The sequence below is a fragment of the Balaenoptera physalus genome (assembly GCF_965194825.1).
Source record: "Balaenoptera physalus genome assembly, chromosome: 12".
NCBI classification, from domain to species: Eukaryota; Metazoa; Chordata; class Mammalia; order Artiodactyla; family Balaenopteridae; genus Balaenoptera; species Balaenoptera physalus.
In genome coordinates, this window is record NC_138897.1 from 87321279 (window position 1) to 87465457 (window position 144179).

Genomic DNA, 144179 nt, shown 5'->3' on the forward strand with positions numbered 1-144179 from the left:
GGTTGGTTGCACAACACTGAATGTACTGAACCAATAGTACACTTAAAAATGGTTAAAATGGTAAATTTTAGGTTATGTATACTTTACCACAGTTTAAAAAGTAATGTTTTAAAAAAGTAAAATATTGATCATTAATCAATATTAATGACTGATGAGACGGTTCAGTTATACTCTTTCCGCTAGGTATGTCTGAAAGGTATGAAAATTTTTTAGTTTTTTTAAAAAGTAAGCTTAAAAATATCTTATAAAGATATTGTCATTAGTTCCTTGTTAATTCTTTTAGTATTAATGAGAGTGACAAATCTGAATAACAGGGGACTATTTCATTTGATTCCTGCAAGTGAATTTTCCCTTGCAAATTATGCCTGCAAGTATGTTTTTTAAGCAGCCTTGATTTTAGAATGTCTGCTTGGACAAATTCTTTCTAAAATTTAATACAGCCACTCTGCTAGATTTTCAGTTAAATTCAACATTTAGGAGTAGAGAACCAGCCCTTACTTTAGAAAGCATTTGTAATTTTCTACAAACTATGAGACAGTGGAGTCAAACACATTTTCTCATAGGTTAGTTTGAAAGATAAATACATGAGTGGACTTTGAGAGAATGTTGGTTTGACTGTTAACATAATGAGACTGGTTTTAGTCCCATCTGCTTCGTTATGACTTCAAAATTGGCGCCTTTCTAAGTCCAGGACCAACAAGTCATTTTCAAGATCTTCTCTACCTATTCATTAGCTAATATTGAATACCTCTCCAGTTCTGTACGCCAAACCTAAGCTTCTGTTTTGTCATTTAAAACATAAGGTACTTGATCTTATACTGCTCTCTCATTAAAGGCATACTCTTTTTTTTCTTTTTTTTAATTAATTAATTTATTTAATTTATTTTTGGCTGTGTTGGGTCTTCGTTTCTGTGCGAGGGCTTTCTCTGGTTGCGGCAAGCGGGGGCCACTCTTCATTGCAGTGTGCGGGCCTCTCACTATCGCGGCCTCTCTTGTGGCGGAGCACAAGCTCCAGACGCGCAGGCTCAGTAGTTGTGGCTCACGGGCCTAGTTGCTCTGCGGCATGTGGGATCTTCCCAAACCAGGGCTCGAACCCGTGTCCCCTGCATTGGCAGGCAGATTCTCAACCACTGTGCCACCAGGGAAGCCCCATAAAGGCATCCTCTTTAAAGTCTTTATTGGTTTAAAGATTAACATAGAAGTTTTTTAGTTATGTGTCTCTTAGGGTTAAAATGAAGATTCAATTAATTTGAGGGGCCGTAAGGTTTTGTTCATTTTTTCCACCCTTAAATTGACTATACTGTATTTTATTCATTCCCTGAATCAAATTTTCACAAGCTTAAAGATCTAAAGGCATTTTAAAAAATTTATTTCTTCTGCATACACAATTAGCCCTTTTGCTTTTAAAACATATCCAGCCAGGTCCTTAGTTTTTTTCCCCCAGAATATGAACTAAAACAGTAACTTGCATTTATACACTTTTTTCTTCAGAGATTATATATTTAGTTTTTAAAAATATGTTTTTAATATCCAGGATCCCCCTTTTTCCCTTTCCAGCTGATAGTGAATTATCTCTTACTGCAAAGGTAGTCTTTTCCCTTAATTACATTTTCTTCTCCCTTCCCTAGGCCAATTCTCATGATTCTAGCACTTTTTTTTAAAGAGGCAAAACAAGTGAGGTGAAAATGATTACATAATGAGGTAGTAGATTTAGGTAAGCAAACGCAGGGGTCCTTATTTGCATTTGGTGCTTGGTCCACTTAAAAAGTAGTATTTTTTCTTTGTATTTTTCAAGAACCATGTACTAGACTTATGAGAATAGTATTGCTTTTTTGGTTCTTTGTAGAAATCTGTTTCTGTAACAACCAATTTTAGGTAGGCTAATGATACTAACTTTTGTTTTTTTTCAGAGTTTGAAATAAACTTGTTTTTTAGAATGGTTTTAGATTTACAGAAAAATTGGAAAAATGGTACAGAGTTTCCGTATGCCCTGCCCCCAGTTTCTCTATTATTAACATCTTACATTAGCATGGTATACTTGCCATAATTAGTGAACCGATACTGATATGTTATTATTAACTAATGTCCTTAGTTTATTCAGATTTCTTAACCTTTGCCTAATGTATTTTTCTGTTCCAGGATACCATCTTACATTTAGTTTCTGGATCTTCTTAGTCTCTTATTCGCTGTAACAGTTTCTTAGATTTTCAGTGTTTTTGATGACCTTGACAGTTTTGGTATTTTTTTCTTTTTTTATTGAGGTATAACTGACATACATTATTTTATTAGTTTCAGGTGTAGATATTAACTTTAAAATACCATATAACCCTGAGAAACAAAGAATAGCATGGGCAGAGCCTGACCTCCACACTTGTTGATTTTCTGCCTAGAGTTTACTGGTTAATTTAGCACTTAATTGAAAATATAACTCTAGGAGGAAACTTTCTTTTCTCAAAATAGACAAAAGGCTAAATTCTGTATGTTCATTAAGTTTTGATTTTTTTTTTTCAAAGTAGGGGGAAACCTGAATTGGGAAGTTTGTCACGTGTCCAAAGAAATGTAAGGACAGAATAGACTGATCAGTACCACCTGTCCTCAACCCTACCCCCCACCCCCCCACACCCCAACCCCCCGCCCCAAGTGGATTAGACTGTTTTAGTTACTTTGTTGGGCTATTCACCAACAGCTGTTGGCTGAATATTTTTAAGTCTCTCTGTTCTCTTAGAAGAGAAGCCTGATTTATCTGGCCTGTGACACTGATGACTGAGTTCTTGCTGTAGCCTTCTGCTCGATCTTTTCCATTTTGGAAAAACTCAATAAAAGCAAGTGTCACAGTTTTAGGATTGCGGTTAGCATTTGCTTCTGCATTTCATCTTTCTGAGGTTTGTACAGTGACTAAAACATTCTCATTTTTGGAAGTTCAGAAAAATGAGGGAAGCATAGATCAGAAAATTCTCATGCTGAGGAGTACAAGTCCCTCTCTTGTCATTCCTTTTCCCATGTGTTCCAAACTGAGGCCGTATACAGTATAACTATAATGTGACTTTTTCAACAAATAGAGTGGCTATATCCAAATCAGTTATTCCCTTGAAGTGGTCAACTTTGGAGGGCATACATTAATTTCAGTGAAAACTGCCTTTGCTAATGTGCTCAGAATTTTAACTTTGGATCACTGTTTTTCTTTTAGCACATTATTCTGACTGCTCTGTCACAGTAAATTTTCATCTTTGGCGGGTAAATTAAACGTTAAGAAATATTCACAAGTCACTCAGATCAAATTAGGGGAATAAAATGGCAGGATGAAATAGAATAATCTCGTTTTAGACACGTCTCAGAGGTGAAGTAATGGGACTGTTTATCTTGTATAACTATATACTGCCCCCTAAGGCTTTCCAAAAGAGGCATTCCAAAAAACATTTGAAAGGTGAGAACTTGGGTAGAATAAGAGCATGGTTTCCCAGGGTGAAAAGACGTCTGAGTACTCTGAAGGAGAAGATTAAAATGCTCGTCTTAGGTTGTTGAAACAATCTCAGTACTTGATATCAACCTTCAGTGCATCCAAATTTCCTGTAGAACCTAGATAGGTAGGTAGGTAGATAGATAGATAGAGAGGTAGGTAGATAGATGCATCCCTAGGCCTCATACCATTCTTAACTGTATCAATCTTTGGAACTGGTGTTCAGGTAGATATATTTTTAAAAATTATACCAGAGATTTTCTGACAGCACCAAAAATTGAGGACCATTGCTTTACATTTCATATATATTTCATATACTCCCTGAGGTACAGAGTTGACTTTTTTGTACATACTATCCTTTGTAAGTAGGGGAACATACTTGCCTCTGTAAAGAGGCATTTGTATTCTCTCACAGAAGCAAAAAGATGTTCTCATTTCCTTCAATCCAAAAGAGTTCTTTTCTACTGAGCTGCTGCTTCAAACCATCTGTACTTTTCCTACACACCATTTGTCACACTGTACAACTTACTACTTTTATCAGTCCCACTAGAATGGAAACTCCATAAAGGCAAGGACCATGTCTGTTTTGCTATCACTATGACCCAGCACAGTGGCTAACATAACAGGCACTCAAGAAGAAAGGATCAGAAATAAATATGCAAGGCTAATAGGCCATGATTTAACAAAAGTAGGCCTGAACCTGAACTTGCCTTAATGATTTTGAAATACAGTGCTACATATAGCAACAAATATTTATTAAGTTGTGCTTTAGAGCACTAAACAGTCAAGTGACTGAGACACAAATCCCAGTTCTCCCATTTGGTAGTATAGACCTTGAGATTGTTACTAAAACTCTTCTGTTGCTTCATTTGTATTGAATAAGAAAAGGTGGTTAATCTGAAGGATCTCTGTAATTCTTTCTATCTCTGAAAATTCTGTGATTCTGAGTGCCTGGTATTATGCCAAGCATAATAGCTGACAGCAAAAGAAGCTTTCTTAAGGACTCATTGTAAGTTGTTTAAATGTATATTTCACCAACTAATAGATGACTTACTAAATTTCAAGTGAGTTCCTAAGTCTAGAACCCCTATGCCCAAGGACAAGAATAAACATAATAACATTAAGTGTTTTCTGTAGGAATGGCATTCTCTGTGAAACCAGCCTTCCCTTCTCTGGAAGAAGGGAATATTTTTGCAGCTGTGAAGTGTGCAACTTTTCCTACATGACAGTGTTTTGTTGTGCTGACTGACTAGGAAAAAGAAAAGTTAGGAGAGTGTGAAAAGAGAAAAAAATGAAAGGCTCTGGAATTTTTAACGGTTTTTAAATCCTCTTCACTTATCACCCAGCAATTGGAACAAGAGAAACGTGAACTAAGACGATTTGAGAACCAAGAAGGGGAGTGGGAAGGACGCGAGGCCGAGCTGGAGAATGCTGTGAAAGAGCTTCAGAATGAGTTGGAGAGGCAGCAAGTTCATCTACGGGAAGTAGATGGAGAAAAAACACAGGCTGTCCAGGAATTATCAGAACAGAACCAAAGGTTATTGGCTCAATTCAGCAGGGTGAGTTACAAGTTAAGAGTTTATGGAATAAAATAATAAAAGTTGAAACAGCTTTTGTGTAATGTCAACCATTTATATGGTAAGAGTAGTTCTGATTTTTGTTGCCTTGGGTATTGATATCAACAAATGAAGTATTTTTCACCTGTAAGAATTTCAGCTGTGGTGAAATAGGCGTGAGGAGAAAAGACCGTGCCTGTCATTAGCCAGCTGTGAGACTTTGGCAATCACTTAACTTGGGAGTTTTCTCATTTTTAAAATGTGTTTGCTTAATGATTTGATGTTCCTTATAGCGCTAAAAGTCTATGATTCTTTTACCTAGAGAAAATCTGTTTCTGGTAAAGCTATGTTAATGCATTTAGTTCAAACGTTAAACAGTGCCATCTTTAAACTGAAAAGCTTGGGGAAAATTTCTAGAGCAAATGATTTTCATTGACTTTACATTTGTGAATGTACATTTCATATTATTTAAATATGAAAGGAGGTGTGTATCTGTGTTTAAAATTTGTTCTCTTTATTTACACATTAAGTAAAAGTTCCTTTTTGTACCTTTATAAGGTGGTGTCATGGAAGTAATAATTAATTAACCAAAGTCAAGACTGTAAAATCATTGCAAAGAAAGTGTTTGAGGGGTGGATAGGTGGAAATCTAATTTAAGTACAGAACAAACCTTTTAACAAATGCAGGAATGTTGTTAATAATGCCCTGGTCTCTAAACCCACCTACTTTTGAAAATTAAGAGCTGGATTTATTATTGTACCTCAGTCTTTCTCATGTGTTGAAAATGAGTTCAGTTACCAGAGGAAAAAAAGAACTTCTGCTCTGATCTCATCCCTAAGCACTAACATTCTCATGAGAGCACTGCCCTTGTCTGCATGGTTAGGTCTCTGGGGAAGGCTTAGCTAGAGCAGCATATGAGGTTACTTCACTAGTTTGTGTCATAGTTGCTTCCCATGGGCACCCTGAGACTGGTCAAAACCTTCATGCCTCACAAGGAAGTGCAAAGTAAATGCTACCACTAGAGAAAAGGAGAGGAAGAAGGAGAGGTACAGAGGAGAGGATGAACAAGGAGTCCTGGGGGAGATGGGGAAGGGGAGGGGGGACCTAATAATTTGGAAAATAGCTAGTTGCAGGAACTATCAGAATGTATGTGAAGGTGAGAATTCAGGTGGTAGGTGGAGCTAAAGATCTTGCCTGCAGGTTTCTCAGCTAGGGAATCAAATCACCATTTGATAGGCTGGAAAGGAGGAGCTGGACAGTTCTTCAAGAAGTCATTACAGGGCCAACTCAGTAGCCTTTCTGACTCAGTTCTAAAACCTCTTTCATGGACTTCCCTGGCGGTCCAGTGGTTAAGACTCCGCACTTCCACTGCAGGGGGCATGGGTTCGCTCCCTGGTCGGGGAACTAAGGTCCTGGATGCTGTGTGGTTTGGCCAAAAAAATAAAGAATAAGACCTTTTTCAGCAACTGGGAAGGGACTCTCTATTCTTGTAAGATTTTATAGGTTTTTGAGTCTTCATTCATCATTCATGAAAGATTAACCAGATAGGCCTGGCCAGATTGATTTATTTGTTCAAAAACATTTATTTAATACTTACTCTGAACAAGTGTTCCTTAATGGAGACATGAAAGGAATACAACAAAGCAGAACAATTTAAGAGGAAATTATTCCTGGGAGCTAAGTTCATGTTACAAAATAATGTGAGCAGAAGCCAACTCAACTCTGCTTTCTGATCTGGTGAAACATAGGGGGCCGAGAGAGATAAAGGGAGAAAGCAAATATTAGCGTGACATAGAGAGAGCACTCTGATCTCTTTACCACTCTGTGATGGAAGTAGTGGTATTTATCCTTTATTTGACAGATGAGGAAACAGCATCAGAGGGGTTTTTTAATAGTTTTTTAAAAATATTTTTATTGCAGTATAGTTGACTTACAATGTTGTATTAGTTTCAGGTTTACAGAAAAGTGAATCAGATATATATAGATATAGATATAGATATATAGATATATATATATGTATCCGCACACACACACACGCACATCCATTCTTTTCCAAATTTTTCTCCCATATAGGTTATTACAGAAAATTGAGTAGAGTTCCCTGTGCTATATAGTAGGTCCTTATTTGTTATCTGTTTTATATATAGTAATGTGTATATGTTACTTCCAGCCCAATCTCCTAATTTATCACTTCCCCCCACATTTCCCCTTTGGTAATCCTAAATTTGATTTCGAGATCTGTGAGTCTGATTCTGTTTTGTAAGTAAGTTCATTTGTATCATTTTTCTAATCAGATTCCACATATAAGTGATATTTGTCTTTCTCTGTCTGACTTACTTCACTTAGTATCATAATCTCTAGGTCCATCCATGTAAACATCAGAAGTTTAGTGACATTGCCCAAGGCTTTGCACTGGTTACAGGTTAACCACTGGTTTCAAGAGTGGTTTTTGTATATTTTCAAGGACAGGTAGTCAGAAACAAAAACCTCACATGTATTTCCATCTCACTGGCTTGTTTTTTAGTTGATATTTGCTGGCAGTTATTGTTTTGGATGCCCTTTAATTTCAGAGTCACTGAGTAAAATGAGTCCAAAGGTTTGGGGTCTGCTTTTAGCAGTTTGTTATATCAGTGGTGTGCTGCAAAGATTGAGAAGGATTTGTTGAGAGGCTCACTTCAGCTAGAAGAGAAAAGGGGCTTTTGGGCTTCCCTGGTGGCGCAGTGGTTGAGAATCTGCCTACTAATGCAGGGGACACGGGTTCGAGCCCTGGTCTGGGAAGATCCCACATGCCGCGGAGCAACTAGGCCCATGAGCCACAACTACTGAGCCTGCGCGTCTGGAGCCCGTGCTCCGCAACAAGAGAGGCTGCGATAGTGAGAGGCCCGCGCACTGCGATGAAGAGTGGCCCCCACTTGCCGCAACTAGAGAAAGCCCTCGCACAGAAACGAAGACCCAACACAGCCATAAATAAATAAATAAATTAAAAAATAATAATAATAACGAATGTTCAAGTACAATTGGTGTCTTTTAAAAAAAAAGGGGGGGGGGCTTTTGCATATAGGAGCTCTCTTCTGTGAAGACAGCATTTCCAGCTTTTTCCAGTTGGGTACTCTTGCTAATTAGTAGGTTAAACACATTAGGGTGGTAATTGCTTGTGCCTTCAGCATATGGGTGTTTTTATTGGTAGATTCATGTCTTGATTATTTGAGCCTGTTCTTAATTATTTACCCATAGAGAGCCATGCCTGATTCAGGAGTCTTCAGGTTGGTTCTGTTAGTTACAACTGTATCATGTTCTGATTATCTTTTGCAAAAGAGGAGAGCCTGAGGTTCCAGCATATTAGGTCTAAATTTGTTGGGGGCGGGGCGGTTTGCAAGGCCCAATATTCAGATGAATCACTGTGGGAGTAGATCTTCTTAATGCTGCTAGATTTGACTTAATACAATGGCAGTGGGCTTTTTTTTTTTTTCTTAATTGACGTCTGGATTCCCTTGGTCCCTGTAGGCAGCTTAACATGTTGCATTGGAGTGATGAAAACAGAGTTAAATGAGCTGCCCCTGCGTGGTGTGAGGTGAGGCCTCTAAGTTTTGTACCTGCCAGGTGGATTGCAGGTGGTAATAAGGTTGGAGTTTACTGGTACAGAAAAAAAAATTAGCTGCAAATTCTATACTCTTTTGTTACCTAAGCTGGCTGACCCATAGTTCTGGCCCCTGAATATTGTTGCCTTGAAAAATAAAGTATCTGTATTCAGTGAGTAAAGGTAGTCAGCAGAAAAGCCTGTAATGTTTTGTCTCTGATAGCGTCTTCTTCATTGCTCTTCATTGGCGTCCAGGACAGTGATCCAATGCTATCATACAATTTTTAGAACTGAAAAAGAACTTCTAGTCTAGCTGGACTAGACTAGAAAATGTTGGTAAAATGTTTGCTTTTCACAGATTCTGCAAATTTGATTGTGTTTTAAAAACATTTGTCACGCTTTGAAGAACGATTACCGAAAAACATATCATGTGCTCTCTTGAAATGAACGCCACATTAAACAGGTGAAAGACCATTGGTGCCTCAGGTTGTGCTGCCAGCTTACACTGCTTTCTCCTTACCTAAATAGTATGATGCTGTTGTAACATGAGCTGCGTAAAAACTGGTAGCATTTGTAACTACTTCACTGGGTGAATTAAAAAATTTGTGTTCAATACTTTAAAATCAAAGCTAAATCCACAAATACATCAATACTGAGTAAAGCTACTGCTATCATCATTGTCCTCCAATTTCAAATTGTTTTTAGAAGGCCTAATTATTTTTAATGAGTTTATCAATCTTAATACAGTTAAACTTATAAGGTATTCAATATTAATAAAAGATAACCTGTATCTGTTTATTGAGGCTTCTTATAAGGTTATAAATGGAAAAGTATATGGGGTGGGAAAAACCCCACCTGACATAACTTGGAAAGCCATGGTTTAGATCAGTGGTTCTCAGACTATGGTCTGAGAAGCCGTAGGTCTCCAAGCAGTGCCTCAGAATAGTTACAAGGTAGTACAATTCAGTTATTTTCAGCAGATTCATAGAATTGTGCCACCATCACTGTGAACCAGTTTTAGAACATTTCCCTACCCCCATCCCCCCACCCCGCCCCCGCCAACTGTTCCCTGATGACCTTTGCAGTCAGTTTTTACTCCCACCCCTACCCACACCCTCAGCCTCAGGGCAACACTGATCTGCTTTTGATCTGTATTGATTTACCTTTCCTGGATATTTTGTATAAATAGAATCAGACAACAGGTAGTTTTTTGTGTCTGGCTTCTTTAGCATAATGTTTGTGAGGTTCACTTACATCATAACACATATGAATAGTTCCTTTTTATTGCTGAATAGTATTCCCTTGTGTGCATATAGTGTATTGTGTTTATCCGTTCACCGGTTGATGGACATTAGGATTATTTCCAGTTTTTGACTATTATGAATAGTGCTGCTATGCACATGAACTTGATTCATGTACAAGTCTTTGTGTGGACATTTGTTTCATTTCTCTTGAGTGGAATTGCTATCTGGTATGTCTCTGTGTAACTTTTTAAGAAACTGCCAAACTGCTTTTCACAGAACATTGTATCATTTTACATTTCCTCGAGCAATGTCTGAGAGTTCCAATTTCAACAAAATGAGGACCCTTTTTTAATATTAAAAAAATACTATATACTCTCACATGATAATAGATGTCATTTTAGTATCTGCAGGTTAATAAAAAGAATAAAAATGACAGAGAATTAGTAATACTCCTGGAAGGATTTATATTCTGTAATCACAACAGCATTTAATGACTTGATGTATTTAGTCTACACGCAGTGCTTTCTGTGCACTTTTATAGCAATTCAGTGCCCCCCAAGGATCATGGTTGGGAGCTACTGGTCCAAATGACTTGTTTAGAAATAAATGTAAGCTATCTTTTTATCCATCTTCTGTAAAATAGAGACCTACCTCATAAAGTTGTTTAGAAACTAAAGCATTTGGCCCATACTAGGTGCTCAATTAGTGACAGCTATTACTACTAGGGATTAGTGTGACTTAATAGAGTATAGGCTTTGGAGCCATACAGGTGAAAATTGTAACTTTCCTGAGCCAGGCTAAATTAATAACAGTCTCTTCTTTACTCAAACTGCCTTGGAACAGAGACTGTATGGATTCTTGGAAACACCTCTTTCTATACTTATTCCTTGCTGACTTCAAAATGCTGTTTGTATCTATCCATTTCATTTGGTTTCATCTTTTTGGGTTTGGAAGCTTCTCCTCCCCACCCTCAAATTATCAAAGCTGCTTAGCAAAAGTTGTTCCTGTATTCTAAAGCTGTAGTTCTCATCCCTGATTGCACATAAGAATCACCTGGGTAGCTTTTGCACTGAATACTGATTCCTGGGTCCCATCCCCAGAGATTCTCATTTAATTGTTCTGGGATGTGACCTGCACATCAGGATATTTCTTTAATAAAGCAGGTGATTATAATATGTGGCCAAGGATGAGAATTACTATTCTAATATGAAACCAGGATTTGTGACAGCTGTTCTTGCCAACTTGAGTATCAGCAACCAGCATTACAAATATCTTAATTCCTTCATCAGTAAAGGCGTTAAGCAAAATAGAGTCTCTGGGATAGCCTGTCAGAATGACACCAAGCCACTGGAGGAACCTCTCAGGTAAGGCTTTCTTCCACCTAAGTGGCACAGTCAGTGTCTGAAAGGAGGTTCTGTGGAATGAAAGCGAAAACTTTAAGCCATGTTGAAGTCAGGGCATGTTTCATCCATCATCACCCCTTGTAGGAGGCAATGTGGCATAGTGAGATGGATTCAGGTTTTGGCACTAGATGAATCTGGGTTTATTTTGGTTCTGTTGATTACTAGCTGTGTTGCTTGAGATTCAGAGTTTGCAACTGCGCATTTTTCTCATATGGAAAAAAATAGGGATTATTAAAAACACAACCAGAATCATACTATACACCTTACAGGGTTGTTAGCATTGTGGACTATATAGTTCTTAGCATACTTCCTGGCTTAGTAAATAGCAGTTGTATATACTACTCCTACTCATGCTAAAGACTGTCATTGACTCGTTTGTATCTCCAGTGCCAGTCACAGTGCCCTAATGCTCAGAAGGCTGTAAAATTTGATGATATAGAAAACAGAAAATTTGATTTCTTTTTTTAAATCAGTTACTCATAGGAAAATAATTAACAGAGCTGTGGCATTATAAAATTAGTGCTCAGCAAGTAAGTGTTGCTACACATTATTTTAATGGCAATATCCCTTCATTTTTGTTTAATGAGATTCATGGTCAAAGTCATGCAGTGTCATACACCCCAGGGACAAAAATAGTAGCACCTCAGTATTTAGCAAGACATGCTTTAGTAGCTATAGCAAGTGTGATAAAAACAAAAGAATGGGCACGAGGGACAGCTGTAAAGAATAGTCAGGCAAGAAGTCAACATCAGAAAAATCAAGAGTCAAAAATGTTAGGATAGATAGACAAGCCAGAATCAGAACATATAGGACAAGTGCAGTTCATCATGTATTTTTTTTCCTAGCTTTGTCTGCAGAGGGCCTAGAAGCAATGACATACTAATAGTAATAAGTACCCCTAATGCACAGATTTTACTTCCTAAATATCACTCCCAACTAAAAGGAACCAGGACTCCTAGGAGAAATGACTAATTCTAAGTCTAGAGTAGGAACTTAACAGGCTGAGCCTGAGACATCATCTTGTGCTAGAAGCAAGAGATTCAAATAAAACCACTAAAACCCCTGGGTTGCCAAAGCAATCTTGAGAAAAAAGAACAAAGCTGGAGGTATCACCCTCCAAGACTTCAGACTATACTACAAAGCTACAGTAATCAAAACAGCATGGTACTGGCACAAAAACAGATGCATAGATCAATGGTACAGAACAGAGAGCCTAGGAATAAACCCAGGCACCAATGGTCAATTAATCTACAACAAAGGAGGCAAGAATATACAATGGGAGAAAGTTTCTTCAATAAGTGGTGCTGGGGACTTCCCTGGTGGCACAGTGGTTAAGATTCCACCTGCCAACGCAGGGGACACGGGTTCAATCCCTGGTCCGGGAAGATCCCACATGCCGCGGAGCAACTAAGCCTGTGTGCCACAACTACTGAGCCTGTGCTCTAGAGCCTGCAAGCCACAACTACTGAGCCCTCATGCCACAACTACTGAAGCCCAAGTGCCTAGAGCCTGTGCTCTGCAACAAGAGAAGCCACCGCAATGAGAAGCACGCCCACCTCAACGAAGAGTAGCCCCAGCTTGCCGCAACTAGAGAAAGCCCACGTGCAGCAACAAAGACCCAATACAGCCAAAAATAAATAAATAAAATAAACAAATTTAAAAATAAATAAGTGGGGGCTTCCCTGGTGGCGCAGTGGTTGAGAATCTGCCTGCCGATGCAGGGGACACGGGTTCGAGCCCTGGTCTGGGAAGATCCCACATGCCGCGGAGCAACTAAGCCCGTGAGCCACAACTACTGAGCCTGCGCGTCTGGAGCTTGTGCTCCGCGACAAGAGAGGCCGTGACAGTAAGAGGCCCGTGCACCGCGATGAAGAGTGGCCCCCGCTTGCCGCAACTGGAGAAAGCCCTCGCACAGAAACGAAGACCCAACACAGCCAAAAAAATAAATAAATAAATAAAAATTTAAAAAAATAAATAAATAAATAAATAAATAAATAAATAAGTGGTGTTGGGAAAACTGGACAGCTATGTGTAAAACAGAGAGATTAGAACATTTTCTCACACCATATACAAAAACAAACCCCAAATAGATAAAGACCTAAATGTAAGACCTAGAGCCATAAAATTCCTAGAAGAGAACATAGGCAAAACATTCTTTGACATAAATTGTGACAGTATATTTTAGGATCTGTCTCATAAGGCAAAAGAAACAAAAGCAAAAATAAACAAAGGGACCTAATTAAACTTAAAAGCTTCTGCACAGCAAAAGAAACCACTGACAAAATGAAAAGACAATCTCCTGAACAGGAGAAAATATTTGCAAACGATACTGGGAACTTCTGCTTCCAGCCAAGCTAGAGTAACAGAGGCCAGATTACCTTCCTACTTAAAAAAACAGAGAGACTTGAAAACAATAGTTTTCAAGACACTGGGCATCAAGCAATGAAGGACAGTGATCCCTGAGGGATGGCAAACAAAAGAGGTGAGCCCTGCAATTGACCCATTTTGCCTTGAGTTTCCAGGCTCTGGCATCAGGAGTAGGAAGTGAAGCAGAGCCCAGTAGACTCCCTGAGTTGACATGGAGCTATGAGTCTAGGGAGAACAGTGCAACTGCAGTTCATGGGACAAAGTATCAGAAAGAAGAGATACATGGAGAGAACCGCAGAGATCTACAGACGTTCTCCCTTGAATAATCAGCAGAGACTGACCAGCACAAGCATGTGAGCAAACTAGTCAAGACTGGGAATTTGAAGAAATTAGAAGCAATGATGTCCAGTGCTCACACAGTGATAGGAACAGGCACTGTTACTACCAGTCAGACAGGAAAATTTCATGCTTCATTAGGCACTGGGTGGATTACTCAGGAAGGTCTTGCTTTCATAGTAGAAAATAATTAGCTTTAGATGGAGCACTGCTCTGGACCTGCCTGATAAATCTTAAAAGCAAGATTCAGGGCTTCCCTGGTGGCGCAGTGGTTGAGAATCTGCCTGCTAATGCAGGGGACACGGGTTCGAGCCCCGGTCTGGGAAGATCCCACATGCCGCGGAGCAACTAGGCCTGTGAGCCACAACTACTGAGCCTGCGCGTCTGGAGCCTGCGCTCCGCAACAAGAGAGACCACGATAGTGAGAGGCCCGTGCACCGCGATGAAGAGTGGCCCCCGCTTGCCGCAACTAGAGAAAGCCCTAGCACAGAAACGAAGACCCATCATAGCAATCAATCAATCAATAAAATAAAAAAATCTTTAAAAAAAAAAAAAGCAAGATTCAAAAGGATCAAACCATGTCCAAGTAACTTAACTGTTTCCCAGAACAAAGCTCAAAAAGAGTTACAGGGGGGAAAAAACAGTTTTAGGATTTCAAATATATCCAACACCTTATAAGGTAAAATTTACAATGTCTGGCATCCAATCAAAGATTATCAGGATACAGAGAGACAAGAAAACATGATCCACAAGCAGAAAAATCAATCCATTGAAACTGACCCAAAGTTGACACACACTAGAATTAGCAGAGAAGGACATTAAGGGAGTGATTATTACTTGTATTCTGTATGTTCAGAAGTTACATAGAGACTTGGAATATATAAAATAGATCCAAATAGAGCTTCTGGAAATGAAAACTACAATGTCTGAGATGAAAAATACACTGGCAGGATTAATTGCTGATTAGACATTGCAGGGGAAAAGATTAGGGAATTTGAAAACAGTAGTAGAAATTACCCACATTGAAACACGAAAAGAGCATCAGTTAGCTGTAGGACAACTTCAAGTGGCCTAATACATGTGTAATTGGATTACCAAAAGAGAGGGGAGTATGGAAAAAAATATTTGAAGAAGTAATGGCTGAAAATTATCCAAACTTGCTGGAAAGTATAAACCCACAGATCTGAGAAACTTAAGTCTTTCTTCTTCTTCTTCTTTTTTTTCTTTATACAGCAGGTTCTTATTAGTCATCAGTTTTATACACATCAGTGTATACATGTCAATCCCAATCGCCCAATTCATCACACCACCACCTCCAGCCCCCCGTGGCTTTCCCCCCTTGGTGTCCATACGTTTGTTCTCTACATCTGTGTCTCAATTTCTGCCCTGCAAACCGGTTCATCTGTACCATTTTTCTAGGTTCCACATATATGCTTTAATACACGATATTTGTTTTGCTGTTTCTGACTTACTTCACTCTGTATGACAGTCTCTAGGTCCATCCACGTCTCTACAAATGACCCAGTTTAATTCCCTTTTATGGCTGAGTAATATTCCATTGTATATATGTACCACATCTTCTTGATCCATTCATCTGTCGATGGGTATTTAGGTTGCTTCCATGACCTGGCTATTGTAAATAGTGCTGCAGTGAACATTGGGGTGCATGTGTCTTTTTTTTTTTTTTTCTCACACACACACTGTATTTTATTTTTACAAGAGATAAATAGACTGACACCAAGCATTGTACATGGATGACCACAACAAAAGCAACAATGATTGCAATTACCAAACATGAAACACACTCATACTATGTCATAATATTGACATTCAGTCCAGTAATCCTCCACTGTTAACAGCTCCTTTACTTTGCAGTGAAAATTGATTTGTATATTCTTTGCCTCTGAGTCCTTGTGGGATTTTTTTTTTTTTTTTAATTCAGACAGAAAGTCACAAAAATTATACTCATCCTCATCAGTTCACTCAGTCCCATGTAATTAATTGTTTTTTTTCATCTTGATCTTTTGTTAGCACTTTTATGAGTTCATCAGTTTTTCATCAGAGTTCTGAAAATGCTTATTCATTCAGTTCAGCAGTACAGTCAGTTACCAGAAACCTGTACTTGTCAGAGTCTTCCATGAATTTCTTGAAGATGAAACCCTTTTATAGGAACATATTTGCAAAATCATCAGAGTACACCCAGAACTGTCTGTAAATGACAAAAGACTTAAAAATGACCACGGTAAAAGATTTGATGAAAGTTCATAATAATGCAGTTGACAAGAAAATTAGTTATTTCTGAGATATACATTTTAAAGTAATAACTAGGATTATTACTTATAACATTATACCAGAACATATAAGATTTTTAGAAATTTCATGTAATGTCTGAAACATTTATATTAACATATTTCCATACATATTTCCATACAAATACAAATATAAGATTTTTAGAAATTTCATGTAATGTCTGAAACATTTATATTAACATATTTCCATACATATTTCCATACAAATACAAATATAAGATTTTTAGAAATTTCATGTAATGTCTGAAACATTTATATTAACATATTTCCATGCAAATAACCCAATGAAAGTTTAGTATTAGTTGTTTTGTTTGTTTTTTTATACTGCAGGTTCTTATTAGGCATCAATTTTATACACATCAGTGTATACATATCAATCCCAATCACCCAATTCAGCACACCACCATCCCCACCTCACCGCAGTTTTCCCCCCTTGGTGTCCATATGTCCATTCTCTACATCTGTGTCTCAACTTCTGCCCTGCAAACTGGCTCATCTGTACCATTTTTCTAGGTTCCACATACATGCATTAATATATGATATTTGTTTTTCTCTTTCTGACTTACTTCACTCTGTATGACAGTCTCTAGATCCATCCACGTCTCAACAAATGACTCAATTTCGTTCCTTTTTATGGCTGAGTAATATTCCATTGTATATATGTACCACATCTTCTTTATCCATTCCTCTGTTGATGGGCATTTAGGTTGCTTCCATGACCTGGCTATTGTAAATAGTGCTGCAATGAACATTCGGGTGCATGTGTCTTTTTGAATTGTGGTTTTCTCAGGGTATATGCCCAGTAGTGGGATTGCTTGATCATATGGTAATTCTATTTTTAGTTTTCTAAGGAACCTCCATACTGTTCTGCATAGTGGCTGTATCAGTTTACATTGCCACCAACAGTGCAAGAGTGTTCCCTTTTCTCCACACCCTCTCCAGCATTTGTTGTTTGTAGATTTTCTGATGAAGCCCATTCTAACTGGTGTGAGGTGATACCTCATTGTAGTTTTGATTTGCATTTCTCTAATAATTAGCCATGTTGAGCAGCTTTTCATGTGCTTCTTGGCCATCTGTATGTCTTCTTTGGAGAAATGTCTATTTAGGTCTTCTGCCCATTTTTGGATTGGGTTTTTTTTTTTTTTTAATATCGAGCTGCATGAGCTGTTTATATATTTTGGAGATGAGTCCTTTGTCCATTGATTCACTTGCAAATATTTTCTCCCATTCTGAGGGTTGTCTTTTCGTCCTGTTTATGGTTTCCTTTGCTGTGCAAAAGCTTTTAAGTTTCATTAGGTCCCACTTGTTTATTTTTGTTTTTATTTCCATTACTCTAGGAGGTGGATCAAAAAAGATCTTGCTGTGATTTATGTCAAAGAGAGTTCTTCCTATGTTCTCCTCTAAGAGTTTTATACTGTCCAGTCTTACATTTAGGTCTTGAATCCATTTTGAGTTTATTTTTGTGTATGGTGTTAGGGAGTGTTCTAATTTCATTCTTTTACATGTAGCTGTCCAGTTTTCCCAGCACCACTTATTGAAGACACTGTCTTTTCTCCATTGTATATCCTTGACTCCTTTGTCATAGATTAGTTGACCATAGGTGCGTGGGTTTATCTCTGGGCTTTCTGTCTTGTTCCATTGATCTATGTTTCTGTTTTTGTGCCAGTACCATATTGTCTTGATTACTGTAGCTTTGTAATATAGTCTGAAGGCAGGGAGTCTGATTCCTCCAGCTCCTTTTTTTTCCCTCAAGACTGCTTTGCTATTCGTGGTCTTTTGTGTCTCCATACAAATATTAATAATTTTTTGTTCTAGTTCTGTAAAAAATGCCATTGGTAATTTGATAGGGATTGCATTGAATCTGTAGATTGCTTTGGGTAGTGTAGTCATTTTCACAATATTGATTCTTCCAATCCAAGAACATGGTATATCTCTCCATCTTTTGGTAGCATCTTTAATTTCTTTCATCAGTGTCTTATAGTTTTCTGCATACAGGTCTTTTGTCTCCCTAGGTAGGTTTATTCCTATGTATTTTATTCTTTTTGTTGCAATGGTAAATGGGAGTGTTTCCTTAATTTCTCTTTCAGATTTTTCATCGTTAGTGTGTAGGAATGCAAGAGATTTCTGTACATTAATTTTGTATCCTGCAGCTTTACCAAATTCATTGATTAGCTCTAGTAGTTTTCTGGTGGCATCTTTAGGATTCTCTATGTATAGTATCATGTCATCTGCAAACAGTGACAGTTTTACTTCTTCTTTTCCAATTTGTATTCCTTTTATTTCTTTTTCTTCTCTGATTGCTGAGGCTAGGACTTCCAAAACTATGTTGAATAATAGTGGTGAGAGTGGACATCCTTGTCTTGTTCCTGATCTTGGAGGAAATGCTTTCAGTTTTTCACCATTGAGAATGATGTTTGCTCTGGGTTTGTCATATATGGCCTTTATTATGTTGAGGTAGGTTCCCTCTATGCCCACTTTCTGGAGAGTTTTTATCATAAATGGGTGTTGAATTTTGTCAAAAGCTTTTTCTGCATCTATTGAGATGATCATATGGTTTTTATTCTTCAATTTGTTAATATGGTGTATCACATTGATTGATTTGCGTATACTGAAGAATCCTTGCATCCCTGGGATAAATCCCACTTGATCATGGTGTATGATCCTTTTAATGTGTTGTTGGATTCTGTTTGCTAGTATTTTGTTGAGGATTTTTGCATCTATATTCATCAGTGATATTGGTCTGTAATTTTCTTTTTTTGTAGCATCTTTATCTGGTTTTGGTATTGGGGTGATGGTGGCCTCATAGAATGAGTTTGGGAGTGTTCCTTCCTCTGCAATTTTTTGGAAGAGTTTGAGAAGGATGGGTGTTAGCTCTTCTCTAAATGTTTGATAGAATTCATCTGTGATGCCATCTGGTCCTGGACTTTTGTTTGTTGGAAGATTTTTTTTTAAAATAAATTTATTTATTTAATTTATTTATTTATGGCTGCACTGGGTCTTCATTGTGGTGCATGGGCTTTGTGCGTGGGCTTCTCTTGTTGCAGAACACAGGCTCTAAGCACGCAGGCTTCAGTAGTTGTGGCACACAGGCTCAGTAGTTGTGGCTTGCGGGCTCTAGAGCGCAGGTTCAGTAGTCATGGTGCACGGGCTTAGTTGCTCCGCGGCATGTGGAATCTTCCTGGACCAGGGCTTGAACCCGTGTCCCCTGCATTGGCAGGTGGATTCTTAACCACTGTGCCACCAGGGAAGCCCCTGTTGGAAGATTTTTAATCACAGTTTCAATTTCATTACTTGTGATTGGTCTGTTCATATTTTCTATTTCTTCCTGGTTCAGTCTTGGAAGGTTATACCTTTCTAAGAATTTGTCCATTTCTTCCAGAATTCGTCCATTTCTTTCTTTTATTGGCATAGAGTTGCTTGTAGTAGTCTCTTAGGATGCTTTGTATTTCTGCGGTGTCTGTTGTAACTTCTCCTTTTTCACTTCTAATTTTATTGATTTGAGTCCTCTCCCTCTTTTTCTTGATGAGTCTGGCTAATGGTTTATCAATTTTGTTTATCTTCTCAAATAACCAGCTTTTAGTTTTATTGATCTTTGCTATTTTCTTTGTTTCTATTTCATTTATTTCAGCTCTGATCTTTATGATTTCTTTCCTTCTGCTAACTTTGGGTTTTGTTTCTTCTTCTTTCTCTAGTGCCTTTAGGTGTAAGGTTAGATTATTTATTTGAGATTTTTCTTGTTTCTTGAGATAGGCTTGTATAGCTATAAACTTCCCTCTTAGAACTGCTTTTGCTGCATCCCATAGGTTTTGGATTGTCGTGTTTTCATTGTCATTTGTCTCTAGGTATTTTTTGATTTCCTCTTTGATTTCTTCAGTGATCTCTTGGTTATTTAGTAACATAGTGTTTAGCCTCCATGTGTTTGTGTTTTACGTTTTTTCCCCTGTAATTCATTTCTAATCTCATAGCATTGTGGTCAGAAAAGATGCTTGATATGATTTCAATTTTCTTAAATTTACCGAGGCTTGATTTGTGACCCAAGATGTGATCTATCCTGGGGAATGTTCCGTGCGCACTTGAGAAGAAAGTGTGATCTGCTGTTTTTGGATGGAATGTCCTATAAATATCAATTAAATGTGTCTGGTCTGTTGTGTCATTTAAAGCTTCTGTTTCCTTAGTTATTTTCATTTTGGATGATCTGTCCATTGGTGTAAGTGAGGTGTTAAAGTCTCCCACTATTATTGTGTTACTGTTGATTTCCTCTTTTATAGCTGTTAGCAGTTGCCTTATGTATTGAGTGCTCCTATGTTGGGTGCATATATATTTATAATTGTTATATCTTCTTCTTGGATTGATCCCTTGATCATTATGTAGTGTCCTTCTTTGTCTCTTGTAATAGTCTTTATTTTAAAGTCTATTTTGTCTGATATGAGAATTGCTACTCCAGCTTTCTTTTGATTTCCATTTGCATGGAATATCTTTTACCATCCCCTCACTTTCAGTCTGTATGTGTCCCTAGGTCTGAAGTGGGTCTCTTGTATACAGCATATATATGGGCCTTGTTTTTGTATCCATTCAGCAAGCCTGTGTCTTTTGGTTGGAGCATTTAATCCATTCACGTTTAAGGTAATTATCGATATGTATGTTCCTGTGACCATTTTCTTAATTGTTTTGGGTTTGTTTTTGTAGGTCCTTTTCTTCTCTTGTGTTTCCCACTTAGAGAAGTTCCTTTAGCATTTGTTGGAGAGCTGGTTTGATGGTGCTGAATTCTCTTAGCTTTTGCTTGTCTGTAAAGCTTTTGATTTCTCTATCGAATCTAAATGAGATCCTTGCCCGGTAGAGTAATCTTGGTTGTAGGTTCTTCCCTTTCCTCACTTTAAGTATATCATGCCACTCCCTTCTGGCTTGTAGAGTTTCTGCTGAGAAATCAGCTGTTAACCTTACGGGAGTTCCCTTGTATGTTATTTGTCATTTTTCCCTTGCTGCTTTCAGTAATTTTTCTTTGTCTTTAATTTTTGCCAATTTGATTACTATGTGTCTCGGCGTGTTTCTCCTTGGGTTTATCCTGTATGGGACTCGCTGTGCTTCCTGGACTTGGGTGGCTATTTCCTTTCCCATGTTAGGGAAGTTTTCGACTATAATCTCTTCCAATATTTTCTTGGGTCCTTTCTCTCTCTCCTCCTTCTGGGACCCCTATACTGCGAATGTTGTTGTGTTTAATGTTGTCCCAGAGGTCTCTTAGGCTGTCTTCATTTCTTTTCATTTCTTTTCTTTATTCTGTTCTGCAGTAGTGAATTCCACCATTCTGTCTTCCAGGTCACTTATCTGTTCTTCTGCCTCAGTTATTCTGCTATTGATTCCTTCTAGTGTAGTTTTCATTTCAGTTATTGTATTGTTCATCTCTGTTTGTTTGTTCTTTAATTCTTCTAGGTCTTTGTTAAACATTTCTTGCATCTTCTCGATCTTTGCCTCCATTCCTTTTCCGAGGTCCTGGATCATCTTCACTATCATTATTCTGAATTCTTTTTCTGGAAGGTTGCCTATCTCCACTTCATTTAGTTGTTTTTCTGGGGTTTTATCTTGTTCCTTCACCTGGTATATAGTCCTCTGCCTTTTCACTTTGTCTATCTTTCTGTGAATGTGGTTTTCGTTCCACAGGCTGCAGGATGATAGTTCTTCTTGCTTCTGCTGTCTGCCCTCTGGTGGATGAGGCTATCTAAGAGGCTTGTGCAGGTTCCCTGATGGGAGGGACTGGTGGTGGGTAGAGCTGGGTGTTGCTCTGTTGGGCAGAGCTCAGTAAAACTTTAATCCACCTGACTACTGATGGGTGGGGCTGGGTTCCCTCCCTGTTGGTTGTTTGGCCTGAGGCAACCCAACACTGGAGCCTACCTGGGCTCTTTGGTGGGGCTAATGGCCGACTCTGGGAGGGCTCACGCCAAGGAGTACTTCCCAGAACTTCTGCTGCCAGTGCCCTTGTCCCCATGGTGAGCCACAGCCACCCCCCCGCCTCTGCAGGAGACCCTCCAACCCTAGCAGGTAGGTCTGGCTCAGTCTCCCCTGGGGTCACTGCTCCTTCCCCTGGGTCCCGATGCGCACACTACTTTGTGTGTGCCCTCCAAGAGTGGAGTCTCTGTTCCCCCCAGTCCTGTCGAAGTCCTGCAATCAAATCCCACTAGCCTTCAAAGTCTGATTCTCTAGGAATTCCTCCTCCTGTTGCTGGACCCCTAGGTAGGGAAGCCTGACGTGGGGCTCAGAACCTTCACTCCAGTGGGTGGACTTCTGTGGTATAACTGTTCTCCAGTCTGTGAGTCACCCACCCAGCAGTTATGGGATTTGATTTTGCTGTGATTGCGCCCCTCCTACCGTCTCATTGTGGCTTCTCCTTTGTCTTTGGATGTGGGGTATTTTTTTGGTGAGTTCCAGTGTCTTCCTATCGACGATTGTCCAGCAGCTAGTTGTGATTCTGGTGTTCTCACAAGAGGGAGTGAGAGGATGTCCTTCTACTCCGCCATCTTTGTTCAGGCTCCAAGTCTTTCTTCTTTAAAGTTAACATGACGTTAAGCTATCTTAGGACGGGGCACTCATGCTAGTGGGACGTTGTAGGAGAAAGAAGCTCTCTTGCTGTTTCTGGTGCAGGTTGGGGGTCAGAGGTGTGGGTGTGAGGACATCTGGTGGAGCCTTCCACAGCATGGTCTTTTTGCAGTGTTTGCACCCTTGTCCTTCTTCATCTCTTTGCACATGTAAACTAGAACCTCCATGTGATGCTGTGCTCTGAAATCTTCCTGCCCCCACCAACACTCAGACTCCCTACTGCAGGTCATTGGTTGCTAATTATATCCTCCCCACCTGCACTTCACAGGGTAGCTTATTATTTGCCTGAGAACTCCAGACCACCTCTGGCCTGGCCAAACTAGCAAACTTCCCTGCTCTCCAGTGCCAATACCATACTATTTTGATTACTATAGCTTTGTAGTAGAGTTTGAAATCAGGGAGTGTACTGCCTCCAGCTTTGTTCTTTATCAAGATTGCTGTGGCATTTTGGGGTCTTTTGTGGTTCTATACAAATTTTAGGATTGTTTGTTCTGCTTCTGTGAAAAATGCCATTGGAATTTTGATAGGGATTGCATTGAATCTGTAGATTGCTTTGAGTAGTATGGACATTTAAACAGTATAATTCTTCCAATCCACGATTATGAAATATCTTTCTGTTTATTTGTGTCTTCTTCAGTTTCTTTCATTAATATCTTATAGTTTTCAATATACAGGTTATTCACCTCCTTGGTTAAATTTATTCCTAGCTATTTTAGTCTTTTTTATGTAATCGTAAATGGGATTGTTTGTTAAATTTCTCTTTCTGATAATTCATTATTAGTGTATAGAAATGCAACAGATTTTTGTATATTGATTTTATATCCTTCAATTTTACAAAACTAGTTTATTCTAATAGTTTTTTGGTGGAGTCTTTAGGGTTTTCTATATATAATATCATGTCATCTGCAAATAGTGACAGTACAACCGCCTTCTTCCAGAGGAACCACTATCCAGACTTTTATGGTAATCATTCCTTTCTTTTGCTGTCTAGTGAGTTTTACTTGCTAAGTATGTATCTGTGAATAATACTGTTTTTTTGGCCTGTTTTGGAATTTTGCATCAATGGAATCATACAGTGTGAATTATTTTGTGTCTGACTTCTTTTGCTTAACATTTTGTTTTTATAGTTCATCCATGTTGATACTTGTAGCTTAGGTAATTCATTTGCTTTGGTGTATTGTATTCCATTGTGTGAGTATATAACTTACCTATTTTTCTGGTAATGGTTGTTTATAGGTTTTAGCTGTTAACAAATCAGGTTGTTATAAACAATCTTGGACATATATTCTGACAGACCTGAACACACATTTCTGTAGGATATACACATAGGGAATTGCTAGGTACATAAAGCTTTGACTGCTTCTCTGATGATTATTCCTAAAGATAGATTCCTAGCAGTAAAATTAATGGATCAGAAGGTCTAAGCATGGAAGATGATTCAGGACTTCTATGAATTTACTCCATAATCAGCAGCATAGCCTTTATTCCAGTTTAATTTTTCTACAGTGTAAACTAGCTACACGTTGTTCAGTGTGGGAACAAACTATAGAATCAGTAAGCAATTTCCTTGTTTTTTTCTAAAGTTCATCTGGAAATGTATTTCTTTCATGCTGCCTAATACCTAGTCATGTGGGTTTATATAGTGATTATGGCTGATTGGCTGGAAAGCTTAGAAATTTTGAATCTCCTTGTATAGAAGTATCAATTAAACATGATCAAATTAATAAATAAAGACATTGATTCAGTATGCTTTATTTGACGATTCACTTTCTAGAACTTAAATTCTGTCAACTGAATGTTTTAAAATATGTGCTTCTATGTTGTTGTTTTCACTTTAGCAAATGTGAAATCTGTTTGTTCATTTACCTGTTTCATGTCCTTCCTTGAATGCAGGGCTGCATCCTAATCAGTGCCTAAAATCTTGCCTTGCCTGTGGTGGATGTTCAGTAACTGTGTGTTGAAACAGTATTGGATTACATTATTTGAAATTGTTGCCTTTTTGCATTTTTGCTCTTCCTTAGTATGTTAGGTGTATTAATGAATGATCATTTTGACTTACACAGCACCTTCTTTTCCACCTAGGAGCTCTGAGGTGACAGGTTATTTGGATTCTTTTTGATTTGGCATAATTATTCTAACATTTAAATGAAGCTCTATCTGAATGTGCCCAAATTCTCATTTCTATCTTTTTAAGCTTCCCTGCTCCCGAGAATTTTCAGGCTTATAAGACTGCAGTTAATTAATAATCTGCATCACTGCATCCCAGATAGCCATGGGAGTTGACAGAAAGGAAGCAGAAACAAGTTTAAATAGAATAGCGCTTAGCAGTGAGATAACACTGTATACCTGAAATCCTTGGCAGACATTAATCGATTTTCCAACACACTGGAGAAGTAGGAAATGGGTTTCTATTATGTATTTAATGGCTGAGAAGGTGAGATGTGCTTTTAATCTCTTAACTCTTCCTGAGAAGTGGACATTCACTTGGAAACAACTTACTTTGTTTAAAATCATAAAGACATTTTTTGTTGCCAGGCTTACATAATAAATTTCTGGTTTTTTAATCTGAATTTTTTAAGAGACTCATCCCTTGACCTTTCATTTTTCTCAGAAGGAGGCAACTGAGTCAGCTTCAAAATTTATGGGTTTTATTTTCACGAAGCCAACACACTAGACAGTTTCTAGAAGTAGTAAGTGCCTCTTGCTCCCTCACCATCCTTGGAGAAACAAGAAAATAGAACAGATGCCAACTCAGAACACAAAGTAACATCTAATTGCCCCTGAAGGGTGGTCTGGCCATGGGTAGAGTTAGTTTGTCCCGTGTGTTTGAAGCTTGAGGAGACAGAGGCCAGATTGCTTACATGAATTGCTTATGTTCACCCAGTTAGGAATGGAGTCCGGTGACAGGTTATCCCTGTCCCAATATTTTTTGGTCGTTAATCCTTTTTTTCATTGAGACACATGTTTAGTTTGCCCAGAGGGCTAGCTCTAACTATAATACAATACCTTTTCTCTTCTAGTCAGGAAAATATAGTGAGTGAACATTTTGAGTTTGTTACATTGAAATTTTTTGAGGAAATGAAATATTTATTAATACTTCATTACTTTATTAGTAATAACAAATGACTTGCCAGCGTATCTGTATCTCACAACTGATCATGACCAAACAGTATGTTCATAGTTAAAGCTTTACATAAGATTTAATTTTTTCCAAAATAGTAAATGGCCATTGTTATGTCTTTCAGTACATTTGATTTCTTAAACAAAAACAAAACAAACAAAAAACCCAGCAGTCTCTGCCTCCCTGTCTGCTTACATCAAGTATAGTTCTTTTTATTTTTTTCACAGTTGGTTTTCTTTAAGTCATGTTTTTGTCAATTGATTGCCTGTTGTGAGCCAAGCCCTTTCTGAATCCTGGAGAAGTGGCAGAAGGCGAGCCACCCTTTCCTCCAGGAGCCTACAGTCAAACACCTGTGATTGCTTTGAGGAAACATTGAACTTATTGTACTGGGAAAGTAACTTAACCTCTCCAAAGTTCAGTTTCCTCATCTAAATAGTGGGTTCATAATACCTGACTAACAGGTATCATTATGAGGACTTCAGGAAATAATTCACGTGAGAGCACTTAGCACTGGTGCCTGGTGCAGGGTAGGCACTCAGGGACTGTTCATTCAGTTTGCATCTGGAGAGCCATGCAAGGCGCTATCATTAGATAATTAAATTATGATATGAAGCCCATTTTAAAAATATTAATTGAGAGACAGAAGCAGGAACTGAGAGCTAGGGTTTATTAGGAAAGGCTCTGTAGAGGATGTAGGGTTTAAAGAGGCTCAGAACTTAGATGATGAAGCTGTAGGTATTATCAGGGTAAAGAATGGATCGCCTCTGATTTGGAGGAAGAGTTTGGGCTCCACTACTTAAGTGTCACCAGCTTTTTATCCCCACATAGTATCTGTATTGCTTCCCCAGTGACTTCACAGAAAATAATTCTGTACCCAGTGGTAAAACCCTATGGGGCTAATCCTTGTTAGCATTACTGCTATTTCCATGGCAACCATCAGATGATATATAATCTTAGTGAGGCAAGATGTGAGAAGTATTTTCATCAACAAATGCCCAAATTTACTGGTAGAATGTCCCATGGGAAATTACCCGATCACTTAGCTGCTGTCTCCAAAATCTAAACCCTGCTCTTTCACATTTCTGTGTTTGAATATGTAGTGGGAGATATTTTTTGAGAAAAAAAGTCTTGGACATAACCAATAAGGTAAATTTGAGAGGGGAAAAGTCTTTATATCTCATTTATAGATATTTTTGTGACTATTGATGGAGTTTTGTGACTACTGATAAGTAATTAGGTACAAAGGTAAAATTGGCTTGACTCATCTTTTGTCAGTTTTACTCAAATGAAAGGAAAGATTAAAAAATACAATTCTTAATATTTAAAAATAAAATTTTCCTGCTGAAAACTGAACTCATTCTGTAATACGGGGGATTTTATAGAATTTGTTTCATTCTCTGTGACATTTTAGGAATATGTTACAGACAACCGTAAGTTGAAAATGAGTGAATATATACATGTTTTCCCTGTATTCAACAAATTTGTCTATGTGCCTGGCATAGTTCTGAGTACTGGGGTTATAGTGACAAACGAAACAAAGGCCCTGCCCTTTTAGAACTGACATCAGGGGCAGAGAGAGAAGCAATAACTCAATTAACAAAGAGCTAAGTGTCAAGTGTGATAAGTGCTCTAGATTAAAATTAAACAGGGAGGTAATAGAGATTGACACATGTAGGGGTCGGGTGAACAAAGGAGGCCTCTCTGATGAGATGACATTTGGGAAGAGACCTGAGTGAGTGAGGGAACAGGCCTTGCGAATATCTAAGGGGAGAGTGTTCCAGGCAGCGGGATAGCAAATGCATGCATGGTGATGAAGAGTATGCTCGACAGGGCTGAGGACAGCCGGGAGGCCAGGAGGAGTGGAACAGAGAAAACACAGTGGATAAAAGAGCAGATCAGAGGTGAGGGCGGGTGGGGGCAGGCATCCTGTAGATTAGCTATCAAGGCTATAAGCTGTGAAAGGACTTGGTTATATTTTGTTCTGAGTAAGATGGAAAACTTCTGGATGGTTTAGAGCAGTGACACGATATGTCTTGGGTTTTTAAAGGATTGCTCTGCTGCTTGGAGAGTAGGCTCTAGGAGGACAAGGCTGGAAGCAGGGAGACCACTTAGGTGATGACTTACTGCAGTCAGTAGTCTAGGTGAGCGATGTTGCTGCCCGGACCTAGGGTGGGAGAGTGGGGACAGAGAGTAGCAGTAGGATGCTGGATGTTTCTTTTGCTCAATAAATACTCATAGAGCTTATTACATATGCCAGACACTGTTCTAGCAACTTTATAAATATCAACTCATTCCTGCTCATAACAGCCCTCTGAGGTAAACTTCAAAGGTACATACAGCCCACAGGATTTGTAGATGGATTGGATGTGGGCAGAAGAGGGAAAAGGAGGAGTCTGGGATAATTCCTCTGTGTGGCCCTAAAATTCCTAAGAATGGAGTTGCCATCTCCTGAAAAAGGAAAGATGCAGGAGAAGCATGTTTGGGTGGAGGCCCAGAATCAGAAGTTCGGTTTTCATACGCGTTGAGTTTGAGATGCACAGCAGCTATCCAACTGGACGTGTTGAGTAGGCAGTTAGAGGAGCCTGAAGTCAGGGAAGAGGTCAGGGCTGGAGATAAATTTCAAAAGCTGTCTGAAAGCATTCAGGAAGAAGTGCCCACTGGAGGTCTGGTTGTTGCTGGTAAGCCTAACCAGAGGTAGGTGTGAGGAGTCTTTTCCTGTGGGTGTGGTTGTAGAGTGGCATTTTCATTGGCTTTCAGATCAGACCTGCATTTGAATACTAGCTCTATCATTTACTGATTAAATGACCTCAACTATGTGACTTAATCTCATTTAGCTTCACTTTCTTCATCCTTAAAACATGTTAACAGGACATATCCCATAGCATTGTTAAGATAAAATGAAATAACATTATGTTACCTACAGCAGTGCTTGGACATGGAAAGTGCTTAATAAATATTCATTATCTTCCTTTTCCTCAGATTTGGTTTGTTGCATTCGACCCATACTAACAAAACATGAGCTTCTCTTCCAGGATAAAATAAATCTGAATTTAAAGCCTACTCCCACATATACTTTCGGGGGTGCCTACTTAATGACAAGCTCCAGAAAGGATTTCATTCAAATCTATTTCCTGTCAAACAGTAATGACCTTATAAAAGAAGGGACTTTTGTGAGGTTTATAGAAGGGACAGGGGAAGAAGTTGTGGGTTCTGAGTATTAAAATATTCCACACGCAAAAGCAGAGTGAACGTATAGGTAGGAGCACCAAGCAGCAAATCCGAAGATCAGTCACGGGTAATTTACATGAAAACATAAGTAAATCCACCTGAGTCATGGTGATGACCTATAGGAGAAAACAGTGCCCTTTCCTAGTGATGGGCTATTTAAATCAAAGGGAATTATCTTATTAATTACCTGATGATCCTGCTGGAAATTTGCTAAAGGGACACTCCTGGGGTTAAACCTAATCCCACTTCTATTTTCTACAATCTTAGCTTGAGAATCAGTACTCACTTAAGGTGTTCAGATTTTATCTCATACAAATGTTTACATTTATGCACCTACAATGTGCTGTGTACATTTTTAGGCAAATGATTCCTGTCCTTAGGTCCTTCACAGTGTACAAGAGAAAACAGACATGTAAACAAATAAACAGAACAGACTATGTGGTAAACAAACAAAATAGAGTATATGATACTCAAAATAGAGTATTACTACAGGACTGCAAATAATGTAGTCATTTTACCCTAGGAGATTATAAAAGCAGTATAGTGGTCACCTCTGTACTGGGCTGTTAAGGTTAAGAATTTATCAGGTAAAAATTTTCAGGGAAAGATATTCCAAAAAAGGGGCACACCATAAGCAAAATCATAGAGTCATGTTCAGGGAAAACAGAAAAAGGCATAATAGTTTGTTTTTAAGGTGGTGGGAAGAAGAAAGTGACCACCAGTTTGGAAAGCAATTTTTCCTTAACCCTTCTTCAGCTTCAAACAGGAATATTTGAACTTTCTAACCTTCTTTTAAGGTCTAGATGAGTCCCCTGGTGAGCTATATGACCAAAAGAAATTAAAAGCATTAAAAATACTAGAATTTTCTTTCTTTATTAGGATTAGACATGACAATTATTTTCTGAGGGAATCCTGAGTGTGTCCCTAGGACACCATTTGTCTTCCTGTGAAGGACTCCTAAGTGTTTACTTACCCCAGCCCATTCCCATCATTGACCTAAATTAAAATTTGTTAAGTAGAATGTCATTTCCGCCTTAGCCTTCCTGTTTGTTATGAAAAGGTTCTCAGTTTTCTTTTCCAAGTATCTCCATGTAATCTTTTGAAAGCATAAACATTTTCTGGGAAGTCTGCAGTGTTCATGGTATTTTCAACCCTGAGGGAACAGGGAGGCCTGTTCCAAGACAGACATGTTCTTGCAGACAATGCAGTCCCTCAGCTTAGCTGCATAGTAATTCTTTTAGCTTGGCTCTAATTCCATGTCCACTCCCCTTTTTACCCCTGAGACCTTCCAAGGTTTCTCTATGATCACCACACCACATCCACGGATAAAAGAGAGTGCCCAGATTCTCTGCAACTCGGCCTCAGCGAAGGCTGTCATTCTCTCCAATCAATCTCTATGCCAAATTTTCTTAGGCTCTTTAAGATCTGCCCTCTTTTACATTTAATCTTTAGACTTTCTGTGCCAATGACTTGAACATCAGATGTTCAATCCAGTTAATCTTTGCGGTTATTAGAGCATTAATAGTGATAGAGACAACAACAGCAACAGAACAGCACACACAGTAGTTACCAGATGCTCTTCTCAGCACTTTACACAGATTAATTTATCTCATCCTCACAACGGCCTTTTGGGGTAGCTACCACTTTATCCTCATTTTACAAGTGAGGAAACTAAGGCACAAAGAGTCTCGCAGTTTTGCCTGAGGTTACATAATGCTGTAACTGGTAGAGAAGAAAGACTGTTCTTTTCAGAGCTTGAGTTTGGAAGACAGTTTTCCCACAAGAGTTTTATTTACCTCTGTATCCTCAATTAAAAGCGTGGAAAGCAAGTGTTCCATCCATGTTGGAGTTAGTAGTGCAAAGTGCCAGGCCATCAAGTGTACACAGAGGATTGTGTCATTTTGGTTTAAAAACAAAACAGGAAAAAAAAAGACTACGTGAATCAAAAGCTCTGACTGTGAATACAGTACATTGGCAATATCTGGGGCCTGTTTTATTATGTGAGTCCTCGTAGGACATTTAAAATAAAAGTTTAAAAATCTATTCTGCCTTCTTCGGAAATATTTTTTATTTCACTAGCAGTAGGGATCTGACACTGAATAATGGCCCTCCTCCAGAAACAAAAACGGATTAACATTTGTCCTTTTTTCTTTTTCAATTAAAAGCCTGTGCTGCCAGAGTTGCTGGTCTTTGATGCTGAGGGATTACGTTTGGGACAATAATTTAAAAAGATGATAATAAAACTGTTATTGTGCCCTGATTTTAAAGTTAGTTCAAATAAAACAAAATTAGACATGGCCCCTAAGAGCAGCTTTTCACATATCCCATATACGTAGGCATTCCCCGGGGCTTCCCTGGTGGCACAGTGGAATCCGCCTGCCAGTGCAGTGGACTCGGGTTCGAGCCCTGGTCTGGGAAGATCCCACATGCCACGGAGCAACTAAGCCTGTGCGCCACAACTACTGAGCCTGCGCTCTAGAGCCCGCGAGCCACAACTACTGAGCCCGTGTGCCACAACTAATGAAGCCCACATGCCTAGAGCCTGTGCTCCACAACAAGAGAAGCCACCACAATGAGAAGCCCGCGCACCGCAATGAAGAGTAGCCCCCGCTCGCCGCAACTAGAGAAAGCCCGTGCACAGCAATGAAGACCCAATGCAGCCAAAAATAAATAAATAAATAAATTTATTTATTAAAAAAAAAAAAAAAGCAGGCATTCCCTTCCATGAATAATAAACATTGTTAGTGGCATCAGACTTTCCTCATTCCAGGGCATGAGTTTTTAGCATCCCTGAAAGTCATCTAATATGTGGCTATTTGTTTTTGTCTAAAAGAAGAAAAATAGTATTAAAATGTAAAGAAACTGAAAATGGGAATCAAGTGCTAACCAGCCGTGTGATCTTAGGCAGGACCCTTACTTTCACTCACTCAAGTCATATCACAGGCTTGTGTGGCAACGTGCTTGGGTCCCCACTTGTGTGCACAGGTGTGTGTATCCGTTTAGCACACATGTTGGTTCACAGGTTCATTTATTCCGGTTTGTTCATCTGTGGTGCTCACCATACCCCACCAGCAGCTTTCTCACCCCTGGTCCCCTAGTTTTGGGGGCCCCTCTTCCCCATGCCCATCCTACTGACTCTTTTTAAGGAAATCTTACCTACCAAGATTCAGCCCAAATCCCATCTTCTGGGGTAGTCTTCTGTAACCACACTAGCTTCCTTTAGCTGCTTTCACACAATTTTCAGTTCAAGGTCAACCAAACACTGCAGCCCAAGATTAACTGCATGTGCTGAAATCCTAATATATTTGTGGCTCCATGTGGCTCAGTCTGCCCAAGGCATTAAGCACAATTTAACTCTCAACCTAGATTTCTCCCTGACAATCTGTGTTGGCTCTTTCTTCCACGTTTCTTTCAATCTGTTTTCTTGTTCTTAGGTAAGTCTTTGTTCTGATTTGTTGTTGTTGTTTAATCTCTTTTTCTCTAGGTCCAACTTCCTCTCTTATTCTCCATTGCCCCTTGTCTGTGGACTCACTGCCAGGAATGGAACTGACAAAAGCAAAGTATCCTTAGAGGGAAGAAGAATGAAGCAGGGAGAGGAACTAAGCAAGCAAAATGTAACGTCTTTTCAGGTGCTGCAGAGGGAAGAGATGTGAACACTTTGACATGGATAAACGTTGTCCTCCCACTGTGCTGAGATCATTGGGAGAAGCACCGAGTTGGGTAAGAAATAGTCATTCACTTCCTCTAAGAAGTTATACAAAATCTTAGCCTTGAAATATTCCAAAGCATTTCATCGTCAGGGCCCAACAGTGTGTTTTCAGGTCGAAAAAAATCTAGTTCCACCTGCTCTCTAAAAACAGTGGTAACTGAGGTGTCCTTTAGGGTCCCCGAACCGTGAGATTTTAAATATTTGGTTGTTTAGTCCCAGTGCTGGGACACTGACACTATCAAATGGAAGGTGTTTTTTGGTTTGTTTTTTGCAAACAGTGTGTGGGGGTGGGGTGGGGGTGGGGGTAATTCAGAGCAACATTTAAACGGGAAGACATTCTCTCTCAGAAGCAGGAGGAAAAGCGGTCCAGCAAGGGCTGCCCTCCTTATTTGCACATGCAAAGAAACTCGTGACAGGCTCACCACGCCCCACCCGCAGCCTGGCCCCCTAAGGCCGTGAGTAGGTACCCCCGAGATTCCCCGGCTTTGGAAACACACTCATATACTTTCTTCATGGCAGGACATGCTCTCCTTGGCTAGCTGGGGCTTCTTTTTCTTCTTCCTCCTTTTCCAGGTGAGGCAGCCAGCACCTCTCAGGAAGCCCCTCAGAGATGGTAAAAATCCATGCTTCCGAGTGGAAAGAGCTCTTACAGTCTCGTAGTTTAGGTCTGAATTCACTGACTAGCTGTGTGATCTTAGGCAAGTCACGAAACCTCTTTGAACCGCAGTCTCCTCACCTCTAAAATGGGTAGAAAAAGTATCTGCCAGTTGTTTTAAGGGTTCAAAATAATACATGTGCAGTTCTTGGCACCTGGTAGGTACTAAATATCTAGGAGCTATTACTCCATCCAGGTGACAAAGTGAGGGGAGTCTAGCCATTCTCCTCTCCCTCACTTCTCCAGATGGGGTCCCCAAACCAGCAGCATTAACTGTGAGCGCGTTAGGAAGGCAGACCTGCTGAGTCACGCTTGGCAGTGTAACCAGATCCCTGGGTTCATTCCTCTGCACGTTAGCCTGTGAGAGGGCTGCAGCCTCAGCTGTGCCAGGCGCTGGTGGGTCCCCATCAGGACTGTATCCCAACTTGAACACAGCCTCCTCTTTAGCCCCCTCCAGATTTCAGCCACATGAAACACTGGCATGTACTGCAGGCTTCGTATTTAATCTTCATGGGTCAGCTCATTTAATCTTCAAACAGTCCTCGGAGGGAATGCTATTCTCTCCATTTTCCAAATGAGAAAACTAACCCTACGTGATGCAAAATTGCTTCCCTGTCGTCACCCAGCTCATCTGTCACAGAGGCAGGTTGAAACCCAGGGTCATTTGAATCCAGAAGTGTAGCTGACAAAGAGCCTCTCCTTGACTAGACTCTTGCTGGGCGTCTCTAAGCTCTCTTCCTGACTGGGCCTCAACCTCAGCCTATAGAAACTGCAGACTCAGCACAAATGATTTAGTCCACTCCTGCCATATCCAAAGATGTGAACAGACACTAACACAGTTTCCAACAGCTCAAGGCCACATCCCTAGGATGGCCAGAGCCCAGTGAATGTGCCTGCCTGAGAAAACTCAAGGCTGCCAGAAGTTATTGTTTATTCCAGCCAACGCCTCAAGATAGGGCCCTAGCACTTCCCTGGTGGCGCAGTGGTCAAGAATCTGCCTGCCAATGCAGGGCATATGGGTTTGATCCTTTCCGGGAAGAGCCCACATGCCGCGAAGCAACTAAGCCCGTGCACCACAACTACTGAGCCTGCGTTCTAGAGCCCGCAAGCCACAACTACTGAGCCCGCGTGTCGCAATTACTGAAGCCAGCGCACTCTAGGGCCCACATGCCACAACTACTGAGCCCGCATGCTGCAACTACTGAAGCCCGCATGCCTAGAGCCCGTGCTCCGCAACAAGAGAAGCCACTGCGATGAGAAGCCTGTGCACCGCAACGAAGAGTAGCCCCCGCTCGCCACAACTAGAGAAAGGCCGCGTGCAGAAACGAAGGCACAATGCAACCAAAAAAAAAAAAAAAGATAGATAAGGCCCTATCTCCTAGTCTCTGTGGGAAGCTAGGAGCCTAACTTCCTTAAGTGCCTTAAGTTAGCAAACCCAGGTAAGTTTCATGTGGACCGAGCCCTCCACCTTCCCGCTTTTTGTACATTTAGCAGGAATTTCCATGTGTAAACCCCACCATTGCCCCTCCCTGCTCTCTCATTCTCCCTTTAAAATGCCCTCTGTACAAATGGAAGTTGAGGTCAGTTCATGCTGGGCTGTCTTTCCTACTGCAATAGCATATTACTGATTAATATTTGTCCTTAACACTTTAGTGTGTGTTTATCTGTGACAGCTCTTTACCACTTGGTTATCTATCTAATGCTGATAAGATGGCGAATTCCCTGAAATCATTTCTCCATTCAGCCAACTTGATTAAAAGAACTCTGCTCCCAGAGTACTTGGCCAATAGGTGATCACAGGTTTGGACCCCAGGTTGCTGGAGTCTGGGACTCCTCCGTCTTTCTGCTCTGACGCTCACACACATTGGCATGGTCGATGGAGGGGAGAGGGCTGTAGCCACAAGGCACTGTGGAGGGCAGTATAAATACCGATCCAGATGTCCCAGAGATGCTCAACCAGTGCTTCAGCCCTGGACTTGCGCCCAGTTTCCCTGTGACTGCAGAGAGGTGAGCTGCAGCACAGCCCTGGCATCCCCAAGGCATCCCTGGGGAACTCTGAAGGCCTGGGTGGTGACAGACAGGAACCGTCTCTTAGATGACCACTGGGGACTCTAGGATGGGAATGTTGGTGGAGAACGCTGGAGCCTATTCTTTCAACATCACTCCCAGTGATGTCCTGAAGGCGCCCCACCCAGGCGAGTTACCTGGAATCCAGTCTCTTTCTTACACCCTCTCTAGGATTATTCTGGAATGATCTGACAATATCTGAAATCAGGGCTTGGAGGAGCACAGGCAGCTGTGGATGCCAAGACCACAAGTCGCTGCAGGGAGCATAGGTGGGGGAGAATGGGAAGGGAGGGATGGAAGCCTCTCCAGAGCTGGCATCCTGGATGGAACCCTGAGGCCCGGGGACTGTCACGGGACCGCTGGGGAGGGCTCAGCCCTACGGGAATCTAGCCCCTGATGTCAAAGAGACGAGCAGAGGAATGTGTGTTCAATTGCTTTGGGATAGCAAATTGCTGTGAGAAAAAACAATCACTAGTATGTTATGAGGACATTTTGTTCCCATTCCCAAGGCAGGCTGATAGGAAGGCAGGCCCAGCTACGTAGGGCTGGTGGCAAGATGTTAAGTGTGCCACCCATGAAACTGGTCAGGCACGCTCATCACCATGCCAAGCCTGTCCACGGCCAGCGTGCACCTATAACCACGCGCTGACCCCACTCCAGAGGAGCACAGTGCTGGGCGTCACCACACTAGCTACCGCACTGGCCCACCAGAAATGCCAGCTGTCTGCTGAAGGTGGGGAAAAAGCCGGATAAGGACCAGGTTGGATTTCCTTTATCCTTTGGATTTTTTGCTCATATCTTGTTAAGGCCCTGCCCCTCGCCCCCCTGCCTTTCCTTCTCTTTTTTTTCTTTAATTTTAATTTTGCGGGTGGTTCTTTTGGAGCCCTCTGCAGCATTAGGGAACTTTGAACCCGCTCTAGTCCTCCTTTATTCCTTCTTCGTCCTGGTGAACCCTGGAGAGCAGAAGGAGCTTTTAAAAACTCAAATCAAAGCATGTCACGCTGCTACCGAAACTCACCGTTCTGTCACATTTAGAATCAACACCAAACTCCTCACCAAGGCCCCTGAGGCCTAATATGACCCACCACCTCCTACTCTCTCTGCTCTGCACCCAGACACAGTGGGCCTCTGCATCTGCTGCTCCTTCTTCTGAAGTGCCCTTGCCCATTCTCGTTGTGCAGCTCTGGCTCAAATGCCTCTTCTGGAACAAGTCCTCCCTCCTGAGCCCCCAGCTCCACACTCCCAGCAGTGCCTATCACATCACCCAGCACAGCACCCTCGTCACTCATCTGTCACCCAGCACAGCACCCTCGTCACTCATCAGTCACCCAGCACAGCACCCACGTCACCCATCAGTCACCCAGCACAGCACCCACGTCACTCATCAGTCACCCAGCACAGCACCCACGTCACTCATCAGTCACCCAGCACAGCACCCACGTCACCCATCAGTCACCCAGCACAGCACCCACGTCACTCATCAGTCACCCAGCACAGCACCCACGTCACTCATCAGTCACCCAGCACAGCACCCACGTCACTCATCAATCACCCACCGCAGCACCCACATCACTCATCAATCACCCACCACAGCACCCAGCACAGCACCCTCGTCACTCATCAGTCACCCACCACAGCACGTCACTCATCAGTCACCCAGCACAGCACCCATGTCACTCATCAATCACCCACCACAGCACGTCACTCATCAGTCACCCAGCACAGCACCCATGTCACTCATCAATCACCCACCACAGCACGTCACTCATCAGTCACCCAGCACAGCACCCATGTCACTCATCAATCACCCACCACAGCACGTCACTCATCAGTCACCCAGCACAGCACCCATGTCACTCATCAATCACCCACCACAGTACCCAGCACAGCACCCTCGTCACCCATCAGTCACCCAGCACAGCACCCATGTCACTCATCAATCACCCACCACAGTACCCAGCACAGCACCCTCGTCACCCATCAGTCACCCAGCACAGCACCCATGTCACTCATCAATCACCCACCATGGCACCCACGTCACTCATCAATCACCCAGCACAGCACCCAGCACAGCACCCACGTCACTCATCAGTCACCCAGCACAGCACCCACGTCACTCATCAATCACCCAGCACAGCACCCAGCACAGCACCCACGTCACTCATCAGTCACCCAGCACAGCACCCACGTCACTCATCAGTCACCCAGCACAGCACCCACGTCACTCATCAATCACCCACCACAGCACCCAGCACAGCACCCTCGTCACTCATCAGTCACCCAGCACAGCACCCTCATCACTCATCAGTCACCCACCACAGCACCCTCGTCACTCATCAGTCACCCACCACAGCACGTCACTCATCAGTCACGCAGCACAGCACCCACGTCACTCACCATGGTCTCAGACACTCACCACCATCCCCCACTTGAGATGTGGGCCCCTTGATAATGGCAACTTGACCTGTTTTTTTTTGCACATTCCCCAAGGCTGAGACCAGTGCCTGGCCCAGAATTCGGGTGCAGTTGACAGCAGGGAGTGGAATTATTTCACCAAATGGGAGACCCTGGATGAGGGGCTGCTGGAGGCCACAACTCTGTGACTCACATCCTTCAGGCAGCGTCCACTCTGCCACCCCAGGGCCTCCCCCCTTCGCAGCACAGTATCTGAGGGAGACGTGGGGTTGCTCCACTGCACGGCTTCTATTTTCATCCCTGCAGCTGCTCTACTTAACAAGCAAGGTTAACAAAGCTGAGGGCCAAGTGATACAGCGGGCCACCAGCCAAGCACTTCCTTTTTCAATCCTCCTCCTTCTTAAGGCTTGAAGCAAGAAGTCAGGATGCTAGAACCCTGCCCGAGTTTGCAAAAGGTTGTTTGCCAGTGTGGCTGGTGTGACAGCAATTCACTGGGGGGTCTGAATTTAACTTTACCTTTCGTGAACAACAAGCAGTAGAGGAGGCCCTGCCTCCCCAGACCACTGGGGCAAGAATATCTGGGGAGCCCTTTCACAAGCCCCCCACGACTCCCCAGTACCCTGAAGGTGTGTGGCCGTGACTGCAGCAGGTGGGCACTCTCTCCGTTAAAGCAGTTCCCTCAAGGGGGTCGAGTCTGCAATGCAGCAGACGCTGGGACGACGGTCCCTGCCCATCTGGTCTGACCTGAAATGGGCAGCTGATGGCCACGTCATCCCAAATCATGAGATTAGCAGTCCAGGTCCTAACAGCCAGTGGCTTATCTCTGACTGCAACCTGGGCTCATGGGACACCCATTCCTTGACGCGCTCAGACCTCGAGTGAGTATGTCCACCTTTCTCTGCAGGGAGAGTACTGCCCTCTGAATTGTAATTGCATGTTGCCCACCACCTCCCCTCCCCACAAACATTCTGACTATAGATCAGATGGAGGAATGGGCCTCACACACCAGAAAGCCATGATCCTTTGCTGACCTTTACATGAGCAGCTGTGAGGCGGCTGATTTGGGACCGACCAGGGGTCACCGTGTCTGTGCCCCCCATGCATTTGGTTGGGCCGATGCACTGGGCAGGATCTTGTGTAAACTCAATTATGAGGAGGGAACTGACATACTGAGACAGAGGAGCTAAAGTGTGAGCCTTCATTCTCCATTCTCTTTGTATGATATAGAACATTCATGATGTCTCTGAGGTATAATTTCTTGTTCTTTCATGTTTCCAAAGTCCCTTTCCAAAATAACACCTCAGTGTTCTGTGTTTTGGACATTCAAAGGAAAACAATCAGATGGCAGTGCCTTCATGATTTGGGTTTTATTCCTTTTTCCCAGGAGCACTCCCGCCCTGGGTCTGTAGGCTGCAGCCATCAGCTGGGAGCGGGGGTGGGGAGGTGCGGAGCAGGAGGCCCCACATTGGGAGCAAGCACAGGCACACCACCCCAGCAGGACTCCTAACATTCGTGCAGAGTCCCGCAGCCTTTACGCACCACAGCCAGAGAGAAGGGGGCCTGGCTGCCCATCCCAGCACCTGGACTGAAGACCAGCTCTCCAGGCTATGTACTGAAACCCACTCAGCTCTCAGCTAATCCCCTGCCTCCTTGCCTGAAACAGGCAACTCCAGGCTTCTTACAGAAGTGTCTTCTGTGGGCACCCACCGAGGCTGAGTTCACAATAAGGATGGAAGGACAGAGCTGCCAGGCAGGGTGCAAGAATCACACATAACAGGTCTTTCAAAGCACATCATTTAAAGTTTTGGGCACCATAGGCCTGACAGGGACGATGTGGCTCCTGCAGTCCTGCAGGTCTAACTGCAGCGCTTCAGCTCCATCTTGGCCACTGCCGCCCTATGCACCTCATCGGGGCCGTCAGCAAAGCGCAGGGCTCGAGCCCTGGTGAAGAACTGAGCCAGTGGGTAGTCGCTGCTCAGCCCTGCTGCTCCGAAGGCCTGGCAGACACAGGGCAGGAGGGGAGGAAGCCCTGGGTGAGCCCTCGTCCCTGAGAGCTCCAGGAACAAGTGCCTGCTCTTAAGATCTCAGAACGGCTCATAACAGCCACCTTCCCAAGCTTGTCCCCTGACACCTGTGTGATAACGATGTTCTGGAAGACTTCAGGTGGGGCCGCACTTGCCATCCCAGGGATGCCAGACTCTCCATGTCTGCTCTGCTAGGTGACTTCTGCCATCGGGAAATCCCTCTGTTGGGGCCAGGGATTGAGATTTGGGAAGGAGGCATCCCTGCATGGTTAGGAGGCTGGGCCTGGTGTAAGAAGGACCTAGGTTCCCCAAATGTGAGCTCAGCTCCTTTCAAGCTGAGTGACCTTGGACAAGTCACTTCACTTTCCTCTGCTTCTGTTTCCACATATTCAAAATGAAGGTAGGAATAGAACCCCTCATAGGGTTGTACTGAGGAGGACAAGGAAAGTCACATGTGGTGAGTGTGCGACAAAGGGCGGCTATTAGTTTACAGGAGGTTGGGCAGCTGAAGGAGAGGGAGTTTTGCATCTGTTGTAAATGATTCAGACGAATCAGTGACCCATCATCTGTGCTCACCTGAATAGCACGATCAGTCACTCGGTAGGCCATGGACGGGGCCACCATTTTAATCATGGCAATGTCCAAAGCTGCAGCCTGCAAGGGAGAGGAGGTGTGGTTAGGAGGGCAGACCCGAGGGCTGAACACTTGGAAGAACGATCAGTTTCACAGGGAGGAGTAGAAACAATAGCTCAGAACAGAGGCTGAGGTCCCGCTGGACCACAAGCCTTGCCTGGTGCGTGGTCCCTGCCCAGCACTGACGGGGGTGGAGGGGGCAGCGGGGTGGCTAGGAAGGGACTCAGGATGTTGTGCGGTGTGGGTGGCTCTCTGATCAAGGAAAGACTCAGGGCGTCTTCCCAGGTGACGGGCAGCATCGCCAGCACACACAGAGGGCGGAGTAGTGAGTGGCTTGTGCCTCATTCAGGGTCACGGTCAGCTCTGTTTCCAAAGGGTAAGTGGAACAAGGCCAGCCAGGGCTCTGGGGAATTGAGCTGCAACGATCTGCCCTCAGTCTGGGATTTTAATCGAAGCCCCTGAGAGCCCTCATACCTGGCACTAGAGTGCCAAGAAACAGGGAACTTGAGCCTGGGTCAACCCACTGCTACCGAGGCCTCTCGGCTAAGGGGTGGAGGCCCCGTGGAGAGATGGAGAAGGCAGGGGTCAGTATGGCATCGTACCTGGCTATTAGAGGCCCTCAAAAAGAGCCATTTAAAGAATAATGTCACACTTGAAAATAAAGCTTCTCTTCTGGCTAACTCCATGGCTTACTCTTAGTTTGCTGGATGCCTGTAAGTCCAGGTGGGGCCGTAGCTCAGGCTGGGGCCCTGTGGCCCTGTCAGGTCCACTGTCTTGAACCCAGAAGGTCACTGGGTCAGTAAGAAAGTTCAGTCCTCTTTTATTGTACCTTTTCCATTTTTGAAAAGCTGCCCAAGTAGTCCCAAGGAGAGTTGAAGCAAACTTATTTATGTCAAGGAGCCAAGCGCTTTCTCCATGGTTTGCTGAGTGGGGAGGGAAGAGTCAGCGTCTAGACATTCCTGGGCCTGCGTCCCTCACCGCGACCTCAGGACCTGTGCTCTGTGAGGCCCCTCGGCCTCCTACCTTATTTCCTGCCACGTCCATGACATGGGCAGCTTTCAGCACCAGCAGCCGGGCCTGCTCGATCTCCACTCGGGACTGGGCAATGTCTGCCAGGACCGTGCCCTGCTCTACCAGGGGCTTCCCGAAGGCCATGCGGGACTTCGCCTATGGACACAGGAGACAGGACGGGAGGCACAGGGCTGTGCCCTGCAGAGGAGGTGGGTGGAAGCACACAGGAGAGGGCTGGAGGGGAAGGGGGGCAGAAGCGGGACCGTGCAGCTCAGGTGACACTTTGCCAGCTCTCCAGCCACTGGAAACTCCCAGGGAGAATAGCCAGAAGCAGACAACGTTCGTGGGCACCGCGGAGCTAGTCAACGTGGTGGCTGCACAAACTACCTCCGGGAACCCCTTTACTCCAGCCATCCAGCCCCTTCTGGGCAGGCTCGGCTGCCAGGCAGGGACAGTGCTTGATCTGAGCTGCCTCTGGCCCAGGGCTACTCTGGGAACTAGGCAGTGACTGTGGGCACCTCACACAGGCGGGGGAGGGTGCCCTCTGCTGACAGCAGGGCCTGCTTCACGTCCTGGGGTGCCCTCAGGAGCAAAGTCTGGGTGCCAGACCCCCCTCTTGGGCAACTGTTATCGCAGTGGGGATTCTACAGTCTTTGAAAGTTGCAAGCAATCAGAAAAACTTATAAGGGACGTATCCCCAGCCCCCTTTTTTTTTAACTAAAAACAGTTAATGACACAAATAATATTACTCATGGCAGAAAATGTATCCATTTTCAGACACACAAAAAAAGAAAAAACATAAACACCAGGTATGCCATTATCTAGTCACACTTAATATTTGGTGGATACCTTTTTGTATGCATAGACATACATATGCATTTTTTACAAAAATATGGAGTCATACTCTTTACAATGCTTTGTAGCCAGCTTTTTTTTTTTTTCATTAAGAGCACCTCTCTATATATCAAGAAATAGATTTCTACAGCATCATTTTGGAATTTCACTGCATGCCCATAACCAGGATTATCTGACCAGGCCCCAGTTGTTAGCCTTATACGTTGTTTCCGACGTATTATAGTCATCGCTGTGGTCAACCTCCTAGTATTAAATCTAATTACTCTCCTGAGACCAAGTCCTATGAAAGGAACGGCCACGTCAATACTATGGTACCTTCTAAGACTTCTGACACGTACAGTCAAACTGCTCTGCAGGATGGGACTGGAGACTATACCTGAGCTCTTAAGAAAGGAGCATTTTCTTTAAAAACAAAAAAACCCAAAAAAACCCAAAAACTGAAAAACTAGTCGGTCTCAACTAAAAAGGTTGAATCTCAGGTTTGCTCAGTAATCTATGCACACCGGACCATCTCTGTTCTTTGGACAGTGTTTTGTGAGATATTTTGGAGGCTCAAGGGTTTGCTTCGTCTTTGTGAAATTGATATCACCAATTTGAATTACCATTGCCAGCAAGAGCTTTCTTTTGTGTGGGCTTGCAACCTTTGAGGGGGTCAAAGAAGAATAAAGTTTTGGATGTGCTGGGGGAGGAGGATGGTGCAGGGCTGAACGCTGGAACCTTAGGTTCTCCCTGGTATCTGATTTTTAAAGATGACCTGGTAGCAGGAATGCTCATCAGTAGACCATGACCCTGTGGACCTCGGAACCTTGCCTGCTGCTGCTACAGAGCCTGGCCTTTTCCTTCCGGTCACCTCAACAGGGTGAGGCCCATTCTGCTCTGAATTTGAAACTTCAGCAAAGTAGCAGATGCAAAGCAAAGACAGGGACACAGCTTCTTGTAAAGAACATCACCTTGCTTCACCTGCTAAGTCTGCTCTCAGAAAACAGTTAGGATTTGAAGTTTGATAGGAAAACAGATGGGTCGTTCTGGTACAGAGACAGTCGCAAAGGGAAGTACTCACTCGGGCCTTCATGAGCGCCAGCGCCCTCTCGGAGTACCCGATCAGCCGCATGCAGTGATGGATCCTGCCAGGACCCAGTCGGCCCTGGGCGATCTCGAAGCCCCTGCCAGGGCCCAGGACCATGTTCTCCTTGGGCACGCACACCTGCTCAAACAGGACTTCGCCATGGCCACCTGAAAGACCCAAAGGGTACCCCTGAGCCATCTGCCTACTTGTTTTCCTCAGATGTGTTTATCTCATCTGCTGGCAAGGAGTTTATCTCATCTCCTGCCCTTTTGTAGCCTTCTAACTGGAACATGGTTGAACAGGGAGGGAGGGAAGGAAGGAAGGAGTCTATTAAAGATGGGAAATAAATCACTGATTTATAATATCAAGTGAATAGTTTGGCATTCCTTTTATAAAACATGCTTCTGCCTTAAGCTGAAACTCCCTAGCGGTATGTGACTCTAACAATGCAGTGATCCTACAGAAACACCCAAGGCAGGACGTGAACTTCATCAGCAGAGAGAAAGAGCCCCTGTGAGAGGACTTCCAGGCCTGGAGGTCAGCTGTCCACCCTGGGGTCTAGAAGAGAAGGTCTGGAGGGCACTTCCTGCCTCCTGCTCTGTCCTCTGTGGCCTCCTTACCTCACAGAGTCTGGCTTATCTTCTAAGGATGGAAGAGAAAAAAAATAAAGGGATAAATGCCTGTCTGAAATTTGCCTGCATGGTTGATACTCATAGATGGAAGTGAAATGCAGGAGCACATGGCCTTCCAAATGTCATCATACCCTTACAGATGTTACTTCCTGCAGTGGAGGTGCTGCCCAAAGCCTTTTCCCCAGGCCCAGACCCAGGCCCGCACAGAGAGGCGAGCTGCTCCCGGGGGGCCAACCTGGTGCGTCCTCCAGCCCATACACCGTCAGAGGCCGGATGATATTTATCCCCGGGGTATCCATGGGAACCAAGAGCATGGACTGCTGCTGGTGGCGTGGGGCACGTGGGTCTGTTTTTCCCATAAACACGCAGAGCTGGCAGCGAGGATCCAGGATGCCTGCCAGGAAAAGAGAGAGACCCCATCATCTGACGCGAGGGCCATCAGATCTCCTTAAACACACAGTCCTGGCCCAGGGAAGCCGAAGCCAGTGAGCAGAGAGGGCCCTTTAAGACTTCACATGATCAGATGAGGACGTGCAGGCCCTTGACCAGCAGTAAGAGCAATTGGTTTCTGTCCCAGTGAGGAAGGAATCCAACATCCTAAGAGCAGTTTTTTTTTAAAGCACCAGATCAAGTTGAAAATATAGTTTGGAGACAAGAAGCTGAAAACTGCTACTTTATTACTGGCAGTCTGTTCTGCTTTGTTCCCACAGGCAGTGGAAACATGATGGCTTTGGGCACAGGCTTCAGAATCAGGCCAGCCTTGAACTCTGGGTTCCCTACTTGCGAGTGGGGGGCAAATACCTTAGGCAAGTGACTCAAGTCACTTCTCCGTCCTAGTTTCCTTCTCTGTAACATGGGGATAATAACACGGACCCTCCGGAGAGGGGTGGTGACCTAGCACGTATGGAGAGTCCTGCAGAGTTAACGCCTGGTGAACAACAGGATTACGACCAGCCCTTCTGCTGTGGCACACCTGACCTCACAGCACGGGGAAGCCACCAAGGAAGTGACCTCCTGCCTTTCCAAAGGGAGATGCCCACAGCAGAACCAAGAGAGGGGAGTGAAGGAGAGATTCCTGGAACTGTCACGTGGGGTCACCTGGTAACCCACGTAGAACCTCTGGTTCTCCCAGGGTTTGCTGCCTTTTCTGAGAACAGACACAGAATCTCCTTTGCATCAAATGGAAATGAAGCTAGTCCCTCCCACAGTTTCTCAGACAGCAGCAGGGCAGAGAAGACATGCTTATCAATGCAGACCCACATAAGTGTGATTGAAAAATGAATTTCAGGCCAAATACCTGAGACCCACCACTTGTGACCATTTATGACATAGAAGCCATCCTCCTCTCGGATGGAAGACTCAATGTTGGTGGCATCTGAGGAGGCAACCTGAGTGACAGCACATTCTGATTAGAGATGGTCCTGCAGTCCTTGACGGCACAGCCCAGGTGGGGTCGGGCGAGGGTCTGGCCTGATGAGAAGGAGTACCTGTGGGTGACCCAAGCAAGGTACCTGGGGCTCAGTCATAGCAAAACAGGAGCGGGCCTTTCCCTCCAGCAACGGAATCAGCCAGCGGGCCTTCTGCTCCTCGGTGCCGTATCGCACCAGAAGCTCCATGTTCCCTGTGTCTGGAGCAGAACAGTTAAAGATCTGGAAAGGAGAAAAAGCAGAAGGGTGACTCCCACATCCATATTCAAAACTTCAAACACCCCAGAAGCATGGACCCGGGCTCCTTCCAAGTCACAGGCCCTCTGACACCCGCGTGAAAGTCCTTCCTCTCCCCAAGGAAATGCAAAGACCCACGACATTCTGAATATAGCAGCTCAGAGCCCCTGAAGCTCAACCACGGAGCTCCGTGGGGGAGAGAAAGGAGACTGGAGCTGGTGGGCTGGGGCCCATGGAAGCCAGCCAGGCCGTGCTCACCTGGGCCCTAACTTCCCGAGTAGACGCCCACCCCAAGCTGCTTTCTTGCTCTGGCTCCAGCCACCTGCCCACAGTGTCCTCCCCCATAAGAAGTCTGAGTTTGCATCAGTGCTCCTGAGTCCAGTGCAGCTGCAGGGAACCCCATCGGCCCAGGAGGGTGGCTGAACTCGTGTGGAGGACGAGGATTTCCTCCCATGCTGAGAAAGACATTAAAGAAGGTACCTCGGGAGCGTACAGAGACGTGCCCATGACCTCACACAAATGTGCGTACTCTACGTTGGTCAGCCCTGCTCCGTATTTTTTCTCGGGATCAGTCTCCACGGGTAGAAAAAGGTTCCAAAGTCCTTCGGCCTTGGCTTTCTCCTATCACGGGAAAAAGAAGTCAGGGATCCACAGAGGGTGATTTCATTTTATTTTGTCCCGCGGAAAATAACGAGGCCAGTCCAAACCATCGGGCTGGATACAAACCCTGCAGATCTGTGGGAGGAGAATATGAGGGTGCCTGGAGACAGCCCAGTCCTAACAGTGACCATGGCAATCAGTTCACTTCCCCGGTGTCCGCATCCCAGGCGCCCTACGTACACCACCTCCATCACTGTTAGCATCACTACTGTTGCCACGACGCAGCTTAGAACTCACTCCACGAGCACAAGAGAGTGAAGGGTCCTTTAGTGAGCCTGCGGGGACCCAGCCTAGGACAGTTGGCGGCAGCCTCAGCTGCTTTGATGAGGTGCCTAAGGACATCCCCTGATCCAGCTTCCTTTATGAGGCACAACTTTGTTCCTGGGAAAGTAACTCTGGGTTTCTGAACGTAGCTCCCAACATGGAAACTAGGAAGTCTAGCCTGGGGGTCAGGAGCCCAGGCCCTGAGTCAGACTGCTTGGTTCAGACCCTGCCCCACCACACCTGCTGGGAGACCTTGGGCAAGATACCGGAGAGCTCCACGTGGCAGTTTCCTCATCCGTGAAACGGGATGTCACCACCCACGCTATCAGTCACGGCTACTGAGTGAGCAGTAGGAGTGGACGGTGACTAAGTGATGGGAAAAAGGAACCGTGTGGGAAGGTTATCAGGAGCTCAGATTAGAGGAGGAGGCTCAGAAATGCACGGGAGCCCAGGCAGCACAGCTTAGGACAGACACTCTGCAGTCCTGCTGTGCAATGAGTGAGTGCCAGCTGTTTTCTCTCTTGAAAACACTGTTTACTCTTTCAGTTGCAGGAAGGGACAACCCGGCTGGCCTAGCTTGGCTCAACATGCCCACTTCCTGGCCGGGGGGGCTGGGTTGGCTCCTGGACTGACAGCTCTGCCAGACTGTGTCCAAAGGTGGGGAGGGAGGCCCCCAAATGAAACTGGGGTGCTGCTACCCAAAGAAAGGGGAAGAGTCTCTAGGCAGCCAACCAGTGTCCACAACACCCACCTCACTGGGTGGCTGTGGAGATGAAATGAGGTAACACACGGAATATAAAGTGCCGGACTCAGAAGCTGGGGGCTGTACTAAATAGTAGTGATGATTGATATTCTTTGCACTGGGAGGTGACCAGCTGGCTGACTTTTCCATTACATTGGGCCTGGTCTCTAGGACACGTACTTCTAGAATCAGCACATACACTCGGCTCATTGCTGTGTTAAGCTAATTAGCTCAGAGTGCAGCAACCAAGGAGAAGAAGGACAGATTAACTGGAACAAATAAATCAGGAAGGGAAGGGAAAAGTAGGAAGGGAAGCAAGGGAGTTCTGAGAGGAGGAAGAATAAGGGAATAAATATAATCATCTCCTTGTGGGAGGGGAAAAACCCACAGATTTGAGCCCAGAAGATCTGGATTGAGTCCAGGTGCTATTATTTCTAGCTGTGTCCCTGGACAAATTCAATTCCTTATCTTTAAATAGAGGTTCTTAATGCTTACCTCACAGGATTTGTGAGATGCCGTGTAAAAGTCAAATACTTCTCATTTATGGGTAGTAATGACACTTTGGATAAAAGCCACGAGCCATAATTTCACCACACTCCCCCAAAATCTTAGTTGTCATCATGATTCCCATTTAGGTATGACCACAAGTAGAATGTTCCCTAATCTAGGTTTTTCCTATGCATTCATTTTAGAGACTAGAGATGTTTGCGACATGAGTGTCTGCTTTTCCGATGCTTCTGCGCACTCCACGGGTACATCATACAGGCGAGGATTAAGTGTGCAGGCCAGTAGGTGGGGGATAGGGCATTTCACGCAGTAACAATGGGAGCACAGATCGGTAAGCACCTTTCTGATGAAAATTTGGCAATATTTATTGAAACTCAAAATGGCCTCATTCTTAGACCAGTATTTTTACTTCAAATAAATGATGCTGTAGAAACAGTAAATGGACACAGAAGCATGTAAGAGCATTCAATGTACCTTCCTTGCACAGGATCCAAACCCCTTCTTTTTTTTTTTTTTTTTTAAGATTTTTTTGATGTGGACCATTCTTAAAGTCTTTATTGAATTTGTTACAATATTGCTTCTGGTGTTTTTTTTATGTTTTGGTTTTTGGTCACGAGGCATGTTGGATCCTAGCTCCCTGACCAGGGATTGAACTCACACCCCCTGCATGGGAAGGCAAAGTCTTAACCACTGGACCGCCAGGGAAGCCCCCCAACACCTTCTTATTCTGGGGTGCTCTCTCACTGTATAAATTTCGGTGGCATCAAGGTGCGAGCATGGGACCTACACCTGACTGGCCGAAAATTCCCACCTCAATCTTGGAGTCCTGAGGAGGAAGCCTCCAGCAGAGACCTCCCGGTTGCTGCCCTAGTGACAGCCTTGGCCACGCTCCCTGCAGCCAGCCCTCCCTTGGCCTCTGCTGTCTCCTTCAGGTGGCTCTTCAGCCTCCCTGTCCATGTTAGCAGCTAGCTGCAAACTCTGCTGCTTAAGTGACCAGAGTGACCTAGACTGAGATCCCCGCAGTGTCCTTCAGCCAGCGGCAGGGTAGACAAATTATGGTGCACCTGCAATGTGGTCCTCTCGGGGGTCCATCTCCAGGAACTGATGTGGGAAGGTGATACATCATCGAATAACATAAGCAAGTGGGAGATTCAAATGTATAAAACAATTTCATTACAATAGGAATAATAATAATATATATTAATATGCTATAGGAAAACAGAGCTGGGAGGCTAATAAACCAAATTGTTGACATTGATTAGCTCAGAGGGCAGAGAATTTTAGAGAACTCTTTCTATGTCATGAACTCTTTCTACTCTTGCCATGTTTGAACTCTGGTTACTTTGCAATAGGTTTGTAACTAGGAAGAAAGAGATAACGCTATTTCTTTTTAAAGTAGGTGATGGTAACATCACAGGCAGAATATGTGCTCCTGAAGACCTCAAATAACTTAAGAACTAACACAAGCCAAGACTAATCCTGAAAAAGAACAGCAGGTATTTCCGTTATCAGCTAAAGTGGTGTCACTGTGTGTCAAGAGCATAAACCCAATTTATACTGGCCCTTTAGCTTTGATGTTAGGGATTCTTTAAAGAGAGCCTTATTTAATTGATGCAATTTATATCATTTTGTTTCAAATTTACATGATTCAGATATGCATAAAATGTGCCCACCTGCCTCAGAGTTATAAACCACAGACATGGCATTCCTCTGCCTGGCTGAGTATGAGGCCGAGACACGGTCACACAGAAAGAGCAATGAAGTGAAACTGAGTGATCGAGAGCTGGCTCTTTCTAATGATGGTGGAAAGGGGAGATCATTCAACTCGGCCCTCCCATCTCTTCGCTGACTGGGAGGGAACAGATGTGGCCGGTGTACGAGCTGAGGTTGGGCCTTGCTAATGAGGTCTCCCCACATCTCGAAACGCTGCTTTACCTTGAGATCTTCGACCAGTGGGGAAGGGGTCCACTTCTCGGCTGAGGCCTGGTGATGCTGCAGCTCTGGCTCAGTGGGGTACACATGCCGCTCCATAAACTGCTTCAGCCGCTGATACAGCTCCCTGACTGGTGGGGACAGGCCTTCTGGGGAGAAGACCAGAGCTCCCTTTGAGACATGAGCTGGGGAAGAGTCTCTCGAGGTGACATAACTCCTTATGCCTGGGGTCCTCGGCAGGGACTGTGGCCTGGCCCGTGTGTGGTGGGACCTTGTTAACGGTTTGGTGGCTGGCATCTCCTTGAAAACCCGGAACCCTTCTTTGACTGCAAAATCCCACGCCAGGTTAGACATAAATTCAGTCAGCTTTCCAGTTTGTTCTGCAGTAGCCGAGCTTGCTTGCCCTAAGCAGAGGCAAAGCAAACCAGTGTGTAACCCCCAGATAACCCTTAAGAGTGATGCTAACATGTGACAGTATTGTTGTTCCATCAGCCGCTACCACCACTTGCTGAGCACCTGACATGCACCAGACTCAGCGCTAAGTGCCTGACACGCATTGTTATAGCTAGTTGAATTCCTGGAGCTACACGACTGTTTTAATCCCCACTTTACAGACAAGGATCCAGGTTTTAGGGAGGAGACGCGCCCAAGCTTACATCAGTGGGCTGGGAGCAGAAGTTGGACTCAGTTGGCCTGCTCCCTGCTCTTTATCTCTTCTTCTCCTAAAGAAACTAAATTAAATTGGGAATTCCCCAAATCACTTCTGCTGTCACCTTGGGCTATAGGAAGCCCTGCCATGAAATTCATAATAATAGTGTCACAGGGGATTGGATTAATGGCTAGTTCCTGGGCACCATTTTGTCTAGATCAACACTGTCATCAGCGTCACAGAAGTCACTCTAGTCATGCTCTGTTTTTTTCTTTGCTTAATACACACATCAAGACTTTTTTAAGAAAAAAATTTTTTTTTTTTTTTTTTTTTAAGGCAGGTTTAGGATAGGTTTTAGTTTATTTATTTTTGCTGTGTTGGGTCTTCGGTTCATGCGAGGGCTTTCTCTAGTTGCGGCAAGCGGGGGCCACTCTTCATCGCGGTGCGCGGGCCTTTCACTATCGCGGCCCCTCCCTTTGCGGGGCACAGGCTCCAGACGCGCAGGCTCAGTAGTTGTGGCTCACGGGCCCAGCTGCTCCGTGGCATGTGGGATCTTCCCAGACCAGGGCTCGAACCCGTGTTCCCTGCATTAGCAGGCAGATTCTCAACCACTGCGCCACCAGGGAAGCCCCAAGAAAAAATTTTTGAAAAAATTTAAGATGTAGTGTACATACATCCTCTTTAGAAAGTGTACAGTTCTGTGAGCTTAGTCAGGCAACCACTGCCACCATCAAGATCAGTACACATATTCCCATCATCCCCAAACTTCCATGGTGTCCCTCTGTAGTCAAACCTTTCCCCTTGCCCCTGGGGAACAACACTGATCTATGTTCCTGTAGTTTGTCTTTTCCAGAATGTCATATAAATACATATGTCATATTCTTTTCAGTGTGGCTTCTTTCACTCAGTATATCTGGGATCCATCCATGTGTCTCCTTATACTGTGAATAATGCCTTTTTATAGTGGGATTTTTCAGTCAGCTCACCTGGATTATTTTTAGCATTTCCATGTTCTAAAGAGACTGTTTTCCTCATTTGCTTTGTATCAATAAATGGATCTTTGCAGAGGCCTATTTTACTTCTGGCTGCTGCCAATGGTCAAGTGCTAGTCTTCAAAAGAACCATTTTCATGCAGCTTTGGTTTTAAAGATATTACACTATTCCTTACAAATTGGGAACCAGATCCATCTGCTACACAGCAGAGAATGCAGCCCACTGGACCTCAGCAAGTCTTTACTTGGCACCTTCTGGGTACTGGGTATAGACCCAGGCCCTGGGGGGCCAGTTGGGAATCAGGTAAGCCCCTTCCCTGAGTCACAGACTTACAGTGAGGGCCACTGAGCACGAGTGGGCTAGGCTACATTTTCCCCTCCTAATTCAGACTGTACAGGTCTCATCGAAGGGAAAGATATCCCCCCCTTAACATTCATTGTTATTCATAATGATTTTTTTTCTATTGTTTTCTTTGTTTCTATTTCATTTATTTCTGCTCTCATCTTCATGATTTCTTTCCTTCTATTAACTTTGGGTTTTGTTTGTTCTTCTTTCTCTAGTTCCTTTAGGTGTAAGGTTAGATTATTTGAGATTTTTCTTGTTTCTTGAGGTAGGATTTTATTGCTATAAACTTCCCTCTTAGAACTGCTTTTGCTGTATCCCATAGGTTTTGGATTGTCGTCTTTTCATTGTCATTTGTCTCTAGGTATTTTTTTATATCCCCTTTGATTTCTTCAGTGATCTCTTGGTTATTTAGTAATGTATTGTTTAGCCTCCATGTGTTTGTGTTTTTTATGTTTTTTTTCCCTGTAATTTATTTCTAATCTCATAGCATTGTGGTCAGAAAAGATGCTTGATATGATTTCAATTTTCTTAAATTTACCGAGGCTTGATTTGTGACCCAAGATGTGATCTATCCTGGAGAATGTTCCATGTGCACTTGAGAAGAAAGTGTATTCTGCCACTTTTAGGTGGAATGTTCTATAAATATCAGTTAAATCTATCTGGTCTATTGTGTCATTTAAAGCTTGTGTTTCCTTATTAATTTTCTGTCTGGATGATCTGTCCATTGGTGTAAGTGAGGTGTTAAACTCCCCCACTATTATTGTGTTACTGTCGATTTCCTCTTTTATAGCTGTTAGCATTTGCCTTATGTATTGAGGTGCTCCTATGTTGGGTGCATATGTATTTATAATTGTTATATCTTCTTGGATTGATCCCTTGATCATTATGTAGTGTCCTTCCTTGTCTCTTGTAACATTCTTTATTTTAAAGTCTATTTTATCTGCTATGAGTACTGCTACTCCAGCTTTCTTTTGATTTCCATTTACATGGAATATCTTTTTCTATCCCCTCACTTTCAGTCTGAATGTGTCCCTAGGTCTGAAGTGGGTCTCTTGTAGACAGCATATATATGGGTCTTGTTTTTGTATCCATTCAGCGAGCCTGTGTCTTTTGGTTGGAGCATTTAATCCATTCACATTTAAGGTAATTATCGATACATATGTTCCTATTACCATTCTCTTAATTGTTTTGGGTTTGTTTTTGTAGGTCCTTTTCTTCTCTTATGTTTCCCACTTAGAGAAGTTCCTTTAGCATTTGTTGTAGAGCTGGTTTGGTGGTGCTGAATTCTCTTAGCTTTTGCTTGTCTGTAAAGCTTTTGATTTCTCCGTCGAATCTGAATGAGATCCTTGCCGGGTAGAGTAATCTTGGTTGTAGGTTCTTCCCTTTCATCACTTTAAATATATTGTGTCACTCCCTTCTGGCTTGTAGAGTTTCTGCTGAGAAATCAGCGGTTAACCTAATGGGAGTTCCCTTGTATGTTATTTGTCGTTTTTCTCTTGTTGCTTTTAATAATTTTTCTTTGTCTTTAATTTTTGTCAATTTGATTACTATGTGTCTTGGCGTGTTTCTCCTTGGGTTTATCCTGTCTGGGACTCTCTGTGCTTCCTGGACTTGGGTGGCTATTTCCTTTCCCATGTTAGGGAGGTTTTGACTATAATCTCTTCAAATATTTTCTAGGGTCCTTTCTCTCTCTCTTCTCCTTCTAGGACCCCTATAATGCGAATGTTGTTGTGTTTAATGTTGTCCCAGCGGTCTCTTAGGCTGTCTTCATTTCTTTGCATTCTTTTTTCTTTATTCTGTTCCGTGACAGTGAATTCCACCATTCCGTCTTCCAGGTCACTTATCTGTTCTTCTGCCTCAGTTATTCTGCTATTGATTCCTTCTAGTGTATTTTTCATTTCAGTTATTGTATTGTTCATCTCTGTTTGTTTGTTCTTCAATTCTTCTAGGTGTTTGTTCTTTAATTCTTCTAGGTCTTTGTTAAACATTTCTTGCATCTTCTCGATCTTTGCCTCCATTCTTTTTCCAAGGTCCTGGATCATCTTCACTATCATTATTCTGAATTCTTTCTCTGGAAGGTTGCCTATCTCCACTTCATTTAGTTGTTTTTCTGGGGTTTTATCTTGTTCCTTCACCTGGTATATAGTCCTCTGCCTTTTCACTTTGTCTATCTTTCTGTGAATGTGGTTTTCGTTCCACAGGCTGCAGGATGATAGTTCTTCTTGCTTCTGCTGTCTGCCCTCTGGTGGATGAGGCTAAGAGGCTTGTGCCAGCTTCCTGATGGGAGAGAGTGGTGGTGGGTAGAGCTGGGTGTTGCTCTAGTGGGCAGAGCTCAGTAAAACTTTAATCCTCTTGTCTGCTGATGGGTGGGGCTGAGTTCCCTCCCTATTGGTTGTTTGGCCTGAGGTGACCCAGCACTGGCGCCTACAGGCACTTTGGTGGGGCTAAGGGCGGACTCCAGGAGGGCTTAGCCAAGGAATACTTCTGCTGCCAGTGTCCTTGTCCCCGTGGTGAGCCACAGCCACCGCCCCACCCCCGCCTCTGCAGGAGACCCTCCAACCCTAGCAGGTAGGTCTGGTTCAGTCTCCTATGGGGTCACTGCTCCTTCCCCCTGGGTCCTGATGTGCACACTACTTTGTGTGTGCCCTCCAAGAGTGGAGTCTCTGTTCCCCCCAGTCCTGTCGAAGTCCTGCAATCAAATCCCGCTAGCCTTCAAAGTCTGACTCTCTGGGAATTCCTCCTTCCGTTGCCAAACCCCCAGGTTGGGAAGCCTGACGTGGGGCTCAGAACCTTCACTCCAGTGGGTGGACTTCTATGGTATAAGTGTTCTCCAGTTTGTGAGTCACCCACCCAGCAGTTATGGGATTTGATTTTATTGTGATTGTGCCCCTCCTACCATCTCACTGCAGCTTCTCCTTTGTCTTTGGATGTGGGGTATCTTTTTTGGTGAGTTCCAATGTCTACCTGTCGATGATTGTTCAGCAGTTAGTTGTGATTCCAGTGCTCTCGCAAGAGGGAGTGAGCGCGCGTGCTTCTACTCTGCCATCTTGAACCAATCCTCGATTTTTTTTTCTAACAGAGGGTACACAGTGTTTTCTTTTTTTTTTTTTTTTAATAAATTTATTTATTTATTTTTGGCTGTGTTGGGTCTTTGTTGCTGTGTGCGGGCTTTCTCTAGTTGCGGTGAGCGGGGGCTACTCTTCGTTGCAGTGCGCGGGTTTCTCATTGTCGTGGCTTCTCTTGTTGCGGAGCACAGGCTCTAGGCGTGTGGGCTTCAGTAGCTGTGGCACGTGGGCTCAGTAGTTGTGGCTCGCGGGCTCTAGAGCTCAGGCTCAGTAGTTGTGGAGCACGAGCTTAGTTGCTCCGCGGCATGTGGGATCTTCCCCGGCCAGGGCACGAACCTGTGTCCCTTGCGTTGGCAGGCAGATTCTTAGCCACTGTGCCACCAGGGAAGCCCAACAAAGTGTTTTCTTAATTTTCATCTCCTTAATAGGATCTCGCTCTCAGAGTACTGCTTTGTCTCTTGGAAGGTCACTTGTATGAGCTTGGGTTGATTTAAAGCTATCACTTCCGATATATTTTCCCAAATGTAATCCCAGCAAAAAAGACCACATCCATGACGTCTTCCTAAATTGCAGCCACCAGCACTTTTTCCTTTCTAGAATTTCAGCAGCCATCTACAAGAAACCTAAACTTCAGTAACCACTTATTAATGAAGGAAAGTGATACTTGGGGTCAGCTGGTACAGACTGTAAATCAGCCACCAGGCTCTGGTCACTGTTATCCCTCTGCCAAACTAAGGATGAGCCCAAATCTCCTGTGATGACATCACAGAGAGAATGCCTTTGAAACACATTGTTCTTCTCCAAAACCCACTTTCCCAGGGTTACACCAAGTATCTCAACTGCTAAAAAAAAAAAAAAGACTTTAACAACTAATTAAGAAGACAAATGCTCAGAAATAATACTTGTGTTCAAAGAGTTGAGTTTCTTGTTTCCCTAATCAAATGATTTTATCGTATTCTTTTAAAAAACTGACTTCACTGTTTTTATGTAAGAAAACTAAGGCACTTCCTCAGTATGTCTGCTGGCCTTCCAGGTAGGAGGGAGGGGAGAGCACAATCAATATCAGAGGAACAGAGGCCTGAAAGGACAGCACATCTGTTTTTCCATGTGGTGGCAAACACGTGGCGTGTTTTGCCTCTGAGGCTAAGACAAGCTTGAGGCCAAGCCAGTGGCTCACAGGATCTTGGAAACTGTCAAAGGGTTTCCTGATAGGCAACTTGAGGACAATCTGGCAAAGTTTATTGGCGTAGAGATTCTAGAATGAATAATTCTGTTTTAAAAACTGAGATATAATTGACATAATGGGCAAAATCGATCCAGCTATCCCCAGGCACTGGAGCAGAACCCAGCGAGAACTTGGCTGCCCACTGGAAAATGCCCACAGGCAATCAGACCTGCACAACACCGTTTGGACTTAGCAGCCATTCTGTTTAATTAAATGTTTCTGGTTACCTTTCACTGCAAAACCGTAACAAAAATTGGGAAATACTGGCTTAGAGCTGACACTCTCCAAAGGAAGAGAAAATACCATTTCCAGGAATTACTGCTTATTGAGATCACGGAGGGTTAAACTAGAAATTCTCCGGATGCTGATTTTTCTCTGGAAAAATCACAACCTTCTATTGCCACTAACACCTGGCACAGTACCTGGCCTAGGAGAGGCTCTTGTGAGTGAATGGATGATCAATTCCCCTATTGCAACTGCCTTTCTCAGAAGATTCTGGCACCGTGGCTGAGAACGACATGCTGCCAGAAAGCCTCAGGTATTGATGACCACGAAGCTAAGATGTCCCCATAGTACTAGCAAACCCACTGCTGGGCTTCTTTCTACGTGCCTTTTAAGTTTTCATCTCGGAAAATTTCAAAGACAAACAAAACTGGACAGAAGAATATAATGAACCTACAGGTTTCTACCACTCAGCTTCAACAATCGTCAAAGCATGGCCAATCCTATTTCACCCTCTTCCCTCCCCACCCCCACTGCCCTGGATTTTGCTAAAGTAAATCCCAAACACCACATCATTTTATTTATAAACATTTCATTTATGTCTAAAAACAAAGACTTAAAAATACCCACAACAATACCATTACCACACTTAAACAACAGTTAACTATGACTCCTTAATATCATCAACTCTCCAGTCAGAATTCATTTTTCACTGACTGTCTCAATAATTTTTTTTCAGAAAATTTCTTTTATCAAACAGGGATCTGAATAAGGTCCAAATACTATTTTTGGCTAATGTATCTTTTAAGTCCCGTTCAACCTATAGGTTCCCTTTTTAACATCTTTTCCCCTTTATCTGTTGAAGAAACTGAGTTGTTTGCCCTGTGAAGTTTCCCGGAATCTGGATTTTTGTGACTGGCTCTGCCTCAGCGGCGCTGCTGAATGTGCTCCGCTGAACCCTCTCTTCCCTGTAAGTTGGTGGCTGGCACTCGAGGCTTGGTCACATCCAGGTTCGACTTTTGAAGGCAGCATCAGGAGGTATGTAATGTCTGGCTGCCTCTCTCGATTTCAGCACCACTAATGCTTATTTTCCAGATGCATTCATGTAGTAGGGGTGGCAAATTGGTGACACACTAATTCTATCATTGGGTCCAGGATGCTTCTCTAAAGAGAAACTTTCTCTCATCAACCATTTGCTTAGCCTGATATGTAATTTGTATAGGAAAGGCAGGATAAATGCTTGACTCTCTTCCCTTTATTTACCAATTTTCAGAGTAATGGGTTGCTTCCCTGCCAACCTCCAAAGTCACCAGTGAGACACTGTATCTTTGTTTTAGTATCACTCTTTACTCATGGATTTAAATATATTTGATGTGTTTCATCCATTTCAGCTATCATCATACTGGTGCTCAAAGTTTCCTGTCATTAGCAAGTGGGAGCCTATTCAAGTTGACTCCTGAGACCTTTAGGTATGACCCTCTTAATCTTCAACAACCTCCTTGCTTTCTGGTACAGCAAGATGTTCCAGGTTCATCTTGTGGATATTTTGCCCTAGACCTGAAATCAGCCACTTTCTCCAAGGAGTCCTGGTTCCTTTTGGTGATAATGGAATTTATAGATTATAATGTGGGTAATTAGGGGTACTTAATGCTATTGGCTTAGTCAGTATTTCTAGGTCTTTTGGGTAGATTCTAACTGCTTGCTTTCTACTTGCCTTCCTTCTACATAGGAAACAAACTTTAATCTGTCTTTCTACTTTCTTAAATAATTTAGGATATAGATTATTTCAATTTCTACCCTATAGAATTTAGAATTAAAACTAATAACATTGTGCCATCCTCGCATATATATATATATATATATATATATATATATATATATATATATGAACACTCCATAGGTGACATATGTATATATCAAACCATCAGTTCTAAGTAGCCATACTTAACTTTTCTTCTCAAAAGTTCAAACTTAAAAGATACAGTCTAGAAAACACTGGTTAAATAAAGCATTTTACCATATATTTAAAAGCACCGTCAAAGAAAATACAGTCATCTTTTCTTCTGCGATCCTCTTACTGGGCAATTTGGCAACATCTACAAAATTGTTAAATGCACATACTTTTAACCCAGAAATTCTAACTCTGGGAATTTATCCTTCAGATTTAGTCACATGTGTGTGAGAAAGGATGTCCACCAACCACTATTTGTGATTGCAAAAATCTGCAAACAATCCAAAGATACATCAATAGGGGAACTGGTTAAATACATTACGGTATATCCATACAATGGAATGTACTATAGAAATCAAAAAGAATGATGTAAGTCTGTACATATTCACATGGAAAGGTCTCAATGAAATATTAAGTGGAAAAAAATAAGGAATTCGCCTTACATAGTTATAGTAATATCTAGTAACTATATAGTAAGTTATAGTTACATATATATGGTAATCATATATATATATACACATACAAATATTTCATAGAAATTCTTAAGCATAACAAATTTTTAAATCAAGGTACTGAAAAATACATGTAAGATGATCACATTTTTATAAAACTTGGAGAGAGAGAGAGAGAGAGGGAGAGAGAGGGAGAGGTGACAGATACACAGAAAAACTGGGGGACCCAAAAACCCTTAACAGTAGTTTCATCTTTGAGGAATGGTGCTGAGAAGAATGGAAAATAATTTTATATTCTTCTGTATGGTTGAATTCTTATCACGTATGTTTTTACTTTAAAAATTTTTGTGCCTTATTTTAATAACTTATAAATTTTTAAATATTGATATTTTAAAAAATATATATATGATATACACTTAATGACAAATGGTTGAATTAACTGAATCTTGTAGTTCGGTCACGAGAGGGTTTCAGGGATAGAAGCCCCTTGGCTGTGACTCATACCCCGAGGCCAGCTCTCCCAGGCCCCCATTACCTGTGAGTGAGCGCTTGTAGACTCCCTGCAGGATTGCGGCAATGCGGAAAAAGGAGAAAGCCATGTAGAAGTTCCAGTTCTCAGTGGGACGGATCCCCATGTGAAGACAGTACATCCTGAAATACTCCTCTGCAGTAGGGATTCCCAGCTCAGTCAGATCACTGTCACGCAAACCTGAAGCGACAGACAGACCCAGGACTAGGCAAAAACCCCATGCTCCCCTGTGGCTCCAAGTATTTGAATTCTGAAAATCACTTCGTCCCTTGGAAATTAGATTCACAACTAGTTCAAAGGGTTATAGCTCATCATTTCAAGATGTCTGGAATCCAGGCATGAAGCTGTTATTCACAATTTGGCTCTTAAAAGTTTCAGACTAAATTGGCAGTAAAGGAAGGAATGAGGGGCCTCCAATTCCATCTGGGCCACAGTTCAGGGTGGATGCATATTATTTTCTACCAGTCATTTGATTAAAAAAATGGTATTCAAAGAAGATCTAGCCAAATTATGAAAAAGATAACTGCAACAAATAAAAAATCTTACCTATTTCCTTCATTTGTAACATTTTGATGGTTTAGAAGCATGTAATATGTTCTGTTCCAAGAATTTATCGTAGGAGTATAACTTATATACAGGCAAAGATATTACTACACAGATATTCACTGCCTTTTTTGTGGAAGCACAGGGAAGGTAATACTTTAAAAGAAACCAAAAACTGGAAACAAATATCCAAATAGGAATCAAACCAAATGCCTTATTAAGTTAATTCTATAACAATGAAATCCTATACTGTCATTAAAAATGATGCCGTAGAAGAAATACTCAATACCTGAATTTCACGAAGCAGCCCAATCACAAACTGTTTCAGCATAGTCTGCCCAAAAGCTTTGAGAAGAGCGCGGGCTCCATCCCTCACTCCCCCAGCGGCAGTTCCTACCTGGCTGAATGGGAAAGCTGGACGGCAGGTAGTGAGCCAGGCAGCTGGAGGCCACATCGGCAAGGGGGTCGCCTAAGGTAGAGAGTTCCCAGTCAAGGACGGCAAGCACCTCGGCCCTTTCCGGATGGAATAGCAGGTTGTCCAGCCTGCAGGAGCCACAGAAGGGATGGAGACAGTGCTAAGAAAACTGACCGCTAGGGTGTATTCTGTGCTGGGCGTCTTCTGCTGACCCCTTCAGAAGCACTCCCCACCCCTCCCATGTGCCCGGGAGCCTGCATGGGCTGCATCCACCAGCTCCCTTGCCCTTTGGCTCAGCTGGGAGCAGCCAACGGGACACCAGCAGACAATGGGAAGGGGGCCTGCACATTAATTCCCCACCCCCTCTCAGCAGATAGCTGAGGGACAGCTGTATTCCTCTCCTGAGGGCCATAGCTTTGGTCAGGTGGCCCTCGCCACATAGAGACCGTGTCTGGGTTCTGGTAATTACTCCTTCCTGAGATGGTTTTAAAACAGGTCTGCAATTTTTTGACACTCCTACCACAAAAGAAAGAGTCTAATCCTTCACCCCTGGAAGCATCTCACTTCTAACAATTATGATACAGGTGGAAGTGGTGCTGAATGACTCCTGAGACAGGGACAGAAAAGGTGATCAGCTCCCCCCTGGCCCTCTCCCCTCAGAACACACACCTTTGCAACCGTGAGCCACTAGGTAAGAAGTCCAGCTGGAAGCTGCCATACTGGAAAGACCAGGTGGGAAACCACAGAGACACAGAGAGAGGCTCAGGGAGCCCAGCTCTCCTCTGCCCTTGTGCAGATGTGTGAGCGAGCCTTCAGGTGATTCCGGCCCCCCGCCTGAGAGCAACCTCAGTGCTCAGACAAGCCGTCCCGTCCCAGACTGCAGACTCATGAGGAAGATCATTGCTGTCGCTGTTGACAGCCACGCAGCTTTGGAGTTGTCGTTACAACTGAAGCCCGTGCTTGTACCTTCGGAGCTGGGGGGTGGTACTAACTCCTGCTGTTCAACAGGCCAGGCCCCCCATCACAGAGAATCATCTGGCCCCAAACGTCAATAGTGCCGAAGCTGAGAAACCCTGCCTTAAAGGCCACGCACAGGGAGAGCCCGTGTAGTGGATAATTGTCAACTGTAAACTGGGGCAAGACCAGCTGCTTAATTTCCCCTTCAAATACCCTTCCCATCACTTTCCACAACTAAGTATCAGCCCTCCTCATGCCCAGTCGACCTGAAGTCCCCGTGCACCACCGTGGTCTGCTGCTGCCTGGGAAGGTGGACGGGCAGCCACTCGATGAGCCTCTCCACTGGCGGGATGGTGCTGGTTTCCGAGGCTCGATACTGCTTGATCCACGTCTGTACCTGGCGTGCAATATAGTCCCCTGAGGGAAAGAGGATTAGAACATGGTGTGCCATCTCAACAACCTCCAGAGGTTTCGAAAATCAACCAGTGCGATGAAGCCCTTTGTAATGTCTGAGGCATCTTCTTCCCATGACTAGAGAACTTCCCACATGATGTTCCTGCCCCTCAACCTGGAAGCCACTGCTGTTTTATCTTGGCTGGATCTGTGTGATCTGGGCATTGTTCCCAGCCACACAGCCTCCGAGCCTGATCTCTGGCCCTCTCAGATCCCATGAGCTTCCTAACAGCCTTCAATAAATCCCTTCTTGGCTAAAGGACAGTGAGTGACTAAGAGCACAGACTCTGGGGTGGGTGGTCTGGGTTTGGTTCCCAGCTCTGCCATGCTCTGTGTGATCTCAGGCAGGTTACTTTACCTTTCTATGCCTTTGTTTCCTCATTGATGAGATGGCCCTCATAGAGTTGTTGGGAGGATAAAATATGTAAAGCCCCTGCAAATGTTCCTGGCATGTAGTAAGTACTACATGAGTATTTGCTATTATTCAGTTGTTTGCTACCAGAGTTACCACAGTTGAGGAAGTTGCAAGTTATATCTGGGACCACAAACTGGAGGGAGTTCTGGAGTTGCCTGGCTCACAGTTAAGCTTTTCAACTAATTTAACCTCTCTAAGCCTCCATTGCTTCATCTGTACAATGAGTGTACTGCCACCTGTATTCCCTAGGACCACTGTGAAGGCCAAATGAAGTCCATATATAATATGCCAAACACAGAAGGCTGCTCAATGAATAATGACCATTATTACTGTCACTGTTATTAGTTGTCAATTGACAATTATTGTCACTATTAAAACAATTCATAATTAATAACACATCACACCACTAGCTCTAAGTCAAGCCCTCACCCCTCATCTGAGAGAAAAATGTTCCCCAGAAGCTTGAAGACAAGGATAGAAAGATTGGGCTCCTTCTGTGGAATCCACTGCACACTCAGAGCACCCAGACGCCTGTCCTTCAGAAGATCCAGCAGGGCTGGATGAGAGGTGAGATCAAAATCCACAGGAATTTAACCCCAAACAAATCAAGCCTTTAGAACTAACTTCCAGTTTTCAGAATTATAGGAAGTAGAAGCAGCAGTAAATGAAATCATAAGGTAACAATCAAAACAACTCTATAATATACTTACCTGGTCCCTTAAAAAATTCATTAAAAAAAAAAAAAACAGTGAGAGGACTGTTCTAGATTCCTCGATCGGATCCCGATTTGGAAAACCAACCAAAAAAACTCACTTATAAAAGATGTAAGGGGGGTAATGAGGAAATCTGAATATGGACTGGGTTTTATATATTCCGGGAAAATGGTAAATTTCCTTGGATGTGATAATGGTGCTGGGAGATGTCCTTACTTTTAGGAAATGTAGGAAATGCGTACTGAAGCTCTTAGGAGTCAAGCGCCAGGATCTCTACAACTTTGTTAATTGTGCAGATAGAAACAGAAAGAGCTATATAAAGGAATATGGCAAAAGTTAACCATTGTTAAAATCAGTCGTGGGCATACAGTTATTCATTGTACTATTTCACATTTCTAGAGTTTGAAAATTATCATAATAAATTGCATACAAAGGCCACCAGGAACTGAGCCTTTGCGGAAGGAGCCCCTCAGGAAAATCTCCTATATGGATTTAGGATGTCCCCCTGCCCCCCACGCACACACACACCCCAGTGCTGTACACACTCTTCTCGTGGGAAGCAGATGCAGCTGTCCCTGCGGCTCTGGCTCTGTTGGCCACTGGTCCCGAGCAGGCCTGCCAAGGCACTAACGCCCTTCCTCCCCAAAGCAGCCTGCCCTCTGGGATGAGAAAAGAGAATTATAGGTTCCCTGCAGGTCCTTGATGGAAAGGTTCTTTGTGATAACTAGACTGGACCTAAAGGATCTGGTCAAAAGTCCCTTTTGATCAGAAATCATGTTGGTGTGCTTTTTCTTTTCCTTACAAATTTAAATTTGTTCTCTTCAATAAATCATATATTCACATGGCTCGAAATTAAAGTGACAAAAAGGAGTGCAATAAAGATTTTCTCCCATCCCCCTGCCCAGCCACTCAGCCGTTATTCCCCAAAGGCAACCCATGTGACCAATTTCTTAGGCATCCTTTTGGAGATATCTTCACGTGTGCGAATAAACATTTAAATTTATTCAAATATACCAATTTTACACAAATGGTGTACTATCTATATATAGCCAATGCCCCACGCAGCAGCTGGGTTCCTGACATAACTTGAGAAATTACAGGATACTTGAAAAGGAAGATCTGATGCCCCTGTAAACTGGATCAGTGAATGTGAAATTTGAGGAAGCTGCTTTATGCAGTAAGGCTCCAAATACAGCCTGCGGCCCAGGAGGCTGACCCTGAGTCATATAAAATCACACCAGATTTCTGCTTTGTCTCTTTGTCAAACTAATAGGCCAGTGGAAAGTGCATCAAAACAGTCTACTTTAAAAAGGCAAAGGATCCACTCAGCACATGGGAGAGGCCTCCTTAAGCTGCTGTCTCTCCACTGTGGGATGGGATGTCACATTGCCCATTGCTTCATGTGACAGAGGCTTTATCTCTATTCAGAACACTAGGACAGTTGCCATCTCCTTTGCTTTTCACATCAGCACTGTGAGGGAGGCAGGGCAGGGTTTTTTGTTTTGTTTTGTTTTTTACTGAAACTTTACTGTTGAGAAAACTATAACAAAGTAATGGGACTTGCCCAAGGTCACCCCACAAATCAGCACCTGACTTCTGGTCTAGGGCTCTTTCCACTTTGAAACAATGGCTCAATATAGGCAACATCTATGGTCTTTGCCTGCTGACCCTTTTACTGGTAACTAGGGCTCCCAGATAAAATAGAGGATGCTCAGTTAAACTGGAATTTTGGATAAACAACAAATTTTTACTGTAAATATTTTCCAATGAGACCACCAAGATGGAGGGGAACCCCACTAAGCTGGTAACTCTGGTCAACAGGTTAGTGTATGATATGGATCAGGCTGCGTATGGAAGGGGTGGAAAACTCCCTCAACTGGGGCTGTGAAGTCAGCAAGCCTGCTCTGTGGTAGCAAAGCTTCTCAAATGGTTAGTTTTGAGACCTCAGATCATGTGCCTATGGAATGACAGAATTTTAGGTAACTTGGTAGAAATGTGTCAGGAAGTTGATGTACTTTGGACACATACTGCAGCCTTTGATACGGTCCTAGAGAAAACAGGCACATTTTGGTTAAAAGCAGAGAAAGAACAAAATACAGCTTATTTGAGAGATTCTTTTTGACCATGGTCAGCAATGCACACTGGTTGAGAGTCAGGTAATCTTGAATGCTGCAGGGCAGACAAAGTGAAACTCTTTGGCTCATGCTAAAGTTTCTGCATGCAAAAGCATGAAGACAATGGTGATGGTGGTTATAAAAGTGTGTGCATTTGTCAACATTCGTAAAATGCTACATTTCAATACAACTGACTTCCAAAAAAAAGGAAAAGGGAAAACCTGACAATACCGAGTGCTTCCAAGGATGAGGACCAACTGGAACTCTCAGACAATTTTTTTAAAATTAATTAATTAATTTATTTATGGCTGTGTTGGGTCTTCGTTTCTGTGCGAGGGCTTTCTCTAGTTGTGGCAAGTCTCAGACATTTTTTAAAAAAAGAAAGAAGAAAACAGAAACAAATTATACAAACAAATACCTTGGCATAATGGCATTTTAAAAATATATCCCTAAATCTTTCCTCTAAATATTGAAAAGAATATTTAGAGGAAATGGTGAAAAATGGAGAAGAAAATACGTATCTTAAGTACTTTTGGCCAGTATCAGAAAAAAAAAAGATTTAAATGATACAGTGAGATAAAAGTTTCAGGATAGAGAGATTCTGTAGTCCATGAAGGGATTTATCTCAGGACAAAACATCTAGGTAAGTGACACTTATACTAAAATGAAAGTGGATTTCCAAGTAGGAAGCTAACAAGCCCACCTCACATTTACCAATGGTGCCTTAAAACCCTGGTACCATGGAAATCATGAAAGCAGAGGCACCAGTGAGGAAACATCAGCACAGAAGACAAGCGGCCCCGTGCTCACCGTGTTTCCCATAGTCTTCTAGGCCTGCGGCCTGGAGGTCCACACTGTGAATCTTGCACAAGACTCTGTTCATGGCAGTGTAGATGGCCCGCCTCTGGCTGGGCTCCAAGCCTGGCAGAGAGGGGTCTTTGTAGATGAGGCCTGGGCAGTACTCCATCAGATAGAAGGGGGTGCCGATGACCCTAGCAGGGACACAGACAGGGTGTTTCAGTGGCCCATGATGTGGCAGGCTGTTAGTCATGGCACTGCTCTGTCCTGTGTGTAAGCTTTGAGTGCTGGGTGGGAGTTCGGATCCAGAGTACTGGAAACTTCCTTTTTCCTTTGCACATAAGCACAGGGGTTAGAAGTACTCCCTCCCCAAACCAATCCACACACACACATCCCTGTCTACACTTCCTTGCCAGCATGCCTCTCTTCTCTTTGGTCCACTTGTAGAAGCCATTGGAATGGGATTAAGTGTGATAATACAGGAAAGCAGCATGTTGAGAGGGGGATTTGGAGTCAGAGAACCAGGCTTAAGTGCCACCTCTGCCCTTCCTAGCAGTGTGATCCTGAGAAACATATTAAACCTCTCTGAGCTTTGTTTTTTTTAATCTATAACGCTTCAAAGGATAGTTATAAGAATTAAGGGAGCAAATACATAGGGAATGCCTGGCATATGTTTCTGGCTTCAATGAGGGTTGTATAAGTATCCCTTCTTGTTATTGATGTTATTTTCATCATTATCCAGTGGTATGAATGGCATATACAACACCCCAAAGTATTAAGGTGACACACCAAAATGTCATTAATCCATATTTTTGTCACTACTAGAAATCAGTTTAGTACTCTGAAAAGTTGTTTTGAAAATTCTACTATTATAACTATTCATCCTGACTTGAACATGGCCTATATATTAAATTATATTATTAAATTATTTTTAATTATCTTAAATGTAATATTGCTGTGGTTATGAAAGAAAATGTCTTTACTCTTAGAAGATATATGCTGCCTGAAACTTACTTCAAAAGGTTCAGTGAATAATAATTTATATACATACATATAAGATATACTTATTAACTTACAAAATAATTATATAATTATTTAATAAAACATTAAATTATGTTATAAAACATTTTTAGAAAAATGTTATATGTAATTATTTCTATAAAATTATTTTATCTATATAATACACCTATTCACATATATACACATACACATATATACATATACATAGAAAGCAAATGTGGCAAAATGTTAACAAATGTTTTCAGCTAGATGAAGTGTAAATGCGTGCTCACTGTACTATTTTTTCTTCTTTCAACTTCTGTGTATGTTTCAAAATTTTCATAATTAAAAAATCGGAAAAATAAAGAGACAGACTCAGAAAGCATATTATAAAGCAATTCAAAAACAGTTTAGAAAGCCCACAATAAAAAAATTAATTAAAACAAGCAACAGGAAGCTAGATGGACATATATTTTTTAAATGTTAGAAAAGATGTTTCCTACCAATTCTCACGAAAGCAAGCATTTATCTTTCAGGATAACTTAAAGATCTGTGAACTTCTAGGGGAGGTTACTATAAAATCTCTTTTCTCTTCTACCCAAATTTTACTTGTCTTTACTCTAGCAAACTGGAATGTGAGTTAGTATAAGGACTTTTCTCTTCTGTAGCTTGAACACACAATAGGAAAAATAAATCTGAACATTACCTTGAATCCTCACAGAGGTCAAGAACTTTGGGGACAGGGACTCCAGCATTTGCAAGGGCTTTCATTATCCTGCCAGAACAAAGAAAAATGAGAGAGACTGCTGAATGAGATGACTGGATTTTCTTGAAATTATTTTTTGATTTAAAAATTTTACATGCAGAAATTAAAATGGAATGCTAAAATTTAAAAATTTCAATTGACCCAAGAAGGCAAAAAGGCAAGGAGAACAAAAGACAAATGGGACAAAGATCAAACAGCAAAATTATAGACCTGAGTCAAACATACTGATAATTACACTAAATTTAATAGAGTAAACATTCCAATTAAAAGACAAAAGTTGTCCTACTGGGTTCAAAAGCAAGACTTAATATACTGTCTATAAGGGACATGCTTTAAATATAAAACCATAGATAGAAATAAATAAATAAATAAAACAAAATATGAAAGGATGGAAAGGGACGTTCCATGCAATTGGTAAGCATAAGAAAGCTGGTATAGCTGTATCAATATTAGAAAAAGAGACCTTAAGGCAAAGAGGACTACCAGAGATAAAAAGGGACATTTCAAAACAATACAAGAGTTAATTCACCAGGAAGATATTACAATCATAAATGTGTATGTGCCTTAAACAACAAGGTCCTACTGTATTGCACAGCAAACTATATTCAATATCCTGTGATAAACCATTATGGAAAAGAATATGAAAAAGAATATATATATATAAAAATATAGCATAAAAAAGAATATATATATGTATAACTGAGTCACTTTGCTATATAGCAGAAATTAAACACAACATTAAATCAACTATACTTCAATTACAAAAGTAAATAAATAAAAAATGTGTATGTGCCTAATAAAAGAGCTTCAAAAATACCTAAAGTAAAAATTATCAGAATGAAAGATAGAAACGGACAAACTCACAATCATAGTTGAGACTGTAAAATGCCTTTATCAGTAACTGACTTTATCAAAACTACACTAACTAGAAAAAGTCAGTAAGACACAGATCTGAACAACACTACCAGCCAACTTGACCTGATGGACATTTGTATAACACTCACACAGACACTGCAGGATACACATTCTTTTAGAGTGCACACAGTATATTCACCAAGATATATCACGTACTGGTCCATAAAATAAGTCCTAATAAATTTCCAAGTATCAAAATCTTTTTTTAAAAATAAATTTATTTATTTATTATTTTTGGCTGCATTGGGTCTTCGTTGCTGCGTGCAGCTTTCTCTAGTTGTGGCGAGCGGGGACTACTCTTCATCACGGTGCGTGGGTTTCTCATTGTGGTGGCTTCTCTTGTTGCAGAGCTTGGGCTCTGGGTGCACGGGCTCAGTAGTTGTGGCTCACGGGCTCTAGGAGCGCAGGCTCAGCTGTTGTGGTGCATGGGCTTAGCTGCTCCGTGGCATGTGGGATCTTCCCGGATCAGGGCTTGAACCCGTGTCCCCTGCATTAGGCAGGTGGATTCTTAACCACTGCGCCACCAGGGAAGCCCCAAGTATCAAAATCTTACAGAGTATTTCTAAGACCTCAATAGAATTAAACGAGAAATTGTTACTATGTGATAGCTAGAAAAAGCCCAAATATTTGGAAGTTAAATAACACACTTCCATATAAGCCATGGGTCAAAGAAGAAATCACAAGGGACATTAGAAAATATTTCAAACTGTAATAATAATAATAAAAACACATGTCAAAATTTGTGGGATGCATATGTGCTTACAAAGTAATTTATAACTTTGAAAGCTCATATTAGAAAAGAAGGAAGATGTTAAATGAATGGCCTAAGGTTACACCTAAGAAGGTAAAAATACACCCACAGTAAAAAGATGGAAAGAAATAAAGCTCAGAGCAGAACTAAATGAAATAGAAAATAAACAACAGAAAAATTAACAAAACTAAACATCTGTTCTTTTAAATTATCAACACAATGATAAATCCCTAGGTAGACTGATGAAAGAAAGAGAGAGAAAATACTATCAATCAATAACAGGAATGGTAAAGATGGGAAATCACTACAGATCCTACATACATTAAAAGAACAGTAAGGGAGGACTTCCCTGGTGGTGCAGTGGTTAAGAATCCGCCTGCCAATGCAGGGGACACAGGTTCAAGCCCTGGTCCGGGAAGATCCCACATGCCGCAGAGCAACTAAGCCCATGCGCCACAACTACTGAACCTCTGCTCTAGAGCCCATGAGCCACAACTGTTGAGCCTGTGTGCCACAACTACTGAAGTGTGCGCACCCAGAGCCCATGCTCGACAACAAGAGAAGCCACTGCAATAAGAAGCATGCGCACCGCAACGAAGAGTAGCCCCCGCTTGCCACAACTAGAGAAAGCCCACACGCAACAATGAAGACCCAACACAGCCAAAAATAAATTAAAAAAAAAAAACAGTAAGGGAATATTCTGAACAATAAATTCAACTGTTAACATGAAATGGACATATATAACTTCATATATTTTACAATGTAATTTTATATATTGTAATAAATGTACAAATTCCTTGCAAATTACAGTTTACCAAAACTAAGGCAAGACGAAATAAAATACCTGAATAACCCAATATTTATTATATCAAACCCATAATCAAAAATCTTTTCCTAAAAAACCTCCAGGCCCGATGGGTTTACTGGTAAATTCTATGAAACATTAAGGAAGGAATTTTTTTAAATAGAAAAATAATTAGTCGGTCTTATCACCAATAACTGGCTCCTGCTTTTGGCTTCCTGCTGTCCTTTCCCCTTTTCATGTTCTGATAGTAATACCTAGACATTCCTTTGGGAAACAGCTCTCCCCCACTGTAGGTTCACATGGTTTGGGTGAGAGTGACTCAATCCTGATTCCAGGGTTGAGCACAAGACCCAGATTTGGCCAATCTGAATAATGCATCCTCCTGACCACAGAGATTGGTTCAGGAACAAAGCTGTGACCTATATTGGGCCAACGAGTCAATCTCAGGAGATACGCTGGAACGTTCACTGTGGTTATCAAGGAGAGAAGTGTTGAGAGATGGAGAGAGAGAATGAATGGGTCCTGGTGACATTATTTGGGCCCCTGGATCCAGCCATACCTGAAAGATTTAGATAATGAAGCCAATACATTTTACCACTTCTCCTCCTTTCGTTTTTTTGAATACTTAAGTCAGGCTAGGTGGGTTTCTGTCACTTACAATTTGTACTAACAAACTACCCAAACATGACCAGGGTAGACATTTTGGTGTGTTCCTTTCCAATATTTTTGTTTCTATGTACAAGTCTTTACAAAAAACATAGTTAAGACATATATAGTTCGTATCTGTTTTTGCTACATTAAAATTTTATTTTCGGGGGAGTCCCCTGGTGGTACAGTGGTTAGGACTCAGCACTTTCACTGCCATGGCCTGGGTTCAGTCCCTGGTTGGAGAACTAAGATCCCCCAAGCCACACTGGGCAGCCAAAAAGGAAAAAAATTTTATCATACACATTTTAATTTTATTATAGGCATCCTTTTATTGGCTGCAATAATAGCATAATCATTAAGTCTGGGGTATGGAATCCTACCAGCCCTGGGTGTGAAGCCAGACTCCATCACTCACATACTAGATGTGTGTCACTAGGCATGCTGCTTAACTTCTTTCAGCTTCACTGTCCTCATCTATAAAATGGAGATCATAATAGGACCGTATCAGGGAGTTGTGAGAATGGTTTGAGTTAACGATATATTCAAAGCATTTATTTAGTGCCTGACACATACTAAACACTCAGTAAATGTTAGCTATTACTATTATTGTTATTGTGCCAACAAGCAGAAATACCAAGGTTTGCATAATCATTTCTCCTTTATTATACTTGTAGGTTTCCAATTTTTTTATTATAAACTACACTGCAGTAAGCATATTAATGCATAAAGCTTTTCTCCCTATTTAGAACTATTTTTTTAAAGAGAGATCCCCTATTGGAATTATTAGGTATAAAAGTATGACTACCCTGAGGTTTTTATAAATTATGTTATACTGTTTTCCCAGTTTTCCAAATTTGATTTGGCATTTCATAAGCAGATACCATATACATTTCATCTTCAAATGCACATTAAAATGGAAATTCTGTGCATTCTTGGGTTTTTGGATGTCCTAACACTCCAGAATTCCTCAGTACGCTGGGAAGTTGGTGAGAGTTCACAAGTAGGATGCACAGAGACAGTGGGAGTTTTACATTTCAGGGTTTCTCTTCTACAAGCACACACTCGCTATCACATGGGCACATTTATGAATGCTCACAAATAGCTGCAGGTTTTTTCCTGTAGGCTTCATAAATGAACCCCGAAGGCTTCATAAATGTCAGTCATCAGTCCCTGTAACACTTAGAGAAGTCAGATTCAAGGAACCAAAAAGTCAGAGGAGAGACAGTAAATGGTGAGAAAGAAGAGGCCAGGAGCCGAAATCACATTTTCCTTACACTCTCTGCAACTTTCCTTCTGCAGGACATGATAGGCTGGAAGGAAGGAGGAGGAAGAGGAAGAGAAAGCCTTCCAGGAGGGGAAGCCCCACTCGAGTCCAGTCATCGCATTGCCACTCACTGTCCAAGAGTCTGGAGCTAGTGTTTTTCAACCTACTATGTTTAAATTTCCCTATTCACAAAGCAAAAGATTTTATTTTGGATGGGTTGTAATACATTTATTGTTTTAAACATTTTATTATGAAAAATATCAAACATACATAAAAGTAGAGGGATTCATATAAGGAACCCCAGGTTTCACTAACTATCAACTCACGGCCATGCCTCCTTGGGCTATGGCCCCACTTAATAGAGGCTCAAAAAAAGTCTAGTCTCCTAGAGGTTTAGGTAGAAAAAAGAGAAAACAAGCTCCTGAATAAAATTAGGTGACATGTTCTTATCAGAAATAATTTTGGAGAGTCATACTTGTAATTTTAAATGTCTCAAGGCACTTTAATGGAGTGCTGATTGGCCAGCTCAGGGGCTGGGCTGCGGAGGCCGGGGACAGCGAGCACGCCCCCAGCTCTGAGAATTTACCTGAACTCCCTCTCTACTGCATGCGCGGATGGGAGCAGCGTCCCTGGCGGTTTCTTCCTCAGAACCAGCTGATGTTTAGCCAGCCTGATGTAGTAGGTGGGATTTGACTGCCCGTGATCAAACTGAAGGAGTTCCAGTGGGCCTGCAAGTTTGAAAGCAAGGAAAACTCAAACCAGCTCTGGAGGACAAATGTGGACATTCTTCCTTTCTAATGAGTACTGCATATGGATGCGGAGCGCCCTGATTTGGAATGCACTGTAAGGGAGGCAGCTCCTCCCGGGGTACCAGACATGACTGCGTCCCAGGCATACCCCCCACCTCCAGCTCGAGTCCAGAATATCACACTATGGTGTGGCAAAGGCCACTGGATTTACACCATGACAGTTTTCACTCTGTGCAGGTGTCCAATTTTGTCCTTCTTGCCAACTCCTGCTCCCTAAAGAAAAATTTTTTAGTTCTGTTTGTAAAACACAAGCACAGTCACGGAAACCCATCTTGCTAAATGGAATGCTTTAAGCTGAGGATGAAAAGTGCCCTTGTGTGCCCCTCACCCCATGCTCGGCCACACCACGCCTGACAATGACGTGACAGCTAAAAGGAGCTATGCAGAGGCCTGCAGCTCGAGCCAAAGCTGCTTTCAGGAGATGCGATTTCCCACCCCAGCAGGCTGAACTCTGAGGCTCCCTTGCAGAAACAGCCTAATCGACCCTAGTCTTCACAATGAGATGAACTCTACACACAGATTCGCAGGAAACGGGAGTTTGCCTGACTTAGCTGCTCTCGTCAGAAAGGGTCCCTCAGCTTCACAGAGGCTCTAAGAACAATCCCATCACTGGAAAAAATCCTCATGCGAAGCTGCACACAAAGGGTACTTTCAAATGGTACAGATGAACTGGTTTGCAGGGCAGAAATAGAGACACAGATGTAGAGAACAAACGTATGGACACCAAGGGGGGAAAGCGGCAGGGGGTGGTGGGATGAACTGGGAGATTGGGATGGACATGTATACACGAATATGTATAAAACGGATGACTAATAAGAACCTGCTGTATAAAAAAACAAATAAAATTAAATTAAAAAAAAAGTACTTTCAAGGATCAAACTTTATCACCAGGTAGAAATTTCTTCAAAAGTTCATGCAGGGCTTCCCTGGTGGCGCAGTGGTTGAGAGTCTGCCTTCCAATGCAGGGGACGCGGGTTCGAGCCCTGGTCTGGGAAGATCCCACATGCCGCGGAGCAACTCGGCCCGTGAGCCACAATTACTGAGCCTGCGCGTCTGGAGCCTGTGCTCCGCAACAAGAGAGGCCGCGATAATGAGAGGCCCGCGCACCGCAATGAAGAGTGGCCCCTGCTTGCCACAACTGGAGAAAGCCCTCGCACAGAAACGAAGACCCAACACAGCCATACATACATACATAAATAAAAAGAATGTAAGCAGACAAGAATAGCATTTAAAAAAAAAAAAAAAGTTCATGCAACTATACTTTAACAAAATAAATTTAAAAAGAAAAACGTCATGAGGCACCTGTTTTTCTGAGGGTGGAATGTGAAGAAGGAGCTAGAGGTTCCTTTGAAGAGATAGAGACGGCTTGTCACATTTTAAATTCGTGCAACTTTTAAGTCACCTTCACAAAACAGGTTGTCATCTCGAAAATATTAGAAACACTCAAACACCCCTGGTCACATACTGCAATCTCCTCTCCTCCGGGACAGCCCTTTGCAGGCGATTGCTGCCACACCACACTCTCACGTGGAACAAGGGCCGAGTACACTTTGGGGATCCATAAAAAAGGAAGTCAGTGCTTTTTCCCAAGCAAAACAGAGCAGCACTCGGGTCCCCTGGGCTCACTGAGCCCACTGGCTATTTTCTTCACCACATGGCGTCTTTGTCTCCAGCATATTCCACTAAGGATTGAAAGTGAGAACCAGACTGAAAGCCTAGCCTTTACCAAAATGCAGAAACTTAGCTACCTGTGGCTTGGGTCCCCAGTAAGTCTTTGAGGTACTTCTCCAAGGAGTCCTTGGGAATTTCCATCGTCTTTCTCACAGGGCGAGTGTTTGGAACAGCCATTCTCAACGGAAAACCCAAAAGAGTTTCCAGTTCCTTTACTGCAGTCTCTGGGTCATGAACCTGGTTTCAAAGAGAATACTGAACATGGACGCCCAGTCAACCCTGCCCCTCCTCCTGCCTATTCTCTAAGAGGGTACTTTCTTAGAGGGAAATATAGAAGAAGTCAGTTCTCTGAGCAAGGACTTTGCAGCCAGGAGAGTCAGCTCATGAGAAAGCCTCAGAATGAGTTTCCTCCTCCCATTTAATTCCTAACCACATTAAACTTTCTTATCTGCTGGGAAGAGTGCCGGTTAAGAGTGAATGATACTCCCTCGTGCCAGGAGGGCAGAATATTGTGCTGTAGTGTCCACTCTGTCCCTATGGGCCCGTCAGCTAATAATGAAAACCCAGACGCAGAAAGCCGGACAGAGCCCCCACCACCAACGTGGCTCCTCCTGCTTCAAAGCACTGGGGTGGCCCGTGTGTCTGGTAGCTGCTGGGTCCCCACCCAGAGCAGCATCACCAGGCCAGCAGAACTGTCACCCAAAATGTCTTAAGCCTGCCATTCACCTCCCTGTGTAACTCTTTTCTCATTCTGCCTTCTTACTTCCTATTGAAAGTACAAGTGGCTAGTCACCTAGATTTCATAATTAATAAAAAATAAAAAGACTACGGCAGGATGGGTGAAAACCACTAGAGGCAACTGCAACTATGAGTGTAAGAGGACTGCATAGAAATGCTTACACTAGTGCCTGGGGCACAACAGGGGTTCAAAAAACAGTGACCTTTACCTTAATGGTGTGAATACCAAGGCTGGCAGCTGCTTTTAGATTCGGTCCAAGATCATCCAGAAAGATGGACTCAGAAGGCTGCCGGCCTAGCCGCTCCAAGCACAGCTTGTACATCCTGGCGTCTGGCTTGCAGACACCTTCCAGGCAGGATTCCACAACCTGAGGGAGGGACAGGAAGGAGAGATGAATGTCCCTAAAAGTGGTGTTCCCACGTACACCCAGTATATTTTCTGAAAAGCAGAGCAGAAGGAAGGCAGTGGAGATTTGTTATAACAAGTAACTTAAGAGTGTCGATGATAGAAAATGATGTTGCTTTTTTAAGAGGAGTGATTTGGAAATACTGGGTTACAACCTGAGGGAAGACTCAGAAAACCAAAGTTCTGGTTCAGACACAGTGAGTGACCTTGTGCAAACAGCAAAGGCACTACGGGCTTCAGGTTCATCGTCAGGAAACTGGGAACACTAACAGCCATCTTACCTATCTTAACGGTAGCTGGGAAACTTAATGAACTTGAATGTGTTCCAAAATGACATAGCAGTTTGCTAAATGTTAGGTATTGTGAATGCACAGAACAAAAGAAAAGCTGCACGTTTCAGTTTTAGGGAAAGTATTTCACCATTTTCTCAGAAAGAAGGCACTGTTTACTGTTATAAAAGAAACATGACTTTAATGTCCATATTTCAGAAGTTGAAAAACAAACAGCTGTACTCAACCTAGACAGATAAATCCCACAGGATGGCTAACACCAAAGAGATCGTCAGTGGCAAAGACATGGTTCCCTTTCATGCAAAGAGCCTCCTGTATCCTGACAGCCCTGCTTCAACCTGTATCTGATCCAGAACTGGTGGGGTGCTGCTGAGGGTTCAGGAGAACCCTGAAACAGCTGTCTCAGTGTCAGGCTACCTCTGATCCAGCAACCCCAAGTCCTCTGACACTGTCCCCATGGCTTGATCTCCTGTGAGCAGGCCTAAGATGTCCATAGAGGCCTGTAACCAATACCCTCTGGTCTGCCCAAAGAATAGAACTAACTCCCTCAATCACACCTGAATTGACCCTCGCTCTCCAAGACGAAGGACAAACCTGAGGGCCCCTCCCTCTCCTCCAAACTCCCATTGTTCAAGGTTAGAGAAGAACTGCCTTTTCAGACAAATAAATGTTCTGAATAAGTTACTGACTCTTCCTGGTCTCCTGAGGACCTGAATGAGCTAAAAGAAGACAAAGAAGCTCCTTCTAAAGAAGATGTCAACAGTGGGTAGCAGAGAAGCCAAGTGTTTCAGACACCAATAAGGGCATCATGCGACAGGAAAGCAGCACAGCTGTACCAGCAGAGACAAGAGGAGAGGGGGAGCAAACCCTGGGGATCAGGGCCAAGTCTCACAAGCAGACATCTCCTCTCATAGGTGAGTACATTTGGAGAAGTGAAAAAATTCCTGAGATTTAAATTGGATAAGATCCCTGGACTTCTTGTGTTCTATTTTGCCAGATGAAAGATTTCTGGGGTTGTGTTTCACAACAATGTGAATATACCTAAAATTACTGTCCTGTATAATTAAAAATGGCTAGAATGGTAAATATTTTTTTTTCATTGTACTACATTAGCATTTTTTATTTACAGTTTTAAAAATTTTTATTTATTTATTTTTGGCTGTGTTGGGTCTTCGTTGCTGCACACGGGCGTTCTCTAGTTGCGGCGAGCAGGGGCTACTCTTCGTTGTGGTGCACGGGCTTCTCATTGCAGTGGCTTCTCTTGTTGTGGAGCACGGGTTCTAGGTGCGCAGGCTTCAGTAGTTGTGGCGCGCAGGCTCAGTAGTGTGGCTCGTGGGCTCTAGAGCAGAGGCTCAGTAGTTGTGGCACACGGGCTTAGTTGCTCCGTGGCATGTGGGATCTTCCCAGACCAGGGCTCGAACCTGTGTCCCACGCACTGGCAGGCAGATTCTTAACCACTGCGCCACCAGGGAAGTCCCTAGGATGGTAAATCTTGTATCGTGTGTTCTTTACAATAAAAAAAATAATGTAAAAGTTTTTACTTAAAAAACAAAGTAGATGGGGACTTCCCTGGTGGTCCAGTGGTTAAGAATCTGCCTCCCAATGCAGGGGTCATGGGTTTGATCCCTGGTCGGGGAACTAAGATCCCACATGCCACGGGGCAACTAAGCCTGCGCACCACAACTAGAGAGCCCGCGTGTGGCAGCTGCTGAGCCCGTGCTCTCTGGAGTCCACGTGCCACAACTAAAGAGAAGCCCGCGCACCACAACTAAGATCCAACGCAGCCAAAAAAAAAAAAAAAAAAAAAAAAAAAGACATTACCCATTGCTTACACCTGGACACAAGCAAAATTTCAGACATAAAACATCCATACTAAAAAAAAAAAAAAAAGTAGATGAACAAAATTTAAAAGCCACATACACCTCAGCAGAAACAGATTTCTGTGACATTGAAAAGTTCAGGAACAGCCTCCAGTGATGATGGGGATCACAGGAATGATTCCATTAGCTTTACTTCTTCCAAAATAATTTTTTTCTTTATAGCTTTAGAGAACAAAAATGTAAACCCTTGCTCTTGAGGAAACAGATTTTCTAAACTCCAGGTCTCCTGCAGACATAGAATATGAAAATGGATCTGAAAAGCACACGCCAGAGAGCCTGTGAAGCCTGAATAAACAAGTCCATTGTTTTAAAGACGCTCACAAGTCCTTAAGTAGTTGAAGGGCCCAATATGAGCCTGGCCAACTGATTCTGTCCAGATGAAGATACATCCCCATAGCCACACTGGAGGGAAGGAATCTCTGAAAATAATTACAATGTATTGAATACTTACCTATCTGCCAGGCACTCTGTAAAGTGCTTTGCATGCATTATACTCTGGGATCCACACAGCTACCCTAAACGAAGAAAATTCCTACTCCTGAACTACAGGTGAGGAAACTGAGGTCCAGAGAATCAAAGCTACTGCTTATAGCAAGCTGCAAGACAGGATTCAAATCTGGCTGAGGTCCCTGAGCATCAGAAGGGGAGGCTGCTTGGAGCAGGGCTGTGCTGTGGACCAGCGGGGAAACCAACAGTTAAAGTGGGCAAGGAGCCAGGCAGCTGTGCAGAGGGAAGAGAACTCTATCTCTGACTGGCTTTGTACAGGAGGAATGAGGAGGTGGGAGATGAAAAGAGCATTAGGTTGGGTCGTTAATTGCCCATATTTGTGCTCTGAATTTTCTGCCTGTCAATCCAACTAGACTTTATGTTCTAAAATAGCACTATCCAATAGGACTTTCTACAATGATGGAAATGCGATACTGTCCTGTCCGACATAGTAGCCACGAGCCACATGTAGCGACTGACAACCTGAAATATGGCAAATGCATATTCCAGAGGGCAGGGCTTGTGTCTGTCACATTGAACACAGTATCCCCTCATGCCTAGCCAGTGCCCAGCACACAGTCACTGCTTAATGACAATGTGTTTTCCAACCGAATGAAGTTTAAGCAAGTCAATAATTCCGTAATTCATATCTGTCCCAGGATAACGATATACTTTCTCTTAGGGAAATGGGAGTCTTTCACACAAGTAACCTCCTGGCACAGAAGACCATCTCCTGACTCAGAATCTTCTCAGGTACTTTCATAGTCTAGCCCTTCATGTGCTGTCCCATACGGTAGCCACTAGCCATATGTGATTATTTACATTTAAGTTGAAATTAAATAGAATTCCTCAGGGCCACTAGCCACATTTCAAGTGTTTAATAGCCATATGTGACTAGTAGCAACCATACTGGACATTTCCTTTACTGCAGTAGGTTTGTTTGCACAGCACTGGTCTAAGGATTAATGCCATAGAAATAGAGAGCAACGGGGTTGGTCTTTGAAGAGAAAAGGTCAAAGGGCCCGTTAAGAGGCGAGGGCTGACGAAAGTGCATGTGTTATCTGATGACTAAGGTTCAACTCCAGAATGAAAGGGAGTCTCTAAAGCTGAGGTTTCAACCAGTTATCAAAGCCCATAAATGACTGACCTTGCTAAGAGCTCAGTGATATTTTACAAGTCCTGTTTCCCACCTGTTATGTTTAATACTAACTGAGTCAAGTGTGTGAATAAAAAACCCATTCACTCAAGACCAACTGAGAGGCAGCATTAATGCTGCATCCTGAAGCAAGGACACAGACTTGATTCGGATTATTCTGGGCCACTGTGAGCTTACCACATCAAACTGTTTCCGGTCCAGGGGCAAAAAGCTCTTCCCATTGGGAAGATAAAAATTATTGCTCAAGACTGCAGTCTGAAGGCCTTTAGCCCGAATCTGAGTTATGGCCTCAGTCATCACTGGGAACTGCTTCGCCACTCGCTCACTGGTCAGCAGAGAGAAAAAGGAGTCCACGGGCACGGAGGTCTTTGACTAAGAATCGGGGAGGGGAGAGGAGAACCAGCCATCATTAAGAGTAAGAACAGCTTGTCACCAACACAGAAAAACACATATTCCTGGCTTCCTACCACTACCTGGTGTAAGACCCCAGGCCTTTGGCTTGCTGCCAAAAGGAATTCCCTCCCTCAGCCCTTGTGCAGAACTTTGTATATAAGGTTGTAAAAAGTGGCTTAGAATTAGAGTTACAGTGGTTAGGGAATGGAGCTATTTATATCAGTATTCCAGTTAAATGAGTTCTTTATTTCACTCACTCATTGTCAATTTTAAAAAGATTCAGAAGCCCCTAAGAGGTACATTAAACTCTATAAGTGTATTAAGCAGATGTAATTTAATTTTTAATGATCCAGAGACATTTGATGATCCTGCAATGCCTGCAACTTCACCATTACGAACTGAATGTCAGTTTCTGATCAATTTTTGTGTTTTTAAATTCAATCTCTGTGGGTTTTGAAAACCCTTATTTTATCATGTTTCAAAATCTGCAAGGCCAAGTCTGCTATTTTGATACACATGCACATTTTACAAGAGCTTTATTGAAATACAATTCACATACCACCCAACTGACCCATTTAAACTGTAAAATTCAACGCTTTTTAATATATTCACAAAGTTGTGCAACTATCAACACAATCAGTTTTAGAACATTTTCGTCACCCTAAAAAGAAATCCCATACCCATTAGCAGTCGTTACCCATTCCTCCCCCCGACACCCCAATACTCCCAGTCCTAGAAAATAACAACTCTATTTTCTGTTTCTATAGATTTACCTGTTCTAGACATTTCAAATAAGTGGAATCATACAATATGTGGTCTTTTGGGTTGGCTTCTTTCTGTCACTTAGCAGAATGTTTCCTATACATATATTTAAATATTTATTCATTTATTTAAAATTGAGGTAAAAACACATAATATCAAATTTACTATTTTAACCACTTTGGGTGACATTAAGTACATTTACTGTTATGTAACCAAAACCACCATCTATCCACAGAACTTTATTATATCTTAAATTATATTTTAGCAGGGTTATTGTGAAGGTACATGAGTTAATACAAATAAAGAGCTTAGAACAATGCAGAGCCTTTCCAGAGAAAGGCTCAATGTTATTACTGCATTAAACAAGCTTTCTGATCAAAGCCATTATACAACTCCAGCTTCAGATGAACAGTAACTGATGGAGAGGCTTAGTACGTAATATTTTTACTTTTTCATTCATGTAGTTAAAATTGAGTACCTGGGGATGGAAGAAATAGCTTAAAATCTTATAACAGGTTATTAGGTTTTCCCTTCTTTATTTTTAGTTTAACCAACTTAATGGATAAGTGTTGCAACCACTATTCTAGGCAAAAAGAATATGGAAATTCAAGTATGTTTATCACTCACAATTTCAGAGCAAAGTCTCCCAAATTTCTGTAGGAACTCCTCTGTTGTTATCTCTGCTCTCATAAATTTCATCCAGGGCCCATTTTCGCCACCTGAGATCAAGGCCTTCAATATAGTTCCAGAAGGGATATGATTCTGTACCTCCCATTCTACCGGAAGTAAAACATATGGTAAGTGAAACAGTAATATATGGACAAACAGCTGGGGTTTGGGGAGCAGGGGAAATACCATACAAGTTCCTGTGGCATCACTGTGGTGCCAAGTGGGTTCTATTGGGAACTCAGAGAAATTCAGGAAATGGAAAATCTCAGCTTGGACCTCCAAGGGAACAGCAATAATAATCTGTGTAACTGAGGGGACCATACTGGTGCCAAGCGTCAGGTCCATACCACCACCTTGAGATGACTCTCGACACTGCAGTACGAATTTTCTTCCCTGTTCTCTCATTGGCTGGTTCATATATATTAGGTCACTCACACAGTCCTGGCACATGGTAAGGAAGTGCATTAGGGAATAAAGCAGATTCTGACAGCACTCCAAACGAGCCCTTCATTTTGTAAACCGTAGTAATCCTTCAGAGCAGTGTAGCTGGTACACTGAAACATTCACCTGGGGGCGCTGTCTTTGAGAAATAAAGAACAAAATTCTGTCCATAAAGAGCTAAGGCAGTGGATGGATTATTATTGTGTATACTGGAAACACTGGGACAGGGGTTACTTTGTCTTGTACAAGGGTGTTTTCTCTTTGTATAATATACCTGTTATGGGGCAAAAATATATACAGCATTCATAATTATATCTAAGATATATCAATAATATACATTAGCACATATCTTTTGTTTAATGTAGTACCTGTGCATTGAAAATATTTCAGACAATATAGAAAGGTATAAAAAAGGAAGTTAAATGACAAAGCAATCCCATTCTTCAGAAATCACCAATGTGACCAATTCAGTATGTCTTTTGAGAATAACAGGACTTTCAAAACTCAATCCAAATAATAATACATCTTTAATTTTAGAACTAAAGTTAGAGCATTTTTTAGGATCTTAGAGCTGGCAAGCACGCAAGGAAAGGGGCACTCTCATATGCTGTTGATGGGGGTGTAAACAAATACAACCTCTATGGAGTGCAACATTTTAAATACACATTTACATTTGATGTAGTAATTCTGCTTCCAGGAATTTCTCCCACAGATATATTTATAAAAGTAAGCAAAGATTATGTACACGGCTGTTGTGCAGAACTGCTCACAATAAAAACTAGAAACTTGCACGTTACTAAAGGGCTTGTTAAATCAACCATGGTACATCCATATGATGGAATACCTCGTAGATGTTAAAATGTATAAACTAGGCCAAGCGTTGGCAAATTATGGCCTGGGGGCCAAATCTGTCTCCCATCTGTTTTTGTAAATAAAGTTTTATTGGAACACAACCACACCTACTTGTTTACTATTGTCTATGGCTGTTGCTGGCTCCAATAGTAAAGCCATACAGAGACTGTATGGCTCGTGAAGCCCATCTAATGCCCTTGACAGAAAAGTTTGCTAATCCCTTAACTAGACCTATGCCTACTGATGTGGAAAATTTGGCAAGATATTCTACTGGGTCAGAAAAAAGCAAAGGTACATAACAGTGTGTACAGTATGACCCAATCTGTGTAGACACAGTTTACACACACACACACACACACACACACACACACACTCATGTACATATAGGCAATTTTTGGAAGGATAAACAAACTTTTCACAATGATAACCAATGAAGCCTAGGACTAACCAGGGAGGGATGGAGGTGACAGTAAGAAATTTGTCTTTGTATTTTTTTTTTTTTTTTAGGTGCACTTTTATTTATTTATTTATTTATTTTTTATTGGGGTATAGTTGTTTTACAATGTTGTGTTAGTTTCTACTATACAGCAAAGTGAAGGAGAGTTCCCTGTGCTATACAGCATATCTTTGTATTTTTAAAAATATCCTTTCAGCACCAACTATTTAATAAATGAGGTTGGCATAACTGAGTTTCTGTATAGAAAAAATTTAATTAAATCCCTGCTTCTCACCATCACAAAAATGAATTCCCAACAGACTAAATACCCAAATCAGAAAAACAAAAACCTCTAAAAGTTAGAAAACAATACGCAACGTCTTTATGAACGTGAAGAAAAAAACGACTTCCTTAGCCTAGTCTCATAACATGCAAGCCATAAAGAAAAACAAGGATGATTTTGATGACATCAAAAATGAAAATTTGGGTATGGCAAAAACATTACAAATATAAAATAAAAACACAAGTCAATAATAACAACAACCACAAGACTTACTAAGTGCTCCAAAGATTCCAGGCACTGCTGAATAACATACCATTTAAAAGTATGAGCAGGATTTGAAAAGGCAGAGGTGGCAGGGAAGGGTAGCTTTGATCAGAGAGAACAGAACTTGTGAAGGCACAGGAGTATAAATACATTTGACAAGTTTAAAGAGCGTCAAGTAGTCCAAGGTAGCTGAAATGTGGGCGTACATAGGAAATGGTATGACGAAAGGACATGAGAGCTGGCTGTGAGAGGCCCTGGAACCAGGTAAAGCTTCTGGTTTTAATCTAAGTGAAAAAATGCAGGCCCTCAAGGATTTGAAGCAGGAGAGGGAAGGGATAAGATGTGTGTTTCAGAAGGGCAGTTCCAGGCACTGTGTGCAAGGTGGTGCAAAACCCAGAAGGCCAGAGGTAGAGTTAGGAGTTAGGGGGCTGATGTGCCAGTGCAGGCGGGAGAATTTAGGAATCTAACTTGTGTAGAGGCAGTGGCAGTGGAAAGAAGCGAATAGGTTCTCAAGACATTCTGGAGAAAGCTGAGAAAATCCCTGCCAAGTAATCTTTATGTTCTCTGTAAAAGGAGACTTGGCTGTCTGCCAAGTATGAAGGTTTGGTCTGGGGAAGTATGGTGGCTCCGGGGGGAGTTTGGAACAGCCCTGTAGTGAATGCAAGAGGCATATGAGTGGAGGAATAGAGAAGCTGAGGGCTCAACTGCAGCTGGAGCCAAAAAAAAAAAAAAAAAATAGCTCACCTAACCAGTTAGCAGAGCTGGGTAATTTTGCAACCAGGGGCACAGAAAACCTGAAGTTGGGTTGATTTAGCATAGAAAACTGCCCAATCAGCAACCACAGTAAGTCAAAAGAACAGGGGCAGCTGTTTGGTCCTTCTTCCTTCCTGCTGGCTAGAATGGGAATGTGGTGGCAGAAAGTGAGGCAGCCAAGCCTGACCCATGTGGTGAAAGTGGAAATGAAATACACTCACAGCACAGTAACACAATGAAAAGAGCCCAGGGCGCTGACATCACAGAGCAACACACTGGCCCAGACCACCTACCTGGACTTTCATGTGCAAAAGAAATTAACTTCAGTCTTGGTTCAGTCACTGTTTTGTTAGGTTTTCTAACACTTCAAGCCAAACAAATCACACTTAAGTCAGTTGAACTGAGTGGGTAAAAAGGTAATACCAGGAGGGGCTGAAAAAGGAAGGATCAGAGCCTAGAGGTTTGATCTTGTAGTAGCAAAAGCAGGTTTAGAAGGGAGGTTGGTGGAAAAGGAAAGGCTATGATCAGAGTGGGGAGGGGGGCTCAGAGAGGATTTCAGGATTCAGAAGTAGTTCTCAGGGAAAGGTAGTTAAATTCCACCAATAACATTAACAACAATAACAACAGCAGCTCGTCGTTTATTGAGAATTTCAGTTGAGCCAAGCACTCACCCTGCTAATCAAGTGCTCTCCATGAATAATCTCATTTAACCCTCCTCCAACCCCAAAGAGGTAGGTACTATCATTAGCCGTCATTTAATGATGAGAAAACTAAGACTCAGAGCAGTTAAATAATTTGCCCAAGATACTCAGCCACTAACTGTTGCTTGGAATTTGATTCAAGAGCAAGTATAGTACCCACTGGGACACACTGCCATCTCCCCTCACCACCCTCCTTTCCCCCACCCCTACCCACCGCAGTCTCCAAAGGTGAAGTAGAATGAAGAGCTCACCTGCAGCCACTCTCCCTGGAGAAGGAATGAGAACTCCGCCCATGTCAAAAATCACTGCTCTGTAGGTGCCGCCTCCAGAATGTGTCCATCGCCAGGCTCCCTGGTGCCTGCCCTGGACATGTTTCACGAAGACCGCCCTCCAAGCCCGCTGGAGCTGTGCAGACTGCAAAAGCCGCCTTAGGCACATGTTGGGGCCGAGGCTGCGGAGAAGGCACAGGACACAGTTTGCCGTCACTGCCTCCAAGCAGACCTCCACCCTGGTGCTCAGGGTGGCACCTGCACACCTCCTCTGACCTCCAACTAGGGCTTCAGACACCACCAGAGCGAACGCAGTATCTCCGCCCTCCCTGACCACTCCTTGCCTAAGTTCCTTGGCTCAGGAAAGAGCTCCACCGTTCTCCCAGTCACCCAAGCTGGAAAACTGGATTCACCCCGACTTCCCTCAGTCCTCCAGCCAGACACCTCCGCTCCGGGTGCTGTGCACGGCCCATCCTTCCTCCCGAAGCTCTCCATCTACCTCTCTCCACTCCCACTGCGTGATATCAAGCACGGACCTTTGCAATGGCCTCCTAACTGGTCCCCCTGCCTCTTCTCAAACCTCATTCTTTCTTCACTCTTCAACCAGTTATCATTCAAGATTGCAAATTTGATCATATCCGAACCCCATTTAAAACCTCCAATGGCTCCCCATGGTCCTCAAGATAAACTCTCAGTTCCTTAACCTGCCTGAAAAGGCCCTCTGAGTTCTGCCTCTCCCCTTTTCGGCCACAGCTCTCCCTCGTATTTCATCTTAACTGGGGTGATCGGGACACTCAGGTCCACGGCAGCTTCCTCAAACACGTGATGCTCTCCTCCTGCTGCCAGGCCTTCGGGTATGGTGTTTCCTTGGCCTGAATGCTCCCTTCCATCTGTTACATGGCTAACTGCAAATTGTCCTTTAGGCTGTAGTTTACCTGTCACTTCCTTCATGAAACCTCTTCTGGCTACCAGAAGAGCCCAATGAGCAGCATGCCCTGTACCCACCTCCTCCTAGCACTCACGATGCCACCACACCATCACCCCTCCTACAGAGCAGGGCGATGTCCTCCTGATTGTTCTCCATTGCCTCCTTTCTAAACTTACTTTCAAAAAGTTCGGGAAAAAAACCAAAATACGCATAACAGGTACACGTGTATATAGATATATAAACATGTATAGACATAAATCAAATGCGGCAAAATGTTAATAATTAATCAATGTTGGTGAAGGGTATATAATGAAGGGTATATGAGAGATCATTGTACTATTCTTCAACTTTTCTGTAAGTCTGAAATAAAAACCTGGGAAAAAAACAAAATAATTAAACCAAATTCTATTTGCAGTCAGTTCCACTTGAAAATCTTGAAGCTTCTCATGCGATGTCTATGGTTAAAAAGCTTACTAAGAAGCAAGTTAGAGCAAAACAGGTTGGTAAGACAGCCTGCCTGTTCATGGGACTCACTTCAGTGCCACCATAAGGACTAAATAAACTCTGTAAGATTCTAAAGAAAGGATTCTTTTTAAAAAAATATTTATTTATTTATTTGGCTGCGCTGCATGCGGGATCTTTGTTGTGATGTGCAGAATTTTTAGCACCGGCATGCGGGATCTAGTTCCCTGAGCAGGGATCCAACACGGCCCCCTGTATTGGGAGCACAGAGTCTTAACCACTGGACCACCAGGGAAGTCCCTAAAGAAAGGATTCTTCTTTTTTTTTTTTTAGAAGTATTCGTGATGCCATTCTTTATTAAGGTATCAAATAACTGTATCTGGCCAGACAGCCACCTAAAGAAAGCATTCTTAAGAAGCAAATGTTCAAGATGACATAATGTGCTTCTTATGTAATTGGAAATTTGCTGGATTGGTGCATGAATGCTGAAATGAAAAATGTAAAGACTGATTTGCATTTTGGGTTTTACCTACGTTCCTACGCCATGGCCAAAGTTAGTGGTGGAAAAAGAAATTTATTTATAGGCTCCTAAAAGTGTCAACACATTCTCTGTGAGGGCTTAACAGAGATGAAAACTGTCTCTGGATCTAAAGGGCTGACTTTCATCCTCATTGAGGACACTGCCCTCCTCATAATCCTGCTAATGGATAAGTGGGCAACGCTCCCACGACTACCTTGCTTCTTCCTCCAACTAGAAAGGATAGTTCTAGCCACTTCCCAATGCTCTCTTCGGAGCAGGTTAGCGCTGTGATTTCTCATACCTCCTGGTACCTCCGTGGTACATGCCCACTGACTGGACTGTCTTCGCCTGTTTATCTGTTGGTAAATTTACACTATTTTTTACATCACAGCCTCAGCTTTACCTCCTCTAGAGAGGCTAGTCTTTCTTTTTCCTGGAAGACTCTGAAACTACTCTTTTTTTTTTTCACTCTCATTGCTTCTTCTCCATACCTTCACTAGGAAACTTACCCCATCACACAGTTCCTGTTTTCAACTCTATCTGCTCCTCTACTTATCAGCTCCTTAAGGAAAGGCCTATCTTACTTCATCTTTGTATATATCCATCCCCTAGGACCTAGCATGGTGTCTAGACACATAGCACATGCTCAGTAGAAACATGAGTTGGAAGGATGAATAAACTGGATGAATCAGAAAATAGGGGATAACCTTCCTTTGTGGCACAGTGGTTAAGAATCCGCCTGCCAATGCAGGGGACACGGGTTCAGCCCTGGTCCGGGAAGATCCCACATGGCGCAGAGCAACTAAGCCTGTGTGCCACAACTACTTAGCCTGAACTCTAGAGCCCGAGAGCCACAACTACTGAGCCCATGTACCACAACTACTGAAGCCCACGTGCCTAGAGCCCGTGCTCCGCAAAAAGAGAAGCCACTGCAATGAGAAGCCCGCGCCCCGCAAAGAAGAGTAGCCCCCGCTCGCCGCAACTAGAGAAAGCCCGTGCGCAGCAACGAAGACCCAACGCAGTCAAAAATAAATAAATAAAATTTAGGACTTCCCTCGTGGTGCAGTGGTTAAGAATCCACCTGCCAATGCAGGGGACACGGGTTCGAGCCCTGGTCCGGGAAGATCCCACATGCCACGGAGCAACTAATCCCGTGCACCACAACTACTGAGCCTGTGCTCTAGAGCCCGTGAACCACAACTACTGAGCCCACGTGCCACAACTAGTGAAGCCCGCATGCCTAGAGCCTGTGCTCCACAGCAAGAGAAGCCACTTCAATGAGAAGCCAGTGCACCGCAACAAAGAGTAGCCCCCGCTCAATGCAACTAGAGAAAGCCCGCGCACAGCAACGAAGACCCAATGCAGCCAATAAATAAATAAATTAATTAAAAAACAAAAAAAAACCCCAAAAACCAAACCTTCTAAAAAAATAAATAAATAAATAAAATTTAAAAATTAAAAAAAAAAGAAAATAGGGGAACACAGAGGGCAGGCATAGTGATTGGCAGCCACAAAGAAGTGTAACAAGCCCAATTTGCCCATCTCTAGAGAATAATTCTAGTTCCCTGAAACTCGCATTTTCCTCCTCTACCGTAAAGAATATGTCTTCTCTCTGTCTCTCAGAATGAGGTCAGTATGATGATGCAGATTTGCTATCTAAATTATGCTTTCATAAATATGCACACATAGTGTATGTTTCCACATATTAAACAGATAGTTTAGTAGAGATTGAGTGTTGGCTCTGGAATCAGATTGCCTGGGTTCAAAGTCTAGCTCTGCCACTTGCTAAGTGTGAGATCCTGAGCAAGTGACTCTCTCTGAGCCTCAGGTTCCTCTTCTGTTAAAATGGGAACAATTATACTACCTGTCTCATGAAGTTGCTGTTACGATTACATAAGATAAAGTATGTAAAGCACTCAAGTTAGTACCTGGCACACCATTAAATGTTATCTACTACTGTAATATACTACTAAAAAGTTCACATAAGGGACTTCCCTGGAGGTCCAGTGGTTAAGACTCCACACTTCCACTGCAGGGGGCACGAGTTTGATCCCTGGTTGGGGAACTATGATCCCACATGCCAAGTGGCGTGGCCAAAAATTTTTTTAAATAATAATAATTTTTAAAAACTTCATGAGGTCTCATATATTATATGCATATAGCAGGTGCAAATGGCATATGCAGTTTCACAAAAATCAGACGGTCAGTGGGGGCAATTTTGGCTCTAAGGGGACGTTTGGGAATGTCTGGAGACATTTTTGGTAGTCACCACTTGGGACATGCTACTGGTACCTAGTGGGTCAGGGCAGGGATGCTGCTAAATATCCTATAAAGCATAGGACACACACACACCCCAAAGAATTATTGAGTCCAATAATGTTAATAGTGCAGAGGTTGAGAAACCCTGATATAAACAGTGTATACTGAAACTAACTCATAGGGTGCAGCCACAAGCTATAAATATCATTTGGTCACATTATATGCATATACAGTCCACACACCTATACATGTCCACGACGTGCTGTGACACACCTTTACATGTAATGGTAGCATATACCTAGAACAGAGTTCTGTCACATATGTGCCATGTATGTATTGACTGTGGCTCTCCATGTCTACATGCTAAAGGCAGTCTGAGGTACTGGAAAGAATGCTGACTCTCAGAAAAACTGATGTAAATAGAGCCACAGGCTCTACTCATTTCATCATCACAGCTGTATAGGGATATTATCCCAATTTTACGCAAAATCTAACTCAAAGTCACAAAACAGGTGAACAGGGTCTACTCATTAATAACAGGAACTGCGTGTTCATCTCATTCACCCTCAGTACACATCTGTGAAGAGATGGGGCAGGGAGTGGGACCCAGATGTATCTCCATCTCTGGGCGTTTAACCAGCCCACCGCCCTACCTTAACAGAATTAGAAACCCTGCAATCGAGTCCCGACTCCCGATGGGTCCTCAGAGAAGCGTATTCACCTCTCTGAGCCTCAGCGCACCTGTCTGTAAAGCGTGGCTGACACAAAGCAACCCTGCCTACAGCTAGAGCGAGAGATCAAACAGGACAAAAAGAGGCCAGAGCTCTCTGCGGGGCGCGGGTTCCGCGGACAATTCGGAGATCTCGCGGAGCCAGAGACCCCTCGCCGTCAGATGAGCTGGGATGAGGGAGAGGTCTCTCAGGTAGGCTAACTCCGGTCTGGGCGCACACCCACCGATTCGTCTACTGGGGGCCCAGCTTCCGGTATCCCAGTGACGTGCCACCTCCACAAACTCTTCGAGATCCCGTCCCGAAGGGCGCAGACTCACCTCCCCGCAGACACGCCAGTCACGTGCCTGCCTCCGCACCCAATCAGAGGGCGCGCTGATCCGAGCATGCGTAACCTCACGGGTCAGGGACGGCGGCCGGGAGGCGGAAGTGGAGGGTGTTGTGGCTCAGACGTTGGCGACGGAGCTGCTGCTGCTGAGGCGGCTGCGGCGGAGCTGAGGCGCGGCGGCGGCGCTGCCCGCCCCGGGCCGCTCGGCCTCAAGGCTCGTCTCCCAGCCTCGCCTGAGCCCTCCGGGGCTCGCGCCGACCAGCGCCTGCCCTATGAGTGTGTCACTGGTTGTCATCCGCCTGGAGCTCGCAGAACACTCGCCGGTCCCCGCCGGCTTCGGCTTCAGCGCCGCTGGTGAGTCCGCGGCCTTGCCGCCTCCCCCGTAGCCCGCGCCTGGGCCCCAGGGGCTCGTCCTCCCAGAGTCCGGGTCCGAGGATGGGCCGCGACGAGGGCTTTCGCCTCAGGAGGAAGCCGAGAGGCGGTTGGGATCCCTCTCATTCCCTCCGTCCTTAGGAGGTCTTCCCAGATGTCACCTCTGGGAAGCCTTTCCCGGTCCCTCCTTCCTGGTGCCTCCCCTTCGGGACTCTTTATATTTGGCGCGTCGCTCTCTCCGCCCTGGGTTGGGGCCGAGCTGTGCGAATTGGTTTCCTCTACGTTTTGTGAAGGCAGAGACGGAATCCCCAGCTCGCTGACGGCCCCTGGTTTAATTAAATCGTTCCTCTTTGAAAGACTATTTGTTTAAGCGCCCTGTAGCAGTAGTTATACTTGTAATTAAAACGTGTACACTTCTGGTATCCGAGCACTGTACTAAACTCTTCGTGTGCACTGTTTCTAATTATCTTCATGTAACCCTATTAGTTAGATGGGTGTATGACCCTTTTACAGAACTGGGAAGCTGAAGCCCAGGGGTTAAGTGCCTTGCCCACGATCATCTGTCAGTGGCAAAACGGGTATTCTGCCTCAGAGAGCTGGACTTGAGAGTCTGAGCTCTTCATTCCCAGCCACACAGCCGCCTCAGTGGGGAATGCAGGTGTGGTTCTGCTCCTTGGACCTCCAACAATTACCTAACAACAACATTCGTTCAAGAAATAGTTTTTGAATGTTCACTCTCTGTTGGAGCTTTAGTTGTGTGCGGAAAGGGATGTGGTCCTTGCTTTAATGGCACCAGCAGTTCAGTTCATGGAGACAGATGAAGTAAATAATTACAAGATAAATGTAGGGACTTCCCTGGTGGCGCAGTGGTTAAGAATCCGCCTGCCAACGCAGGGGACACGGTTTCGAGCCCTGGTCCGTGAAGGTCCCACATGCCGCGGAGCAGCTAAGCCCGTGCGCCACAACTACTGAGCCTGCGCTCTAGAGCTTGTGCTCCGTAGCAAGAGAAGCCACCGCAATGAGAAGCCCGTGCACCGCAACGGAGAGCAGTCCCCGCTCACCACAACTGCAGAAAGCCTGCACGCAGCAACGAAAACCCAGCACAGCCAAAAATAAATAAATAAATTAATTAATTAATTTAAAAAATAATAATAAATGTAGAATTACAGCTGTGACAAATGTGAAGGAAAGGAAAAAAGAGTTTGGAAAGCTATTACAAGAGGATGTGTCCGGTTTGGGGAAGGGGCCTGGGGCTGGTAGGGATGGTGTCGTTGGAAACTTCCCTGAGTATGTGAGTTTTGAAGCTGCAAATTAAAGATTGAATGTGATTTAATAGGCTACTGAATTCTGAAAGTCAACTAAATTGACATAGGTCACATATACACTTCTACGTGGGTCAGTCATTGATTCATTAATTTATTCAACAGATCTTTAAAGAGCTTCCAATGTGTGGTAGGTACTGTAAGTGCAAGGGATACAGTGATGGGCAAAACAGGCCTGATCTCTGCTGTGATACAGCCTATATTAAGGATATTCCAGTCGAGTTTCCAAATTCCTTTTCCATTTTTGTGTGTTTTAGTGATTTAAGACAATGATCATGGATTTCCAGGGCATGATAGCATAAGGGTGTTTAAGAAGACTACCCCCAAAAGTTGTTAAAAGTTTTGTTTGTTAATGGACTTGATGCCTTCATTTGGGGCTCAACACACAGTTTCACTCTACAGGTGTTACTAAAATGTTGGTTCATCTGAGCATAATCACTCTCGAAGCTTTTATCTCGTTCATTTGCTTTAAAGTGCATGGTTTTCACTAGAACAGTCCTGCATTGCTGAGTTTATTGCACCGGGCATTAATTGACTGTCAGGCACTGCAGGAGCCCCAGAGGTGAGTGAGATGACCACTGCAAAGGCATCTTACAGTCTTGGGGGAGGGCAGCAGAGAGAAAAGGAAAACCTATGGATGGATACATTGAGAGTAGAAAGGAGCTTGTTTTATTATCAGGTATTAATCATTCATGTGTTCTTTAGTCGGGGAAATGTCTGATGAGGAGATCAAAAAGAAGACACTAGCTTCAGCTGTAGCCTGTTTAGAAGGGAAATCACCAGGGGAGAAAGCAGCGATCATACATCAGCATCTTGGCCGTCGAGAAATGACAGATATGATCATTGAGACCATGAAGGCCAACTCAGGTATGCTTCCTAAAACCCTAGAAGACTATCTTTTGTAACGTAAACCCACGGTTGCCTGTTTTATACGCGGTGTTCAATGAAACATACTTTTATCTTTTACTGCCTTTGTGCCTTACATGAGGTCGTTAGGCCGCATTTCAGCTTCTCTAAATATTTCTCCTAAATCAATCCTAACAAGCTAGGTTGACAGCTCTACTCAGTGAGGAGAGCTACTTACCACATAGGTCAGGGGCAGATCATGTTGAATCCAGGTAAACATGTTGTGACTCCCCCTGCACTGCCAGCTCATTCCGTCCAGGGGAATGGAAGTGTATTGCATCTCCAGCGTGGAGAACTGGTAGGTTTGGTTTTCGAACTTAACAGCCCTGAATATTTATCCCACTTAGGAGTGCACGATGGAAGACACCTGCCTTATTGTGGTACTTCTAAATGTAAAGGCCACTGTTGAGTCTCTGAGGGTGTTAATGACATTTGGGGCGGGTGGCGGTGGGCGGGCAAAGAGCACTTCCTAGTTGAGATGCCCCCACAACTCTGCTGTTCTGTGAATGTAGTTCTCAGTGCAGTACATTACAATTTCTCTTCCAAAGTTTATTCTTCTACTCAAAGTTTTCATCTGATTAGAGTCCTTCAGCATATTTCCTATCAGTTTATAATCCAATTTTTGGTTTGTGAAAGATGAGCTGAAAGCTACAGTGGAAGACAGGAAGTCTTCAGAAGCATCCCCCACTGCACAGAGAAGTAAAGGTCACAGTAAAGAAGGTGTAAACACTGCTCCGGATTCTCCATCCAAACAGCTTCCAGACCAGATTTCGTTCTTCAGTGGAAACCCCTCCGTTGAAATAGTTCACGGTATTATGCATCTGTACAAGACAAAGTAAGAAAATCCTTTTCTCTTTTGAGTTTGTCTGTTTTTTGCCATAGGGCAGAGAAAAATCTCTTGCCCTGAAGGGAAGTGGGTATTTTAAGCTTCAAAGGGATAGTACTTTCATATACTGTGTGTTAAAGAATTCTTAGATGTTTTATATATGGTTAACTCTCGTAGATTGGGTCAAAGCTTCTTAGGAAAGAATCGTGTAGATTCACTTGAGAAAATACCTAGGAAAATATTCCCTGAGAAGGTAGGCATGCAGGTGATTGGGAAATTGAAAGGAAGGAAGATAAAAAAGAAAAGAAAAGAAAAATTCTAAAAGATCCATAACATCATTGTAGACTCATGTTCCCACCAAATCTTTACTAAAGAAGCTGCTAAGAAGTCACATAATGGGTTGCAATTTCATCACATCATTTTACCCCTTTCTGTGGTCCAAACAAGGCTTGCTGGAGGCCAAAGGAAAGGAAGGGTTTTGCTAGTCTACAAGCTGGGCCACCAGCTCCTTGGATAATTGGTAGCTGATCTCTTTAAAGGCTGTCCTTGTCCTAACTTGTTTGCTAGGTTCCCACTGGGAAGCAGAATACTCGGGTAGTCATTTTGGATCACAGCTATTGAAGTGAGTTTGCAGCATTTCAAAAGCAAATTGCATTGTGGGAGGTTTTTCTTTCCCCTCTATTCCAGCTATTCCAACCCAGCAACACTTTCTGTAATCTTCAGAGTCATATTCTCATGGTTCAGAATTTTCCTTCCTACATTTAGAGCTCTTTTCTCTTTGAGACCCTTTGAGAGAAGTCCATAGTTTGAGTTGTGCTTCTACATTATCTAAGGATAGTTCTTACTAGAAAACTAATGAGAGCAAAACACAAACTGCAAATTTTCCTGATGGAGATTTATAACCATAACAAGCCTTTAACTGAAGATTAAAAATATCAGTGCTGGGTATAATGTAGAACATTTCAAAGCTTACCTTAAACTCCATTGCAGGTATGTTTAAGGGATTCTGCATTTACCCATGTAGTGTGTATTTTCAGGTAGAATAACAAGCTGTTTAACTTGATTTATAAAGCATTACACTTTTTTTTCTTGGACATAAAAGTTGTGTAATTAGTGTTGTTTGCACTAACTATACCTCATCTATTCAAGACAGTCTAATTATTGTCTTATTAGTAAGATGACCTCCTTAAAAGAAGATGTGAGGCGCAGTGCCATGCTGTGTATTCTCACAGTCCCTGCTACAATGACCAGTCATGACCTTATGAAGTTTGTCGCCCCATTTAATGAAGTAATTGAACAAATGAAAATCATCAGAGACTCTACTCCAAATCAGTATATGGTGCTGATAAAGTTTAGTGCACAGGTAAAAGTTAAGATATTAAAAGTCTCTTTGCCACAGAAACTGTGTTTTTGAAACTGTTTGATACTAGCCGTGTGTGATTTACTGCATTTTGCACTTCAGAGTCTTGATATATTCTAGAGTATTGTTGTAATTCTAGAAATATTTCTAAATTCATCAGCAGACACGCAGTTCTAATTCATACCTGCTATTTTTTATAAACCGGATTGAGTATGAAATCTAGGGTTGTGTGTGTTTGTTTATCCAGTAGTAACCATTCCAGTAGAACAAGAGTTCCCAAACTTTCTGAAGTTAATCCTGTATTATTATTTGCCTTTATAAAACTGTGCCCCTGCTTGTATCATCCTCTTTTTAGTAGATATTCTCTGGCACATTTTAGAAAACAAAATCAATTAAAAAAAAAATTTTTGGTGACAGGAGGGGTTTTGTTCACACTCCTTGCATTGTTAAAGATGCTTTAGAGTTCTTTTTTTTCTTTCATGTATTTTATCTATTTATTTATTTTTGGCCGCATAAGGTCTTCATAGCTGTGCACATGCTTTCTCTAGTTGCAGCAAACTGGGGCTACTCTTCTTTGCGGTGCGCGGGCTTCTCGTTGCAGTGGCTTCTCTTGTTGCGGAGCATGGGCTTTAGGTGCGCAGGCTTCAGTAGTTGTGGCACGTGGGCTCAGTAGTTGTGGCTCACGGGCTCTAGAGCACAGGCTCAGTAGTTGTGGCACGTGGGCTTAGTTGCTCCTCGGCATGTGGGATCTTCCTGGACCAGGGCTCGAATCTGTGTCCCCTGCGTTGGCAGGCGGATTCTTAACCACTGCACCACCAGGGAAGTCGCAGAAGATGCTTTAGAGTTCTAATTGGAAATCACTGCGTTAGAGAGACAAACACTGAAAGAATAGTGATATTTTCAGCTTTTAAAAGTATTTGCACGTTATAACAGAGTTTTTGACTTAGGAAGGTTTTGCCGTCCAGTCCGTCTCACTTGTTGCATTAAGCATCATTCTGCATGCGCCTCAGTTCTAAAGATGTTAGAAAGATATTCTCTTGGTTTTTATTCTTAGGAGTATTCATGTTTCTATGTGAATATAAAAATGAGGTAAGTTTTAGGTATTATCCAGGTTATTAAAGGGCTGGCTACCTTATCCATAGGTTTCATTCAATTTGTTTTTATTTTATTTTTTTATAGCCTGTTACATTTTGACATTTCATTAGGTTTTGAAATGCAGCTCTGTCCAAGTTACTTCTTTCTCATCTCATTGATAAACAGTCTTCCTGAATTTGCCCCAGATAAACAGTTCCAACTTGCAGATTGGCAAAGAAATGAGTGTGCCTGTAGGATCACTTGCCATTGCCTCTGACCAATCACCAAGATTTGTGGGTAATAGGAAGCCCATGACACAAGGCCCGTTTGTCATCTCCTCATTTCAAAAACCCAGAGTTGACAGCAGTAGCAGCCATTCATTGGCCGTGGGAACAGAATTAAGAGAAATAAGAGTTTGGGGCTTCCCTGGCGGTCCAGTAGTTAAGACTCCACACTTCCACTATAGGGGGAGCAGGTTCAATCCCTGGTTGGGGAACTAAGATCCCGCATGCCACATGGCCAAAAAAAAAAAGAGAGAGAGAAATAAGAGTTGGATTATATTTGTACCTGTTCAGCGGGCCACCGAGAAAGAACCCTTAGTGTGGAATTCCGTGTACAAGAGGGTACACAGTTGTTATCTTTAACCTTTACAAAGCACCACACCTTTGAGGGAGACGTTTAAAACATGTTTCAACGGTTCTGTAAGCTTAGACTTCACAAGTTGACATTGAGAACCGAAAAGCACCTCACAGCTGCTTTCACTGACTGTCAGAAGACCTTCCAAGGTTGCTGAAGAACTTTCCAAGTAGTGGGCAAGTGGTATTTTAAATCTTTTTGAATCTAATAATAAGGGTATTGATGATAACATGCAACCTTTATTGACTGCTTATTCTGTACCATTCACTCTGCTAAGTGCTTGATGTGCATTAGCTGATGTAATCCTCACTACAACCCTACTGTTGTTATCCTAGTTTTACAAATAAGGAAACTGACTACGGAGAGAGGTTAGTGATTTGGCCAGGGTTATACAGCTAGAAATAAGTGACTGAGCTGGGATTTGAGCCCTCACTTTTAATCCCTAGGGTGTAGTCCTCTTCCAGCAGGAGTGGGATGAAAGTGTGGGGAAGGGAAGATATTCACTGTTTGCCAAAAAAATTGTGTAATGGCAGCATTTTGCTTATAGCTTCTACCGAACAAGCAAGGGTGATAAGTAACACAGGGAAAGTCACAGAAAGAGACTGGGGAAAAATGTTTAAGAACATATTAGACTTTTTATTTAGTCTGAAGTGTATTAAGCCCACAGCACTAACTTGTCTAATAAACCCACAAACTTCCCTGTAGCACATGCTGCCCTTCACAGTCTGCAGATAGTGCTGTGGAAATTTTCTGCTACTGTTAATGGATTTTCTTTGTACTTCTGCATTGTCTCTCCACCTCTGTCTTTTGACCAAGTGCAGGTTGCTTAAGTTGACACATGTTTTCTGAGACTGCGGTACAGCTTTCTGAGTGCTCTGTGAGGATAGAACCCTTGACCTTGGTATCGTGAGTTGTATTATTTATCTGTAATGCTAGATCTTAGGGTCTAAGGCTCATCCTATCAGGGATTTTCGAAGGCCTAAAATTACCCTCCTGGTATAAGACTTGAAGTTTTTAAATTAATATTGGGCCCTAATGAGAATAGACTCAATATCACCAATTCTTGAGTAACTTACTAGATGTCAAGCCTGTGCTAAGTGCTTTTCATGCATTAGCTCCTCGAGTCCTCTCAGTTATGCCATAAGGTAGGTGTCATTATTTTCATATTTTATAATTGAGGAAACAGACATGAGTGAGACACTTGCCCAAGGTCACATAGCTAGTAAGTGTCCGAGTTATGATTCAAACACAGGCAGCCTGACTCCATGGCCTGGGCAGGTAACTATATTCTTTTTCCTTTCTTTTCCTCATCATAGAATTTTATTAAAAACTAATAGGCCTTCTCTATGTCTTTTATCATTTCTTGAATTTCTGTTGGCCTCATCTTTCTTTATGCTGGAGGTGTTAGATGTGCCTACAGAGTTGTACTGTGCCCCTTAGGGAATTTAGTCTTTGGGTAAGGAATGTGTAATTCAGGATACAGGGAAATAGAAGGGGATTCAGTTTTGTAGTTGCTTGGGACAAAAAAGGACAGATAACCTCTCAGTGGAGTATGTTGACTCATTTTCACTTAATATGCTTAGGCCAGCCCAGGAGATAGCTCTTTTGAAAAGTAAAAATGTGTTCTCAGAAGTAAAAATGTGATCACTGTGACAGTAAAGGAACCTTGATCATAATAGGTTTTTCTTTTTCTGAGTTTATGGTGAGAAAAGAACAATAAAATCAAAGGACTAGAAAAAAAACAAAAGCTGGGTTTCTTGAAATTTGGGGCTCTAGGGCTTCCCTGTTGGTGCGGTGGTTAAGAATCTGCCTGCCAGTGCAGGGGACACGGGTTCAAACCCTGGTCCAGGAAGATCCCACATGCCGCGGAGCAACTAAGCCTGTGCGCCACAGCTGCTGAAGCCCGCACACCTAGAGCCCATGCTCCGCAACAAGAGAAGCCACTGCAGTGAGAAGTCCGTGCACCGCAACAAAGAGCAGCCCCCGCTCACCACAACTAGAAAAAGCCCATGTGCTCAGCAACGAAGACCCAACACAGCCAAAAATAAATAAATAAATTTATAAATAAATAAATAAATTTGGGGCTCTGTACAGTGCAGGCAGGCATTTTAAACAAGAGTGGTTTCTTCTGTGTTTTTTGCAGTTAGCTTCAGGCTTTTGTGCATTTCAGTGCTGAGTTGAAGCAGGAACCACATGGATTTTGTTCCCTGCTCTTGTCCTTTGCATAGCACAGTGCCCAGCATGTGCTTGGTGCTCAGTAAATAGTCCAGCCAGTGAAGCGACATTTCCAATACCAAGATTTTAAAGAAGATAACAATGTGTTCAAAAAGTATACTTCTTTGGTATAGATAATTCCCCGAAGAAAGAAATAATTTATCTCATGTTGAGTCGATTTTGTCACATCCCCAGTATCACAAACCTTGTCCCTTCCTCTGAGGAGGCTTGGGCACTTAGGGAGCATCCACAGAGCTGGAGGTCTTTGGCTGGGTCTGCTGTTCTCAGCAGCCACATCTGCAGCAGCTCCTGCTGGTGCCTGAGGCCCTGCAGAGCCAGCCGTGGCCCTCATTTCCCTCAGTGCGTGAGTCCAGTTGCTCACTGTGCTGCTTACTCATCCAAAAGCATTTTAAGGCATATCTACTGCTCTTGAAAAATGGGAGAAGCCATTTGGGGCTGCTGCTTCTTAGTGTTGTCCAAGAACTGGCTTTTAACATTTTGAAGTTCAAATACACAGGTTGTTTCCTGAAGGAAAGCCTCCCCACCCCACCCCCAAAAAGGTCCCTGCAAAATCTGTGTGCAGAATTGGTCATCCTTCCTTAGAGACTTAGCTTACTTGGTCAGATTAAGAAAGCATAGGTAATTAAGAATCCACGCTTGAATTACATCATCAGAGTGCAGTGAAAAGCTGCTGAAAAGCTTAAAGTGGCTGTAAGATTCAGACCCTATGAGGGTAGACGGCCAGGACTGGTTTTGCCTGGTACAGCTTGAATCTCGTCCTTGAGGTTGATAGTGCGGCATTTCCTTTTGCAGAACACCCTTCCTCTCTTCAGGCAGCTTGTCTACACTGGTGAGGCCAAAGCACACAACTTCCTATCTTTGGGCTGATGCCTGTGTGAGAGTGAAACCCAGATAAGCCTTGGCCTCTCAGCTGCCTCTAAAAATTGCTGAGTTTTAAAAGCTGGAATTGTCTCTTTGTTACTTTCTATTAAGGCTAGACTGGAAGATTTGATTTACTTGTGTCCATATTCACAAATGCACCTGTGCCTTTGCAGCTTTACCTACAGGGGACTGTTTCCCCTGATTTTATCTGTCTTCCACTCCAAGGGAACAATATTGGTAGTATTTTAAAGGCTGGTTCATCTTGGACCTCTTGACCTTGGCCAGAAGTTTTGCTTTTGGTGTTACACACTAGTTGCTTAAAACCTCCTGATAGGATCCTTATCTATCATATATTACTATTATTATTATTACTGGGTTTATTGAAAAGAAGGAATTGGCTTTTCACTCCATACCAGTTCCACTGGTCCTCTATTTTTTTCTCACATAGATGCTGACATTTGTTTTAAAAAGCTCTTCTGTAGGGAATTCCCTGGCAGTCCAGTGGTTAAGACTCAGTGCTTTCACTGCCAGGGGCCCGGGTTCAATCCCTGGGTGGGGAACTAAGATCCCGCAAGCCATGTGGTGTGGCTGGGGGAAAAAAAAAAAGCTCTTCTGTAACAATCATTGCTTATGATTTGGTTCCAAATAGGCTTGACTTCAGTGGCTGTGAAAGTGCTGACTAGAGGCAAAAAAAAAGAAGAAAGAAAAAAAATGATATCAAGGGAAACGTTGACCATTGTTGGTTGAATATGTATTAAAATTGTAGTAGCTGTCAGTTTATTGCACTTCAGTATCTTCTGCTAGTTCCAGTAAGACTATCACGTATCAGGAAAAATTGTAGAGATGTAGGATATTGACCTGCAGGGTACAGTTAGCCTGTGAACCTGCTGCCATAGATGTTACTTTTGGCGGTTGCTTTCTCTCCTAAGTATAACTTTTAAAAGCTGAAGAACAGAATAATTGAAGCCATGTATCTTGAATAGAAAGCACGTTTTCAGGATATCTCTCTTAACTTTTTCCTTTTCCCCACTGGTTCACCTAGGCCGATGCAGATAGTTTTTACATGGCATGCAATGGCCGCCAGTTCAACTCAATAGAAGATGATGTTTGCCAGCTGGTCTATGTGGAGAGGGCTGAAGTACTGAAATCTGAAGATGTAAGTGTGAATAATTCTTATATTTGATATAAACATATCAGAATGGTATAAAGTTGAAAGTTAAGATATCTGTGGAAATGTCCAGAATAGGCCAGTCCATAGAGACAGAAAATAGATTAGTTGCCAGAGGCTGGGGGAGAGAGAAGTGAGGAGTGACTGCTAACAAGAACAAGGTTTCTTTTGGGGGTGATAGAAATGTTCTGGAATTAGATGGTGGTGTGATGGTTGCACAGCCTTGTGAATATACTAAAAACCACTTTAAACTGGCAAATTTTATATATGTGAATTTTATCTCAATTTTTAAAAATTGTCCAAAGTATTTTTTTTAAAAAAGGATATTATCTGTGTTGTTGAAATTGAATATGTATCTATTCCAGATGGATGAAACATTGCCTGGAGCCTAAAAGAAATGTTTTTGTTTGAAATATTAACCCTTAATCCTCGTCCTGATTTTTGATTCTGTTTTGATAGCAATTTATGATTCCTCTGATCTCCCACCCTCCATGGGAAGCTTTCCTATAATACGTGCTGTTTGAATCATTTTATAAAGTAGTAGATCCAGCTCGGTTATGCTTTTAATATTTCCTTTCTTTTAAAGTAGTCCTAAAGGTCTTTTTACCTTGAATTCAGCTTGATAGGAGTAAGTTCTGATTAGATTGTTCTGTCATTAGATTAGGTAAAATAAAAATTGGCAAAGGATAAAATCAGTCTTCCCTTTTACCAGTTGCTGGGCAAGGCCTCAGTTTTAGAAATTCCTTTCTCTAAATGAACACGGCTTCTTGAGAGATTTCCTGTAAATATCTTCTCTTCAGGGACCGTAGATTAATGTGACTTTTCTCAGTGTGTCCTTATTTGTACGCCTTACCTTTGCCTCAATAGTCCCACAGTTGGCAGGGCTTGGGTCAGACACCGCTGTGTTAGAGGTGCCTTTCTTGACCACCTAGATTGTTATGCCCACTATTTCACACCCTGTTCTTTCATAGCACTTATAACCATAGGTAATCATACTTTTTAAAATGTTTGAATTGTGTATCTCTCTCTACTAGAGTCTAAGCTCTGTGAGGACAGGGACAGACTTTGTTTTCTGGGACTTACTGAATCTGTTTTTGCTCACCACTGTCCCACACCTAGAACAGTGTCTGGCACACATAGCAGGGAATTAATAAGTACGTGCTAAATGAATAAGTAAATAAAATCACTGTTGTTGATACTGTTAGCACTTAGTGGAAAGTGTCAAGTTTTAATTTACTCTGTGGAAAAATCATTCAGATACACTCCTGTTCTCCTGCTTTTATTCCTTTGTGTTCTAGTATAGTCATGGCCATTCAGAGTTAGAGCAAGGAGTCTGGTAACAGAAGATTCTGGCAGCAGTCTCCCTTCCTAGAATGTCAGCTCTGTGAGGGCAGGCATCCTTGTCTGCTTTGTTCGCCACTGTATCCATAGTGCCTAGCACAGTGCTGGGACTGTAGGAGGTGCTTAATTAATATTTGTTGCATGGATGAAAATCTTACCAGTTTATTTTCATAAAGCAATATTGAGAACATCCTGCCAGGAGTCGAAAAGCAACAGGAAAACTGTTGCTTTAAAAAAAAAAAAAAAAATTAGAACCCGTGGATGACAAGTGAGGCTTATTCGAGATGTTTCCCTGTAGGGTGCCAGCCTCCCTGTGATGGACCTAACGGAGCTCCCCAAGTGCACAGTGTGTCTGGAGCGCATGGACGAGTCCGTGAACGGCATTCTCACCACCTTATGTAACCACAGCTTCCACAGCCAGTGTCTGCAGCGCTGGGATGACACAACGTGAGTGCAGGAGGTCACCCCCCTACCCTGTCAAAGCTCATTATTATCCTTTCCCAGAATTAAGAACAGCCGCCCCCCAAAATGAACCACTCCAAGTATTTGACTTTATAAACCGGGGTACCACGATGGTGAAGAGGTCACATAGAAGGGCCTTCCGTGTTTCTTCTTTGCTTTCCTCAGTTCACGTGAGGATCAGCATTCCTAGACCAGGTCCCTTTTAGTATGCCAATTCTGAATCCTTACGGAATGTCCCAAAGCAGCATGAATTGTTCTTCCCTTCGAAGAGCCAGAAAATGAGGTGGGGAGGAGGGGGGGGAGTTTAGCTTTGAGGCTCTCATGCTAAAATGACATCCAGGTGTAAAATCTTGTTTATCACCTGCACTTTATGTCTACTCTTTACTTTGGCTTTCTTATCAAAGAGTGCTGGGCTACAGCAATCTGACGTTTTGGATTTATCATGTTGTTGATGGCTCGGTGGCCAGTAGTAACAGTAGTCACTGAGTATGAGGCACACACACGCCCATGGTCTCCTGTTTCCCAGTGCAACAGAGGCCCTATTTGTACGGTGGCATTGTGCAGACAAAGAACTGAGGTGTAACCTGTACTTTTTTTTTTTTTTTTTTTTCAGTCAGAGGTTGCTGCTCCCTTTGCAAACTGCATTGTGGGTCTTAGCTAGAAAGGCCTCGTGGCCTTCAGACGCTGGCCTCGTGGGTTTCCCAGTACAGAGAGGAAGGTGCAGAATCAAATAATCACACAAATAAATGTGAAATTACAGCCATTGCAAGTGTTACAGAGGAGCAGCGTTGCAGCATTGTGACTAGAGAATAGGGCCCTGACACAGCCAGGGCTGTCTGAGAGGCAGCATCTCAGGGAGGATGACTAGGAGTTAGCCAGGTGAATAGTGGAACCGGCGAGAAGGCAGTGTAGGGGAGGGGGTGTGCACGGGAAGGGGGAAATCACCTTCCAAAGCCCAGGAATAAGGAGGGGCGAACGTCCACAGGAGTCTCTGTTCTCTGCCCCCACGTGGTCAGCTTTACAGAGCAGGGGCCCTGGCTGGCTGTTCCCTGCGGTGCCGCTCACACTTAGCAGGAGGCGTGGTGCATAGGAGGAGCTCAGTAAATATCTCTGAGCAAATAGACCCTGGCTTTTCCATGGCTTGTTTACCTGGAGAAGAATCTTGCCCCAGTTCTGTAGAGTCCTTGGTCAATTCTGGGGTATCATTTGAGGGTTCTTCAGAGAATTGTCCAGGCTTAAGTTTGCCTTGAGTAAAGCCACGCTGAGATGTTTGTGTTGCATAAAGTGTCTTTCTGTATCTTGTGTCCATCTGCTACACCGTTTAAGTTCTGGATGCTTCTTTGTTTCCTGGAGCCACTCCAATTTTACTTTCCGTACAAGTTAATTTTTGTAAAACCATAGCATTTTCAAGTTGGAAGTTTCCTCAGGGACCATCTTGTCCAACCTCCTCATTTTATAGAGGAGGAGACAGAGGCACAGAGGTGAAAATTAGCATGCTCAAAGTGTCATGACAGAGAACGAATGCCAGAACTGGGTCCAGAATTCAACCCACCGGGCAGCTGCCCTCAAAACCATACCGTGCCTTCAGCAAGTGGGTTTTGAGCCTCTCTATGTGCACAGTACAGTGCTATGTGCTGAGGGGGAGAGAAACAAACACAGACCCTCCTCAGGAACATTGATCTGCTAAGGGAGAGTCACACATACATGTGTGCATACAATTCGAGATAGAGATGAGAGAGAGCCAGCTCCCCCGCTAGGGTGGTCTGGAAGGGCTGCTTACAGAAGGCGGTCTTGGTACCAGGTCACGAAGGGTGGTTTTTTGTCAGGGAAGGACATTCTGAGAGGATTTCCCCAAATATCTCCTCAGGAAAATAAGATTACAACTCAAAATTATTTTTGAAGGGAAGGCAGGAAGAATTGAATGAACTGTTATTTTTTAATAGACAGATGAGATGGTATATCATAGAGTGCTAATTGTATAGTACAGATAAGTTTATTTTTATAATTTTCCCCCCTTTTTCCTTTTTATCCTCAGGATCATACATTTCGGAAAGATCATTTTGGCACAGTGTAGAAAATTAGATTTCAGAATTTGTTTGCTGTTTTCTTATCCCACCACTACCACAGCTGCCACAAAGACTGAACTGATGACACAGAGCTAGTTCCTACTTTTGACAAGACTGCTTGTGGCATCCTAGCTGCCACTTTTTTTTTTAATACATTTATTTATTTATTTATTATTTATTTTTGGCTGCATTGGGTCTTCGTTGCTGTGCGCGGGCTTTCTCTAGTTGTGGCGAGCGGCGGCTACTCTTTGTTGTGGTGCGCGGGCTTCTCATTGCGGTGGCTTCTCTTGTTGCGGAGCACGGGCTCTAGGCACGTGGGCTTCAGTAGTTGTGGCTCGTGGGCTCTAGAGCGCAGGCTCAGTAGTTGTGGTGCATGGGCTTAGTTACTCCGCAGCATGTGGGATCTTCCCCGGCCAGGGCTCAAACCCATGTCCCCTGCATTGGCAGGTGGATTCTTAACCACTGGGCCACCCGGGAAGTCCCTAGCTGCCACTTTTGTTACTTCTTCAAGTTTGTCCTGTCTTCTCTTTTGGCACTAAAGAAAGAGACAGACTAAATCCTTTAGCTTTCTCTTGGGAAACATAGTCCTTTATCTGTGATAAGAACTTAGTGTTCTTCCTGCTTATTTCCATTTCTTGGTTTTATCTATTCAGTAGGGTAACAAACTGATACTAGTTATATCTTGAACATTCTTTCTTCTTGGTGCCAGTTCACTTAGCCTCAACTATCACCTACTTTCTGTCATTTTTGCCCATTGGCCACAAATATTCGTGATTGGTACTTAGCATTACTTTGTCTTGAGTATAAGGGTTAATGGATTTTTTTCAATTTTTTTTTCATTTTTATTGAGGTATAATTGACAATCAAAAATTGTATATATTTAAGGTGTACAACTAGATGACCCGATATACATCAACACTGTAAAACACTCACCACAGCCAAGCAAGTCAGCATATCCATCACTTCACACCTTTACCGTTTTCCCTTTTTGTTTTTACTTTTCTTTTTTTTTGTCGTGAGACCAACCAAGCTCCACCCTCTTAGTAAATTTCAAGAACACAGTACAATATTGTCAATTATAGTCAACGTTGATGTATACCAGTTCTCTAGAACTTACTCATCTTGCATAACTGAAAGTTTGTACCTCTTGACCAACATCTCCCTGTTTCCCCCTTTTCCCAGCCCCTGGTAGCCACCTTTCTGCTCTGTGTATCTATGAGTTTGGCTTCTGTGCCATTTTTATTGGCTTTTTGTAAATTGAAACTTTAGTACTCACCGAGCACTGGTATCTTTTTCCAGATGAAATTCATTGTATGATAAAATGTTGTATGTGTTTCATGAAGTACATTAACTTTTCTTTTTTTTAGTGAAATTTACTACAGAATTTAGTTTCAACTCTTAGGAGCAACCTTGAGAGGACAGGGTACATTTTGGATGATTTAAAACTTTGAGAAGTGGGGATAAGGTAGATTGAAGTAAAAATACGTTGTGGTTAGCCAGACGTGAAACAAAATTAACAACTCGTCTCAAGTCTCTAATTCTAACTTATAAATATTTAGTTCTTTGATTACGTAAGCTTTAGACAGAAGAGTGGAGAAAGATATGAGGCAGATCAAGATTTTTCCCTTATCCTCAGCTTTATCAAGATTTTGTGGGACTTCCCTGGTGGCGCAATGGTTAAGAATCCGCCTGCCAATGCAGGGGACACGGGTTCGAGCCCTGGTCCGGGAAGATCCCACATGCCGCGGAGCAACTAAGCCCGTGCGCCACAACTCCTGAGCCTGCACTCTAGAGCCCGTAAGCCACAACTACTGAGCCCGCATGCCACAACTACTGAAGTCCGCGCTCCTAGAGCCCGTGCACCGCAACAAAGAGTAGCCCCCACTCGCAGCAACTAGAGAAAGCCCACACGCAGCAACAAAGACCCAACGCAGCCAAAAATAAATAAATAAATAATAAATAAATTAAAAAAAAAAAAGATTTTGTGTGTTTTTTTTTTCATTTCGTTTGAGAATAGCTTGAAAGCATTTGTCTTTTGAATGATGTCCTTAATTACGATAAACTTAAAACTATTATATAAGAGAGGGAGGATATACAATTGCATTTTTGACTTTTGGGTTCTGTGACAGCTGTCTTTTATATTTAATCTGTATTAATTTTTTTTTGGTGTCCTTTATAGGTGCCCTGTTTGCCGATATTGTCAAACACCAGAGCCAGTAGAAGAAAATAAGTGTTTCGAGTGTGGCGTTCAGGAAGTAAGTAACAAGTGGTGGGAAAGAATAACGCACACGGCTTCAATTGTCTGGGGTTTTCTTCTGCCCAGTGTGGCGTAAATTCTTTTCAATTCTTTTTGAGACTGATTTTTTTTTTTTTCTTTTTGTCCAGGGTCAGGCAAAAAATATAAATACACAAACTATTTTACTCCTACACAAAATACTTTATGGTTTCATTCTTTGGCCTTTGAAAACGCCTAGACTTTTGTTGATAAATTGTGATTATTTTTTCTTGCTATTTACATAGAGTTCCACAGAATCCAGAGCGAAAAACTAATTGACCCCTAAAAGCATCCTTGCTTGTTGGGTTTTAAACATATTTATTCAGAACTCCTGTAGAAACAACTCTAAACCTCATCCTGTGTCAGGCTCTCCCCTTTCCACCCCAGTGGACCAGGTCATGTGTTTTTATGTAACTAATTAGGATCTTACCTCCTTCTCGGCAGAACCTGTGGATTTGTTTAATATGTGGCCACATAGGATGTGGACGGTATGTGAGTCGACACGCCTATAAGCACTTCGAGGAGACCCAGCACACATATGCCATGCAGCTCACCAACCATCGAGTCTGGGACTATGCTGGAGGTGAACACCACTCCCATTTTCTAATTTGGATTCATTCTGTCTGAAAACGTCTCCGTCAGAACCTCTCCCCTTGCTCTCACAGCTTGAAATCTTCCTGACAGCTGTGGCAAACTCCAGTTCTCATGGTGCCCCATAGGGCACTATTTCCTTTGAATGGCCTGCATTGCACAGGATAAAGAGAGTTAATAGTTACACTCTGCCCTCTCACTCTTTTTTTTTTAATTCAAATGATTTAACCCACTTTTAAAGAAATATTGCAAGGCATTTAATTTGGATCTGTAAAAACAAAATTTTGTCAAAGGCTTATGGAGACCCTTTTCATTCTGAAGAAACATGCCTTGGTTGACTCATTCTTTTCTTTAGATAATTATGTCCATCGACTGGTTGCAAGTAAAACAGATGGAAAGATAGTACAGTATGAATGTGAGGGTGATACTTGCCAGGAGGAGAAAATAGATGCCTTACAGTTAGAGGTAAGATATTTTATTAATAATTACTGAATACCTATGTGTACTGCTTTTTACTACTCTTAACTTGAAAGGTTGTTCGGGCTTTTAATTTTGCCATATGTCCTGCATGTTAGCTTTTGTTTTAAAGATCTGTGTTGCTCTGAAGGATTATAAAAATATTTTTATTCCATCTGATTTTCTTCTTTGAAAATCTAAGTTTCACTGAGCCTTATTACCTTCAGTGTCATGTTCCTGGTTGTCTCAAGTTCAGTATTAGTGTTGTCCTCAATAGCTGTGATAAAGCTGGAAGTCAAGAATCTTCCTGTTGGGGGGGATTCCCTGGTGGTCCAGTGGTTAGGACTCCACGCTTCCACTGCAGGGGGCACGGGTTCGATCCCTTGTCGGGGAACTAAGATCCCACATGCTGCACGGTATGGCCAAAAAATAAAAAATAAAATAAAATATATTCTTGAAAAAAAAAGTTATATAAAAAAAAAAAACTTCCTGTTGGCATCACAGTAGCAGTTGGAAATTGAGCAAACTTGGTCAGGATGAGTTAACCCCAATAGCATCTTTCCATGCTGAGAAGCTTTTTCCCATATATTGGGCTGGCTTTTATGAATTGGACCCTTATATAGATAAAGCCATTTTTAGGGTATTCATATAATTGAAGAAGCAATAAAATTACCACAGTCTGATTTTTCTCATAGCAGTAAACTCCATCTACTATAAAATTGATGTGTAAATTTTATATTAAGGAAGGAAAAGTTTAACATCAGTCCTATTTTATAAATTTCAAAATGATTACTTTAAAAACAAATACCTTAATCTTGGGAGGAAGTGGACATTTGAAAACTTGCTCATCTCTAGACTTTTAAGGTCAGTGGAATGGCCTAAAATAGAGCTGATGTTACCATTAATAAATTGTATTGATGTGAAAAAAATTCAAATCTTTTTTTTTTTTAATATTTATTTATTTATTTATTTTTATTTTTGGCTGCATCAGGTCTCAGTTGTGGCATGCAGGATCTTTCGTTACGGCGGGAGGGCTTCTTTCCAGTTGTGGTGCTTGGGCTCCAGAGTGCGCGGGCTCAGTAGTTGCAGCACTCGCGGGCTTAGTTGCCCCGTGGCATGTGGGATCTTAGTTCCCCGACCAGGGATCGAACCCGCGTCCCCTGCATTGGGAGGCGGATTCTTAACCACTGGACCACCAGGGAAGTCCCCCCCAAAAATTCAAATTTTTAATGTTAAGTTTTTAGTAACTCTTCCAAATTAAGTATGTTCATTCAGTGAATACTTATTAAGGGTTGCCATCTGTTAGCCACTCTTCCATATGCTGGGAACTCAGCATTTATTGACTCCCTGCCCTTATGGAGCATACATTCTAGTGACACATACACATACATTCTTCCAATTGTCCTTTCTTTCTGTTGCTCTTTCATTCTCTTCTCTGGCCTGCAAACATGATTAGATCTCTTCCAGTCTCCTGGAATGGTCTTTCCAGAATGCAGATGTGATCTTGCCACTCCTTGGCTCTTATTTCTCGATATCATACCCCAGAGCCTTCCATAGGCCCCATCTCTCCATACCCTACACCCCAGCCTCATTGGTCTCACTTCATCTCTGAAGCAAGTCTAAACATCCGCAGCTCACATCTTGTTAGTTCTCTGGAATCTGTCTCCTCCTCCTGTCTGTGTGTCAAGAGTCCTCTCAAATCTCACCTTCTCTCAGAAGTCCTACCGGATCCTACTGTCATAAGCCATCTATCCTTTCTCTGTAGTTACACAGCACTGTTCATTCATTCATGCACTCAGGCAGCAAACATTTCTTGACATCCAAAATGTGCCAGGCACTGGGGGTACAAAAGTAAAGATATAATCCTTGCTTTCAAAGAGTTCAGAAGGAGAGACGCAGGCAAACCGGTGATTAAGTGCTAATGTCATAAGTGCTGTTAATGATAGGCACAGTGTCGTGGGAGCCGAGAGAGGCAATTAACCCAGGGCTGGGAGTGACAGGGACAGCTTCCTGGAGGGGGCAGATGGATGAGCTGATTTGAGTTACACTTTGATTTAAAACCATGTAGTTCTTCTTGAAGTCAGCTTAAACAGAAACCTAAGGGTTTTTTTAATTGTACATTTCTCTGTTTGTCCCTGTAGATTGTAAGCCCCCAGAGGACCAAAGAGTAATTGTCATCTCTGTGTTCCCCTAGTTTATTGAGTAGAGTGGAACCAAGGTGTAATATACATTCTGAATGTTCCTCTTAATCTTCTGTAGGTCATTAAAAGTCAGGTTTTAATTGAATTTCAGAGACTGACAACTGTGACTTATGTTTTGGTGTTCATTCTCTGTTTTTGTAGTATTCATATTTACTAACGAGCCAGCTGGAGTCTCAACGAATCTACTGGGAAAACAAGATAGTTCGGATAGAGAAGGACACAGCAGAGGAAGTAAGTTTCTGGTTTGGTGACTGCTGAAATGCCACATGCTAGGACAGCCTGATGTTGGGTGGGAGAAGGAAGAGTACAGGGAAAAAGGAATCTTAGAGAGTCTTCCTTCTCAGTCTCATCTATAGGTAGAGAACTGGTTTACCTCTAAAAAGAAACCTTTGTTAGATGTCAGTTAAATCTCAACAAAGCTGTGGGCTAGTAAGGGGTAGAAAAAAGAAAAGATTTGGAATCAGTTGGCTCACCCCAGTAACCTAACTCTACGTCAAGTTTCCAAGGAGAAGTAGTAAACACCTGACTTGTCATTATGCTAGAGACTTAGCCCCAGAAGGTCGTATCAGGGAACAAGAAATTGTAGACCACAATGAGAATGAAGTTAGTCAAAAAGAGGAAAAGGAAGAGACAGAAATACGCTATTGCAAATGTAATCAACTAAGCATAATTTAAAAGGAGCAGGGAAGCAGACATATATTCTCACCTAGGATTAGTAAATCAAGAAGATTTTATTGTGTGCTGAGCCCTACACACAATTTTATTTTTTGCTGAGCCCTATACTATACTAAGTTAAGGAAGAAATAAAATACTTGCTACGTACCTGAAACAAAAGAAACCTTGGACTTAAAGGCTTGGTATTTTGGTATTTTGAGGTTGGGATGTTGTTTGTTTGTTAACTTCAATCAGGTTTTCTAGTGCCTTGTGCAATTCCATTTAAAAAACAGAAGTATGTGCATGAGGGTTTGTACTTTCAGTCAGCCAGTTGGTTTGTCAACTTGGGAACAGCTGCTTTGGGGAGCTGAATATGGGCTCCTGAGGCAACAAGATGGTGCTTTGAAACTGAAGGGAATAAAATTAGGCAGAGATGCTGAAGTGGTCACCATGGCACCTTATTGGTCTAGGGCAGTAGTCTTGAAAATTTAACAAAATAATGCTTTAAAGAAAAGGCCATTCACTACTCGGATGGATAGAAGAGAAAAGCGATGTGATTTTGGTGGAAACCCGGCCCATAGTGGCCCAGAGCTCCACCTGCTTGGTTTTCCCTTTGGCTCCAGCATGTACAGGGAACCCTGAGGGTTCCAGACCAGGGACTTTGAAAACCAGTGAGCGCCTGAGTGTTCGTGTATAGCTAGGGCCCTGGGAACCATTACCAGGACCTAGAGACAATGTTCATAATTCAGTGATTCCCTTAGTGTTAAATAAAGGCTTCTAAATTTTTTTAAATGATTGACTTAAATGATTATTTTTAAAGTGATTATTTTAATAACTTTGCGAATCCTCACCAGCATCTGGGCCCTCAGATGGGGGGACTGCAGAGCCGGGTTTGGGGCTCACCTCAGTGGTAGCTGGTGTAATCGTGGAGCTTAGCAGGCAGGGCCAAGCTTTCACTTTATGCCAGGCCCATGGGCGCCGGTTTCTGAGTATGCCTACAAATGAGGAGAAATCAGGGTTTTTTCATTAAGGCTTAACACCAGCTTTAAAATGATCTTTGGTGAAAAGTTCATGATGAAATTCTTACAGGAACCTTCTAAGCAATGGAAGTGCCTTTCCAGAGGGGCTTCAGGTCACTTGACATACTGTTCTGAATAGGGCTTGATTGGAGTCCATGTGGGAAGGAGGTGCGTCTGATGGCACTCACAAGTCAGAGCAGAGGTCGCTGCCACTTGGTGTCAAGTTTGGGGCTCCCAGGGAGGAGCACTGGCAACTCCACGCAGCCTCACTATTGGGTTTTTCTACGGGCTATACCAGCGTGACCACCTAAAGTGCTTTGTGCAGACCCTTGAGAGCTAAGCTCAGGATTCTCTCTACCTTTTAAGATTCTTTAGGATTAACTGCATTCCCTAACACATGCCCATGGAAAGCAAGTCAAGGGGCAGGGAAGCTAAAAATGTGAAACTTGTGTCTACTTTTAGGTAGGGATAAGGTAGAGGCAAGGGCAGCCCTAAATAAAAAGCTCGAAAAGGATATTTTGTTTTCTAGTAAAAAATGTCACTTATCCGTAAGTTAATCGGTGATGCAAGCCTTTTGTTCCTGCTGCTGTCCTCCTTTTGACCAGTCCTCTGTCCGTTGGCACCTCCAGCAGTAGAGCACATGCAGGGAGAAACAGTAACCGTGTGTTTCACTGGCAGAGATTCTTGGTCATGGGCCTCCTAAAAAGTTAATGTGGGGGAGGGGAGGAGCTGAAGATTGAAATTCACTGTGGACTTCAATTATAATACTATTCCAGTCCCCCGATGCCTTAGGTAGTACAATTGCTGTAGTATGTGAGCAGAGTCTGTTCTGGAAAATGAAGCTCGTACCCACTTGAAGGTTCATAGTTTTAGTGGGGCCATGTATAAGAGCATAGAGTAGGCCATCAGTACAGGTGCATTCCCCTAAAGATACCTCTTTTCTTTTTAAACCTCTAGCTCCATATAGAAATTGCTGTTTTTCCAGGTGTGGATTGTGAACTGAGTTTGGTGGCCACAACTGGCATTTTTATTAGACAGCATAGGGTAGATGTCAGAGTGTATCACATTTAATATTGTTTTGTGCAACTTTTGTATCGGGGGTGTGTGTGTGTGTGTGTGTACTAAGTGTTTCGTACTGAGGGCTAATGGTCAGAAGTGCTTTTAAAACCACTAATTTAGGGCTTCCCTGGTGGCGCAGTGGTTGAGAATCTGCCTGCCAATGCAGGGGACACGGGTTCAAGCCCTGGTCTGGGAAGAACCCACATGTTGCGGAGCAACTAGGCCCGTGAGCCACAGTTACTGAGCCTGCGCGTCAGGAGCCTGTGCTCCGCAACAAGAGAGGCCGCAATAATGAGTGGCCCGCGCACCGCGATGAAGAGTGGCCCCCACTTGCCGCAACTAGAGAAAGCCCTCGCACAGAAACGAAGACCCAACACAGCCATTAATTAATTAATTAATTAATTTTAAAAAATGTTTATGTTTAAAAAAAAAAAAAACCCCTAATTTAGGACTTCCCTGGTGGCGCAGTAGTTAAGAACCTGCCTGCCAATGCAGGGGACACGGGTTCAAGCCCTGGTCCGGGAAGATCCCACATGCTGCGGAGCAACTAAGCTTGTGCGCCACAACTACTGACCCTGCGCTCGAGAGCCTGCGAGCCACAACTACTGAGCCTGTGTGCCACAACTACTGAAGCCTGCGTGCCTAGAGCCCATGCTCCGCCACAAGAGAAGCCCATGCACCGCAATGAAGAGTAGCCCCCACTCGCCGCAACTAGAGAAAGCCCGCATGCAGCAACGAAGACCCAGTGCAGCCAAAAATAAAAATAAATAAAAAATAAATTTTAAAAAAACAAACACTAATTTAAGCCATTGTAACATTTGTCTCTAGCAATATTGGAAACCTTTTTGAGGTTACTAGATATTTTTCATCTTGATTTAAATGTGTTTAGCTTACTGTCTTTAGTGACCAAAACAGACAGTTTGGTTCCTTTTGATGGTCATTTCTGTCCTTTCCAATTTCCCTAAACTGACAGGAGTCAGTTTAAGAGAAAATGTCAAAAGGATCTAGTGGTCTTATTTTAAAACAATATTGAGGAGAAAATTAATACCAAATAGAATGAGAGCAATTTGAAAGCTATTTTTATTTTTATGACATAGAGGAACTTTTAGAAATCTCTCTTTAATTGCATGTTCTTCCAACTTAATGACATTGGCTCTAAAGTTAATTTCTACAAAACAGTTAATTTCTTATTTTAAAAAAGAGGGAGCAGTGCTGTTAGAGACCTGCTAGGCGAGCCGTAGCAAATGTTTAAAAAGAAAGCGTTAAAAGTAGTGGCCCTTTTTCTGGCGTGATGGATGTTGCATGCATCATGGATCTCTGCTAAGAGTTTAAATCTTGCCAAGAGGTCAGTTTTCCTTTGCTATAGAGCTTTGGCCTCCCGTATAGTGCAGAGAGAGTTTTAGAACTTGGCTTTGGACCCAGACTTGGGGGTCCAATCTTGGACCCATGTCACTCGAGCTGGGTGACCTTGGAGTGTATTGCCTCACCTTTCTCTAAGCCTCAGTTTCTGTAAAGAGTTTACATACCTAAGTCATAGGCTTGTTATAAAGAATAAATGAGATACTACCTATAAAACAGCCAGGGCCTGGGCCATAGGATTTAAACTCTCAGTCACTTCTGTTTCCTATTATTATTACCTCATGATCCACCTGTCTTCCTATGTCCTTAGACAAGTGGAGTTGAGGTGTTTCCCAAGTCTGTAGATCTTAACACCTGTGTGAATCCAGTGTCTACATAACTAGACTTCTACAGACTCCTTGCTAGGATTGCTGCCATCTGACACATAATACACCAGAATTTTTAATTTCTCTTAAGTTTTTAAGACAATGTAATTTGAATTCTCTCTGTAAATTGCCTTTATATAAACTCAAAATAAGAACTGCTTATGTTCCATATGGCTTCACAGTACATGAGAAAATTAATAGTGAATTTGGACGGAAAAAAGCACCAAACAGAATCACCTGTTACAAGTAACTTCAGATTATTTGGATAATACAATTGTCACTTAAAAGCATGGATTTCAACTGCACAGATCCACTTATATGTGGATTTTTTTCAGTGGATACCTGCTACAGTACTGCAGGATCCGCAAATGGTTGAATCCACAGATGCAGAACCATGGATACGGAGGGCCGACAATAAAGTTATACTCAGATTTTCGACTTCAAGGAGGGCCAAGACCCCACGTTGTTCAAGGGTCAAGTGTAACTTTTAGAATATGATCTCAAGAGTTAAAAAACAGTGGTCAGTTAAGAATTGGAGATTCTGCCCTCCTACACTGTTGATGGGAATGTAAATTGGTGCAGTCACTATGGAAGACAGTATGGAGGTTCCTTAAAAAACTAAAAACAGAACTACCATATGATCCTGCAATCCACTCCTGGGCATATATTCAGAAAAGACGAAAACTAATTTGAAAAGAAAAATGCACCCCAGTGTTCATAGCAGCACTGTTTACAGTAGCTAAGACATGGAAGAAACCTAAATGCCCATCCACAGATAAATGGGTAAAGAAGATGTGGTATATATATGCAATGGAATATTACTCAGCCATAAAAAAGAATGAAATAATGCCACTTGCAGCAACATGGATGGACCTAGAGATTATCAAACTAAAAGTAAGTCAGACAGAAAGACAAATATATGATATCACTTATATCCAAATCTAAAAAATAATACAAATGAATCTACAAAACAGAAACAGACTCACAGACACAGAAAACAAACTTATGTTTACCAAAGGGGAAAGGAAGGGCAGTATGAGATTAACAGATACTACTATATATGAAATAGAAAGCAACAAGGATTTACTGTATAACACAGGGAACAATACTCAAATGTCTTGTAATAACCTATAATGGAAATAATCTGAAATATATATATATGAATCACTTTGCTGTACACCTGAAACTAACACAATATTACACAATATCATCAGCTACACTTCAACTTAAAAAAAAAGAATGGGAGGTTCTGGTCTGGCCTCTGATAAATCATCTCCTGCTCTACAGCCTGAAGCTCTTTCTTTACCTTCTGGCAGTTTCACTCAACATTTCAGTAGCTCTTGGCCCTCTTCATCCTGGTTTAGAGAAATGGTAAGAAAAAAAGGATTTCTCAAAATTTTTATTCCTATTGCAGAAATTCTTTCAGATAATGGTCTCACCTTTTCCAAGTTTGGTTTGTCAAAGTTAAAGACAGGTAATTGGAAAAAAAAAATTGTGACGTTAGCCCCAAAGGCCACACAGCTTTGTCTTTGTGAAGTGAAACTGATCTCTGTTTGCTCTTTCAGATTAACAACATGAAGACCAAATTTAAAGAAACAATTGAGAAATGTGATAATTTGGAGCACAGACTAAATGATCTCCTGAAAGAAAAGCAGTCTGTGGAAAGAAAGTAGGTATAACTGGCCTGTTCTTTTAATTAGCTTTTTTTATTCTAACAGGTTCCATAAACAGATAATCTCCTTTATACCCATGGACACACTCTCATTGTCAAGTGTGTATCACCAAGTTTTCGGGGCTCTCCCCATATATGGAGCAAACCTACTGTGACTTCCTGTTTACTAAAAAATTCAGTGTTTCACGCCAGATGGATGCCATGTGGAATGCAGGACTCTCTCCTGATGTCTGTACTCACGCTACATGCAAGTATCTTCCATTTTGGCCTGTAGAAAGCAACTTCCTTGTGCCCAGAGCGTCTCTGAGCCATGGTGGCTGAGAAATGGCAGTTAGGAAAGAGATTCACGTTTAAGCTGAAGATGGCATGCGTTCTGGCCTTGGTCGGGAATTACAGGCCAAAGATGTTGAATATGGAGCAAAAAACTCATCAACAGCATGGCAAGAACAGACTCTACTACTGTTATTTGGGAAGATAATTGCTACTGATTGAAACTCCCTTTCTAGTTTAAGTTATACTCGCAAAAATAATTGGATTTTTTTACTCCAGACAAATGGATAAAAAATAATTTAAGGGGGATAATTGTCCCTTAAGAAGGTTTTTTGTTGTTTTTTTTTTAATATTGGGATAAATTTAGTTTTACAAAAAGGTTGCAAAGATAGTGCAAAGAATTCCTGTATACCTTTCACCTGTTTTCCCTCATTGCAAATAGTTGGATATTTTTGGTCGTTTGTGTGGGGGGATTGGGGGATAAAATCTATGTAACGTAGATTCTGCCGTTTTAAGTATGCAGCTCACAGTGTTGTGCAGCTATGACCACTGTATGGTTCCAGAATTTTTCATCACCCCAAAAGAAACTCTTCAGCAAAGGTGTTTTTAACTGCTGTGAAAACAACACTACATTAATAGAAATACAAATCAAAAATTCTTCTATACTTTCAGCACCCTAACAAATTGAACTGTTCCAAAGAGTTTAAAAGTTAAAACTGGAAGTTTTCTTTCACCCCCAAATCCTGCTATCTAGAGGTAACCATTATTAATGGTACCAGTGAATATTTGTTGGTCTAGATCTTTTGCTGTACCTGTGTAAACCTCTCACATACATCTTTTTTCTACAAAACTTGAATAATATTAGGTATTCTATTTGGTAAAATATTCTGTTTTGGAGATTTTTTTTTTTTTTTGTACTGGCACATCTAGATCTATTCTGATCTTTGTAACATCATATGAAGGTCCCATAATAATTTTAACCAGTTCCCCTTGATGGACATGTAAGTTGTTTCAAGTCTCACACTACTATAAACAATGTTGCAATAAGTATCTTTCTGCATTTGTTATTTAGTGCAGTCCTGAGTATATTTACTTTATAGGATAAATTCCTGGAAGTAGAATAGCTATGTGAAAGGGCAGGTGAAATTTTGATTTTCATAGATGGTGTCAAGTTGACTTCCAAGGAGTTTGTGCCAGTTCACACTCTAGTACCAGCGTGTGGGAGTACCCCCTTGTCCCACATCTGAGCTCTTTGGCATTCTGATACATAAAAATGTATCTCAAGTGGTGTTTTAATTTGTCATTCTTTACTTGTAAGATTGAGCATCAGTAAGGCACTCCCTATTCTTGAAAACTCTTCTCCAGCAAATGCAGTGAGATCAGAGTACTTGACTCTTTAAGAATGTCACTTTTCCTCATAACTTCTTTATCACAGCTATCATCTCTTAAGCCACCCATGTAAACAAAACAGAGAAGCAGTAGAAGTTTTACCATGAATCACAGAATAGTTTCTGCTATTGAAAATTTTCTGATCCTTAAAAAAAAAAAAAAATTGTCCTGAGGCTACACTTGAGTTAACTAGAGCAAAATTCTTGTTTTACGTAGCTGTTGCAGTGGCAGCAAACCAGTCCCCCCTCCATGGGAGGGAGGGGTCTGCCCTAAATGGCTTCTGAGGTCATGGCTCCTCTGTTCAATCCCAGAGCAGAAAGGGGACTGTGTCAGCAAATGAAAAACGTGCTCTGTCTTCCTTTGTTTTGTAAAAGGTGCACTCAGCTAAACACGAAAGTGGCCAAACTCACCACAGAGCTCAAAGAGGAGCAGGAAATGAACAAGTGTTTGCGAGCCAACCAAGTCCTTCTGCAGAACAAGCTGAAGGAAGAGGAGAGGGTGTTAAAGGAGACCTGCGACCAGAAGGACCTGCAGATCACTGAGATCCAGGAGCAGCTGCGGGACGTCATGTTCTACCTGGAGACGCAGCAGAAGATCAACCACCTGCCCGCTGAGACCCGGCAGGAAATCCAGGAGGGACAGATCAACATTGCCATGGCCTCGGCCTCAAGCCCCCCGTCTTCGGGGGGCAGCGGGAAGCTGTCCTCCAGGAAGGGCCGCAGCAAGAGGGGCAAGTGACCTTCAAAGAAACACATGTCCTTGAGACTGTTTTCCCTGGCACAGCAAGGGTGTGCTGGGGCCTTCAGCTAAATGTGAGGGTGGACCCTGAATAAGTATAAGTGAGGATCAAGCCTCAGTTGTTCGGATCTTTCATTTGCTAGCGTGTGGTGTAACGAACGTTAGAGGGCTGACAGCTAGTAGAGCTGAGGGAAACGGGCAGTGTTTTCAAAGGTGGCTGCTTTTTTCAACCGTAATAGTTCCCTGACCTCAGATGTTCTAATGACCATTTTGCCTTCCTACTTGATAGATGCCCCAACTCTGCTGTGCATTTTTCTGTTGTTTTTATTGAGTTGGTGTATTAGACGTTCAGTTCTGGAGTCACTTTAAGAGGTTGAATTTTTTTGTGTCCCCTCAAAGGTAACTATCCTTAAAGCACCAAACCTGCCTGAGGTCATAGCAGCTGCTTGAGAGAGAGGTTCTCCATGGCCACTGAGGATTTATGAAAATTCCCTAGCATTAGCATTGGCATCCCTCCCTGCCTCCAGGGAATTGAATAATTGGTCAAATGTTACATGAAAAGAGGCTGGGTCTGTAAACCTGGCACTGGCTTGTCACCAGCCGCCATCTCCTCTTGCTCCAGGCCTAGCCAGGAAAAACAAACAGCCCCGAGCAGACTGAGTGGACCCAGTGTAGGAAAAATGGTGATGTCCCCACTTTGTTTATTTTTGATGCCTCCACAGCTCATTATGTACCTCAGAGAAGGAGGCTAAATGTTTGCTCTGAGACTCCAGTCTCAGAATGGATTTCCTAGCGTCCAGCAAGAATAAGCAGGCAGATTTATCATCCATGTGAAAAGGCAGAGTGAGGCCTCTGACTGGCTGACTGTATTTTGCTGGGATCAGTATTTTCTGAGTGTTTACAAAAGATTGGGCTGCGTGTTCAGGTTGCGGCTAAAGGGAGCTTGGGCAGATTTTCAATTATGCCTTCAAGGTATATCCAAAAGGCTGCTGCTAAATCCAAAAATTAGAATTTTAACAGAGGCCCCTTTAAAACAGTCATGTAATGCTTGTGTGGGCCAACAGAGGGGCTGTGTACTTTTTCTCGAAACAGAAATGTCAAAAAAAAAAAATTCGTAATGTGTGGTAATTAAGCAAAATTAAAGTAAGACCCGTGTTGGAATTTCGCTTCCAAAAGAGGTAGCTAGGTAGGTTAACAAGACATAGTGTTAAATGATGGGTTTTCTTTCCTGTTTTTATAATTAGCCAAGGTTTTCAAATTATCACACTTCAGAATTGGTTCTTAGCCTATCATTAGGCCTCATCCTCTTTGACCTAAACATTTTGCACGTTATTTGTTCGCACACCAACTGTATCGCTAATCACCATCCACTTCTGTGGGATGTGCCACAGCATTTCCCAAAGAACCTTCCCTGTAACTTTGCAACATGAATGTACTCAGACATTCTCAATTTTTCCTTAGGGCAAACCAACTCCATAAGTCCCCCTTGCACTTATATATACAGATATCCTAAAGCAAGAGTGGGAATGGGAAGCTAACTTAATTCTCTTTCCTATAGAGATTCTATTTTATTTAAAATCTATTTTTACACTAGTTAGAATCCTGCTTTTTTTGGCCAAGTACTTGTCTTGCATGTCTGACCTTGCAGAAGCTGGGGTGGATCGCAGCATACTAATTAAGAGAATTAGAAGTAGTTGACAAAGCTTGCTTGCTCATTTCTCTATGATCACCTCCACCAAGCGGCCGTACCACCAGCTGGGAGAACAGAGATTTTCAGTATAGGTGGGATAAATGCTCTGAAAGGCTGTGCCCAGAGGAATGAGCAAATAGGCAAATGTTTCCAAACTACTTGAAGGTTTAAAAACATGTTCCAGAAAAAAAATCTTGTCAAGCTATGTAAAGAAAATGTTTTTTTAAACGGTCAACGAGTCATGTTTGAATTTGACAAAATTACATAAGGTAGAAGCTGTTAGTGTTTCCTACAGGATGGAAATGAACCACTTAACGTATCCATACTACCTTGAACAATGAAATTGCATTAAAATAACCAAACTTTGAAATGATTCTGCCCCGTGTGAAATCTGTGTCTCTCTGGTTGATATTTGCTTGGGAGCTTGTATACCTGAATAATCTAAGAAAAAGTAGCTGAACCAGATACAGAATAGGGAAAATTCTCTGAATTTGGAAGCTTGGGTTAGGAGAAGACCCAGGCACACAATTCTTTTGAAAACTAAAAGCAGTCAATTTCTACACCTGAGACTTTTTTCCAGGCCCTACACCGAGCTGAGGTTGTTTTATTTTTGGAAACTGTCATAAATGTGACTTGTTAAGGATCCACCATGTAAGAAAAAGCACTGAAGCAACTCCCCGCTCCCTGCTTGCGCAGTGAAGTTGTACTCATCAGAAGGGCTGAGAAAGTGGTTTAAACAGTCAGCCAGTAGAATATGGAGAACTTGGCAAATCACAAATGAACAACCTTCTGTCATCACTTGGAAACCCCTCTCCTAGTGCAGTCGGGATACACAAGCTACAAATACTATCCATAAGATTTGGCTGCTCTGCACGATGCCACGTTGCTTGGGCTGGTGGCAGATTTTAGCTTGTTGTGATAAAGTCCATGGGCTTATCTAAAAATGGAAAGTCACTTTTAAAACATTTGAGGAAAGTTATTTTGTTTTCTCCAGGATAAAGCTGATTTATGTCGTGGTCATTCTGCTGTGTTACTTCTTGGCAGTAGAAGGGAAATTTTTCAGGAATTTCTTAAGACCCAGCTCCTGCTCTTCCGTGGTGCTGGGGGACATCTCAACTACCCAGAGACCTGGCCAACACCTGAAGCAAGTTTAGGAAGGCACCAGTTGTTCTCTGGCAGGCCTCTGCTGCTGGCCAGTCCTCATTCTTGCTCGTGAAAATTCCTGAAATGGGAGTCCTAGAATTCTGCAACAGATGTGGCTTTTAAAGTTAAAATTTTTAAATGACAGAGTGAAGTCGTAATAGGGAGAAAAGCCTTTCCCTTTAGGAACCCTGAGTTTTACCCCAGAGCCAAAGCCGAGTGTCTCCTCTGTGAGGTGAAGTTGATTTCCTCCCCGCAAATGCAGTACTGTGGTCAGCCTGCAGCATGCAAAAAACATTCTTTGCATTTGTGCATTAGGAGACTTAAGGGAAGTTATATAAGACTTATTTTTTACTTTTTTTGTGGGGGACGGGGAGTGTGGCCTCTTTATCCTGATTAATGTCACAATCAACTCCTTTACATCCTCTTTGTATTTTTTAAAGGTAGTGGTAACCATTTACCACTTGATGGTAACCCTCCTTCTTGCATCCCTGAAAATCACGTGCCCTCCCCGGAATGCTGTCATTTACGATAGCAGTTTCTATCAGACATGAATTTTGAAAGCTGTACTTTAAGAGGCCAAAACCATTTCAGCATCATTTTAGCTAGTATACTTTCCATGAACATCGAGTAGTCTCTCAATGTAATTCTGAAAGCTTACGAGAGCCTGAAAGGGGCTCTGCAGTTGGTTTTTAATCTGGATTTTGAATTCTTACTGCATTAAAGAAGCCCAGGAAGAGAGGAACAATCTGTTGTTTTATACAGGATGACTGTGGTCTTTGGGGCCTAATATTGAACTGCTTCGGGTCAGAAACTTCTCACTGGAATCAGCTGCAAAATGTGGTTTTGGTACTTGGCACGGAGCTGCGCTGGTGCGGATAACATTTGTTACTCCAAGGCTAATTACCAAGCACACGACGTGAACTAAAGAAGCTTTGCTTCTTTTCAGACCCTGTTCTAAATCCCCTGACCCAAAACTTTCAGATCCAGCCTCTCGAAGTAAATGCAGAGAAGTTTGTCCAGTAGGGAGTGGGGGGAGGGGTCCATCCAAGAGTGCAATCACCTGCAAGGTCTTGGACCGTGAAGGTGTACGACACCCAGAATGAATCTACCCTAGTACTACACTACTGACGGTGCGATTCTTTTCAAAAGATCAAAGTGAGCCTATGGCACACTGAGCATAAATGTTGAATAGGAAAAACAGTTCTGACTTGGCCTCTCTGGAGATGTCTTTTGCCATCTTCTGCCTGGAAGAAGCAGCAAGTCCCAGACCAAACTTCCTTGTTCAGTTGTTTTCCTCACTTAAAAAGAAAGAGCAACTGAGATCCCTCCAGCTGTATCGATTTTTGATTCTAAATTCTCAGTCCCTTGGTTATGGCCCGATGGGCCAAAAATTCAGACTTTCGCTAGAGGGCTGGAAGAAGGCGGGTGCCATTAAAAGGAGGTGTTTCCACCACTTGAGAAACGTGCTTGTATCACTTTACATCATTACCATCGTGCTTCACACCAAAAGGCTGCGGCGCTAACTGAAAAAGAACGCAAACTAATTTCTGGGCAGAAGAACAAATCACGGAGAAAGACCTATAAGTGAAGAAGAAATGGAAAATTTCAGAAGGAATCAGGAGAGTTGCTCGCTTGGAAACACTCCAGTGGAGAGTGAATTGGGACTTATTACACACAGCCAGCGGGTCCTCCAGCAGCATTTTCCAGGAACTATCTTTTGTGAAGGACCTAGCCCTCATCGTAGCTATGCCCACTCACATTCTGATGAGTTTATGCTCACTCGGAAACTATGAGCCCAAAACCGTTTGCCAAAGGGACTGCAACAGAAGAGCCACGTCACAACTCCCCCACCTGTCCCTGGGGGAACAAGTGAAAAGCCTCCTTTCAAAACGCACACCTCAGGAAAACAGCCTTCGTTTCATTTGTTTCCAGGCTGCGCAAAATCAACACTGACTGGCTTTGATCCCAAACAGGGCCAACTGCGGACGCCGAGATTCTGCAGCCTCCGGCGCCCTCCCCCCAGCACATTCAACTTCAATTACGTGGGAACAGGCCCAGGCTGGGGGCTGCCGCCAGATTCTCCTGGCCCGGTTGAGGAGGCCCCGTGCTGTGGCCCAGAATCTTTCCTAAAAGTCTATACAGGATCTCTCGGTTGCTGCCAATGCTGCACTTTCTCTTTGGCGAGATTCCTGGCTCTGCTTGGCCACAGTCAGGCTAAAGCTCTCTCCTGTTCCTTTTTTTTCCTGTATGCCGGGATCTCCTCTCCCTACGGCCCCACTGCCCCTCACAGTTGTAAATAAGGATGTTCTGCTGCTTTTCAGAACCAGAATAATCCCAGAAAGATAAGCCCCACTAAGCAGCGTCTCTCTTCTCCGTTAGCCCGCAGGAAAGGGCTGCCTTTTTGGTGAACTCTTAAAAACACTTTTCTTTCACCTTCTGAGAGAACATTCTTGTGGGAAGGGAGGTAACTGACGCCAGAGAACCCTGATTGGACTATTGTTTGCTTGTGTGAACCCAAGTAGACTAGAAAAAACCTAAAAGAACATCCCCTTGAGAGACCTCTTTTCCAGCCCTGGTTACCTCAAGTACACAATCCAGAGGGGCAGACCCCAGATCTCTGTTTTTCTTTGGTAGGACCCAAAGCTGATAGAGTCACCTTGCTCTTGTCAAGAATTAGAAGCGGAAGCAAGTCCTGTCTTTGTTGAGGCGTTTGATTCCAAGGCAAGTTCTCATTTGTTGAATTCCAAACAATGTACCAAACTACATACAGTTACTGCGCTGGGTGCTTTCCTTGTACTCAACACCAGTCTGTAAGGTAGGTAGAGGTATCCCATTTTACAAATCAGGAAACGAAGGCTCAGTGGGGGATATTTCAGCACTGACTTGAGGTCACGTAGCTGAAATATGTGAAAAGGGCAGCGCCCCATCTCAGCATTGTCTGATCCCAAAATCTGGTCTCCTCACCACTCCGCTCTGCTGCTCCCCTAACATTGGAACTTGGGAACAAAGGACAGCCCCCAGTTCCTGTTTTGTGATCTCTTTGGGAAAAGAGCAGAGTACTGAGTTAAGATTACTTTTGTGTGAGGACAGCAGTTCTGCACGCCCACCCTCTGCAAGCCTTCCCCTCTCCTCATGGAACTTTCTGACTTCTCCCTGGCTCTCTCCCACTTTAGCAGGGCCTGAGCCAGAGCTGATAAAGAAGGAGGAAGAAAACAATGCCACTGCTTCCCCTGCTACACCCGAGGGCCGGCTTTGGGAAATTGCCTGTCGTGGCCCTTCACCCTGGGGGACTCGGGGTCCAGCCCACACCAAGCAAGTAAGCTGACATCTCACTTCTTTTATATGGAGCTTCATGGGAGCCGAGGTGCTTCCCCAGCTGGAAAAGTTGCTTCTGGAACAAAACTATCTAGACCCTAAAGAGTCCTTTCATTGAACGTGTAGACTCAGTTACTGCCCCCAAAGGCACAGTCAAACAGGCATAAGCAGGCTAACGGGAAACTTTAGATTCTGGAGGGATCAGCTTAATTTGTGGTTTCAATTTATTACAGAATAAATAGGGGAAAGAGAAAGCCTAGAACAAGATTTTTATAAACTACTGAGGGATATTATAAAGCAGTGTTAATTTGGCAGGTATAGACTGGTATATGTGTCTGTGCACAAATATTTCCAAGAGTTTCTTCTGTTTCGTTTTAATTGAAGTATAGTTGATTTACAATGTTGTGTTCATTTCTGGTGTACAGCAAAGTGATTCAGTTATACACATATATACATTTTTAAAATATTCTTTTCCATTATGTTTTTTTAAATAAATTTATTTATTTTATTTATTTATTTTTGGCTGTGTTGGGTCTTCATTGCTGCGTGTGGGCTTTCTCTTGTTGTGGCGAGCGGGGGCTACTCTTCATCGTGATGCGCGGGCTTCTTATTGTGGTGGCTTCTCGTTGCAGAGCACGGGCTCTAGGTGCATGGGCTTCGGTAGTTGCAGCACGTGGGCTCAGTAGTTGTGGCTCGCAGGCTCTAGAGCACAGGCTCAGTAGTTGTGGTGCATGGGCTTAGCTGCTCCACAGCATGTGGGATCTTCCTGGACCAGGGATTGAACCCATGTCCCCTGCATTGGCAGGCAGATTCTTAACCACTGCGTCACGAAGCAAGTCCCTCCATTATGGTTTATCTCAGGATATTGAACATAGTTCCACGTGCTATACAATAGGACCTTGTTTATCCATTCTATATTCTTATATTCTATAAGAGCTTTTTCTTTATTTCTTCTTTTATATTATCACAAGTCAAACTTAGTTTATTTATTTATTTATTTATTTTGGCTGTACCAGGTCTTAGTTGTGGCACGTGGGCTCCTTAGTTGTGGCATGTGAACTCTTAGTTGCAGCATGTATGTGGGATCTAGTTCCCTGACCAGGGATCAAACCTGGGCCCCCTGCGTTGGGAGCGCAGAGTCTTACCCACTGGACCACCAGGGAAGTCCCCAAACTTAATTTATGATAGAGATTCAATACCAATTTTTGTTATGTAACTCACATCTCCACTTATTTCTACTTATCCTATTTACAATTATATATTCTAACTGCTGTACAACAATAGTAGGAGCTTTCTCTTTTAAAACACATGACTAGGGGACTTCCCTGGTGGCACAGTGGTTAAGAATCCGCCTGCCAATGCAGGGGACACGGGTTCGATCCCTGGTCCAGGAAGATCCCACATGTCGTGGAGCAACTAAGCCCGTGTGCCACAACTACTGAAGCCTGCTCACCTAGAGCCCGTGCTCCTCAATAAGAGAAACCACTGCAAGGAGAAGCCCGCACACCGCAATGAAGAGTAGCCCTGCTCACCACAACTAGAGAAAGCCCGTGCGCAGCAACAAAATTTTAACTTGATCAACAGGGCTTCCCTGGTGGCACAGTAGTTAAGAATCCGCCTGCCAATGCAGGGGACATGGGTTTGAGCCCTGGTTCAGGAAGATCCCACATGCTGCGGAGCAACTAAGCCCGTGCACCACAGCTACTGAGCCTGCGCTCCAGAGCCCACGAGCCACAACTCCTGAAGCCCAGGAGCCTAGAGCCCATGCTCTGCAACAAGAGAAGCCACTGCAATGAGAAGCCCGCACACCGCAACGAAGAGTAGCCCCCGCTCACAACAACTAGAGAAAGCCCGTGCACAGCAACAAAGACCCAACGCAGCTAATTAATTAATTAATTAATTAATTAATTTTTTTAAAAAGCCTTTAAAAATAATAATAACTTGATCACCTCTATAGAAACCTTATATCAAACCAGGCTACATTTTGAGGTACTGGGGTTAGAATTTCAACATATGAGTTTGAAAGGGACACACTTCAACCCATAGCACGTGGTTTTGACTTGCCCAGCTTTTCCCACCTCTGCACATGCTGTTCTCACTGTGCAGAAGGCCCTCCCCACACCTTTGAAGGACTGGGGCCATCCCTTTCTGTCCCTGTCCTCAGAGAGGCCATCCCCTACCCTTGCCTCCAGCTGGATAATGAGTGCTCCTGAGCTACCCTGGGCGCAGCCATTTGCTTTATTCTTTGTCTCAACTCTGTTTCCTTCATAACATGTAAGACAACCTGCCATAGTTTTATTTCTCTGTCTGTATATACATTTTTCCTGTCTCTTTCCAGTGACTGGAAACTCCCTGAAGCCAGGCTTCATGCTCTCTCCTCACTGTGTCCCTAGTTTTCTGGAGAAAATGACTGAATAAAAGTAAACTTTACCTCGTCACACCACAGAGCTAGAATCAGACCCCAGATCTCTCGCCTCCAAATTTCCATGGCCTCCCACATTCCCTGCCTAAGAAACTCCCTTTCCAATTGAGCATTACTATGAAGTGAGCCTCCAAAGAAGCTGTTTTGCATAATCATTACAGATAAGTTATTAAGCATCTGTGCTACCTGGGTTCAAATCCCAGCTTCTCCCCTTACCAGCTGTGTGAACTCGGTTCAATTCCTTACCCTCTCTGTGCTTCAATTCCATCTCTGTAAAAGGCAGGTAGTAATAATACACACCTGTTAGGGCCAGTATGAAGATTGAGTTAAAGTCTGTAAAGTCCCTAGAGCGAGTTCAGTAAATGTCAGAAGAAACAGGAGATCTCTTGAGTCAATATTAACATTCAGGAAATAATATTATCTCCTTGAATATTCAGCTAGTGCTCTCTAAGTGCAAGGTGCTCTGGGGGACACAGACGAGCAGCACGGGGTCCCTGCCTTCAAGGAGCTCACTGTGGATGAGCAGAGATCTGGTAAGTAGGCCACCGAGCCTGAAGAGGCAGTGTGGTGCAGAGCTTATGTGCATGGGCCTGGAGTTAGCCTGTCTGGGTTCAAATCCTAGCTCAGCTACTGTCTAGCTGTGTGATCTAGGGGAAGTTACTTGACATCTCTGAACAGTGATTTCATCCCCTGCAAAATGGATAATAGTGTCTGCCCCTTACATGACTTTTGGGAGGATTAAAGGAAGTAGGTCTTAGCTCAGTGGGCACTTTCTTTTTTTTTCTTTTTTGGTTGCGTTGGGTCTTCGTTGCTGCACGCGAGCTTTCTCTATTTGCGGTGAGCGGGGGCTACTCTTTGTTTCGGTGCACGGGCTTCTCATTGCGGTGGCTTCTCTTGTTGCAGAGCGCGGGCCCTAGAGCGTGTGGGCTTCAGTAGTTGCAGTGTGTGGGCTCAGTAGTTGTGGCTCACGGGCTCTAGAGCACAGGCTCAGTAGTTGTGGTGCACAGGCTTAGTTGCTCCACGGCATGTGGGATCTTCCTGGACCAGGGATCGAACCTGTGTCTCTTGCATTGGCAGGCGGATTTTTAACCACTGCATCACCAGGGAAGTTCTCAGTGGGCACTTTCTGTGGTCTCTGTGTTAGAGCTTTCCCCACCCCTATTCTCCTCCAGGCTGTGTGGCCGGGCTAGACAGCATGCATTTTGGAGGTGGGGACCATTTTCCTTTATCTGCACAAGGCCTGGCCCAGAGAAGCCCCTCAGCACAGGACTGTTGGGAGCAATGATTGAAGGAATGAATGAACAAAGGCCAGGCAGAGTAAACCCAAGCAGACTTCGCACAGCTGAAGGCAGGCACTGGGCGTGTTCACCCATATGATGCTGGCACCTAGCTCCTCCCCAGGAAGGTACAGTGCTTTAAGAATCCGGGACGGGCAATGAGAAGAATGCACAAAAATGCCGTGGGATTCAGAAGAGGGCAGGATGACTGTGACTGGGCATGCCAGGAAAGTCTCTAGGGACAAGGCTGCAGTCGAGAGGGACCTTGGAAGGACAGAGCCAGCTGGCCCGCCATGTGCCCTCTGTCTTTGGAGCCCTAAGGCAAGTGTGGAAAGTATTGCCTCGAGCAAATTCTGCCTGCGTTAGAGGATAGTGAGGATGCCTCCAGCTGCAAGTAATAGAATCCCAACTCAAAATGACTCATACAATAAGGGGATTGATTATTTCACAAAACAAGAATGGAGTTTGGTCAAGTTCTGGATTGGTTAAATGAGCAGCTCAACAACCTCACCAAAGACCTGGTAGAGAAGCCCTCCCAGAGACTTTCCCCCACATTCCATGAGGACGATCATGATTCACCTCCCAAGACTGGGGATGGGACTCACCAGCCCAGAAACTCAGAGAGGGTGAATATCTGGACAGCTGTGCTGCTCTCTTAGCAAAGAGGTGAATCATAATTGGTCATAGTTGATCATGTCAATCCTATTCCCCTGTGCAAGAGATTGGTCAGAGATGGTCGTGTGACTTTATTTTGTCCAGTGAGATGGAGAAGGAAGTCTGCTGGGGATTTCTGGAAAAGGTTTTACCCCCTGAAATGAAAAACACGAAAATGAGAAAGCTGTTTTTGCTCCTGCCCCCTTCCTTCCTTCTTTCCTTCCTTCCTTCTCAGAATGCCTCTAGGCATTGTGAGGATATGATGCTTGGTGTCACAGCAGCCACTTTGTGATCCAGAGGGACAATGTTGCTGACATGCTAAGGATGGCAGAGCAGAAAGAGAAAAAGAACCCGGGCTCCTGGCATGCAGGGAGAACCAAGCTTGGAATTACTTATCTCCAGACAACTAATATACGCAATAAATAAACCTTTATCATTTAAGTCCCATCAGTAGGGTGTTCTATTACTTACACCCTAAAGCATTTATTTGTTTTTTTTCTTTCTTTCTTTTTCTTTTTTTTTGATGTGGACCATTTTTAAAGTCTTTATTGAATTTGTTATAATATTGCTTCTGTTTTATGTTTTGGTTTATTTTGCCACGAGACATGTGGGATCTTAGCTCTCTGACCAGGGATTGAACCCGCACCCCCTGCATTGGAAGGCAAAGTCCCAACCACTGGACCACCAGGGGAGTCCTAAAGCATTTCTAATTGATAGAGTCTCCAACTCTTTATCTAACCTTACTGCCCTCTACATACCACACATTCCTTCTTTGCTGGTAACAAATACATTTGAGGCTGCTGGTGACCATCTTTCCTCCCATGTGGGAAGAGACCACCCGAGAATAAAATCAATGCAGAAAAATGCAGAGGAGAGAGATAGAAAGGGGCCAATCCCTCATGTCATTGTCTGAGCTTCTGGATCCAGCTATGCCTGAAGTCAGACCTACTCCTGGACTTTGCAGTTACACAAGCCAATACATTCCATCCCCTTATTTATTTATTCTCTTAATCCAGGTTCTCTTGATTTTCTGTCACTGAAAGAGTCTTGATTAATATACTGTGCCCCAAAGTGCCACTTCAGGGCCTTCCCTCACATCACAGATCATCATAAAGTATTTGTAAAGGAGATGAACTCACTACTTTCCCTCCTCATTCCTGCTTCCCAGACTTTTGAATGCTACCTCTATCAGTATCATCAGTATCACTCCCTCAAGAGAGGACAGGAGAGGTGAAAGGAGGAGACCCCTGGCACTTCAGGGCAGTGGGAAGGCACCATTGCTGGGTTTCCATAGCGCGCGGAGCGTTACACCATGAATCCTTACAAAGGTAAAACCTGTATTAGTCAAGATTCATTCAGGCACAAGTGTCAGAAATCCGACCCCAACTGATAGAAGCAGAAAAGAGAATTGCTTAGCTCTTACCAAGGCCAACTTCAGGGGTGGAGCTGGCCTTCAGGACTGTTGTCCCACATCTACCATCTCACTAACTGCCCAGAGCTCTCTGACTGCTGGAGAGCTTCCTCCAGGTGGAGGGGGATGGGAGCCGCAGGCCCCTAGAGAGCCCCAGGCGCTGCTCACACGAGCTGGGGGGCTCCTTCTCTCTCCAGCCTCTATGGAAAATCCCAGGACTTCATTCTCTTTAGCCCGGTCTGGGCCACACACCCCTATCTGGGATGATCACTCTGGCTCTGACTGGCCAGGCCTATGCCATGTCCCAGAGCGCTGTGGCCTATAGGGCCACGTAACCACCTTGTGTGGGGAAGGGGAGTCCCCAGAGGAAGGATGGACGGGACCTGTTATGCAAACAAGGGGGTCAGGAATGTCCACCGGGCAAGGTGACGCAGCTGACATCCACCGTAAAGCCATCCCTCTACAAACTGGAACTTAAGAAATCTTAATGCATTTCACTAACAGTTGTTGGATTCAGCACATATTTTTTTGCACTCTATTTAATGCCACGAGCTATGTGTTGGGAGCCTGGGGCAATAAAGATGATCAAACAAAAAAGTTTCTACTCTAAAGACTTCAAGTGATCAGATCAAGTGATCAAACAAGTGATCAGATAATGTAAACCAGCTACTGTGATTCATTGTCATAAAATGCTAGGCTCTGGGAACAGGAGAAAGGGTGTGCTTCATTCTACCTGGTTTGGGGGTTAAGGGAAGCTACGAAAGAGAAGTGCAATTTGAGCTAAGCCTTGAGGAAGTGCCTCGTGGATCCTGAGAGCGGCAGGGGATGCCCAGCTGCCTAGAGCAGCGGTGTCACATGTTTGAGTGACATGTAGGGTGATGGGCCCTCAAAGATGTCCACGGCCTAACCCTCTGAACCTGTGCAAATTACCTTATTTGCTAGGTACTGTTATCACCTCCATTTTACAGATAAGGAAACTGAGACAGAAAGAAAAGTGAGGACTTCCCTGGCGGTCCAGTGGTTAAGACTGTGCTTCCAATGCAGGAGGCACGGGTTTGATCCCTGGTCGGGGAACTAAGATCCCACATGCCGCACAGTGTGACCAAAAAAAAAGAAAAGAAAAAGAAAAGTGAGATAACTTGCCCATGATCACCCAGCTAGCAAAGAGTAGAACTGGTGTTCAACCCAGGCAACCTAGACTTGGGAGTGAAGTGATGCTGGCCAGGAGGAAGGGTAATGCATGTGATCTTGGACATGCAGACCTGAAGGTTCTGCAGGACTTCTAGGTGGACATGAATAGCAGGCAACTGATGGGATGGGTCCAGAGCTCAGAGCAGGAAAGATTGGGGGATTCATCATTGTACATGTGTGGCCAAGGCTATGGGTGTAAGAAAGAATGCCTGGAAGAGAGTGTAGATGTAAGACGACGTGAAGGCTTAAGACAGAGCCTGGAGAACAATGGCAGTCGGGCAGGAGTGAAAGAAACAGAAAAAGAGCATCCTGAGAGGTCAGAGGATGGCCAGTTGGGAAGATGTCCAGAAACCACTCTTATCAGGGGAACAGGAAATGGTGGTTAGTGGTTTAGTATGTAGGCAAGAGGCCAAGCAGGATAGGGACAGAAGGAAGGCCACTGCACTGGGTGTTGGGTCACTGATGGCCACTGCTGGAGCACTTTGAGCGGACTGGTGGGCTGGAAGCCTGGTTATCCAGGACTGAGGAGGGCGTGAAAAGTTGGGAAATGGAGCAGCCTGTGTAGACTAGAAGTTTGGCAGCAAAAGGAAGGAGAGTGATCTGTAGAAGCTCAGGGGAGACGCAATTGTTCTGTTGTATTTGTAGGTTGGAGGAGACTCGGACATGTTTATAGGGAGCAGTAAAAGATGTTGCTTTCACTTTCTCCTTCTTCTAAGCACAGTTTTCCTTTGGGAAACTGTCTTTCCCCCGGTCCTTGATCTATAGCCTGCCCCTACTCTGGAAGTAGTCATGTGACTCAGGCCTGGCCAATTGGGACATTCTGACTCCCCAGCCACAGTGATAGGTTCATGAAACAACATGGGACAGTTCTGCCCAATGAGCGTTGGCCTCAGGACTTATTAAAAAATATTTATTGACTTATTTGGCTGTGCTGCGTCTCAGTTGCAGCACATAGGATCTTCGTTGCCTCGTGCAGGATCTTTTAGTTGCGGCATGCGGGCTCTTAGTTGCAGCATGTGGGCTCTAGTTCCATGACCAGGGATCAAACCCGGGTCCCCTGCATTGGGAGCGCCCACTGGACCATCAGTCCCGGCCCCAGGACATTTTTTTTTTTTTGGAATTTTTGAATTTTATTTTATTTATTTTTTTACACGGCAGGTTCTTATTAGTTATCTATTTTATACATATTCATGTATATATGTCAATCCCAATCTCCCAATTCATCCCACCACCACCACCACCACCCCCGCTGCTTTCCCCCCTTGGTGTCCATACATTTGTTCTCTACATCTGTGTCTCTATTTCTGCCCTGCAAACCGCTTCATCTGTACCATTTTTCTAGGTTCTACATATATGCGTTAATATATGATATTTGTTTTTCTCTTTCTGATTACTTCACTCTGTATGACAGTCTCTAGATCCATCCACGTCTCTACAAATGACCCAATTTCGTTCCTTTTTATGGCTGAGTAATATTCCATTGTATATATGTACCACATCTTCTTTATCCATTCCTCTGTTGATGGGCATTTAGGTTGCTTCCATGACCTGGCTATTGTAAATAGTGCTGCAATGAACAATGGGGTGCATGTGTCTTTTTGAATTATGGTTTTCTCTGGGTATATGCCCAGTAGTGGGATTGCTGGGTCATATGGTAATTCTATTTTTAGTTTTTTAAGGAACCTCCATGCTGTTCTCCATAGTGGCTGTATCAATTTACATTCCCACCAACAGTGCAAGAGGGTTCCCTTTTCTCCACACCCTCTCCAGCATTTGTCGTTTGTAGATTTTCTGATGATGCCTATGCTAACCGGTGTGAGGTGATACCTCATTGTAGTTTTGATTTGCATTTCTCTAATAATTAGTGATGTTGAGCAGCTTTTCATGTGCTTCTTGGCCATCTGTAGGTCTTCTTTGGAGAAATGTCTATTTAGGTCTTCTGCCCATTTTTTGATTGGGTTGTTTGTTTTTTTAATATTGAGCTGCATGAACTGTTTATATATTTTCAAGATTTGTCTGAGGGTTGTCTTTTCATCTTGTTTGTAGTTTCCTTTGCTTTGCAAAAGCTTTTAAGTTTCATTAGGTCCCATTTGTTTATTTTTGGTTTTATTTCCATTACTCTAGGAGGTGGATCAAAAAAGATCTTGCTGTGATTTATGTCAAAGAGTGTTCTTCCTATGTTTTCCTCTAAGAGTTTTATAGTGTCTGGTCTTACATTTAGGTCTCTAATCCATTTTGAGTTTATTTTTGTGTATGGTGTTAGGGAGTGTTCTAATTTCATTCTTTTACATGTAGCTGTCCAGTTTTCCCAGCACCACTTATTGAAGACACTGTCTTTTCTCCATTGTATATCCTTGCCTCCTTTGTCATAGATTAGTTGACCATAGGTGCGTGGGTTTATCTCTGGGTTTTCTATCCTGTTCCATTGATCTATACTTCTGTTTTTGTGCCAGTACCATATTGTCTTGATTACTGTACCTTTGTAGTATAGTCTGAAGTCAGGGAGTCTGATTCCACCAGCTCCATTTTTTTCCCTCAAGACTGCTTTGGCTATTTGGGGTCTTTTGTGTCTCCATATAAATTTTAAGATTTTTTTGTTCTAGTTCTGTAAAAAATGCCACTGGTAATTTGATAGGGATTGCATTGAATCTGTAGATTGCTTTGGGTAGTATTGTCATTTTCACAATATTGATTCTTCCAATCCAAGAACATGGTATATCTCTCCATCTGTTTGTGTCATCTTTGATTTCTTTCATCAGTGTCTTATAGTTTTCTGAGTACAGGTCTTTTACCCCCTTAGGTAGGTTTATTCCTAGGTATTTTATTCTCTTTGTTGCAATGGTGAATGGGATTGTTTCCTTAATTTCTCTTTCTGATTTTTCATTGTTAGTATATAGGAATGCAAGAGATTGCTGTGCATTAATTTTGTATCCTGCAACTTTACCAAATTCATTGATCAGCTCTAGTAGTTTTCTGGTGGCATCTTTAGGATTTTCTATGTATAGTATCATGTCATCTGCAAACAGTGACAGTTTTACTTCTTCTTTTCCAATTTGTATTCCTTTTATTTCTTTTTCTTCTCTGATTGCCACTGCTAGGACTTCCAAAACTATGCTGAATAATAGTGACGAGAGTGGACATCCCTGTCTTGTTCCTGATCTTAGAGGAAATGCTTTCAGTTTTTCACCATTGAGAATGATGTTGGCTGTGGGTTTGTCATATATGGTCTTTATTATGTTGAGGTAGGTTCCCTCTATGCCCACTTTCTGGAGAGTTTTTATCATAAATGGGTGTTGAATTTTGTCAAAAGCTTTTTCTGCATCTATTGAGATGATCATATGGTTTTTATCCTTCAATTTGTTAATATGGTGTATCACATTGGTTGATTTGCGTATATTGACGAATCTTTGCATCCCTGGGATAAATCCCACTTGATCGTGGTGTATGATCCTTTTAATGTGTTGTTGGATTCTGTTTGCTAGTATTTTGTTGAGGATTTTTGCATCTATATTCATCAGTGATATTGGTCTGTAATTTTCTTTTTTTGTAGTATCCTTGTCTGGTTTTGGCATCAGGGTGATGGTGCTAGCCCCAGGACTTTTGATGGAATCTTGTCTTCTGGGACTGCCAAGCTGGTCAGAATGGAAGCCTGGGTCTTTAAGGGGCCATCTTTGCTCCCATGGAAGGAGGACCTACCTGGGAATGAAGTCAACAAAGATGATAACAGAGCTGAGAAATAGAGAGGAACTTAAGTCCCAATGACATCCTTTGAGTCCCCAAGTCTAAAACATTCCTCAACCAGTTTGTGCTAGGTTTTTGTGCCACTTAAAACGGAGAGTCCTGCCTTAAATAGGGAAGAGGGGTATGAGTTGTACTGGATAGGGGTGACACCTGTTCTCAAGCTCACATGTTTGTTGGCCTCATTTCCTCACTGGCTGTTGCAGGCGGCTTTGGCTCCTTGCCATGTGGGTATGTCCACAAGTTGTCTGAGTGCCCTCATGACACGGCAGCTGGCTTTCCCCTGAGTGAGTTGTCTGAGGAAGAGACAACCCAAGATGGAAGCCACAGTCTTTTTAATAACCTAATCTAGGAAGTAACATACCATCACTTCCATCATATCCAATTTGTTTGAAGCTAGTCACTAAGTCCAGCCCAGTCACAAGACGAGTAGAATTAAGCTCCACTTCTTAAAGGGAGGCATATCAGAGAATCTGTGGGCATATTTTTTAAACCACCATACCACCAGTCAGGCTTTCCCCTAACATATCATTCATGAGATTTGGGTCACATGGTTATACTTGAATCAGTCACTGGTAAGGGGAATAGATTATTCTAAGATTAGTCACTTCTGGGGCTGGGGACAGCTTCCTGGAAGCGCAGAGCTGTGTGGGGGAAGGGAGATGCCTGAATGAAATCTGGGAGAAAGAAAAGAATAGATGCTGGTGAGGAACCAACAGTGAGTGTTGTAGGCAGTCTGCTGGGAGTGAGTAACTGTGATAGGGAAGATGTTTCAAAGAAAGAGGAGCTAAATTTAATACTTAATTAAGTCCCAGATTCTTTAGTAGTATATATTTAAGAGAAGAAGGAGAATAAGATGAATGGAGTTTCCTTTCTGACTTGGAACTCTGTTTTGTCCCCTCTGCCCTAGAAATTTTGTAATTTGTGTTCTCTACAGAGACACACAATCCTTTTTATCACTGGGTCGTTGCAAAAATGCTAACTATTTCATAATGAAAGTCAAGGTTATGCAAATTAAAGGATCTAACATGAAGCAAAGACAGGGTTTTTTTCTTTTAATTGAAGTGAAATTCACATAACATGAAGTTAACCATATTAAAGTGAACAGTTCAGAGGCATTTAGTACATTTACAATGTTGTGCAACTACCATCTCTGTCTAGTTCCAAACCATTTTCATCACCTCCAAAGGAAACCCCGTACCCACTAGCTGTCACTCCCCAACCTCCCCTTCCCCCAGCCCGTGACAACCACCAATCTGCTTTCTGCCTCTATGGATCTGCCTATTCTGTATATTTCCTAGAAATGGAATCATATAATATGTGGCCTTTTTTTTTTTTTGGCCGTGCTGAGTGGCTTGTGGGATCTTAGTTCCCTGAACAGGGCTCGAACCCAGGCCCTAAGCAGTTAAAGCTAGGAGTCCTAACCACTGGACCGCAAGGGAATTCCCAATACATGGCCTCTTGTGTCTCGATTCTTTCACATAGCATAATGTTTTGTTTTTTTTAAAGGAAGGTATTTTATTTATCTATCTATTTATTTATTTATGGCTGTGTTGGGTCTTCGTTGCTGCGTGGGCTTTCTCTAGCTGTGTTGAGCGGGGGCTACTCTTCGTTGTGGTGCGCGGGCTTCTCATTGTGGTGGCTTCTCTTGAATTGTGGCTCAAGGGTTCTAGAGCGCAGGCTCAGTAGTTGTGGCGCACGGGCTTAGTTGCTCCGTGGCATGTGGGATCTTCCCGGACCAGGGATTGAACCCATGTCCCCTGTGTTGGCAGGCGGATTCTTAACCACTGCACCACCAGGGAAGCCCCGCATAATGTTTTTGAGGTTCATTCATGGTGGTATGTTTCAGAACTTCATTCTTTTTTATGATAGAATAATATTCCATGGTATGGAATGCTACATTTTGTTTATCCATTCACCCAATTATGAACATTTGAGATGTTTCCACATTTTGGTTTTTGTGAATAGTGCTGTTATGAACATGCATGTACATATATTACTCTGAATACCTGCTTTCAATTTTGGGGGTTTATACCTAGGAATGAAATTGCTGGGTCATATGGTACTTCTATGTTTAACTTTTTGAGGAACTGCCTAACTGTTTTCTAAAACATCTCCACCATTTTACATTCCCACCAGCCATGTACAAGGGTCCCAATTTCTCTACATCCTTGCCAACACTTGTTATTTTCCATTGTTTTCAATGTGGCCACCCTAGTGAGTGCAAAGTGACAAGACAGATTTTAGAGGTGCCCATCATTTTCCTAAATATTTATTTCAACAGGGTCAAAATCTTGCATTTGATTTTTCTAAAAAGAAAAAAAAAATGCAAGGAAAAAAAACTAGGCTTCTACCTTTCATCCATTCCAATAAGGCTTGGATTTTGAACAATTTGAGGCTGGAAATACCCTCATAAATTTATGAGGTTAAATTCACTGAGATGTGCTTAAAAACAAAAACCAACAAAAGAAGAACAGTGGAAACCTATACTGACAACTTTGAACCCGGCTCCTAAGTAACTATCAGAAAAGTGGAAAGAATTGTGATATCCTTGTTACAACTGAACAAAGCAGAAAAGAAAAGAAAAAATCCAGAAGCCAACCTGCTACATGTATTTGTATTAATTTGACCATGATCAGAAGAATTTAATGGAAATGGACTCAAATATATCTAAAGTGTATATTTATCTGCCTATCTATATAAATATGGATACATATAAATATAGATGCAGATACAGATATAGCTATATCTGGGTCCATTTCCATTAATCCCTGTGTGTTATCTGTATTTATACAGATAGATATAGATAAATAAATATATCTTTTTTACCTTGTCAATCATTTTCCTGGTTCTCTAGGAGTGCATTCAAAAAGCACAGCCCACATACACACACACAGAACTCCATTTAAAATCCATTAATTTAAGTATTCATCAACTCAGTAAAGTATTTGTTGAGGGGACTTCCCTGGTGGCACAGTGGTTAAGAATCTGCCTGCCAACGCAGGGGACTTGGGTTCGATCCCTGGTCTGGGAAGATCCACATGCCGCAGAGCAACTAAGCCCGTGCGCCACAACTACTGAGCCTGCGTTCTAGAGCCTGCGAGCCACAACTACTGAGCCCACGTGCCACAACTACTGAAGCCCATGCACCTAGAGTCCGTGCTCCTCAACAAGAGAAGCCACTGCAATGAGAAGCCCGCGCACCGCAAAGAAGAGTGGCCCCCGCTCGCCACAATTAGAAAAAACCCCGCACGCAGCAACGAAGACCCAATGCAGCCAAAAGTAAATAAATAAAATAAATTTATTTTTTAAAAAATTTGTTGAGCATCTATTAAGTGTCAGGCAGTGTTCCAGGCACTACAAGCAGTAAAGTTCCTGCTTTCTAGTGGGAGGCAACAAATGATAAAGAAACGACCTAATATATATTTAGTAGTGATAAGTCGCATGAAGAAAAATGTAGCAGGTTAAGGGGGTACAGAGTGATGAGGTGGGTGCAATTGTATATAATAGGGGGCTCAGGGAAGACTTCTCCAGTAAGAAGAACCCAAAATGAGGTCAAAGATCTGAATGAAGGGCATGGCCATATGTATACCCGAGGGAAGGACATTCCAGCCAGAGGGAGCAGCGCATGCATAGGCCCTGAGGCGGGGGTGGCCTTGGCAGGTTGGAAGACACTCAAGGAGGCCAGTGTGTCTGGGCTTAGGTGCGCAAGAGGAAGAGTGGGAGGAGTGGAAGATTGAGGAGGTAGTGAACGTTCAGATATTTAAGACCTTGGAAGTCAAGGTGAGGCATGCGGCATTTACTGTGACATGGGAGCCATCTGAAGATTTTTAGCAGGGAAGCCACGCGCCATGGCTTGTGCTTTTAAAGGATTGCTCTGGACATTATTTGGAAAAGAGACTTATTGAGGGTAGGAGTGGAAGCAAGGAAACACGTCAGGAGACCCCAGCAACCATAAGGATGGGAGATAATGGTGGCTCGGACTAGGGTGTGAGTGATGGAGGTGGGAGGAATAGCAGATCCTGGGCATGTGTGAAGGTGAGCCAACAGGATCTGCTGAGGCACTGGAGGTGGGGATTGAGAAAAAGAGGAGCCAAGGACAGTCCATTGGTGGTGGTGGTGGTGGTGTGCCTGCGCGGCTGAAGACTGGTGGTAGAGTTTCCTGAGGTGCGGGAACGTGCAGAGTTGAGCTCTGGCGACATGCTGATTATGAGAAGTCTGTTAGAAATCTCAGTGGGAGATGTCAAGGAAGCAGCCTGGAGTTCATGAGCGGTCGGGGCTGGAGGAAACAACGCGGGAATCTTCAGGGACTTTGTGGTACTTGAGGCCTTAAGTGTGATTGGATGAGAAACCATCTAGGGTGTGTGGAGGGGCTGACCCGAAGGTGTGTCCATGCTGAGAGGTCAGGGAGGTGAGGAGGGACTAGTGAAGGAGATGGAGAAGGAGCCACCAGTGAGGGATGGGGAGAACCGTGGGAGAGTCAAGGCCAGGGAGCCAGGTGACCAAAGTGTCTCCAGAAGGAGGAGTGATCCATAAACTAAAATAAATTTCATCCACGTTGTAGCCTGTGTCAGAATAGCCTTCCTTTTTAAGGCTGAATGTTACTCCATTGCATGGGTAGACCACGTTGTGTCTATCCATTCATCCACTGATGGACATTTGGGTTCTTATTGCTACTTTTTTCACTTAAAAAAAAAGTAATACTTGGGCTGTGGGATGGATTACAAAAGGGCACAAGGAAACTTTAGAGGGTTATGAATCTGTTCATACCTGGATTGTGGCGATGTTTTATAGATGTATGTATGTCAGAAGTCATCAAATGAAACACTAAATATATGCAGTCTGTTGTATGTCAGTTATACCTCAATAAAGCTGTAAGAAAAGGCAGTATTTAAATAATTCAAATAGTTCCAAAGGGTACCCAGTAAATAATAGGTCTCCTTTTTTCTAATCGCCAATCCTCCTTCCCAGGGTGCAACCAATGTTAGCAGTCTGTTGCTTTCCAGAGGTAGTCTAGGCACACGTGAGCTTATGTTTATGTTATTTCCTGCCCTACCTTTTCGAAAACCTTAATGTTAGCAGCCCACACTCACTGTTTTGAACCTTGTTTTTTCCTCTTGATAACATCCTAGAGACCCTTCCTTATTTATCTAAATACAGCTGCTGGATTATTTGCCATGTGTGCATCCTATTAGGCTGTTTGGGTGTCTTACACTGCATCTAACTGGTCCCCTGCTGATGGGCACTGAGGGGGTTCCTGGTTTTGGTTATTGCAATGCTGCAGGAAATATCTTGGTGCAAATGTCTCTCTGTACATGGGTACAGAGGTGTTCAGATCTGAAACTCAGCATTCCATAACCTTTCTGCGACTGAGTTTTCTCCTCTGAAATACAGGGAAATAATGGGTTGTGATATATACACAATGGAATATTATTCAGCCTTAAAAAGGAATGAAATTCTGACACATGCTACAACATGGAAGAACCTTGAAGACATCATGCTAAGTGAAAGAAGCACGAAGGTCACATACTGTATGATTCCACTTATATGAGGTCCCTAAAGTAGTCAAATTCATAGAGACAGAAAGTAGAATGGTGGGTGTTAGGGGCTTGGGGGAGGGGGAAATGGGTACCAGGTGTCAGTTTGGGATGATGAAAAAGTCCTGGAAACAGATAGTATTGATGGTTGCACAACAATGTGAATGTACTTAATGTCACTGAACTGGACACTTAAATATGGTTAAAATGGTCATTTTTTGGGACTTCCCTGGCAGACCAGTGGTTAAGACTCTACGTTTCCACTACAGGGGGCACGGGTTCGATCCCTGGTCAGGGGGAAAAAAAAGTCAATTTTTTGTATACTTTACCACAATAAAAAATAAAAAGAGTGGGTTGTGAAGATTAAATGACATCATCTAGGGACTTCCCTGGTGGCGCAGCGGTTAAGAGTTCCACCTGCCAATGCAGGGGACACGGGTTCAATCCCTGGTCCAGGAAGATCCCACATGCCACGGAGCAACTAAGTCCATGCGCCACAACTACTGAGCCCACGTGCCACAACTACTGAAGCTTGCGCGCCTAGAGCCCGTGCTCCGCAACAAGAGAAACCACCGCAATGAGAAGCCCGCGCACCGCAACGAAGAGCAGCCCCCGCTAGCCGCAACTAGAGAAAGCCCGCGTACAGCAACGAAGACCCAATGCAGCCAAAAATAAATAAACAAACAAATAAATAAATGACATCATCTATCTGAAGTACTTAGAAGGGAGCTTGGCAGAGCATATCAATATAGATCAAAAGAAAAACACTTGTTATTTGTTGGATGAATTCCTAGTGGAGGACGGTTCCGTTATTTTGTGCTCCCTTATCCTTTGCAGTGAAAAAGGCCGGTTACAGTTTCTGTATAGTTTCGGTCATTCTACTCCAACATTAGTGCAGAACAGATAAAGGGGGTAGAGGCAGTAGTGGGGAGCACCCAGTGGAAGCGAATGAGGCTGTCGCTATTACAAAGAACAGCCGACAACATGTGAACGTCCCTGCACAATGCTCGGGCCAGCCTAGTCAAAAGCAGTCCACAGAGGCTGCTCCCCAAGCTGGAGCAGCTCACGAACACCAGGCTTTGGATGGGGGTTGAGATTTTTGAACCCGCCTCCTCAGTCCTGGCTACGTAGGGCTTTCCCAACAGGCCAGTTTCACCTGAGTCACTCCTGTCTACCTGCAGAACATGCAACAAAACACTCAGTGCTCTGAATGCCAGGATACCCACAGCCTCCTTAGGCCTGAGGTGGGTAAGGTCAGAAGGGCTTGGCCCTGAGGGAGACATGCAGGCACAGGCCGCTCCATGCCCCCGTCATCTCTCCCTTCCCCACAGCCTCTCCTGCGTTACTCTCTCCCTGGGCTGTGTAGGATACAGAGGCGTAAGCTCAGCCTAACTCTTAGTTTTCGTTTGGAAGGAGATGGAGATGAGTGTGAATGAGTCCATTACTAGAGGTCAAGCTAGAAAAAAATCACTCTCAAACCTTGGTATAACTCCAAAGGGTTACATACTATATGATTTACAGTATGTACGTATGAAATGACAGGCTTGTAGACATGGAGAACAGACTAGTAGCTGCCAGGGATAAGGGGACCATGGGTGAGGTGTGGCTAAAAGGGGCAGCATTAGGAATCATTGTGGTGATGGTAAAGTTCTGTATCTCGACTGTATCAATGCCAACATCCTAGTTGTGATTTTGTACTATAGTTTTACAAGATGTTACCATTGGGGAAAATGAGCAAAGGTACATGAGATCTCTGTATTCTTTCTTACAACTGCATGTGAATTTACAATTGCCTCAAAATAAAAAAGCAAAGAAACAAAACAAACAAAGAAAACCTTGGCATAATATAGCCTGGGTTAAAATGTAGTCTATCCACACTTTGGGGAATGATTCAGCCTCAAAAGAGAAGGAAATTCTGACACCTGCTACAACACGGATGAACCTTGAAGACATTATAGTAACTGAAAGAAGCCAGACACAAAAGTACAAATACTGTATGATTCCATCTATATGAGGTATTAAAGCAGTCAAAGTCAGAGACGGAAAGTAGACTGCTGGTTACCAAGGGCCGGGGGAGGGGGAAATGGGGAGTTAGTGTTTAATGGGCAGAGAGTTCAGTTTGGGATGATGAAAAAGTCCTGGAGGTAAATGGCAGTGATGGTTGCACAATAATGTGAATGTACTTGATGCCACTGAACTGTACACTTAAAAATGGTTAAAATGGTAATTTTTATGCTATGTATATTTTACCACAATAAAAAGAAATAGCCCAAATGTCAGAAAGTAGTGGTTCCTAGGGGCTGGGGAAAGGAGGTAATGGGGAGAGATTGCTAATGGGTATTGGATTTCTTTGGGGGACAATGAAACGTTCTAAAATTATACTCTGGTGATAGTTGCACAACTCTATATATACTAAAAACCAGTGAATTGTACACATTTATTTATTTATTTATCTGTATGATTCCACTTTTTTTTTTTAATTGGAGTATAGTTGCTTTACAATGTTGTGTTAGTTTCTGCTGTACAGCACAGTTAAGCAGCCATACGTATACATATAGCCCCTCTTTTTTGGATTTCCTTACCATTTAGGTCACCACAGAGCACCGAGTAGAGTTTTCTGTGCTATACAGT

The 144179-nt window shown here is 43.0% G+C and overlaps 3 protein-coding genes and 1 long non-coding RNA gene across 9 annotated transcripts in view; 3 read left to right on the plus strand and 1 right to left on the minus strand.

The window, feature by feature from the left end:
* LOC309639627 (BICD family-like cargo adapter 1) overlaps window positions 1-15622 on the plus strand; it is a gene marked incomplete at its 5' end in the record, with an annotated part of 18336 nt that extends 2714 nt beyond the window's left edge. The window contains 2 exons of the mRNA XM_082417033.1: window positions 4804-5016; window positions 14237-15622. Coding sequence (XP_082273159.1) covers window positions 4804-5016; window positions 14237-14314 — 291 coding nt within the window. The 3' untranslated portion in view covers window positions 14315-15622. The remainder of the gene's footprint in view (window positions 1-4803; window positions 5017-14236) is intronic.
* Window positions 15623-39380: 23758 nt separating this feature from the next.
* Window positions 39381-90523, minus strand: ACAD10 (acyl-CoA dehydrogenase family member 10). 6 transcript variants are annotated; one of them, XM_082416768.1, is made up of 21 exons: window positions 89680-90059; window positions 85251-85450; window positions 81228-81376; window positions 79623-79817; window positions 75437-75595; window positions 74567-74726; window positions 72596-72737; window positions 67567-67635; window positions 65874-66055; window positions 61635-61785; window positions 60394-60539; window positions 59460-59633; window positions 50026-50426; window positions 46398-46538; window positions 45798-45902; window positions 45551-45641; window positions 44489-44647; window positions 43616-43788; window positions 41713-41856; window positions 40633-40710; window positions 39381-40029 (listed from the first exon to the last, which is right to left on the minus strand). In XM_082416768.1, the coding sequence occupies exons 1-21, from the start codon at window positions 89685-89687 to the stop codon at window positions 39889-39891; spliced, it is 3168 nt and encodes a 1055-aa protein (XP_082272894.1). In that variant the 5' UTR covers window positions 89688-90059; the 3' UTR covers window positions 39381-39888. The 6 variants fall into 6 exon arrangements, with proteins under 6 accessions (XP_082272894.1, XP_082272893.1, XP_082272895.1 ...); XM_082416767.1 differs by having other exon boundaries at window positions 45765-45902; window positions 89680-90058; XM_082416769.1 differs by lacking the exon at window positions 41713-41856 and having other exon boundaries at window positions 45765-45902; window positions 89680-90060.
* On the plus strand, window positions 50351-72587 carry LOC309639540. Its single transcript, XR_014251720.1, has 3 exons — window positions 50351-50449; window positions 57387-57990; window positions 72045-72587. It is a non-coding gene; the product is annotated as an uncharacterized lncRNA (long non-coding RNA).
* An 86-nt stretch (window positions 90524-90609) lies between the features above and the next one.
* Window positions 90610-121233, plus strand: BRAP (BRCA1 associated protein). The gene is made up of 12 exons (XM_082416818.1): window positions 90610-90847; window positions 92893-93054; window positions 93730-93928; window positions 95093-95282; window positions 101128-101241; window positions 102893-103041; window positions 107302-107377; window positions 107842-107980; window positions 108344-108453; window positions 110787-110876; window positions 116667-116770; window positions 118807-121233. The coding sequence occupies exons 1-12, from the start codon at window positions 90766-90768 to the stop codon at window positions 119168-119170; spliced, it is 1779 nt and encodes a 592-aa protein (XP_082272944.1). The 5' UTR covers window positions 90610-90765; the 3' UTR covers window positions 119171-121233.
* The last annotated feature ends 22946 nt before the right edge of the window (window positions 121234-144179 follow it).

Coding starts and splice junctions, on each gene's coding strand:
- ACAD10 (XM_082416764.1), bottom strand. Junction 43,789..44,488: donor TGGGCTGGAGGACGCACCAG/GTTGGCCCCCCG, acceptor TGGGTCTTTCAG/GTGGCCATGGCGAAGTCCTG. Junction 41,857..43,615: donor TGGCGCTCATGAAGGCCCGA/GTGAGTACTTCC, acceptor CTGTGTCCATAG/GCGAAGTCCCGCATGGCCTT.
- BRAP (XM_082416818.1), top strand. CDS start 90,766: ATGAGTGTGTCACTGGTTGTCATCCGCCTGGAGCTCGCAGAACACTCG. Junction 93,055..93,729: donor GACCATGAAGGCCAACTCAG/GTATGCTTCCTA, acceptor GGTTTGTGAAAG/ATGAGCTGAAAGCTACAGTG. Junction 95,283..101,127: donor TGATAAAGTTTAGTGCACAG/GTAAAAGTTAAG, acceptor TGGTTCACCTAG/GCCGATGCAGATAGTTTTTA.